This window comes from Cucumis melo, chromosome 7 (assembly GCF_025177605.1).
Source record: "Cucumis melo cultivar AY chromosome 7, USDA_Cmelo_AY_1.0, whole genome shotgun sequence".
In the NCBI taxonomy this organism is placed as follows: domain Eukaryota; kingdom Viridiplantae; phylum Streptophyta; class Magnoliopsida; order Cucurbitales; family Cucurbitaceae; genus Cucumis; species Cucumis melo.
In genome coordinates, this window is record NC_066863.1 from 1,886,702 (window position 1) to 1,994,700 (window position 107,999).

The following is a 107,999-nucleotide window of genomic DNA, read 5'->3' on the forward strand; positions in this document are numbered from 1 at the left end:
ATCTAATCAGGATGGACCCAATGTTGAGACCAAAATTAAAGATTAATCAATAGAAAGAATTAGAGAAGCAATCATATTTTAATTTTTAATTAAGTTGCCATAATAGATACCTCATCTAAAATATATTGTTAAAAGGTATATTTTTTTTTTCTTAAAGATATTTTTTAAAAATGAAGTCAATTACAAATAAATATATATGTACAGGTATAAATAGTTAAAAATTAAAATTGTATTGATTGAAAGTTTAGAAGTTAATTAGATAGTTATTATGATGCCCTAATTCAGTATTATAATTAAAATGTAGAAAAGAAATTAGAAACATCTAATTTACCTTCTCCAGTTCTGAGATAATTCAGTATCACTTTGTAGGCCATTATGAGTGAAATATAAACCCTACCGTTTGGGGTTTTGTATCGCAACTCCAGCCTTTTTCTTTTGAATATACAAAAATTTCTCATCCCAATCGCCAATAAATGCGATGGTAAGCTCCTTCATTTCTTGATTGCAGCTTTCTTGTCGAGAGCAAATCGTGTATACCAATCTACTAGTGCATGCTTGAGGGCCATTCTTTACGGTGAACTCCCAAGCTCTTCGCTTAGTCCTCGTAGGTGGAGAGAATGAAGCTAAACAGATGGACCATTAGGGTTAATGTAATAGGAAGAAAGAAAAAAGGAAAACTCTAATTCATGAAGGTTTAGGAAACTGAACAAAATAATAGATAGCTTGATGTACAAAGTATGTCAAAATATTTGATTTTTGAAAGAAACTTAATTCGTAGAATTGAATTGTATATTGATTTATGCATTGTGTATGCAATCTCTAATGTTTACTCTTATAAAATTCTAGAAGAGTTTGAAAGTTTGATCTTCTTTTAAGTCTTCAATCAAGTTTCAGTTCTTTCAATTCTTTCTCTAATACGAGGATCTAGCAAATGTCTAGAAATTGTATGGGCTTTAGGTGGGTTTGGACTCATTTGCCTACCGACTTTGGCTTGGACCTTTTTACTTTACGTGTTTGGGCCCTTTTGCGTGATGGGCTTGGATTTGGGCTCAGGCTCACTTGTTTGATGAGCTCGAACCCATTATTTCTTTTGACTCAATTTATATTTATGACATAATTGGGTTGGATATAAGAAAAATTAATTACCTAAACCCAATCAAATTATAATTATCTTTTTCGTGATGACGTGTTGGAATTTAATTGGTCGAAATTTTTTGCTTTTATATTTAAATAATAATTAATAATTGGTGTTTTTTTGTTTTCAATCTAGCTATTTCAGTCCAATCAAAATTCAAACTTGATCTTTTGCGTAAATTTCAAGATATTCTTTTTCTAAGAATAAAAGTTCATTTAAATATATATATATATATATATATATATATATATATATATTTGAAGAAGAAAGTATTGTTTTTTCCTTGTTTAAATCAAAATTCTTATTTTAAAAAACATGGAATTACTTGATAAATAACAAATTTTGGAAAATATATAATACTTAAAATTGTAATCTGCATCAATAATAAAAGGGAAGAGTAAATAATAAATAATGGTTAGTTTGACCAACATCGAATCTAAATTAAATCTAACAACTTAGTCGAGAAATAATGGTAAATTTGATTATGTATTAATATCTTAACACTAAGTTACTAGAGATTATATTATTGTATAAGTAGGTTTTAATTCTTTATTAATATACTTTGGTAGGACGTTTTGTTAGTAATTACTCTTAAGATTTGTGGATAGTTCAAGGTTGGTTCGTCTCTTAATAGAGATGTAAACTGTGCATGGCCACGATGGACGTTTTATACCTTTCCTCCACGTTTTATACCTTTCCCCCATTTTACATCATTGATCTCTATTTCACTTTTGGTTCCGGCCGCATTTTCTCTCTCATAGGTCAAAGGGTTAAGAACTCCGCCTTCTCTGTCGTTTTCTCTCTCACCATTTTCGACATATAAACCCATACCCGTTCAGAACTCGCAACTCTTGCGGCCTATCGTTTCGAGCTCGCAACTCCGGCCTATTTTTCTTCTTAATATAGAAAAATTCTCATCTCGTCGCCAATAAATGCCCTAATCCAAGCTCTTTGATTTTGTATTTTTTCAGAGCGGTTTTCTTGTCACAACCAAAAAATCTGAGCAATCTGGACGCAAAAATAGGCATTAGGATAAAGAACATTGTAAGAGACCCTTTTCATGACACCATGAAGAAGGCATCGTCATTGGGGAGCTCTGCCAACGTTGACAGAGCATGCAACTTCCACGACGTCGTGCACGGAAACGTCGAGAAAATGTTTTGTTTAAATAATAATATATATTTTTTGTGATGTCATGCATCTACACGTCGTCGTTGTCCCAACAACTGGTGGCATTGCAAAGCACGACGTCGGGAGAAGTTGAAAATTGAAAATAGTATTAAAATTGATATATAAATCGCGACATCTGCATGCATGGCATCACCAGTTTTTGGGGCAACGACAACGTTGCGTTGACCACGTTAGAAAAGGTTGAACATTTAAAAAATTCTGACAACCTTTTCGTGACGCCAAAATGCATGGCGTTGGGGAGGTCCAACTTTTGCTGATGTAAAGCAGGTAATGTCGCGAGATACGTGACGTTTTGATTGCTTTTGAAAACATTTTCAAGACGTCATAAGTGACGGTGTTGGCAATACATGGAGAAATGACGACGCCTTAAGTGACTGCGCCGCAATTTGAGGGGTTCTCACGACGTTTTCGAGCTGCATTCGGGAGATCCCTCTCATTTTAATTCTGCAAATCACAAAACACAAAACCAAACAAAGAAGAAAAGAGAAAGAAAGATCGTCGTCCGCCGTCGACCGTCGTCCGTCACCATCCGCTCACCATCCTCCTATCGTCATCTACTTTGTTTGTCATCTCTATCAGCAAAAATATTGTATTTGGTTCTTTTCTTCGTTTCTAAAAAAAATATATGTACATTATAATTGTGATTATGATTTGTAGATTGGTTTTTTATATGTATATTATTTATTGTATGTATAATTTGTAGATTGTATATATATTGCATGTGTAGATTGTACGTTATCATTATTATTAAATTTGTTGCATGAATAAGTAAATATTTTTGTAATTTAAATTGTAAATTGAAATTGTTAGAGTTTTTTAGTTAAAATGTATATTGAAATTGTTAGAGTTTTTTAGTTAAAATATATATTTAATTGTTTAAAAACCAAATTATCCGTGAATGAAATTTTGACAATTGTAATAATGTTATGGTTTAAATTATCGAAATTGTGATAATAATTATTGAAATTGTTACTATGATTGTTATAGAATTATTTAACTATATTGAAAATTTTAAATTGATGATTTGTTTTCTATTTCTTTTTTAGTTAACACTTAATTTTTTTTCTATTTGATATTTTTATAGAAAAAGATCAATTAACACAAATTACTATTATACAATAGTTTTAAGTAGATGAACAAAAAATTTAAAAAGAAATTATTCATAATTTTCAAGATTAAAAAATGATTAATTATATATATATATATAAGCTAAATTTATTACGATTCAAATGTATCATTTTTTTTTTCACTAAGTCAAGCATACTTATTATCTCAGTGATTAAACTATATCAAATCATGTTTGGAAGTAATTTTATAATTGACAAAATCATTTTTTAAGCTATTTTTGTTGGAGTGATCACCGACCAATGACCGATCTCAAAAATAGTTTATCTACTTAATTTATTTTTATCAAGATATAGTTGATTATGAATCCATTATTCTTTAATTTTATGTTTTGAACATTTTTTTATATATTTAATGTAACGTTTTTCTTATCCACCATATCAATAGTCCATAAATATAAAAGATAATAAAAGTAGATATTTATCCTCAAATATAATTTGTTTTTTTAATCTTTTCCTTTTGGGTTTCTCTTAGTCATATTATTTTCTCGTCTTTATCTACGACCAAAAAAGTCTTCCAATTTTCATTGTTATTTAAAAAGTGTATACTTTATATTTTCAAATTTACAAAATTTCTTTAAAACTTTCAATTTATTTTTGGGTTTGTTATTTTTAAAATTTTATATAAATATTGTTGTTTTGAAATTTACTGGTGAAATATTATTGTAGTTCCGAAACTATTTAGAGCCTCAGGGTAGATTTGGTCGTCAATGTTTTTTCTTAATAATTTCAATACCCATTGTTTTTCTTTTTCAAATTTTTTAGAAGGTCCCAATTTGTTTTTCTTTTTCTTTTTCCTACCAATTTTCTAATTTGATTTTTTTTCCTTTTAACATTCAGCCTAATACAACAATTTGTTTTTTTTTTCCAATCTTATGTATGTTATGAATCATAGGATGTGTTTGTAAATATAAGTAGATTGTGACCAATGTGTCAATTATGCAATCTTAACAAAAATTGTAATTTATAGAATGCGTTTTCAAATTTGAATTAATATGGATGTTTAAGATTTTAAAAAAAATCAAGTTAAATAACGTTTGACCTAATACCAATTTATTTTCGCTATTCCCAAATCTTTAACAAATTAAAGAAGAATAATAAAAATATTATTGGGTGGTTAATCTTCAAATGATTTATATAATATCTTAGTCAAACAGCAAAATGTGTTGGACTTTATATTATTTACAACAAAGTATTACTAAATATATCGACATTTGTTTCACCAAATTAATTTTCTAATTAAAAGGTTAGAGATTGAATGTTTTTGCGTAGATTACTTCATATTAGGTGTGTTCTCAATTTTCTCTGGTCTGATGAGGGTTGGACAATCATCCTTTTGAACTAATAAGTTTTAAAACTTTAGATCTCTATTAATAAATTTTTGAAAACACAAAATTTTGTTTCAAATTGATTTTTCCATAAATTTCAGGATATTATTTTTTTTCTTTTAAAAATAAAATTCATTTGAAAAAAGTATATTTATATTTTTACCATTAAAACCAAAATAAATAATTCAAAAATTATTTTTAGTTATGTGAAGAATATGAGGAACAAACATATTACATAATAGGATGATATTAATTATAGCTTGTGTTTATTAATCTTGGCCAAAAGTTGAACGCAGTTTCACATCAAATAAGTAATTGCTTTTAATTTCAGTTTCACATCAAATAAGGAAATAAAACATATAATTGTTCGGGTTTTGAGATACTATTTTTCTAAAATGTCAAATGAAAACTAGACCCAAACTTTAAAAAACAAAACTACCGAAACTTAAATTTCAAAGGTAAAATTATAATTAGAATAAAAATGTAATTAGCAAATATAGAACAGGTGGTTGTCATTAATGAATCTGATCAACTGAAATTAGCATAGTGATTAATAGAATTTTGGAAACTGAAGACATAAAATCAGCTAATCCTACTCAAGTCAAGTCCTTAATTATTAAAGCTCATTTAATCTTTTAATTACACGAAGTAATTTTATTCTCTTAACACATCATTGCAAAAATGATAATTATTAAAACTCACGACATGATAAAAGTAAAATATAATTATAATAGCATCATAGTCCAAGGTGAATATACAGCTTCCCAAGCATGCATTTAAAAAAAGCATGGGAAGATCATCTATACAGAGAAAAAGAAACAATATTGAATATCACATTCAACTCCCAAAAAAATCACTAATTAGTTGAATAAAATCTAAAGGCCTCTGAAATTGAGTTCCAATTATCTAAACACACCAAGTATGCTTCAGCTTCTTATTTGCCCACCATTTTTTATGATTTGAGACACTTATCTTCTCTAATAAATCCTTTTGGCACCTCACCGTATGCTGAAATCCCAAGAATGTGTACTTAATGAGCTCTAATCTATCAGAATCTGTCATTTGGGTGAACCCAAATCCTTTTGTCCATGTCTTGAGGGCTTCAGGAACAGCAGGTAATGTCAGCCTCTTCACTCCCATTTCAACAAGCTGATGCTGCAGCTCGTCCATCAATCTACGGCACATCCCATGTCTGCGGTATTTCAAACGTGTAGCAACTAAAGGAATTTCAGCCACTTCATCTCCATATACTCTCACTGTTGCTACTGAGACTACCGTGTTTTTCCTCTCTAAAACCACTGTGTAAAACCCTTCAAAGTTCAAGCGTTTGGATTCTGATCTCTTGCTTAAGAAAACATCTTCAATCAAGTCGTTTTTGGTGATGGGGTCTTTCACAGGACGAAAACTCTTGTGCATTACACCAAGAGCTTCGTTCAGCTTCTTCCTGTTATGTTCACTCACCTTATATGGACAGTATTTCATTAACGTCCATGTGAGGTTTTCTCGAGCATCCCCAACTGGGATTTGTTTCCATAAGAGGTTCTGTAAACCCATGTGGATATCTTCACATCTTCTTGTGCAAAACCAGTTTTCTCTATCGATGGTTATTTGATTTGAACCTTCAAGAACTTGAATGCTTTTTACACAACCAATATGAACGTTTTGCTCACATTGTACACATTTAACAAAAGATGTATCAAAAGAAGAAACCTGATCATCAAAATCATATGAAACTTGACCACAAATTTTACAGCAGCATGAAGGGCAGTACCAATTCCCAGATGGGATGCCTTTAATACCAAGGCAACTTCCATGAAAAGCAGCTGGACAGAGATCGCATAAAATCAATTCACCCCCAAAATGACAAAGGGAACAGATGCAGTCGTTTTTGTCCGGGCAGTGAGTGTCAGAATCGGCATTGTCATTATGGTTTACCTTTTTCTTAGTGGCTTTTGTCTCCTTCTGAGTTTGATCAGTATTTTGAACCAATTGCTTTTGACAGTCAAGTAAGGATCGCCCATCTTCCAAAAAGATATTGGCCGCCGGCCTATGCTTTGTACTGCCTGTATGAGCCTCAAATTTACTGATGGGGAACAGATTAGAGCAACAGTCGCATTTAATAAAGCCTTCATTTGTAATCGATCCTCGCCAAGTCACTAATCGACCGTCCCTCGTCACATTGCAATGCACTCTATCTCCAGGCGAAATTAACTCATGATCCATTAGATATGACAGAGCCGTTCGTTGATTCCGCCGTGAAGTGCCCTTCGCCGCCTTCCGCGGCTGCGGTTTCTTGTTCCTTAGATCTTGCTCAGACTGTAGTACTGGTGATTTAACGAGTTCATATTCGTCTTTAGGGTTTTCAAATGAGGACGTCGGAGTTCCTTTTTCTGGCGGAGTTTGTTTTTCCGGTAGTACTGGTGATTTAAGTTCTTCAAATGAGAACGGCCGAGTTTGTTTTTCCGGCTTCGATGCTACATTGTAATGCACTGACAAATCCGTCGTTGGTGGGTTCCGCGGTGAAGTGCCTTTGGCCGCCTTTCTTGGCTGCGGTTTCTCGTTCCCCAAATCTTGCTCAGACGGAGTTTCTTTTTCTGGTTGTGAATCGTTCATTTGAGTCATCTGATCGGAAACTACAACACCTTGTTCTTCCATATAGGCTTTGCATGCCATTCTTAGTGAAATATAAACCCTACCGTTGGGAGCTTTGTATCTCAACTCCTCCCTGGTTTTCTTCTGAATATAAAAAAATTCCCACCCCATAGCCAATAAATGCCCTAATGCATGCTCTTTGACTTCTGATTTCTTGACTGCAGCTTTCTTGTCAAGAGAAATCATGTACCATTCCACTACAGCCTGAGGCGCATCCTTCACAATGAACTCCCGTGCTTTTCTAGGCTTAGTAATGGTAGGTGGATAATCATCATCGTCTTCATCGCTGATATCCATATTTTGATGATACGAGAACTTCTGCATAGAATGAAGTGAAAGATGGGAAGCCATTAGCGTTAATGTATTAGGACGAAGAAAGAGAACATCCTAAAAGGAAAACCCTAATCCATGGAGGTTTAGGAAATCTGAAAAAAATAATAATAGCTTGATGTATAAGTATCTTCAGATATTTGTTTCAAACAACAAACAGATATTTATGTTTTTCTGTTTAAATTATGAGGAAAATATTAATTAATAATGGGTCCCTTTTTTTCTCTCTTCCTTTCTCACTTCAATTAACTTCAAACCATTTTTTTTTAATTTTAATTTTATTCCATTTTAATGTTATTTTTCTTCATAAAGTCAATGGTAGGTAACATCAAATTCTTATTCTTTTAATTTAATAATAATTTATTTTTTATATATATAACAACAAAAAACTACCATTTTTTAATGGAAAATTTGGTTCAATTTCATTGTTATTTAAAAAATGGGTACCTTGTATTTTCAAATTTATTAAAATTTCTTTCAATTTTTTTTAAAATTTTCCAATTTATTTTTAGATTTTTTATTTTTGAAGATTTATATAAATATTGTTTGTTTTAAGAGTTTCAAAGTTTTACTGTAGATTTGGGTGTGAATTTTTTTTTTTAATAATCTCAATGGGATGGATGAGGGTTGAACACTCACCCGATGTTTTTTTTTTTTTTTTTCCAATTTTTTTCTCCCTGTTTTTAGGTTTCAAATTGTGGTCTAATACAACAATTTGTTTTTTAAGATAGTTGCTAATTGGATATGTTATGGATTGTAGGATGTGTTGGTAAATATAAATAGGTTGTGAGCATGTATCAATTATACAATCTTAACAAAAAATTGTAATTTGTAGAATATGTTTTTAAGTTTGAATTAAAATAGATTCTATGTTTAAGATTTAAAAAAAAATCAATTTATTTTTTAGATGATGAATTGTTAAACATTTGACCTAAACCCATTTATTTTCACTATTATGTTTGGGAACAAACATAATAGGATGATATTTATACAAAAACCAACTATAGCTTGTGTTTATTAATCTTGAATGAAGTTTCCTTGTTAAAAATAAAAACTAATAATTAATTGCTTTTAATGTCAAATAATGAAATAGCGTTTTTTAAAGGTCAATTAAATGATTAAAAGCCTAGAGAAAAAATGGATACATAGCTCTAAGAGGATATATTATTGCATAATATGCCCCTGCTCTTCATTTTTCTTAACCATCTAATGTACAACAACTCAAAAAAAAAAAATTAATATGCTTTAAATCGAAGACTTTACGGAGGGGAAAACTAAAACGAAAACAGGGGATAAAATGGGCTAAGGAATAGTGCAATTAATTTTGCCACACGTGTAGAGTTGTCAGGTTGAAAGCATAAGTTCTTACGGATGACATAAACTTGCTTTTGACACTCCAAATTCTTCAAAATAATTGGATCAAATGCATGACTCAACCAATTACGACCAAGTGGTATCGATGGTAGAAGAAATGAGCCGACCCATGCTCACCATAGGCAAACCAATTGACCTAATCCACAGACCATATATAGGGATCACATCCCAGTTATTACTGAATGACAAAAAACTAGAGCTCCTAATAGATCTGCCAACTAATCAGAGTTTTTTTTTTTTTTTAATCTTTTTGTGAATCAGGTAGCTATTTAAATATGAGGTCATTCTAAAATGCATGTATTGTATCTAGAGGGTTATTCTGAATTTACCTCATGGAATGGTCTCGGAATAGCACATTAGCTGAAAGGAAAGAAGGGTTGTTGAGTTAATAGCCAAGAAGGAAGGTTTAACGTTATCAGGACGAGCGAAATTCAATTTGACATACAGACGAATTTGTGAGAAGATTATATGTTTCTATTCCATCATGACAAACAATCTGTAGTAACAACTACCAAGGATGAATTACATTTGCAATCCAACTATCTTTTTCTCCCCAATTGAATGTGTGGGAAGGGAAATTGTCTCAAAACTCTCAAGAATCCATCTAACTATTGCACAAGCAAAGCAAAATTGCAAAAAAAAAAAAAAAAAAAAAAAAAAGAGAGCAAAAGAATTCTATGACTACTGAAGATGTTTTATATTCTGAAAGACAACACAAACAGATGGTAGCTTACTAATGTTTGAGCTTCAGCCCCGTCTAAATCCTTTTGATATTTCAAGGCTTCAAAAGTAGCGTCAATCCAAACTTGGGATAATTTGTCAAAGCATTGGTGTGAAAGGCACCAGATATAGTTAGGAAAGACTTTTGTGTCAGCTGATGCTGCAAAAGAGCCCCGAGATTGCCATGGTTGTTAAGTTTTGCTTTCACAGCTGTTTGAGAGTTGAGCACATATGAACATCCCACCGTCAATGTATTCTCATTGGTAGAGAACTTTCTGCTGATTTCTCCCACAACAGCTCCCCCATTCAACTGTTCGAAAAGGTGCAAATATGCCACTCTTAGAGAGTCTCCTTTATCAGCCCTGTAATAGCAAGAATTAAACAAACAACCAAGTGCCTTGCCTTAACTCCACTTAATTCGAATGCCAAGTCTTGATAATTCAAAATGATGAACACACCAAGGGGGTTCAAACTTTAGAATATATATACGATATCATCCTATGATATTACTCCTTCGTTTTCTTGTTAGTCGTGTTATAATACAGTAAAATAAAACGTGTGCAGCTACATCAATCAATTGAGGTAAAATATCATTGAACATGCCTCAAAACAAGCACTTACAATATTGCCGATGCATTGGAATCTGCCTTTGTTACGCTCACCCCAGCATTATATTTTGCAAAATAACCAGAATTTGTTACAAAACTAGCTTCCGCTCCAAAAGCAATGTGGGGTGTCCCAATGGTCGCTGAAATATCAACTGAAGGAGACTTGTCCAAAGCAAAGGCTGTAGTAAATGTAGCATGCTCATGGAAATATTGAGCCTCCAACTGTAACAAATAATGAAGATATTAAATGACAAAGACAGCAAAACTTACGATTTGCAGAGAAGATCATAAATAAAGATTCATCTGAAGTCAACTTCAAAAACATTTACCTTGCCAGAGTTGTAATTTGGAAGTCTCAGTGAAGCAATGACATGTGTGGATGGCAGAATATCAGTAACTGTGAGGACTGAGGAGATCTGCATGAATGATACGATGTTAGAAACTTTAAATAATGTGCATAAATCACATCAGAAAATAAAGAGAGATAAACTACATTTGATTCTGTGTCAAATTTTAAATGAAGAACAGCATTCTTTTGCTTGTATTGTGCTGCCACATCCCCTGAGTAAAGACCTCCCCGTTTGGTCACAGTTGAGTTGAGACCCTAAAATGAAAGAGAATTTCTTAACATTTTAAGTCAAAATAAGAACGTATGGAAGATAAGAAAATATAACAAGTAATGTGGTAGGATAAGGATAAGGAGTTAACAGAATTAGCTTAGCTACTAGCTGAGAAAATTTTAAAGATACTTGAACCACGTAGAAGCACTTTACCCTCCCAAGAAACACCAGTTGGATACCACACTTGGCCCCAGATAGGCAGTCTCAACTCCCAACTAAAACTTTCAACCAAGAAAGATACCCAAATGAATAGGCATGTTTTACATAGATTCTCATCAACTTTATAAATATAAAGCCCAGTGGATCAGCATTTGTAATTGAATATAGGATTTCAAGGAAGAGGCAGTTCAAAAAGTAATGAAAGTGCTGGAACAGAAAGGGACCTGTGTTTTCAAGTTATGAGTTATGATCCTAAATGTTTGAAGCATAGACTACGCTCTCAAAACTCAATGTGATTCAAGGAAAACCAGGGCATGATGAGATTTGACAACGTCTGAACTTATATATTCATATTGTAACCAGTTTTACAAAGGTAACCCCTATTCCTAAGGTAATTAATAAACATAAGTTAAAAACATTTAAATTATAACCACACATGCAATTTCGGCCATAGCCCTCCAGAAACGCACCATCTTTTGATCACAGTTATCACTGAACTGAGATAAAGAACTCTAGTCCCCTAATCCCAAGCCAATATAAAATTCCACGAGACAATGCTTGAACAGTTGAACCTGAGTTTTCAAGTCATATTTCAAGATCCTTAACGTTTGAAGCATAAACTTACGCTCTCAAAACTTAATGTGATTCAAGAAAAAAACAGGGCCACGGCCAAGTGAGATTGACCGTGCTTTATATATTGTATCCAGTTTTACAAAGGTAACCCCTATTCCTAAGAAAATAGATAAACATAAATTAAACATTTAAGTTGATAACTACTAAACATTTTTAGCCCTAACTCGCCAGAAATGCACCATCTACCGATCATAGGTACCACTGGATTGAGATAAAGAACTCAGTAATCTTCGAGAAAATGAAACAGAACAGCAATCGCGCCCAAAAAGACTAGAAAAGAACAAGAACGTGTTTATTTACAAAACATCAGTATATAACTACGAAGGCACACTGAATCAAAAGCAATGGAGATCAATAAGAGAAAAGAAAAGAAATGAAGTGAAGGCGTTACATACCACTCCAATGTCGGAAAAGGAAGCGACGGTAAACTTCTGTTCATTGCTATAATCCTTCAAAAGCAAGTCTGCAAATCATTGAAGAGTATCTAATAGGCTTGCACTAAAGATAATTCCGGTAACCAATCAGAAGAAGTTTAAGCAAAGAAGGGGGAATGAAGCGTAAGCCTTTTACCTCTAGCTTTCTTGCCTATGTCGGAGAAGAGTTCGGGACCTTTTCCGGCCATCTTGCAGGTCTTAGGGTTTAAAGATTTGAAGGGAAATTTCCGGGTTGCTTACAAGAAATGAGGGTTTTTACACGATGAGGGGGAATTTCAAAAAACCCTCGCAATGTGATCTCTCTTTCATATCTCGCGGGGTTTTTATTGAGCCACAAAAAGAACAATTAAATGAAAAACAAATTGCTCTCGTTGAGAGTCGAACTCAAGACCTCCCGCTTACTAAACGGGTGCTCTAACCAACTGAGCTACGAGAGCCGCTTTGAAGATTGCTTTTGTATTTTCTATAAAATTTAAAAAATTTCTACGCCTAATATGATCTTACAAAAGATACTTTAATGTTAAGTATATTATATTGTTTGTGTATGGCTCAATTGAGATATCAACAATCAACGCATCGGTAATCAATGGAGTTTGTAGTTCAAATCTCTTCCACCTCTTATTATAATGTCCATATATTTATGATAATTTTAGCATCATTTGACGACCATTTTCATGTTTGGTATTTTAGGTGTTTGAAAATTACGTTTATTGACTAATAATGCAACTCTTCTCCCTAAAATTTATACCAGCCGTGAAAGTAAAATAAAACGAAACCAACTTGATTTAGAGAGAACAAATGAAATCATTAACACATGCAAGTGCAAGCTGGGTTTGCACTTTTTAAAGTTTTTTTTTTCTTTTTCGTGTTTTCTTCCACGTAATTCAATTCATTTGGTACCTTCGTTTTTTAGTTTGATCAATTTTAGTAGTTATATTTTCAATTGTCCAGCTTTTATTTCCTACTAAAATCTAGTCTCCATGATCAGTGATGGTTGTTTTTGTTTTTATTTTTTGTTATCCATGGCATGTGTGCTGTAAATTTTGAAAATATATCAATTTTCATGAAAATCGTTATCATTTTATAATCAATTTTGCTAAAAATTAATTTTGAGAGACTAAGTTTAAAATTTATTATAAGTTTGACTTGTAAATCATGACAATTGAATAAAAATATTAAGTAATGTGGACTAAAATTGAACAAACCGTCGAAGATAAAGACAAAAAGAAATAGTATTTTAAACTAAAAATGAAATAAAAATAAAACTTTAAAATAAAAAGAAGATAGAGACGTTGAATTCAACTTTAGGCAAACACGCTTTGTTTAAAGACGTTATAGGTCAAAAGTAAGTCTTCAAAATTTTTTGAAAGAGTACACTATGATCAATTGGAGTAAAAAGAGGGGAAATATTTATGGATCTGGTACATCCATTGATATACTCAATAAATTGTCCATTCCTCCATAACTTGACATATTAGTATGTTTTAGTAGTAAAAAGTCTAGCACATAACACGACAATGTGATTTGATTTCTCATACCTCTAATTTTTACTGTTTTTTAAGAAACATTTTAAGAGACTATTGATTTATAGTTTATAGATCGAGTTATAGTTGGGAACTCGTATAGGGGAGATGAGAAGCTCACGAGACAAGCTATAGTTAAAGAGTTCAAAGGTTGAGCTATAAAGGAAAATTCAAACGTGACGATTAAGATCCGTACAGGTGGTGCACACATAAGCATCTAGATAAATGGTTTAATTATCTGACGAGTATCAACACAGTTGTTTCAAAAGATGATGCAATTATGAGTCAAAAACAACTTATCTAAACTACCAAGATGATTGGTCAAAGGTATGCTTAAAAGATATCCTACTACTTTCTCTTCTCTAACCACTCACAAACGATAAACCCAATACTAATTTAAGCATCAGAGTGTGTAGCTAAATATTACACGATACTTAATCATAATAAAATTTTACTATTAGTATGGTTTTTGTCATCAATAAATAGCATTTTTTTAGTATAAATGGAGGGTGAGGATTTAAAACACACACCTAGCGCTCTCAACAAATACAAATACCAAATTAGTAAAGCTATTGTTGGTCAAATTACAATCTAGTTTCTTAATTTTGAAGTTCATGTTCATATAGTTCATAAGCTTCCAAAATTACAAACTCAATCCTCGTAGAACTGCCAATTTGTTTGACATGAAGAAGTGAAGATTCCCATCAACAAATAAATAAATATAAAAATCAATGTTGTCTCTTACTTTATCAAGTTGATTCATTTTTTATTTCAAACTTTAATTTCTCATAAATAAATATAAATGTTACAATAACTTTTAATTTGGTTATTGAACGTCAAAGTTAAATTTACTGTCTAAACAAATGGAGAAATTAAGCAGAAACTTAATAATCTTACAAAATAAACCGATCAATCTAACTAACTAAAGTTAAGAGGTTGATTACTACATTAAAACGGAAAAGGAGGAGGAAGAAGATAATTGTAAAAGTTAAAAGATAAAAAAGGAACAAAAGAGGAAAAGCGAAAGAAAGATGGTGGCTTCTTCAAAATTGACAGAAACAGGGCAGGAAGTAAAGAAAGCGAGTGGAAGAAACTTCGTAACACCTTCCAAGTTCCAAACCCAATCACAGTAATCGAGGTCAAAAATGGTGGGTCTGCTTCTACTTCAAACCTACCAATTATAAAACATCAGCCACCAGTCGCCATGGAATTGGAGTCAAAACCAAGCTGCTGAACAATTATATGTTCCTTCTTTTTCTTTCTTCAAGTTACACGAGTTAAACTTTTCTGTTTCTTTATTCCTGCTGATATTTGAACAAGTGAAAACCTAATTAGAGAGGACTTCATCAGATCGACGACTAGGAGGAGACCGATTCTTTCTATATTCTCAACACTCCAGCTGACTGTTTTGTTCTGTTTTCATTTTTTTTTTTTATTTCTTTACGCGGTTCTGTGCGTGCGTTTCTGTGATGTTCCCGTTCTTCTCGCCCTTTGTCGTGGCTTGATTTCTGCGCTGTACTTGAAGTTGAAGCAAGATCTGGAGTTTTTGTTTTTCTTTAATTGCTGTGGATCTTGGATTTGAAGGTCAGAAGGTAGAGTAGAGATGGAAAGTTATTTGAATGAGAATTTTGGTGACGTGAAGCCGAAAAACTCGTCGGAAGAAGCGCTTCAAAGATGGAGGCGGCTTTGCTGGCTGGTGAAGAATCGGAAACGGAGGTTTCGATTTACTGCCAATCTTTCTAAACGATTCGAAGCCAATGCTATTAGACGCTCCAATCAGGTATCTCACTCATTTTAATTCTTGACCCCGTTCTTTTCCTAACATTTACTTGAATCTGTAGTAGTTTATTGACTCACTGAACTCGATGTAGTATGGGGATGTTCTTAAGTTACTAAATTCGAATAATCACTCCGTTTTCTTTGATTCTTCATCGTCAAAAAAGAAGGAAAAAATCCGTGTAGTGTATAATCTGAATAAGAGATTTCACCACAATTATTCTCTTTCCATTTCTTCACAACCCGTGAAAATTGGCTAGTGGGTGCGGAAAGTACGAAAGGTTGATCCATGTGTTCCACTTCCTTATTATTTTTTGAACTGGCTATTTCCACTGAAAGGGACCCATTATATGAACTACGAAACAAGATCAACAACCGTAGATTTCACATGATTTCCTGTAATATACTCTAAACTTCTAACGATTATCTTAGAATATTTTTCAAATTAAGGTCGTATAGGATGACTTTTGCACTTTTCAAAGTGCTCCCTTTAGAAACCACTTTAACAATATAACCCAAAGTTTGAAAATTTTGAAAATTAGATTCAATTAATCATATGTTTCTCATTCTTCAAGAAAAAACCAAGCCAAACCCGCAGGGACAATTGCTTATAAAAAAGTTTTCAGGAGTCAACCAGAAACTTATTCGACCAAATAGTTAAGGCAGAATAAGGGGGAGTATAATAGGCAAAATAAGTATCTCTATTTACAAAATTTATTTTGTGGGTCAGGAGAGTATAATAGGCCCGCCACAATGCTGTGTAATCGAAACTAGTTTATCTAGAAAGGAAGCATTTGGCGAGTATGGCTCCACAATTATTTCGTTTAGCTTTCATACTTGGCAATTCGACATTAATGACCTGGTGTTTCCCTTGGGTTGATATTGTGGGATCTTCTTGTCTGATTGCTGGACTTACAAACGTCTTATGATCAGAATTCGTGATCACACCTAAGAAAAAATTATCATGCATCATAACTTCCGATCTATGGTTTTGCTATTTGTGGGATGGGATATAGGCTTGGTAAATAGTCATTGTTTCCAGGACTGAGAGATTGGAATGAAGTCCGAAGGTTACATTGTTTTCCACAAATTTCTAACGTGCATTGGAGTTCAACCTTGAACAACAACTACTCTAATATCATTTTCTTTTCTATGCTTTTGCTCTTGCTTTTGATGCTCAATTGTTCTTTTCAAACCTGTTGCAGGAGAAGTTCAGAGTTGCAGTTTTGGTTTCACAAGCTGCGCTTCAGTTCATCAATGGTAAGTAAGGTCTTTGATTATGCGATCAACTGAGAACTGAGGTTATTATAGATTAGTAATTCATGTTTCACTGTCTTTGAATGCCTGCAGGGTTGGATTTGTCTCCTGATTATGTTGTGCCTGAAGAGGTCAAACAAGCAGGTTTTGAAATTTGTGCAGATGAAGCAGGCTCCATTGTCGACGGCCGTGACGTGAAGAAGTTGAAGATTCATGGGGGCGCTGAGGGTATTGCAACTAAGCTCGCCACATCGACGGAGACAGGCATTCCTACTACAGACCATTTGATCAAGAAAAGAAGAGACGTTTACGGAATTAACAAATTCACCGAAAGCCCACCTCGAGGATTTTGGCTTTTTGTTTGGGAAGCTCTCCAGGATACGACTCTAATGATACTCGCTTTCTGTGCTGTTGTTTCCCTTCTTGTTGGCATAGTGATGGAAGGGTGGCCGAAAGGTGCTCAAGATGGCCTTGGCATTGTTGCGAGTATCTTGCTTGTTGTATTTGTCACCGCCACCAGTGACTATAGGCAATCACTTCAGTTCAAGGATTTGGACAGGGAAAAGAAGAAGATTGCAATTCAGGTTACCAGACATGGATTGAGACAAAAGATTTCTATATACGAACTTCTTCCTGGTGACATTGTTCATCTTGCCATGGGTGACCAGGTACCAGCAGATGGACTTTTCGTTTCGGGGTACTCTCTTCTAATAAACGAATCCAGTTTAACAGGTGAGAGCGAACCAGTCAACGTAAATTCTCAAAATCCTTTCCTGTTGTCTGGAACAAAGGTTCAGGATGGTTCGTGTAAGATGGTTGTGACTTCTGTTGGCATGAGAACCCAATGGGGAAAACTGATGGCCACTCTTAGTGAAGGAGGTGATGATGAGACTCCTCTGCAGGTAAAGCTCAATGGGGTGGCAACAATTATCGGTAAAATAGGCCTGTTTTTTGCTGTTATAACTTTCGCTGTATTGGTTCAAGGGTTGTTCAGTCGCAAGCTTCAAGAAGGGTCTTACTTCAGCTGGTCGGGAGATGAAGCAAGGGAAGTTCTGGAATTCTTTGCTGTCGCCGTAACTATTGTTGTGGTTGCCGTGCCTGAAGGGCTGCCTTTGGCGGTGACACTAAGTCTTGCATTTGCAATGAAAAAGATGATGAACGATAAGGCACTTGTCAGGCACTTAGCTGCTTGTGAGACGATGGGATCAGCTACTACCATTTGTAGTGACAAAACTGGAACCTTGACAACTAACCACATGACTGTTGTGAAAGCCTGCATCTGCAGCAAGGTCAGGGAAGTTGGCAATTCTAGCAAGTGTTCCGATTATCGTACAGAGCTTCCCGATTCCGCCGTTGGTATTTTGCTGCAATCGATATTTAACAACACTGGTGGAGAAATCGTCAAGAACAAAGATGGTAAGAATGAGACGCTTGGGACACCCACCGAGTCCGCTCTTCTGGAATTCGGCCTTTTGCTTGGTGGGGATTTCCAAGAAGAACGACAAAAGTCCAAAATCACCAGGGTCGAGCCGTTCAATTCTGTGAAGAAGCGAATGGGGGTTGTTTTGGAGCTCCCAGCCGGTGGCTTCCGCGTGCACAGCAAAGGTGCCTCAGAGATTGTTTTAGCTTCATGTGACAAAGTTCTTGACTCCGACGGTGAGGCAGTCCCTCTCAATGAAGAGTCCATCAACTTTTTGAAGGAAACCATCGAAGAATTTGCGGGCGAAGCTCTTCGAACTTTGTGCCTGGCTTACATGGACATTGAAGGCGGGTATAACCCTGAAAGTCCGATTCCCGCTTGTGGCTATACGTGCATAGGAATTGTTGGTATCAAGGATCCCGTTCGTCCAGGAGTCAAGGAGTCCGTTGCAATTTGTAAGGCCGCCGGTATAACTGTACGGATGGTTACGGGAGATAACATCACTACCGCCAAAGCAATTGCTAGGGAATGTGGGATTTTAACTGACGATGGTATAGCAATTGAAGGTCCTGAATTCCGGGAAAAGAAGGAGGAAGAATTGAGTGTAATAGTACCGAAACTTCAGGTACATTTACAATAATTTTGATTTTAGAACTACACTGCTGTCACTCTCACAATTAGCTTAAACCGAAATAATGGACAAAATCGAAGTTTGTGTCGATTTGGGGACTAACAGAAACAAATTAATTATGCCATTATTAAAGTTGTTTGCCGTTTTTTTCTTTAGCTAGTTCTCTGGGGCATCATGTACCCTCTTAGTTGACCTTGTAAGACTTGACGTGCTGAAAGAATTTTTGTATTTCTTGTAGGTTATGGCTCGATCTTCACCAATGGATAAACACACTCTTGTAAAGCACTTACGAACCACTTTTCAAGAGGTTGTTGCAGTTACTGGTGATGGAACGAATGATGCTCCGGCACTTCATGAAGCAGATATTGGATTAGCTATGGGCATTGCTGGGACTGAGGTACTTCGCTTGTCTTAAAGATGCTAGTTCAGACTCAGAAAATCCTTTAATTTCCATGAATAATTTTCCTACCATAAACAACAATATTTTGTGGGAGTGGGAGGTCCTGTATTGTTAGGAGGGTTTGCTGGTCAAATATTTAATCTTTTACCTTACATACTGAGCATGTAGAATACAATCTTGAACTCAATGACATAAAACGTGAATGTAGGTAGCAAAAGAGAGTGCTGATGTAATAATTCTCGACGACAACTTCTCTACAATTGCAACTGTTGCCAAATGGGGGCGTTCAGTCTACATAAATATCCAAAAGTTTGTCCAGTTTCAGCTAACAGTGAATGTGGTTGCACTTCTCGTCAATTTTTCTTCGGCCTGTTTGACAGGTTGGTTGATATTGGTTCTTGAAGTTATAATCTCCTTGCCTTCGTGAAATTTTTGTGAAAATACTTACTTTGCAATTGATGTTTTCTTAGGAAATGCTCCCCTTACTGCTGTGCAACTGCTTTGGGTCAACATGATAATGGACACACTCGGAGCTCTTGCATTGGCAACCGAGCCTCCTACTGATGACTTGATGAAGAGATTACCAGTTGGTCGGAAAGGGAATTTCATTAGCAATGTGATGTGGAGAAATATCTTAGGGCAGTCAGTATATCAGTTTGTAATAGTTTGGTATCTCCAGACAAGAGGACAGGCTCTTTTTCATCTTGATGGCCCGGACTCTGGATTGATACTGAATACACTGATTTTCAATGCATTCGTCTTTTGTCAGGTAGTTTGTTTACCCAAGACCTTTCTACAAATGCTCGAGCAATATTCTCGTCTGTTACTAGCAGATTGACTGACATCCATGTTCCTTCTTACTAAAGTTAACCGTGTGATAAATTGCTGCTCCTTGTAGGTTTTTAATGAGATAAGCTCAAGAGACATGGAAAAGATAAACGTGTTTGAAGGAATATTGAAGAACCACGTCTTTGTCGCCGTGCTTGCTTGCACCGTCCTTTTCCAGATCATAATCATCCAGTTCCTGGGAACATTTGCAAACACATATCCTCTAAACTACCAGCAATGGTTTGTCACTGTGTTATTTGGATTCCTTGGCATGCCAATTGCAGCAGCTTTGAAGATGATTCCGGTTGGATCAGAGTGAAAACAGCATCTTCCTAACTTGGAAAAGTTCGATTAGACAACTCATTCTCTTCCCAATTTTTTGGGGTATTACCTCACAAATTTGAACTTCACTTCAATCAGTTAACCAAAAAGCTTGAGGTAAGCATAACCTTGTGCAACAGAAGTTGAAGACCTTTTCTGTATATTTTTAGTCCCTCTCTAGAGTTGCCTACCAACAATTTCTTTTTTCTTTTTCTTTTTTTCCTTTTCCTTTTCAAAAGGAAGCTTTATAGGACATCAGTTTTTGGATCATCAAAGGTCCTCTTTACTAAATATGCTTGTATTTATAACTCATTTCTTTTGATTTATTACTTGTTATTTTGTTACAACATTGTGGCTCTGATTTCCGATCAACAATTTTTTGTATTTTTTTTTAGTCACATCTATATAGTTTCCTCCCGTGTCCCATTTGTGCTCACAAATAACTAGTGATTAGTAATGCTCCATTTGCTTTCATAGACCTCTTTTATCTTATTTAGCAAATTTCATCTTATAAGTGAAACTAAACGTTTTCTTTACCTTCAAAATTTTAGGATGGAGATATGAATCTTCAACTTTATAAAAGTATAAGTACATAATCATCAAACTACGCTTTAGTTGATATAGAAAGATTACACATTTTGATCTTTGAATTTGAATGAAAGTTGAAACTTGGTGTATGAAAACTGTAAACATCATGGAGTCTGATGAGCAATATAATTAACTTTAAAGGAATTGTCAAACTATGCAAACCACTGCTTGACTTGAAATGATGTGCCAATAACTTACAAGTCTACCGGACTATTTGATCATCCCTCTTTCAGCCTTTTTTGAATGGTAATAAATTAGGCTTCCAAGGGTGAAAAGAGAAGTTTTCACCTATCCTTGAGAGGATACACAGGAGCGTAGGAAAAGGCTGAAAACAAGAATGCTCTTTGGCAGTGGGGACAAATCTCTCTCTCACACACCAAATTTCCAAATGACAGCTCAAGCTTTAGCACCGCTCTAACCTATCAATCATCAAACCACATTGTGTGCAAAAGAAGAAAGCTTAGGAAGATGTCACTTTTTAAATTAAGTTTCATACATTGGAAGTAGAAGCTTCCTTGAAAAATAGAGCCTTTGTCACTTCATTAAGAAATATCACTCTCAAAGACCACTCATCTTTTCCTTTTCTTTTCCCTTGACATATCATATCTAAATTTCTCCATGGTATCAAATCCCCACCGTCCAAAACCCCCTTCTTTGGCATCGCTGTCTTTATTCTACATTCTGAATCACTTGGCCAATGTTGGATAAAATAAAATATGGGAGCAAAAGTTTCCCCTTTGTACCACCTTATGGAAAAAAAAAATTACACTAACTTTTGATGGGGTCTTTTCTCAAAGCCAATAAGAGGAATCCACGTGTCAAGTTGGGTAGGAGAAATAGGCATCCTATGCAAAAGAGAAAGTACCATCATAGTAGTAGAAGTACTTATTTTTGCTATGTGTGTTTTTGACTGCACAAGCTTGGATTTCTGTAGCTCTCATTCAGCAAAAGAACAATTTCTACTTATAACTGCACACAGTGTATCCCTCAAGCAATCTTATGGGACGTCAACCTGAATCCTGACCATATCTCCCATCCATCCCCAAAGGACTTCATTTTGTTTGTTTCCTTTCTCCCCTTGGTGAATGTGAATGAAGAAGACTCTTTAACCTTTGTCTTGGTAAATGGATAAAATCTGTTTTTATTTTCAACTTTCAACTTGACTAGCATTCCCCCTTTGTTGGGATATTAATCTTTTTGTAAATGCCAAACTAATAGTGTTTGGCTTTTAGGTTGATAGCTCCAATCCATCTTTCTTTGGATGGATATGGACTTTTTGGTTTTGTTTAAACATTGAATAGTAGTTATTAACTGTGTGTGTATTGGGAAAAGGCAGAGTCCACAGTGCACAAAAATCAAATATCATTGAAGTTTGATCAAACCATATTACACTGATTAAAAAAAATGGGTTCTGATTCCACAAACAATGTCTTGGAAAACAACCAGGCTGAAGCTGAGCTGAAGGAAGCTCTAAGTTTTTCCTTTTTTTTTTTTTTTTTTCCTTTTTTTTTCTTTTACAGGGAAAAGAGGTTGGCCTTGGCCCCCACCTCAAAAGGTCTTGCCCCAAACATTCAAACATATCCAATCACTTTCACCTTTTACAAAGAAACATTTTTGAAGGCTAAAATGGAGCAAAGATGCATCAAATCACAATAAAACAGAGCTTGTCTATCACTCCTCACCTCTTTTCAACACTTCCCCCACACTCCCCACACCCCCTCTTGTTACTTCTCTTAACTTTCTCTTACAGTCCCTTTTTCAAAGAAACCAAGAAAAGCATTTCCAGCATCCATGAAAAAAAAAAGGCAGGGTTCTGCAGAGACAGCTAAAAAAAAAACACCATAATTTTTAAAGCAGTAACAAAAAAAAAAAAAAAAAAAAAAAAAAAAAAAAAAAAAAAGAGGAAGGGTGAAACCATATAAACAAAGAGAGAGCGAGCATTAAGTGGGAGAATAGCTGTCCTATAAGCACCAGCTTTCTTTCAAGCCTCCTCCTGGTCCTTCCCTATGACTTTGGCCTAATAAAAATCAGAATCAGCTTTTCTTCTTCACCTTTCACTTTTCCTATTTTTACATGCAGGTGCAGCCCAATAAATCTGTCCTTTTCTTTGTAATTTTCTGGTAAAACTTCATCAATTAATCAACAACTCAAGCAATTATTGTGTCATAAACCCCCTTCAAAACCCCCCTTAATTTATCATCAGTAGTCATTTGTGAGAAGGAAAAAAATGGAAACTTTAAAGGAAAAACAAAAACATTCCTTATCATTTTTCACTTCTCTCTACCGGGGCCGTTTTGCTTCAGCCACACCACATTTTTCATCTAAGTTACTAAAGTTTAGCCGTTTTCTTTTCGAGGCAATCGACGATGTTACTGATGAATTTTCTGAACAATCCAAGGGTTTCATTTGGGTTGGTGATAAATCTGGTGATTTCAAACAATCTGCTTCTTCTCTACATTTTTCCAATCTGAGCTCTTGCATCAGATTGTAACAAGAAATCACTTCCTCCTGTGAACAAAGAGATGGATTAAACTAAAGACAGTTTTTGGCTAAAAAGGGAAAAACAGAGCCCCAATTTCATAATGAAACTTACTAATTCAAGATATCTACATTGTGAAATGGACTTCATCTTCAATTCCAAGGCTTTCCTTGTTAATCTGTCATCCATTGTTGCTAAAATGGCTGTGGCTACTGCTACTACAGAAGGCCGATGGTTTTGTGTATTTGTTTCTGCATTAAAGATTTGAATGTAATGTAATGAACAAAAATCCGATTGGTTGAGAAATTGATGGAAATGGGTTATGTGAAGAAACTACCTCTAATCATGACCCAGATGAGTTCGACAATCTGAGAAACTTTATTGCTTGGTGGGGATTCAATGGATAATTTAGATATGAAATAAGGAATGAAGAAGAAAGGAGTTGTTGAACCCATCTTCCATTCCAATGTGTTCAACACCAAAAGCTCCATTCTTTGGATTACCTTGCTTTCAAAGTTGAAATCGTCCACCGGAAATTCTGATAATGCTGGAACCTTCAATTCTTCCATTTTTGCTGCCAAGGAAAGACAAGCCACTGCCAGTAGCCTAATCGCCCACAGCTTCTCATTCTGCAGCCATGGATTTTTGAATAAACAGAGTAAAATTAAGAAGCCATTGACAGAGGATACGGTAAAAGTAAACCTTACAGTAATGGCTCTCCTTGAAAGAAACCGATCGAAGTATATCATTGAAAGATAAGCTGTTTGGCAACCAAAACCAAACACATTTCGTGTCTGTGAAATTACAATCAATTGAATTGAATCAATGCCTAGATGAATCAATCAAACACAACAAAAACCCACCAAAATAATAATAATAAAATAAAATAAAAACTAACTTTGAGAATCCATGCAATTGCATCCAAACGAGCACATTTCATCCAGTTACCAAGCACCAAAGATTTATCTTTTCTAAACCCAAAACTTGTCTCCTTTACAAGTAGTATATCCACATAATCATCTTCCTCTGCTGGGCTTGGATTACCAATGTCAATGAATGTATGTTCATCCACAATCTCCTCATCCAAACAAGCCCCAACTTCATCCATTTTCACAACAATAAAAAAAAAAACCCCTCCTCTTCTATCACATTCAAGAAGAGATCCAATTACAAAGAAACTGCAAAAACGAAAGAGCAAATCCAGAACAAGAACCACGAACCAAAAACAGGGAAAAGTGGAGAGATGAAAGCAGAAATGGTGTTATTCAGCAGTTACAGAAGAAGGAAAGGATTAAAGGGGGAAAAAAACGAATCTGGGTGTTCACAGAACGTGGCGAGATTTTGGAAAGGCTTTTGGTTTGGGGGGAGGGGTTTAGAGAGAGAAGGGTTGTGTATGCGTTTGGGTTTTGAATAGAGAAGACTAGAATTTGACTGAAAACAGAGAGAGAGAGAGAGAGAGAGAGTGAGTTATGTGTTTTGATTTTGGATTGGACTTTCCGTTTGGACTGTTTGAATATACGCGAGTGAGATAGACGCACCAATGATTTTAGAGATCTCTGGCTGTCCACTTTTTTATTAATACCATTGGTTACTTACCGTACCATAAGCAAAGTACTTTCTGTATTCTATAACCGCACCCAATACTTTTCTTCACTTCCTTCACTTCAATCTTCCAATTTATTCCCTCTTCTTTAATTTCTTTTTCTAAAAGTTACATTTCTACAATTTTGCTCTACTTCAAATATGGTCACTACACTTCTCCAACCAATTTTCATGGATAATTATCCAATACCATAATCGTTTTTTTGTACTCACTAATTAGTTACGAACTTACGCTTACTGTTTAGATTCATGTCTTTTTTATTATTACTCATATAAAAACTATTATGTCTCATTGTAATAACTAACTCTTTCTCTCAAACTTTCTCAGTAAGAGAATAAATTTAACATCGTTCGGCGTACGAGTGTTTGTTGTGATGGGTTTTGGAAAGCAAAGCCATTCTTTGAAGAGTTTTGTGTTTTTTGGGTTATCTATTGAATGTTGAAGTGGGTAGTTGTTGTCCTGGTGGGTTTGGACGAGCATAAGCTAATAGTAGTTGATATCATATGTTCAAAATCTACACACCCTATATGTTGTACTAAAAAAGGTAACAAAATAAATGTTTTAACGAATGAGTAAAATAAGTTTAGAGACCATTAAAAGATTGAACTAAATTATAGTAATTATGCCAAATTTGAAATTAGTAGCAAATTACGTAGACTGAATTGAAAAATCGAACCAAATTGGAAGGTTACCAAAACCACAAGGTGTAAAATTGTGAAGCAATTTTTTTTCCTTTTTCTTTGTAATTGTGTTTAACTACACTATGCTCGCAATGGTAGCACCAACTCTGGCTCAATGACCAACCAAACGTAGTCATCTATGTACTAATTTTTGGACTCATAATCAATCATTTTTTCTTATTGGAATAGTGATAAATATAACAATTAGATTTCTAAATATTTAGATATATAACAACATTTTTAATAATTACAAGTATAAAAAAATCTATCATAATAGACCATAAGAATCTATCATTGAATAATAGATTTTTTTTTATATTTACAATTTTTTAAAAACGTTGTTGTACATTTAATTATTATTCATAAAATTGCTACTTATTATTAATTATTTTTTTTAACGTACACTTAAATATTATTCGCAAAATTGCTACCTATTATTAATTATCTCAGTTATTTTCATCTTGTTTAAATAAAAAATATCAATTTGTAGGGTTAAAGCTTTGGGAGATACCATACTAATACCATAGTCATGGACATTATCAATAATAGATTTTATTAATTCACTTCTAAAATATATAGTTTTATACATATCTATTATCTTCTAAATACACAGGTGAAATTCAGAGGTTTGAATAGACAAATTATCATTTAGTTATTTATTTTTATTTTTTTTTTCAGATTGTCACAATTCGTAGAGTTTCATTTTATTTGACGAACAAAATTTGGGGTACAAATTTATTTATTATCTTACACAAAATTTGATTCATTGTTCATTTAATTAACCTATGGAGCTAATATTAGCATAACTAGACTTTGGAAATGCTTGTAACTCTCCAAACAAGAAAAGAGATAAATAATTAATACAATTCCTTACATTAAACATCTATTGTTTTTTTTTAGCTCTATAGATTTGGGGTTAATTTTTACTTCTGTCATATTTCAAAATACAAATTAAGTTCGATATTAACGTAGTTTATAGGTTCCAAAATGTTATAATTTATTATTGAAATTTGGGTTTTATTTCAATTTAGTCATTATATTTCAAGATTTAAATTTATAACCTTAAAAAAAAACTCATTTTTTAGTTTTTAAGGTTGATGTTTATTAATTAATTAAAAAACTATATTTAATTATCTTTTACCATTAAAATCATTTTTAAAAAATTCACTTTCATAATTATATAATACTATTTGGTAGAACATTCGTGCTAAAAACTAAAATAACTTGAAAAAAAAATAATAATAAGTGAAATTAAAACTATAAATATTAAAATTTAAGAAACATATTAAAACAAAACTCAACGAAAAAAATAGTAATATTTTGAAATACAGGGACTAAATAAAAATCAAATTCAAATTTTAATTATAAAAAATATAACATTTGGTTCTGATTTCTTGTTATGTACAATTTTGTTAAGGAGGAATTAGAATTGAAGCTTTTTGGCAGAGGAAAACACTTTTAAGCTCACTTTGGTAACCATAAAGATAATTACTTTACCTTTTTTTTTTTCTTTTTCTCCCTCATATCTCTCCCATTCCAAAAATTGGATGACTTATTTTTTTGAGGCAGAAAGAAGGTTGATGAATATGAGTTGAGTGGTAGCATAATTTTCAACCCTAAAGTTTTTTCTTTTTAATTTATTCTTTTCAAAATTACTCAATAAAAGTGGCCATTTAAACAAACTTAGCTTTTAAACATTTTAGAAAGTGCAAAGACTTCTTTACCCATCATTCTTTCTAATCCAATCCTTCAAAAGAAACCATTACTATAAGATTGACATCAAAAGTATTCATAGTCTCATGTTGTGCGTCAAAGTTAAAATCATCTTTTATTTTTTTGTGTTTAATTTCTTCTGAAACTTGGACAAATTGCAAAAACACCCCTAACGTAAATTACACTATCAAATTTTCAACGATAACAATTAGCCTATTGAATTTATAAAAGTGTTAAAATTAGATATCCAAATTTACAACAACGGTAATATTTGGACTCCACCGATGAAATTTTTTAAACATATATATATATATAATCAATGTAATTTATGTACTTATTTGTAAGTTTGAAGGGTCCAATTTTAAAATTGGATAAATTTTATGATTCAATTTTTTTTATTTAAAAGTTTGGAGTTATAATTGCAACCACGACATAATTTAGTGTTTGTTTTTGGGATTTATCTTTTCAACGATATCAAATGGTCTTTTTTTTAATTACTGGAAATGGGAATGAAAATCCTAATTTTAGTAAAAAAAATTGAGAATATCTTAGGGTCTTTTCAAAGATATAAAAAAGCGTAAAATATTTACACTATATAGAACAATTTCGAAAACAGAAAAAAGTCCACGGGCCTACAATAGAAAATACCAAAAAATGTCACGTCAATAATAGGCATAGTATATTTGGTATCGTTTAGATTTGGTTATTGTTTAATACACGATCGTTTAGATTATGGTACACAATCGTTTATATTTGGATAGTCAAATCTAAACGATTTATTATTTCAATTCTATCATTTAACTTGGTTAGACGATCATTTGGTTACACGATCGATCGTTTAGATTTTGCTATTCCAAATCTAAATGATTCTTTTTTTCAAAATTTGGTACACGATTAGATTTATCTAAACGAATTTTTTCAAGATTCTTTTAGTACACAATCGTTTAGATTTGGTTACTCTAATCTAAACGATTTTTTTCAATATTATTTATACACAATCTTATAGATGGTTATGACATAAAAAAAGAACTGGAAAAAAAGAAAAATGATGAAAAGAAATGGAATCAGAAAAAAAAAAAAAAAAAAAAAAGAGGAATAGAATAAAGATGATAGAAAGAAATTGCAGCAAAAAAAAAAAAAAAAGTAAAGGAAAAAAGATGATGAAAGAAATCAACAAAGATGGAAGGACAAATTTTAAATATTTAAAAAATGACTAACTTCTACTTTGTTACACGCGTATATTCTACTAGTTCGTTATATTTACGAAATTATGAAAGTTAACCAATATCTTATGTTTTATAATTAATCAATGAAAATATCACAATAATATTATGTAAAACATTTTATGTATAATTTTTTAACCTTCAAAGTATCTTCGTTCAGAAAAGCATTGACTCTCGATATTATTCATACCGGTAGCTTTTTATTTGCTATATTGTAGCATGTGTTGCATGAACTATTTTTGCATTGAGTAAAGAAAGAAATTATCCATGATAGATATTGCTTGGTTTATCATGTCAACCACGACTAACATTTTTGGTATACCACATATACCATGAATGAACGTAGTCGTTTATAGAGATATAATATTTGTGGTGATTTTACTTTTATCTCTCATTTTTATTAAAATATAAAACAAGTTTATTTACATAAAAAAAACAATCTATAACGTAAATAAATAATTAGTCAGTGAGAAATTAATGTTCAACATTATTGCATAACGAAAAAGGTGCAAATGTAACAAAACCTATTGGTGACAAACTTTTAAAAATAAGTTTTGACATAACTACACAGCTTTTACGTTGTATTGTAATTTAGATAAAGGCAGATGCAACTATAGAAATCAAACACTAAGTATTTACAAAATGTAATAAAATTTAGATTTGTTTTTCAGAGTTTATTAGTGATTGACTATCTTGCTAATAGAAGTCTATCGATTGCTAAGCATGTTTTTTAGTAGAAGATAATTATCAATTGAGCACACCATTCATCGTAGTTTTTGTTATCCATTCACAATTTTTTAAAAATATTGTCATAAACTTAATTATTACTCGTACCAAAGTATTACCAATTTCGAATTAAAAAAATATGAAACCACATTTCATAAAGATTAAAAAACAAACAATTAATCTAATTTCATCAAATATGTATAGTGTTGGGCAATCTGAAATTAGGTTTTTTATTGGCATAATTCAATTGGTTTTTAATTTGATTAATTTAAATAAAGAGTGGAAGATAAACACGAGATCCAAAAAGCTAAAGTATGGAAACCGACACCTTATGAGATTCTTTTTTCATACCTCCATTTCCCCTCCCCTTTTACTTTTAAACTAATGTTTATAATCTTAACTATGTTTTAATTTGATTATTAGTTTCAAAATTACAACTTTGATTTTTCAATAATACTCATTCAAATATGAAACTCAACACTTGACGAGATGTTTCAACCTAAGTTTGACTCTTGCAATCATCGATTTTTTGTTACCACAGACTAAGTCGTCTGAAAATGTGATTTCATAGGATTACTCGATAACGCATTGAGGTAATCAAATGAAAGTGTAAGATCTGGAAAAGTTATATGATATGGTATTATTTATTATACTTGGAAAGAATGCAAACTTTGTAACAATAAATTACCTTGTATTTATAAGATAATTTGAATTTTTTTCATTTGTTGTTCTAAACGACGCACGACTTAAATATTTGACTAACCTTTTAGATGATAGTATAAACTTTATGTTAGTTGAGTAATGATCTATTTATTTAATATAATTAAATAAGTTGTAGTTTTTTTCCCCAACAACAAAATTAATAATTCATCCATTAAAACGACACAATCGATATATAAACTAATTTTTTTTCTATATACAAGCTTAGTTCATAAATTTTGAATTGTCTATAAAGAAATAATGAAACCTTCAAAACTTTGTGTGTAATAAATAAAATTGGAAAACAATAATTTCATATCATAGAGAATTAAATTAAACCAATTGATTTTGACGAAAACTCTCAAATTTTGAATTGAGTCCCAAACCATAATTTGAATGAAAAGAAAAAAAAAAATGAATAAAGAAGATCCCATACCAAATAGTTCTGACCGAACAACGAACCACATTTGAGAACTCCAAAGTTGGCCCACGAGAGCCTGAATGATACCCATTTGGCATTTGGTACCCACCCATCCTCAATTTTCTTAATCTATTCCTTTGCTTTTTGTCCCTTCTCATCTACTTTTTCATATAATCTATTTCTAACCTTCAAACTACATTAAACTATATTTTATAAACTATTCACCTTCTTTTAATAAATCAAAATAATTTTGCATCAATGGATATGGATAGAAATTTATTTGTTTTCATCTTATGTTCATAGATATTATAGGTATATTTAAAGTTTTTGTTTTTTGATTCATCAAAGTGTTACACATTATTGAGAGGTCGCTTGGCCCAAAGTTTATTACTATTGGATTGGGTTACCATAACCCAACCCTTGTTTGGGAGAATGACTATCATAACCCTTATTTTAGGGTTATCATAACACCTCTTTCCTCTCTTTCCTTATTCTTAAAACCTTTTTCAACTTTCCATAACCCTATCTTTTCAACTCTCCTATAAAACTATATTTTTAAACCCTTCCCCAAACAGATCTTATTATAAAACTATCTTTTTAAATCCTTCCTCCAAATACATGTTACAATAAAACTAAGTTTATCATAACACTGACCTTCCATAACCCAACCCTTCCTCCAAACGGTCCCCGAAGATTTAGAATCCAATTTAATGTATAATAAATTAGTTGGGTTTTTTTTTTTTATTTTTAAAGTAAGGAGCTATGAGATTCAAACCAGAAGAGAACGAAGATATTAAATATAGATATAAATATAGGAACAGTGAATATATATGTATATTTGAGGTGAGGCTTACTTTTGGGCCTTTCCCCTTATGGGAGGCAAAGGCTCTCCATTGCTATTATGATCCCTGTTCCAATCCATGTATACATCATTTAACAAATCTAAAAAGTTGCCTTTCAACTTTCAATATTAATATTTACGCCCATCACTTTTAAAAGTTTCAAAATTGAATCATCAAACTGAAAAAAAAAATGTAATCCTCAAACTTATATAATTTATACAATTATATGTAAGATTGAACGTTCAATTTTAAAATTTGGATAAGTATAAGGATTCAATTTTTAATCTTGAAAGTTTAAAGGTATAATTGTAACCGTCACTTTAATTTTATAATCACAACTATCACCCATTAAATTTTATTAGTATACCAACTTTTAAACTGTTTTCGATAGATCCAACATAAAATTTAATTTTATATTTATTAGATTAGTTAATTTACTAAACAAATACAAATCAACAACTTGGTTGACTAAACTCATTTTTCTTTCTTTAGATCACATTTATGTCTTGGTTTTTCTTAATTAGTGTGTTTTTCACAATCTCTCTATAGTGGATCAATAACACACTAAAATATTTATTTAGTTGCTCCTATATTCAATCTAAATTGAAAAAAAAAGTTTCAATAACTTCTATTAATAATTCGACATTGTATATATGTTACACTTATCAAAATCAACGTAACTCAATTGTTCATGTAACATGTGTTAGTGACCAATAAAAAGATTATTTAAATCCATCATCCTTGTTGTACTAGAAAAATGTTATGACTATGTATTTTACCACATAAATTAATTAATACGAGATAATTGTTTAACAACAAAATATTTGTGGATTTGACACGGCATGGAACACATATTATATAGACAAAAAATGATAAATAAAATGATATATATTATGGTTGGGATGTGTTAAATCAAGTAAATTAAAAGTAGGTGAGTGGACTAATTAAAGAATTGCGTGTAGGAAATGGAAATGTGATAGTGAATGAGAAAGGGGGAGGGTAGGGAAAAGGCGTAGTTGGCGCATACATTGGCATTGAGAATTAGAGAGGCGAAGTACTATAAAAACTGCAACAGCCAACTAATGGGTTGGGGTTCCCTTTCCAAAATGATCACAACCACAAACACACTACTTTGGCTGCCCACTGCTCAACACACACACACACACTCTCTCACTCACTTAAATTATATGCCAATTTCCACATGCTTCTTGTTTCCTCTCACCACTGCATTGAAATGACTCTCTATTCAATTTTTGCTTTCTCCTCTCTCAATCATTTCCTCCTTCCTCCATTTTAGCATCCCATTTATGACGCCTTTCGAACGAATTTAAAATGCATTTAAACTAGTTACAAAACCATCTTTCGCATGTTTGAATGTAATTTTTGAAATTCTTAAAATTACTTTTGTATTATCGTGTTTATAATCATTTTAATCAGACGAACACGTGTTGGTTCATCATTTTGTTCTCCCTTCCCTCCTTACTTATCGCTTTGTTGCCAGCTAACCTATTAAACAAATGCTTGATCCTCCCGCTAGTATTTGGAAGTGAGTCTTATTTAATTAATCATTCAAGATCAATTTTTCTTGCTATGAATGGGTAATTGCTTTCGAAACAATAGATTGATTTTACATGATTAAAGGTAAGTTTAAAGTGATTTGGAACATGAGTCATGCAATAGAAATAAATGTTAATTTTTTGATGTAAAAATTATAAAAACAAAAAAGAATTTTAGAATGTCTTCTATATCAATAAATAAACCTACATTTAGTGTTAATGTTAATGAAATGTCAACATATTGATGATTTTTTTTCCTCGAAACATATAAATAAAAATCAAGGACAATGATCTTAGCTTTAAAAGATAGATAGTATTACCTTTTTAGAAAAAATTATTGAGAAGACAAATTTAATCCATTTAAGAATTTATAATTTTTATTGTTTATTGATTATTTTTCATATATTGTTTAAGAAATTGAAGACCACATATAATTTGATTTGACACTATATAAGTTGTACTAAAGTGAAACCTCAACTATGTTACAAAACCAAGAGACTTTTCCATGGTATAAAGAATAATTTGACTGGTCATGTCTATGAAGAAATAAAGGTAAATAAATCTCTGATCTTATTTTTACTTTTATATAACAAAAACAATAATTTTCAATAAATCTTAAAAAAAAAAAAAAAAAAAAAAACTTGTGGTATTTTAATTTAGTTTTTATACAGATTTATACTAGTTTTTAACAACAAATCAATTTGTCACGCATAAATTTAAAACTTTGATCATAAAAGATTAATTTCATATTTATTACTAATTTTTTTCCCTATACAAACTACAAATTAATGTTATCGAACAATAACATAACATCATAATCAAACAGAATAGGAAAGTGCTGCAACTAAATGATTCCAAACACAGTCATAGATGTGTTCAAGGATTTGATATTAACATTGACTTAAACATAAGAAAATTTCATCTATCTAATCCAATATGAACAAAGCTTCATGTCAAAAAGCCATTTGGAAAAAAAATCTTACTCTTTTTTGCTTTTGCCAAAACATATTTAAATCGAGTAATTGAACTTTTAGATTCTTCTAAAATTAGGTAGAAGTTTTAAATTAATATTTAATTTTTCAAATTTGTAGTTTTGATAGTGTAGATGTGGATATTACATTCGAGGGACAATGTCATTTTCATAAGTAAAAAAGAGAAACAATTTGATTGAAATGATGGGAGTGAAGAGGAAGCAGAAAGACAAGGAATTGCCACACAATAAATCAGCCCTTATACGCTTCTTCCCTCCTCTAAATCCCTAAAACCAAAAAACTCTCCAATTCTGTGTTTATTGGTAATCATAATGCTTATAATTAAGGAAATACGAAAATTCTTCCATATCTTTCACAATCCACCACTTCCTCGTCCTCCATTTCTCTGCCACTTCCCATGTGCTTTCTTTTAGGAAAAAGAAAACGAAAAATTAAGTGGAAGCAAAATCAATGGAATACTGGTGGGGATTAGGTGGATGTCGGCGAGGGTGAAGATTGTAAAAAGAAAATAAAAACGGTTTTGGTTATGGTTCTGACATAGCCCAATGAGTCAAATTCCGAGGGTTTGACCGCACCCTGCCCCCTGCAGATCGGTCGGTCCCTTGTTTCTTCCCGATCCCGAACCATACACTGGGGAACTGTGCTGCACATGGAGGGCCTCTTCATTTTGCAATTCCCCATTTCTAAACCTAACGTTACACCCAATCTGGGCTTCCATGGCCCATTTTTTTTTTTACCAATGCTTCCCTTCTCCTTGGCGCTGGTTGGTTGTTTTTTGATAAATACAACTGCTCCGTGACAACCACATGACACTACCATACATAAATTTGATGTGTATTATTTATTCATACATTGCTTGCCCATTCCTCTCACCATCTTTTAATCCTCAATCATGGATTCATAATTTCAAAATAATAATAATACCTATTTATTCTTTTTTCTTCCTGTGACAGTTTGGATTGTCAGTCTCGAATAAGGGCTGCGTTTTGTGAATTTTTATTATTGTTGTTATTATTTAATCTATTTATTCCTCCGCTCCTTCTCACATTTTTTGTTTGTTTATTGTCAATATTATCAGTAGATTATCGGGAGTTAGTTTAGATTTGGATTTAAAATTTAGACGAGTTGGTAGAATATTTTTGTTATCGTATACTCTTTTTCGCAACTATTATCCCATATTTAGATATGGTTTTAAAACTAACTTTCTATGTTTTCTACCGGTGATGACTAATAACATAAGTTGTGACTTCAATTCGGACTAATTTAGAGTATAAAGTATGAAAAAGAGAAAGCCATCAAACCATAGTGAAGGCATTTATTAAAGTTAAGAAATCATGGTTAACGAATCTTTGAGTTATTATTAAATGTTTGATAACCATTTAAAGCATGATTTTTTTTTAAAAAAAATTCTTTACAGTGGTTTACTCATTTTTTGGAGTAAAATAATTGAATTATTAACTAAAAAATAGAAACTAACTAGCTTCTAAGGTTAAAAACAAAAATTTAGAGATAGAAGTTGAGGCTCAAATTTCAAAACTAACAAATGAAACAAAAAGAAAAGGTTATTAAACAAGGTTTAAATTATATACTTTTGACAAGAACACACAAATGATTGAACTAGGTTATATATCGTCACTTGAACTTTCGTAAAAGTAAACTTAAGTAAAACTTTGATATGCAACTATTAGTCCCTGTACTTTCAAATATAATTTTAACACTAAACTTTAACTCATTACAGTTTAATCATCTCTTGAAAGAACTTAAAAAGTGAATTTTCACCAATATTCCTACGGCATAACTTGTGTTAAGTTGCCTAACAAAACCAAGACTCAATTAGAAGTCATCTGGGCCCAAACTGGAAATAAACATTCCAATATAGCCCGAAATACTAAAACTGGGCCTGTGACTGAGATGATTGAGGCCCAAAACCATTTTGTAGAGCGATTGAAGCCGATTTTCTTGGGCTTTGAAGTTATGGGTTCAAACCCAGTTCCTACAATATAGCGGTACGCAGCCACTCCACGGCACGTGATTGTCACTGTCAACAACAGCGTATCCCTCACGCGTCCAATACCAAAAGCACGTGTTGTAATAACTCTAAAACCATATGCCACGTTGTCCATCCCCACGCGGCGCCAACCTTCATCCAACGGTGACACTCCAATCCACGTCATCATCTACACGCAACCACAGCTTCGCGGAATATTCTTTACCACACGAATTGAATAATTCCTATATTCGTTATTAGCAGGGCAGGAAGGAGACCCCTTTCGGCTTTTGGCACCGTTGAGCGTTTTAAAGGTCGTGAACCTAATAGGTTATATCTTTTTATATTTTCTATTTCTATAAAATCCCTAATTTGTTCTTCTTTCGAACTTTCCTTTCCTTCATTCTTCCCCTATATTCCAGAATTTTGATGGCGATATTTTCCTTCAATTCATCCAAGTCTTGCTCGATTCTCGTTTCAATTCCTTTAGATTTCGTTCATCTTTTTTCTACGAAGCTTTTTCGTTCTCAGATTTTTACGAACCCTTGTAGTTCTAATTGACGTCTATTCGAGGGAGGAGCCACCGTGATCTCTTCTAATGGGAAGACGTGAGTTTTTCTTTATTTTCTACTTTTTGTAGTTTGATGGATAATCGATGGTGTTATTTTCTTTTTTCTTTTTTTCTTTTCTATGAGCTGAATTTTTACGGTGCTTCTATGGTTTGTTCCTTTTCATCATCTATATATGGTTTGACTTTTCGTCCTGGAGTGTTTCTGTTTGTTTGGCGGTGTTGATTGTTATTCTGGAATATTGTGTATCATCGGATTTTTATGTGATTAGCCCGACGAAGTTTTGATGTTTCATTTTGGAGAAATTTGATTGCAAGGGTTTGGGATTGATGTTGTCCCGTCTTGACAGGTAAAACTCAGCGAAAAAATTCTCCAACGGTGGATAGTGATGATGATAGTAGTGTGAGTTCTTCATCGACTATGCGGTCCGATCGAATGTCTGTTGTAGGGATTGAAGATTTTCATTTTGACAAAGATACTTTACTTGACCAAGCTCTTGATGCTTTATACGAGAAGAGGTATTCTTGCAGTTCCTTATCGATTTTTCATACTAATTGTTTTTAACTTCGGGAATGAAAATTAATGCAACTTGTCTTGTCGTTAGTAGCCACAGCTGTTGTTGTTGTCCCATTGTAGTTTATAACTTTCTTATGCAGTTCATAAATTTGGAATAAAGTGTGTTCGACTTCTGCAATGTAGGGGTTCCACGAGAGAGAAAGCGCTTGCATCGATTATTGAAAATCTTGGCAACAATTTGCAACATCAGTTCGTGGAAAAGAAGTATGGGCTCCAGCTCTTTCAATCTGTTTTTCTTGTTTATTGCTTGGCATGGTCTCCTAAGAGTTGAATGATCGCAGTGTTGCTTTCATTCACTTTCTTGGTTCAAAGTAATTAGTTTTGCCAATTGAGTATAACGTAGTCTTGCTGCTAAAATAAAAGAACTGCTCAAAGTGGGGGAAGGATAAAAATGAGAGATTTGAGAGATTTTGTATTGAGAAGAAACCGTTTTCACCTTTGTACTCAAATTAGAATACTTTTCAGGGAAACCAACTAATAAAATTACCGCGTGTTCACCTATTTCATTGCCACAAACATTATAGTATAGACAATTGCATTGTGATTGTGATATTGAATTTTGACAGTCTTCAAATTAAATTTCTCGTGTACCTATAATTTAGACACTAATTTATCATTTTACCATTTCATTCTTTTGTTAAGTTTGATTAAATTAAATATTTAGCTAAATGTAAGAAAATGAAACTAAATTCCCCTCTTTTTTTGTTAAGCATTTTTTCATGCAATCATCCGGCTAATAGGGATGTATGTTAGGTCCTATTGAGGAAAATGAAAAGGAATAAAGCATATGCATGTTGATTGATTGCATTTCTTCTTCCTTTGGCCAGATTTGCTACTCTGCTTCATCAGTGTCTGAATTGTATCAAAAAGGGTTCCAGCAAGGAAATATCCTTGGCTTGTCATGCTATTGGTAGGTATTTGATAACATTAGCTTTACCAACTACTGTGTATCCATATGCAAATTAATTATATGATCATCTATGCTTCGTAGGATTATTGGCTTTAACTGTGGGCGAGGGAGACAATGCACGGGAAATATTGTCAGAATCAATTCCCTCAATTTCTCAAGCTCTCAAATCTGGCTCGGAGTCCTCAAAGATATCGGTATTTGTCTATTTGATATTTAAATTCAAAACAACTTGACGTTATTCATTTGGCTGATTTGCATGGGATGATTAATTTTCTACAGCTGCTCGAATGCTTGGCAATTATCACTTTTGTTGGTGGAAATGACGTGGAAGAAATTGAACGGTCATTACAGCTCATGTGGCAAGTAGTCATTCCCAAGCTAGGACAAAATGTATTCCCTTATGTCTTTTCTTTGGTATCATTTTGTCTTCCCCCCTTTTGAAATCAATATGTGGATGTCTATTTTTACTGTTGTTGGTTTGTTGTCTGCTCTTCAAATTTTATAGGTAGTTGCGGTCAGGCAATCAGCAGCTATGATAACAGCTATGGTTTCTGCATGGTCCTTTGTCCTTACAACTATGGACCGGTTGAAACTTAATTCCAAAGATTGGCAAGAGTTAGTAAATTTTGTTGTGCACCTTCCTCTTTTCTGTTAGTTACTATTTAGTTCTTTTTATATCCATTATTTTTGGTAAGAAACCTTATCTTCTGCTATTGATTTGAATGTGATTGTTAATGGGTCGATGTCATAATTTGCATGTCTAGGCTTGATCTATGAAGTAACACCATCACTTGGTAGATTGTGTTAATATGGTAGTAAAGAAATGTTCACAGTTTTATGAAAATTTGGTAAATAAATATGTAAAGAAATGTTTACCTTGTATGACAATGTACTATGTTTTTGTTTTTCTATCTCATAATATTATGTGATCAAGGATTAAAAATAGGGAAATTGCATCAGATGACAAACATTTAGAAAAAAAAAATATACTTCATACTTCTGTATGTTAATATATCCCTTGATCTATCCATGAATTGAATGGTTTGACATTGATATTGAGGATAATCAATATTGTAGTTATTTTTTACAAGTACATGTAAATCATAAAAAGGAAAATCATGTATTAGTCTCAATTTGAATATATAATATATCTGATATGATCAATTTGAAGATATGTAGTATAACTTAATTGGGAAGTAAAAACAACACAACTGTTAATTAAATGATTTTAGGATCTTTTCTAATTATAAATATATTTGTTGATACCGATATGTCCTTGTAATTGAAATGTATTTGAGATTGACATCAATATTTTAGTCCTTGAATATGATTTTGGAGAATCCGTACCCGCATAGTATAGTTTTGAATTTTCCTTCTGTGAAGAAGCAGAGACATTAATTTTGACAATATATGAATGTAAAATTGTTGATTAAAGGAATTATTATACTGCTATACAGATCAATATCATTTTTATCAAGTCTCTTGGACAAGGACGACCGTGCTGTACGTATTGCTGCTGGTGAAGCACTGGCATTGATTTTTGAGATAGGCGTTTTGGAGAAGCTTTCTGCTGAAACTAAAGGATCAACTGATGGCTCCACCCTAGAGGGAAGTAAACCGCGGGAATGGTTTATACATATACAGGGACTGAAGGGAAAAATCATAAATCAAGTAAAAAACCTCTCAATGGAAGCTGGTGGTAAGGGTTCTGCTAAGAAAGATCTCAACTCCCAGCGGAATACATTTCGCGATATTTTGGAGTTTTTTGAGGTACACAAAGATCATATATTTATTTCTTTTTTAAATTTGTGATTTGCATGTCCTTTTCTTTTTAGTCTCATTTGATTATCTGTTGTGTAATGTTAGGATGGTTATTGTCCTGAAACTTCAATGAAGATTGGAGGTGATCTGTTGCAGACTTCGACATGGACTCAATTGATTCAGGTTCCCTCATTTTTCCGTTGTCTGAGAATATAGTATAAACTCTTCTTTTCATTTTGTTTCACTAAAATTCTAAATTTTTACAGTTGAACTTCGTAAAGCATTTTCTTGGGGGTGGATTTGTCAAGCACATGCAGGTTAGTTTCTTTGCCTTCTAAACACACGTTTTACTTTTACAAGGTCAATTTATTCTTAATCTGCGGGTAAAATTCCTGTGACTAATAGCTTTCTAATATTCTCATCTTTTTTTTCCTTTTCTTTTTGTTAGGAGAACGAATTCCTTCATGATGTCTTTGGATTCACTCCGAAGAAAAAGTTTCCCTTGGACAGCGAACATCGGATATCAACCGCGGAAAAAGTTAGTGGAGCATTAATTATTAATTTTTTTTTTCCTTGAACGTGTTCTTTTGAATATGTAATTTCTATTCCTTGCGCATGGCAGTCTTGTTTCTTCCAATAAGCTTTTTTTTTTTTTTTTAAAATAAATTACAGAGGATGTTCAAGTCACCAAATTCAATCGTCAATAAGGCAAGGACTCAGCATTTGAACAAGCAGCGAATGTTAGTTGAGGTAATTTCTGCACATTACTAGAATAGAAAGCCAGTTTTCTTCCTTCTTATTTAACTAGAAGTTACTACTACTACTATCTCATGTAATGGCTGTCCTCTTGTGCCACACAATCTATGCCTTAAACTAGCGTTAACTCTCATTTTCTTCTATAGAACTATATATTTTCTGTTTGGATAATCCTTTTGCGCGTTTATGTTTGCAGGGAAGAAATATTGGACACTATGCTGTAAACGTGGGAGAGTGAGATGTAGGATTTTTATTTAATTGTCGAATTGAATTAGATATTGAGGAGAGGAGAGGAGAGGTGTTGTGTTGTTAAAGGGAGGCTGGTTCGATCCTTCACTTCTTTCTCTTGGTCTATTATCATCATCATATTTCAAAGATTGTAAAATAGTAGGAATTATAATTACTCGCAGTTCAATATTCTCATGCTTTACTTCATAAGTGCTGACAATTCACACTTAATTTCGATTTAGCATGTAATTCTCCGTTATTAGACTTGTTATTTTGTGAACTTTGGGCTTGAGGTCATTCTCATGTGCCATGTTAAAGATGAGCCCTTTAATAATAACTAATCATCTACATGCTTCAATACAAGCATTGTTCAAGTTTCGTATTAAATCCGTTTCTTTGGTATTAGTCGTGTTAATCAATCTCTGTTGAAATTTCGTATTTAACTGGGAGTCGTTTTATCAATTTCTTTATGAATTTAATTTTATTCAATTCAAAATTAATTTCCACAATGGTATTCAAATGTTGCCTAGAAAAGCAACCGACTACACAGCTTAAATAGTTCGGAGCTACAAAATTAAGATTCTAACACGGCTTAGAGAGTGGTCCTATATATTTTGTACATGGGATCGTCAGCTTTCTGTAGAGGCTATAATGTCCTCAATCTCTTAATCTTCAACTTCACTTACCATGTTTACCTCCAAACCAATGCCAGAACAAAGTCTCCTTTTCAAACCTGAGATGAATATAAATTACAAAGTAACTATAAAGTTTGTGTCGGCTAACTTAGAAACCAGACAATCCAGCAAAATGCTTTCTAATGGCTCTATCCTTCCGGTGATGGTCGCCGCCTCCTCTCCTTCCGCGGCCTCTGTTGCCACCTCTTCCCCCCCTGTCTGAAGCCTCAGCCACATTTGGTTGTTTACCTTCTCCTTCAGGCATGCCTGGAGCTGCTCCACTTTCCCTTTCCCTTTCCCTCCTTCCTCGTCCCCAAGTCTTGCGTACATTATCTCGTGGATCTACTGCAGAAGCAGGTTGGCTATCCTGCTGAGACTCTGTCAGTTTTTTTACTGCACCGAGGGGTAGGTTGCCTCCGCGTCCAAGTCCATATATGAGTTCTTTCTGAGCTTGAGTTACCAAAGATGCCTCATCGGAATTGGCAACTGCAACTGACCCTGCAACTTTATAACTATAATTCTTACCATCCTTGACGTAGTATTGTGGTGTTCTTCTAGATCCCCACTTTGAATTGGGAGCATTTTGGGCTGAGCTTCCATTTGTTGAGTTCGATGAGCTACCTAAATGGGAACTTGGCTTTTGACCTACCAAGTCTTCATTATCTTCTGTAGCTGTTTCTGCTATGCTAATACCAAGATCATCAAAAGAGTCATCATACTCATCTTCATACTCATATTGAGAAATTAAAGCTGCAGTTCTCACTGAATCTGCTTCATTTCTATTGTCAAGGGTCTCTGAGTATGGCACGTCATCTTTAGACTTGCGTACAAATCTGCCAACAGAAGTTGATGAAACTGAAGGGCCTTCAGATGGTAAATCTTTACCACGAGAGACTTGGTCGGTGTAGGGAACTGTTGAAGGCTCAAACAGTTTTCCTTTTCCTTTATCTTTCCTGTTAATAGCAGTTGCACTAGAATTGGGCACTGGCATTGTTTCTAAGGAAGTGTCCAAGGACTGAAGATCAGGATGAAGAGTTCCCTCAAGGATTCGTTGAATCACTTCTTCGGGATTCTGATTATAAGCTACCAGACATGCAGCTAGAAACCCACTGCCATACTCAGGGAAAAGATCCTTTATTTGACAGATTTTCGACTCCAACATTGCAGCATCCTCATCTACTTCTGATACGTGGCTTACCATAGGGGCCTTGGAAAGAGATGGATCCTTAGTATCAGACGTGGGGGTATACATAACCATTGTTGATAGATAATTAAATTGTTCATCATCGACAAATATCCATCCTGTAGGAATAGAAATCGGCAATGCAACTTATGTTATAATGTTATTTCTAGCTAGAAAAGAAAATAGAAGATTAGCCAATACTAAAATCCTATTCAGAAATATGTCTATGAACATAATTTTACGTTTTATGGCCCATTCCTTTTGCAGGCGTGGAGCAGAAAATTGAAAATTATTTCCAAAATGCATTGAGATTGTGAAATCGGCGTGATGGAAAGCTCTAAGCTTTCTTGTCTCACAAGCTAGTGGAAGTAAATCCAACACATACCATGCATAAGATTTTCTATGGTCTGATGATCGACTATTCCAAGCATGAATAGTTACTAGTCAGTAAAATAAATTGCCAATAATGTTACACTTTATTTACTTGTATATTGTAGCACTAATAAATGTTTGATCAACTTAATTTTCCAATATGTAGTAAAAATACAGCGTCAATCCAGAAAACTTACCATTGTTTCGTAAACTGTTGATTCTGTTCATTATGGAGTGGTTCTTTTCCATACGCTGGAGAAATGTTTGACCAAGTTGTTTACCTGAAGCCTGTTGCGAGATTCCATTGATTTCTCTCAAAGTTTGAATCAAAATATCTGCTCTTATGACAGGATCTTCTACATTCGCAGGGAACATCTTCATAGAGACTGGAACAGGGAGGTCATTTCCAAACACTTCGTCACCTAGATAGCAGATTTCCAGCAGGTTCCAACCAAAACTCACAATTCTTAATGCTAGCATTTTCAAACTTGTTGCAACATTAGAGATCATTTCATCTCCTTGGGGCACGAGGACAATTTGAAATCCCTGCTGTAAAGATGGAAGTAGTAAATCATGCAACCTTGCAAGCATTCCAAGCAAATCCTCATTCCCGCAGCTGCATTAACATTGATTTGGGGGAGAGAGAAACTACATATTCAAATTCAATTACAAACTTCACCAAAGGAAATCCAGAACCAGAACCTTGTATCAAATGAATAGTACCTTATTTCAACAGCAGAGGAGAAGAAAATAGCTGCCAGTCTGTATGCGGCGACGAAAGAGTCCAGATTGACAATTGCATCATTGATAAAATCAATCACCTATCCAGAAAATCAAGTTAGTGATTGCTACAATAAATAGTAACATAGATGAAATGATTTCTGCTCTTGCGCAAAGAATGATGGAAAGGAAACAAATAAAGGTTCAGCTTCTTGATCAATGTAATATACAACAAATTCCCCTCGGTTCAAGTTCACATACCTCCAAGAAGTCAGCTTGAAGCTTACCGTACCCACTTCCTCCATGGCTACTCGAGGAGAAGAGAGTCTGCATAAAAGAAATGGCGAGATTTCCTCAACTAATAAAGTTCAAATCTAGGTCTGTACATCACAATATGCACATGGAACTCCATAAGATGATACTCTGACACTGCCAGGGAAAGAGACAAGAAACTTACCTATAGCAATTGAATTCCATAATCTAGTGGGTGAGACTTTATTTTTTAACCCAAAAAACAGCACCGTTCTCTGGCATAGACATGCACACTGATGTATATACCATTCAGAATGGTGGAGCAAGAGACTAAAAAGTGAAACATGTGCTTTCTTGGGCAATATTTTGGCAGCATCAGCCATATAATACCAAAGGTCCCTCACAAATTAAAAATAGCAGATTCACTCACGAGCAATCTAACCTCAAGTGTGTGCTTGTTTGTGTAATGTTGTGTCTCTACTATTATGTATTCCTCGAGGCAAGAATTATTAACCTAAGGTTGGGAAGTCAAACTTCTGGTTTCTCGTGTTCAAATAACTCGGTTTTGCAGACCAATGGTCCCAGAAGATAGTTTTGGTATGTGAAGAATTAATTATCCCCTTTCACGTTTCTTTGCTTTGCCCTTGTTTCATATTTGTCAAAGCTACATGCTCTTTTAAAGGTTGGATTTAATCTTCTCAAGGGCTTCAAACCCCCTTGGGATCCTTCCAATTTAACCACCTTTCACTTTTCATTCACACTTTTAAGTCACTTAAAGATCCACCTTTTCAGAAGCATCAATGCCTGATTCTCCCGAAATCTCCCTTCTCTGGTATTATATAGACAATGCTTCCCAACGAAGGTGGATCCCAGCTTGTGAGGACATACCCCGTCCCCTCATCCGAATCTTGTGCCTTTCTATCATCAAAGAAATCTTTTATTTCTCGTCTTAAAAAAAAGACCAAATAACTTTTAGCTCTAACAGGGTATCCTATCACAGAGGATTTCCTGGAATATTCACTATCAACACGACATATTAATTAAAAGAAATACCTCAAGAGATGAGCTGCACCTTTCATGCATCATAGAGACAATGCTGAGGAAATGAGATATAACTGATGGTAAAGTTTCATGAATACTAGGCTGGGATTTTATAGCATTGTCAACCTGGAAAATGTTAAATGGCAATTTCAAATATCAAATCAAAATAGAAGAGTAGCATGCAACATTTCATTAAAAATAGCTAAAAATTTCCAGTCTCCTTTTTTCTTTTAACGTCTGAGAATATTTTGCTGAGATTTTAAAACATTGTCAACCTGAAAAATCCCAAGTTTCTACATGCATAGAAGCATAGCATATTGCATTCCATTAAAATGAGCTAAAAAAAATTCTATTCTCTTTCTTACCTCTTATTTCCTTTTTTTTTTAAAAAAAAAGGAAAATTATTCCCTTACCTATCTGCAGCTAAAGCATCCGTAAAGTAAATAATAATTTAAAATACAAATTTTTACAATCAAACAATCAGCAGACAGAATTTTGTATGCAGGGCAGCCTGTTCTCAATTTCCAGTGTTGGTTTGGTTTCGTAAACAATTACTCATCTGTTTTCTTGTTGGAATTATCTCTTTCCTGAAGAGATAATTGCTATAAATTATAACAATCTAATAAACTTCCAAAATCATTATTACATCTGCTAAAGACAAACGATCCACTATAACATCTAAAAATTCCACACTTGAAGTTGCAACCATATAAATGTGAATTACTTTGAGAACTAGTTTGACCTTTAATCATCGAATAGTCCAAACATCCAAATCAGCAGAATACAAAACTTTGGAGACATCACATGATCATTACAGGAAGAGAACCAATACGAGCTACTAAGAAAGATGATTACCAGTATTCTAGTTAGATCTTCATTTTCGTGACTATAAATAGCACATATATCAAGTAACTTAGGAAGATCAAGCAACTTCTTTTCCTGCAGAAGGACTATACAAAAAATTAGTGAACAACAGGGCACCACTATCACAAAATTGGTAGAAACTCAGTTTCACTGGCCAGATGATGATTCTAGGACGCATTTGAAGTTCTTCAGAATAATATATCCTCTTGATCAGACTAAAATTATTTTCAAGAAGGTCCACGTGACTCTTCCAGTAAATTGTTAGTATTTGTATAAACATGCATAAACAGTCAGCTGGCTACCATAAGAGTGTAACTAAGTCCATAACAGCTGCATCATATTTCATCTAACCAACTAAAATTTTGAGCTGCTGATCATAGCCAAAAAGTATCAGCAGTTTCAAAGTCCATAACGGGACACAGAATTTTCCTCAAGACCCAAAGAGTCTTTGAGCCTGGAGGCCAGGTGACATCGCATGTCAAATAAGGTGAGACGCACAATAATAAAAAAAATAAAATAAACAATAATAATAACGAAGTATTAGAGTGACCAAAAAAGAAAACCATACACCACACTGAAAGAAAGATCTTAGAGAAGAACATTGATGTAAAGAAATCTCAGAAGATAATATAGGGTTTCAATGAAGGAGCCTACTTCATCATTAACCATTAACCACTCTGACAGAAAGATCTTAGAGAAAACCGTTGATGCAAGCAAATCTTAGAAGATAATATAGGATTTAAATGAAGGAACCTACTTCGTCATTAACTATTGACCACACTGACAGAAAGATCTTAGAAAAACATTGATGTAAACCAATCTCAGAAGATAATATAGGGTTTAAATAAAGGAACCTCCTTCATCATTCAAGTGGATTCACGAGTACACGATTACCAGATGCAAGCCTAATTCCGAAAGCGAGAATGACTTACTTGACACTGAGCAATACAACTAAGATGCACCTAGTGGCTATCCATGTTTTTAAAGACATGTCAGATATTTCGTAGAATGTTAAAGACATGATATTCATGGTTTATTGGTAAAACCGATGGGAAAAAGATGTCATATCACCCACATCCCTATATGTATACTAATATCACAAAGAAGATTGAAATAAGTGACAACAGATCTGCTCCCGAGCACTAAATTTCAAAATACTTCTCATGAAACCCTGCGTTCCTTTCATTTATTTTTTTACTTCTTCAATGGCTTATGTTATATTTCATATGTAGCTGAATCTTCCAGCTTTCATCAGATTGGATTTTTTGTTGAAACAAATACTAAGGCTGGGTTTACAATAGTCCCAATAACTGAATAACATGATGATGTGATAAAAAGTTATAGATAGTGTTTACAGTCACGCTAAACAGTAAAGTGAGAACCATATAGCTGTACAAGGCCATGTTAAAGTAGACATAAAGAGTGAAATTACCTCCATGATCTTTCAGACTGAGGCTATCAGCAGCTCGTGCACCAGGATCCCTATTGGAAGACCTGTAGGGAGAAGGTTTTAGAGGGGAAAAAATCTGCTGTTAGCCATTCGGCTGTCCAATAATGCTCAATGTGAATAGGACTTGGTACTTTGGAGTGGAACTTACATGCGGTATAATGCCATGAAAACACGGCGGCTTAATTCATATTCTCCGACGATGACACCTGCAACTGTTCCAGTTGCTCCACGATGTGGAAAATCATACCACCTAGTCCTGAATTTTAGGAAGCTATCGAGGAATTCATGCAAGGAAGTATCCGTAGCCACTGTAAGGAATACGAGAAAAGAATCAGAACAATCAATCGGCTGGCGGACGATTACACTGTATTGCTACCTTTATCAATACATCGTAATTATATAACAAGAGTTAATGCATCCTACAAGAAACAAGCACCACCTAGGGAGCACTTTTAAGGAAGAACACAAGGAGATAATCCTTCAACACTGTTTCGATAATACCATCAAAGTATACTCAATATAAACACATGACACCAATCAATAGCAGAATCATAAAACACATGCCCACAAGTTAATGTGAAAAGCACGTGCTCAGAAATGCATTAACAAATACCTTCTCTCCAAAACTCTTTAGCACTCAACTTGAGCAGCCGAGACAACTCTCTGTTCAAAAGGTCTACGACTCTTTGAGATTCAACCGGATCCAATGCTCCTTCTTCGGCACGAAGACCAGTGGCAACAGCCTCGTCCTGTGGCAAGTAATTCACGAAACTGCCACCACTAGCTCTGCTAGATACCCAATCTCCGTTAGCACCCATTTGAATCCTACTCACTGATGGCGCGGCAGTAGAATCGGATGGGTTAGGCAGGGATTGTCTGAGAGAAGTCGAAAGGGTAGGTTTAGGGTTGGGGAGCTCATGTGTGGATTGAATTTGATTCTTTGGGATGTACTTCTTTTGGTCTTTCCTTAAACCCTTGTTTCCATCGTGGTTATAACGATTAGACATTCTGAATTCAGGTGGCTGCGTTGCGTTGGTGATCGGATTGGAAGAAGAGAGAGCGGAGTGGAGAGGAGGAAGAGGAAGAGGAATCGATTGGCTTCCTAATTTATACCTTTCTTCGGTTTTGTAATTGGTGGCTGGCGACTGCCAAACCGGACTTGGGTTCGGGATTCCAAACGACGAGCGGAATCTGGGTCTTTGGGAGCTTTTCAGAATTGAAACCACTTTCAAGTTTACTAATCAAGGTTTTCTTGAGATTTTTGTTGCAATGATTCAATGATCTTTTTGCAAATACCTTTTATGATTAAAGAACACGCTACTACATTTTATAACATATCGTGTTAAGTATGATCACGTAGTATTGACTGTGTTATGCAATCTTGCATGACTCTTTTGCAAGTAAAATGATAAATTTCGTAAAGAAAAACTCTATTTTATATGAAAAAATCTCAATTTTCCAAAATTTGAACATTTTTCACCTGGACTGATATCAAAACTATATCTTAAAATAGATGTTCTCAAAATACAACAATGAAAATTTGTTTTCAATTGTGTAATTATTGAATTCAAGCAAAGAAAAAGATTGAACTTTTTTTAATGGCAAACATGCACAAATATTACACTGTTGGGGTGAATTGCGAGAGCATATAAAATTGATGTTTGGATAACTCACAATGTAATAATAAAGTATAAAATTGATGTTTGGATAGCTCACAATGTAATAATAAAGTATAAAATTGATGTTTGGATAGCTCACTGCTTCACATGTGCATGGTATAAATAAAACTGCATGAACATTCTTGAACAGCAAACGACCCTCAAGTTGATCCCGCTACTCCTTGATAACCAAGTTGGCTTCACACAATCATTACTTCTTTGTAGGTGTAATTGTTGACTCAGGTTGTATTCTCCTCCTGAAAATTGGTTGTTTCACCTGAACAACGAATGCGTTTTCATTTCATGTTTTTTAAGGAAAAATAAATCATTTCTGAATTCATTCAAGCACTCTTAGAAGACCTTAGTTTCAAGAAAAGTGAGCACACAGAATACACAGGAAGCGACAATCCTAGCAATAACAGTCAAAATTTGTATGTTCCTTACAAAATTTACACTCTCGTCTAGCTTACAAAGATGATTACATCAACGAGAGTTGTCTAATAGTCTACATTGTCCCATTTGGCACAAGATCGCGTGCAACCTTAATCAAACCCATTCGAAGTTTGTTTCTTTGGGAAGAACCAAGGCAATCAGGCTATCTGGTGGACCTGGAGGAATTGAGAGCAGAGAACATGAGTCCTGTGAATATGGAAGTATAAAGAGAAGCCTTGTCCATAGTGATTTAGTGGCCGGTATCTTTATTACTCCAGCACAATCCCTCTGCTTCAAATACGATACAAAATCTTGAAACTGCCAAAAGATTACATGGTATGTTTGTTAAAATATACTGCATATCGCAATGAATAAACAGCCACGCTTGTATCTCTAAAACAATCAAATGACAAAGATCACAAGTCACTAGGAAAACGATTTGGAATCAAATGAGAGAAATTTGAAACAAAAAGATGCTTACTCCTTTATGGTCTCCAACAGAAGATGGGATCAGCTGACATATCTCCCTCTATAGAAAAAAATTAAAAGAGGGAAATCGTTAAAAGGGGAGATAAAAACGGTTTGCATCTACTAGATCTAAACCTAGTTTACCCCTATTCAGTAGCAATAATATTACAGGCTCCAGTGAGTTTCTTTCATCTTCTATTTTCTTTTTTTTTTATTTATTTAATCCTAATCTTTAAAAAAATTTCATTCGGAAGGATCTTCATGCACTTACTTTACTTGGTGATGTGCTGGTGAAAGTCGACTTCACATGCTTAAAATCTGTGCGTTTGGTCATATCTAATTTTGCAGGCCACCTGCACCAAGAATTAAGTAAAATTCCAGCCAAACAGATGATTAAATCAAGCAGAAAACGTAGGACCAGAGGTGTTACTCGATAGGTTCTGGACCAGCATTTAAGTATTTGCAAGCTTGGGAATCCACTCTTTGTGCATAAATTGAACAATATTGAACCCCGCTTTTACAAAGTGCTCCTTTCCATTGATACTGAACATGCTGGCTACAACTTTCTACTTCACTGGCTCCTGTGGCAGCTAGGGGTGGAGGTGGAGGGGGAGGAGAACTGGGTGGAGGGGGAATATTAGGTGGTTGTGAGTGAGGCAAAGGTGGTGGGGATGGAGGTATAGGAGGAGGCATCTCTGGCTGGGAAGGTGGTAGAGAGGATATTGAAGGTGGAGCAACAGAATGGGGGAAAACATGGTCTAGATGCTGCATCGGAGTTCCTTGTATCTGAGAAAGAGGTGTCACGGAAGCAGGTAAAAAGGGAGGGCATGGAACAGAATTACTTGGATAAGTATTAGGTATGACATTTGGTGATATTGGATTTAAAGGCAAAGGATGGTTTAAACCCCTTGGATCCCAAGAACTGTTTGGAGGAGGGTATGGGGATCGAACAAATGGAGGTGGCTGAATCTGAGGTGGAGGTGGTGGAGCAGGAGGTCCCATTGTTGATATGGGCAAGCATGGAATGGTTCCAGACACTATGTGACCACCTAAATAGAATATCAAACCATTAACTGAATAAAGTTGCAAGAATTAAACAATTTTCAACAGTTCCTTCTAATGTGTGTGTGTGTCTGGGTAGTGGTGGTGGATTTCACCTTGCGGATGATCTATCAGCACGTTTTTTTCACAAGCATCAGTTTTTCCAACCCCTATGTCAAGCATCTCCGTTTGACCAGAAGGAGCCCAGTTTGACTGATAGGAATATCCACCTTGCTGAGGTATTGCATGATTCTCGTGTAATATTCTGGGAGATGGAAGCTCCATAGCACAACTTTCATGGTTCCTCAGAAAAGGTGCTGCATGGAACCTTCCTGGTGAACTGTTCAAACAAACAAGAATATTTCATTGCAGGCAATCCAACCTCAACAACATAATGTAGTAGCAAGAAAGAAGCAAAATAAACATGATAAAAAAAATCCCAAATGCTTTAACAAAATAATCAAAGGTGAAAAACAGTCAAACTCCTAGTTCTTCTAGAGGAGGAGGGGCCTGAATTCCATGCAAAGGAAAATTCTAGGGCAACCACTAAGAATAAATAAAATGAAAAAGCTCCTGAAACATAATGGAAGTATCTTCTACCAAAACAAAACAAGAGAGAGTTTATGAGGGACAAACCTGAATTCTATTCGAAGGAAAATTCCAGGACAACTACGGAGATTCTTCAAGATGGTGATAGCAGCATCTACGCTACTGCACTCAACAAACCAACCACAGCCCACCTGTACACTTGCTCGAGTCATCCTCACAACAGACCCAGTATTGCTGATGGCAAGATTACATATCTTCATCAATTCTTCATCAGTGACAAAAGGAGAATTACAATTTGGAAAAGAAACCCAGAGAGTGCTAGTAGGAGTTCTGTCTTCTTCCCTCATTGATGTATTGCAACTTCCAGAAATGTAGTTTTCAAAATAACTTGAATTTTGATTGATGCTGTATTTTGCACGCAGTGTATAGAGCAAGGAAGATAATTCTGACATTCTTGACCTGAAGTTAGGACTCTCTGGTACCATTGGTGCATGAGGCGACCCAATCATACTACTGGGCATGTTCCCAGGATTGTTGCTTCTCATGTTACCACCACCAGGGGCACAAGCAGATCTTCCTCCATCTAAATAAGGAGGCGCAATATTCATTTGTCCTGCATTTGGTGGTGTCCAGTGAATATTCTTTTCCCTTCGATGTTGTCTGAGATGTGCCATTACAACTGCAGCTTCTTCCGGAGTCTCAAATTCCATCAGCAATGCTCCCTCGTTGCCAAGATCAGAGACCATGTATGGACCCTTGTTAAGTGCTTTCCTTGTCTCATGCAGAATCTCGTCCTTCATCCAGTAGCTCAAAACATTTCCGACATAAACATGCAAACTGGAACCAATTGCAACCCCGTGGGTGGAACCCCTAGTTCCTAAACCAATATCCATGAATTTTACACACCATTGAAATTGTCCGCGCATATATTCACGTGCCCTTATGGCATCAATGATGTGACCATACTCCACCACTGCAAACCTTTTTAATGGAAAGAAGAAGAAATGTCCAATGTAACCAAACCTCTCAAATTGATACCTTATGTGACCTTCAGAAACCTCAGGGCCAATAAGGCCCACCCATAGCTGTTTGGAAGCAGAAAAGATATCCATGGCTGATGAATCTCCATCAGAAAACCACAAATTCTGACAAGTTGTAGAACTACATGGCACCGATTGTTGATGCCTAGGAGGCACGAGATCATTATTGATATCTCCAGCAGACAATCTCTGAGCAGGAAAGTTGCGGTCAACACCTGAAACTTGATTCCCATCAATTGAATGCTTTGTACATTCAAAAGAATTGTGCTGCAGGTCTAATGATGTTTTTGCATAAGACAAATGATCGTGCTTGCTCAAAGGATCCTGCGACGGGGGCAAACTCCCATGTAGCAAACCTCCAGGCTCCTGAACATCAAAGGCCATGGATCTCAAGCTGCCAGCATCAAAATCAGAACACGAGGTGTGCTTGCAATCAAGAGGAATTGACGAAAAATGCTGACCACTAACTTTATTGTTGAAACCATCTTCAAGGGAGTCACAATGTCTCAATTTTCTCCTTTTATCAGATAGTTCCATGGAAATTTCACCTCTATTACGAGTAGAATGCTTCAAGGAATCAGACATTTCCTCGTCTATATTTATTTGAGTATCTTCATTGTTCATTAACTCAGAAAATGATTCAAAAATTCCCTCCAGAGCAGATGCTACATCTGCTAAAGCTCTAAAGGACGGCAGGTCACGGAGCCTCTTATACTGTGTAAACATCCAGTTTCGAAATGATTGATCTTTCCCCATAACCTGCATTCAAGAATCCCTAGTACAATGATACGTGAATGAGAGGGAAAAAAGGACAAAGAAGTCTTGCATTATTAACCATATGTGAGAGTATATTCCTTCAGGTAATGGACAGAGAAAGAAGAGGACAAGTAGTTAATCTACCAATAGGCGATAGCTAATGGTTACTTAGAATTCCAGTCTTCACCAGTGATCATTAAAGCAAACCAGGGTGCTAGTGAGCAGTAGTGTGTAAAAGCAATCAATCAATCAAAACCCTAAAAAGAAATACCCATAGTAGACTGATTTTTGTCTGCAAATATGGTTGTTAAATGTGATCGTGCTTCTTTAGAGCCAACATTTCTTCTAGCATAGCCTTATAACATTGTGCTAACTCTCTTCTAAATATTTGATACATGGTTAAACCATAATTTTCGTTCATCTCTTACACTCAATGGTATAAACCTGTCAACCACACTGTTCCAGCCTCAGATAATTTCTCCAACTATAACATCTTTTAAGAGACCAAACTTGATAAATAAAAAACTTTCAGTGAAGGCAAAAATACACAGCCATGACAGTGGAGCCTAGAAGATGATTGTCTGAATGTACAAGGATGCAGAAAATAATAATAATTTAACATAAAGAAAAGATCATTGTAGGCATTACCAAGCTCAACATGCAGTTTCTTGAAACAGATGATGCATCAACGGATAAGTGGCTACTGACTGAAACTTGTTCCTTGACATCATCTTTGCAGTCTTTCGGGCTTGTCTGGTTCTCACTTCTTTTATCCAAATGATGGGTGATGTCAACATCCAGCCCAAGCACAATCTGATTTAAGAAATACTGCCCGTCCTTGTGAATTCCCTCGGCGGCCATGTTGAAAAGCTCAAAGCAAGCTGCAGCTAAGTTTTTAGGGTAATGAAAAAATATCCAGAGGAGACTGATAGCACGTAACTTGGATAGTTTAATCACAGGCAAAATATTTTCATCAGTATACTTCTGCTTTAACTCCGTGAAAACATCTGCAGAATCTTGAATTCTAAGAGCTTCTTTATCTACAATCTGAAATATATCTTTTCCCTCAAAAGATGACACAAAAAAGGTGAAAGCATTCTGAAAGACTTCAAAGCAAATGCCTCTGATGACAGATGACGTAGATGCCTTAGACATGACAGCAGCACAAATATCAACTAAACCAATAATACAAGCCCTTGCTGTCTCAAACGCAACATTATCAACATCCTCCCCATTATTTATTATTTCCAAGCTCTGATTGTGCATATTGATGATAACTCTTGTCGCAGCTTCAAGAGCAGTCGGGCAATGAGGAGCGTATCGAGGAATAAAGTCAGCCACAATACGCTTTACACTGGTGCACCCTGCAAATTAACAGGCACATAGAAACTCAGATGAGATAAAGGCCCAAGGGCAACAAATATGACCAAGTACATTCTTGGGCTATTAGTTAAGATTTGAGCTAAATGTCTTACATTTTCATAAAACAAATTTCTAGTCCGTTCATTTCCTAACCTGATTCAAATTCAACACTAAAAATGCTGTCAGTTGCTTGATGGATCGCACTCTCGTAGGACACTTATAGCAGTATGGGGCAAAGTAACACCTAGTTTGGGATAGTGGTGGCTGTGTAGATAATTGTATCAACAAAAGCATAGAGGTTAAAATGAGAAATTCTTCTTCTTTTCAAAGAACAGAGAGTTGGGCGATGGTAGAAGTTAGAGAACTGGGTAGTGAGAGGTCCAAAGGCAAAAAAGAAAGAAGTGTTAAAAGCATTGACATGTGGTTGGGCAAGATGGAGAAGGAAGGGTTTCTTTATTATAAAACTTTTATCCGAAAAAAGAAATGAAATAATAAATAGGCATACAAAAACCAAACCTACAACAAGGGAGCCAAACTAAAGAAAAAAGGGCTTCAGCTATACAAAACAATGTCTAATAGAGTAATCGAAAGATCTTCATAACTGAAACCCACAAGAGAGAAATATGAAATCCAAAAGTTTGTTATTCCGCTCACCCCAAAGATCCCACAATAAAGTACACCTTGAGAAACTAAAAAAAAACAACCTTTCTCATGAAAGGGCAGATGGAGGAGAAACTCCTTGCTCATAAAAGTAAAAGATCTGGGACTGGCCAAAGCTGTGATTTGCAGGAGCATTGAGAGTTTGTTGTATTATCAATCTAGGAAACTCTGTGGAGAATACGATGAAGTAGTGAAAGGATTAAATGGAAATTTTTGAAAGATATTTAGAAGAGACTCCGGATATTTAGGGAATCCACTCTCAAATGTTACTGTTAATTAGATTCTACAAATCAAAGAATTAAAAAAAGCGATCTGTGATTTTTTGTGGATTAATGTATGATCAGTTTTAACAGAAACAAAAAAAAAAAGGTTCAAAATTGTCCCAAAATCACATAGATGGTCTTCAAAATCAGTCTAAAACGGTGCTTAAACGGCCTCCACTATGCTTATTACTCCTGTTTTAATTCATTGTCGAACAGACTTCATATATGGAAATTGACGGAAAAAATAATTTTAAATACTAAAGCAGCATCAGAAAGTACTCCGCTGCATGCATATAGACACAAACCCGTCTTATGCCGTTGCTATTTGTTAAGCATTTTCTTGATAAACAAAATGCGAGCGTTAAATCGAATCAGCACCTAAAGTTTGGAGGTGTCATTGGTTTCTAGCCTAATTTCAAAGTCTACAAGCAAGAAATGTGAACTCTCCAACATTATTCAAATGCTTCAAATATATAAATTGCTATAAGGAAAAAAAATACCATGTCCTAGCACACACAAGAGGCGTTTAAATTAAAAAAAAAAAAAAAAAAAAAAAAAAAAAAAAAAAAAAACGTTCTCTTGTCTCTGTGTGCGGTTGGAACCGTAACAATATCGTTCTCCAGTTCTGAAGTGTTGGGAACCCTAATTCGATACTTTAGATATTGAAATTCAATCCTATGATACTGGAAATGATATAAAATGGAAAGAGGGAGGAAGAGAATCGAACTCTAACCTCTCGAAGCAGTGATGAGAGAAAGATAAGCCTGCTCAATATCAGGTGTGGGAGCGCCCTTCTCTTTCTGAGAAAGGAAAAACCTAATTCGCTTAAAACATTCATAGACGCTTCTAATTTCATCTCTGTTCCTTCTCCTGAGGAGAATTTCGGCTTGGGAGAGCTGAGGTGGAGTGGAAGGCGATGGAGCGATGGAAGTCTGGTCCGTCGCTGGGATTTGCGGTGGCGGTGGCTGAGGCAACTGGGGAAGTGGGGGCGGTGGTTCTGGAGCGGCTGGTCCGTAGTTTCGCCGCTTCTTGAGAGGCTGCTCCGCCGAGGCCATTACCCACTGCGAGAGAGGAAAGAGGCGCGCGCGGTCTTAAGATAAATTTGATGACAGTTAGGGTAGGAATTCGAAGTGCCTTCTGGGCCCACTTTGCCTTTCACTCACTTCTCCATTTCAATATGATTTCAATTAATGGTGTTTTTAGAAAGAAGTCTAATGAATTAAATTAAATACATTAACTTAGTATAATTAAGTTAAGCATGAAGAAAACGACGGTACACGTAACAAAACATCAAACTATTTAACGACGGTACATGTAACAAAACATCAAACTATTTACGGTTCGGGTAACAAAATCCATAAAATTTTCATTTTTAAATATTTCAGGTTTATCTTTCCTATTTATTTCTTTCGCAATTAGTCTTTTTCTTCTATTTCTTCTCTTTGTTATTCATAGTTATTTCGTTTTTCTTTTTTCTCTTTTTCTTTTCTACGATTTCTTTTCATCATTATCCGTGTACAGAAAAAATAGCAAAATATAAACGATCATGTAAAAAGTAAACAATTTTGTAAAAAGAATAAAAGATTATGTATAAAGAATCTTGAAAAAAAAATCATAGATTGGAGTAGTAAATATAAACGATCGTTTAAAAAAACTAAATGATCGAAAAAATAAACTAAGTAAATGATCGTGTAAAGAAATCTATCTGGTAACAAAATAATTAAAAAAATCGTCTATCAAATTTAATAAAAATCATTTAGATTTTGGTCTCCAAATCTAAACGATCGTCTAACAAAATTAAATGATATAATTGAAAACCTCATATTTACACGTATAAATTGTAGTCATATCTAAACGATCAATAACCAAACCTAAACGATTGCAAATATAGGCGCACGTTGTTTACAGTGTGGTTGATGGGTCATTTTTTATATTTTACACGGTGCCTCTGTGCTTTTTCCATTTTCGACATTATTCTATAGTGTAAATATTTTGCGGCTTTTTTATATTTTTGAGAAGAATGTATTGACTAAAATATTAAGGTTTGATTTGGTAATTATGTCTTAAATTTGTAACTAATGTCTGATACATTGTTCACTTAATTTTTTTAATGATTTACGTAAATCATTTGTTAATAATGGGATGATGCCAATTTCAATCACTTTGAGATATTTCATGTATCCTATTGAGGTCACTCGTAGGTTCTGCAAGGCCTTCCACAAGATTACTAAGTCTTCTATTAGTCTTGCAGAGGTTTTTCATTGTCTTCCATGTGACTCTCGATCGAAATCTTTCGTGAGTAGGTTTTCAATAGTTCTTTAGTTCCTCACTATCTTTCTTGTGCCTTTTGAGACGATCCTTCGTGAGTACTACCGATTTTCCTTATAGATACTTTAAGCCTCCACACCAAGCTCTTCATAAAAAATTTTAGCAATGTCTAAGCTTTCTCGTGTGTTCTCAAATTTCCATTTAACCTCCCTTGTATCTGGGTTCTTCCATGTAGTCGCAACTCACGTTTGCCTCTCTCACGAATCCATTAATGAAGAATTCAACCCTTGTTGACTCATCTTCACATCTTCAAAGAAAGAAAAGAGAAAATTGAAGTGCCCCTCCCAGCTTTCTTTCAAAGGAAAATAACGAACGCTCCTATTTATTTATCCTTATCCATAACCATAAGGGTTGGAGCGCCATTCATAAACAGTGTAAGTTACGACTTACGTTTTCGAAAAGAGAGATTTGACTTTGACTTACTGGCATCTACTACAAAAAGTAATCTCTTTACTTCTCGCCACTCTGTCTTTCTACTTAAGCTTAAGGCATCTGCGACCTTGTTGGTCTAAAGTGGCAGACTGACACACCATATCAATTTTTAGACCTAAGCCTCATATCATTCCAAATTATTCATCTCTGCCCTTCTCAAATGGTTGATTGAAATTTAATTTCAAGCTATGTTGTACAATATATAAGATGATCAAAGCAAAGGGCATTACACTTTAAATTATTTTGTCTGAGTAAACTATCAATTTCATGCATGTTTTCTGTATAATATAATATATATATAAAAGTCAATGGATCATTCAACCAACTTTTAGTTCTTTAATTACAACAAAATTTCCACTCGTCTAGGAAAGAGATTCATTGAAGATATCGATCAAGGTATCATCATCAATGGTTTGTTATACAAGAGACATTTCTTTAGTATAGCCAATGTGAACTTCACTTCGAAAAAGGAAATATACAGAATGTTAAATAATAACTATGGGGTAGTATTTATCATATTTATAAAATGAACAAAGGAAAATTGGGAGGATTTTTTTTTTAATCTCATTCCATTTTTAGTATGCGGATTTTTGCATTTACTAAAATGTGGGAATTAATTGAAGCCGGATATGAAAAATTACAAAGGGGTGATTTTGGTTTTGGTCATAAAATTGAAGAAAGCTTCTGCTGCAGACCAATATCCATCCCATTGTAAGCAATTGGTGCATACATCCACAACTCATCAGAGCTCAAAAGCTGCATATAAACAAAATAAAAACCCAACAAATAATCATTTGTCAATTCATTTAAAGAGATAATAGTGAATTACGCAAGTGAAATTTAATGAACAAATTAGTACTCCATAAATACCTTTATCTGAAGCTGCAGAAATTTAACATAATGAACTGCTTCCTCAAGCATTGTGCTAATATCAACCTGAAAGTTCACCACCCCATTATTAATCAACCTGATCATTTGAAAATAATATAATACATGTAATTATATATATTTGGTTTATTTACCTTTGTTCCATTAGGGACAAGTTTCTGCAGAATTCTAAGGCGTTCATTGATTCTCTCTCTTCTCTTCTGCATTATTTAAGTTTAATATTAATCATTACGTCTTTATAAATAGATATAAAGCAAATTTTCTTATAATATATATATATATATATATAGGGATTTAATAGTAAAATTGAAAATATGTACCCTTGCGTAAAGGCTTTGTGGATCAGTTGCTGAGCCTCTAGTGGCTCTAGTTTTGGGTTTTGGTGAAGCATTATTATTATTGTCATCCTCCGATGAGTTATCGCTGCTGCAACTGTTCATATCACACGACGACCTTCCATTTTCTTGTTCTTCTTCACATTTCCGCCGCCGTGTGCTGCTCACTTTTTTTGATTCTGTGCCTTTCTTACTTTTGATCTGCACCTGTTAATTATTATTTTAAAAAAATGAAAAACTATTAAAAGTTACATTTGATTTAATTTTTTTCAACTATAGATCAACTTCCAAAATCATTAATGAACACAAAAGTTGATTACATGTCATTAATCAATTCAAGTTTAGAAAGAGAAAAAAAAGTTAAGATTTACTTACATTATTTGAAGTGCGAATTTTCTTATTGGGTTTGATGAGCTGGTTCTGATCATGATCGTGATCGTGATCGTGATCATCAGCAGCAACAATGGATGATTTCCTTTTGTGGTGGAATAAGGGATTATCATCATCTTCATCTCCTACTCCTAGGTGGGTTTGAACAATATCCATGTTAAGAAATTTATGATCTTCACTAGAAAAGCCAGTACCACTGATTCCTTGCAGCAAAATGTCAGCACTAGAAGCTGAGAAAATGGACTCCAAATTCTTATTATCTTCATCAATAATTGACATGGACATATGATTATGACCATAATAATCATCATAGGCAGCAACAGCAGCAGCAGCAATACAAGGAAATTGATAATGATCAACAGTACCATTAGAATAATCCAAATTAGAACAGAACCAAGCTGCATGATCAGCCATCAAACCTGGCGAAGTAGTAGGTTGAGGATCAATATTAATATGCATAAAATCAGGATCTTCTAATGATAAAATTGAACTGCATAAATCCCATTCTCCAGCTTGATCTCCACTCATACCTCCAAAACAATCCATCCAAAATTTAATCTGTACGAGGATTATTACTTATTTGTTTTGTGTTGTGTTTTGTGATGTGTGATACCAAAAGAACTGGAAGGGTGTGGGTTTTTATATGCTATTGTGCAACGGGACGACACAATAATAATTGACTTGGATTTTTTTTTTTTTTTAATATTATTGGGTTTTAGGGTTTGTAAATTAACTAATACTTAAATCAATCATTGTAAATTAAATGGATATAGTCTGAATTCTAAATATGACTGATTAATCGTACGATCAATTGGCCAAGTTCATGCAATCATAAGCTTAATATAATAAAATCGACGGGAATGAAGTATTAATATTCAAATACACCTTAATTAATCACATTTTTAGAACAACATTACTACAAAATCAGCTTAAGAGAAGGAATAAGAAATCCCCGACACAATGAGGCATTGTTTTGTTCGGCCACCGTATGTTAATGATCCCATCATACATTGAAATAAATAACAAAAAAATTAGAATTTCGTGATCTTTATAACTTATTTTTTCTATCATCAATTCTCACATTTGTTTAATATACAGTGTCATCCCGATTTAATAATAGTGAATCCAAAAAATACTACTGCGAATAGCTATTTGGAGGACTATAATGTTGGTGAGAGACACCGCAATCTCTAAATTGTAAAAGTATATCGTGACTAACTATTATTGTAATCTATAGGATATTTTTAATTGGGCTTATTTCTAGTCGACTTTTTTGTACTCCTATGCGTTCAATCAATATCATTTTGGAAGATAATGAGGGTGTTAAGAAAATGTTTATCTAGTTGAGATATTCAGATATCTAAACCTTACGTATTGTTTTCTATTAAAAAAAACTAGTTTATTGAGATAGTCATATATGATATCTTGAGTATACGTTGAAATTTGTTAGAAACATACAACTTTTTTCAAAGATTTTTTTTTAATCAATATCGGTTAACCAAATTCATGGTGACCATATATATCTATGATTTAATATCTTACAGATTTCCTTGAGATTCAAATATTGTAGGATCATACAACTTATTCCGTAAAATTATTCGAAATGCGGGTAAGCTTCCTCATACACTCACGGGTGTGTATATATATAAAAGAAAGATGATTTTCATGCAATAAAAATACATATTTATAGAGAAAAGGCTCGTAAATAATATGACATTCTAGAAAAGATTAAAGAATGGCTTGGAAATGAAAACCAAAAGAGTATATTTTAAATTTAAGATTTATTATAAGTATTGATTAATAAGTATACTAAAAAAAGTAGTGTTGTGGGTGAGAGAAAACAGATTAAGAAGTGATTAAGAGAAATAAGCATGGATATGGGGTTTGTATTAATGATTAAAGAGTTGAAAATTGTAAGAACGTGGAAGTTTTTTCTTTAATAAATATTTATTGGGAATATATGGAATGAAAAAAGACATAAAAATAAGTTGATAATGAATAAAAGAATACAGCTTAGATGTCGGTTACGTCGTGGGGATGAGTCTGAAGTGTTCATTTGAAAAGTAGCGATCAATGATCATAAAGCCCAGACAACATCACCTTCAACATCGTTCTCTGTCTCCTAATTTCTCATTTGATTAATCAAAACCACAGCTTTGGTGTTCTTCATTATATTAATTAATGCATGGTGAGATGTAAACATCATCCAATTCTAACCCTCAAACACACACAATTAAAAAAAGAAAAGAAAAGAAAAAGTATAAATCATACATACATTTTGAAAGAGTTGGTTTCCACTCTAATAGACCTAGAGTATGTTTGGATTGACGTAGTTTCAAGTGTTTAAATTAAATACTTATAAGTTGAGATGTCTTTGTATTTTTATTATGATTAATGCATCTTTTGGTTATGGAGTGAGTGTTGGAAATTAAAAGTGTCAACCTAAATGAGATGTCTTGGTATTACTCATCATCAACCTCTTTTGTCTCGTGAATATTATTAAAAAAAAAGCAAATGGTTATAAGTGAACATTATTATTCCATTTGATTAGTTTATAACTTGTTATTTCATTGTAACCTACCGTTTTTATTTCTATTATATTGTTTGATAGTATGAGGTTTCATCTCAAAATTAATTGACAATGAGAAAAGTAGTTCATCTATCTTATAAAAAGTGTCAGTCTCCTTAATTTTTTCAACGTAAGACTCTCAACATTTCAACAAATATGATCCTTGTTCAAATTCCTTCGCATTATATTTCTCTTTTCTTATAAACTTTTAGTGAAAAACAATATTTATGAACACTTTTAAATTAATCATGAAAATGGACAAAGTCTCCATGCTTTTTAATTCATGATTAGTTTAATCTTTAGTCTTTCAATTTTCAAGAATATGGAAAAGGTTTATTGAACTTTATAAATTGTTTAGCTTCCTTTGATATTTTCAATTTAAAAGTTGTCCTACAATTTTTTTATAGACCCTACTTCTTTAATTATTATATATATCAATTCAAAACTTGACTTATTTTATTTTTTAAATTGTAAGTGTGTATTTTATCGAATATATTCTAAATATTTACGATTGAAGAAGCACATGATATAAATATACAAAAAAAAAGTAATAATTGTAATTAAACAATAATACGACTAAATTGGTCTAAAATCTTAATAATTTCCAATTTACATAATACATATGGTAACAATAACATATATAGATAGATAGCAAAAAAAAAAAAAAGTAAAGATGTTTAGAGGTGAAAGTAATTTCTATAAACTTGATTTCAAAAAATATAAAAAAATACGTAAAAAAGTATATTATTATAAAAAGCTCCCTACACCTCCATCTTCCTCATATCCAACTACATATTTAATTGATATGATATTAGTTTACAGACTAACATAAAAATATAAATATGTGAACTACGATGAAACTTCTAACACTATTTCTTACTTATGTTTAAAATTTCATCAAGACTTAACAAATGATAGAATAATATCAAAGAAAAATATCATATTAAATTATTGATTTACTCGAAAATTCAAGCTACTAATAAGTGAAGATTTATTTTATTTTATTTAATATTACAACACTTTCAACATCCTAATGATACTTAAATACATTTAAATCAAATTAATGTGACCATGGTTGACACTCAGAACAAAAACTAATTTTTCAATTATTGTTACAAACAATTAGTTTTTAATAAAACGACTTAAACTTTATTTTTTTTCTTCTAAAATATACGAGTGCTCGTCCTTTTAAAATTAGTTATAAAATCATAACTTTCAAATAAACAAATACCATTAGGTGCATTAAGTTTATATTTATGGAAATATAATTAATAAAAAGTACAAATACATTTTTGTGAGAACAAAATAATTATTTTATATTATAGAAGACCTTGTATCATTTTTCAACGAATTATGATCTTTCGCTATCATCCTCATTTGATCATTCTACGATAATATATAAAATTATTATTTAATAATTACGAAATAATTAAAGAGAGAATTAGAATAATAATAATAATAATATACATAAAAAAGACACCTTGGTTTGGCATAAAAAATATAAATATTGAATTTTGGGACCATATCAAACTCATAGCCCGTAAACTTAAGTACAACTCAATTTTAATTTTTAATTAATCCTTCTTTCTTTCTTTGATATACTTTACAACTCAACCCAAATGAGTTTAGAGATAATCCTAATTACTAAGACCTAAGTAGTAGTTAAGTCGGCAATATAATTTATTATTCCCCTCCAATTTTAATTCCCATTTTTCAACTATAAATTCGAGTATAATAATATTCCTTATTTGAAGCACGACTTTTTGGTGGTTTAAAATCGAACACGTGTCCAGGAACCAACCCTAACACCCGACAAATATTAACATAATTTCATTATTTATATATCTAAGAATTTTACCTTCATCCAATAATAACTTATAGTAATTATTTAACACGTGGCCTTTCTCTGCATTGATTATTAATGTGATTAGCAACTAAAAAGTTTGGGATATTTATCATTCACTGACCTTGTATTATTGTGCTAATTATTTGTAGTTATTAACCAAAGTCTAAACGAATTAGAATGAAATATTCCTTTATAATTGCATTGATTGTTACCCCATGCAATATTCTTCACTAATAAGTTCAAACATATTTCGTCAAAACATAATTGATCAATAATATTTCACAAATTGGGACGAGGGCCAAAAATAATGTTTACCCATGAAATGCTCAACTATCCATCGAGTTTAACTTTTTACCCCGTTTACTTTATTGAAAAGAAAACACAATATCTCGTGTGTATAAATGTATAATTTAATTCGATGATCTCTTAACTGTTCACGAGTGTATGATTGAGTATATCCTTCTCTTTTGAATTTGTTTTTAAAAATGGTAAAGAAGATTTAAGACAAAATTATTATGTGTATTTGATTTGGGAAAAAAAATAAAGAGAATGTCAAAGAGAGAGAGAGAGGAAGAATCCAGCTGTAAGATTTTGAAGATTTATTACAGAACATGAGATTACCTGAACAAAGCCATAAAACTGAAATGGGTATGTTTAGTTTAGGGTTTCCATTCTCCCCCCTAAGATTCCGGCGGTTAAATCTCACGCGTTCGATAGAGACAATTTTCCACCATTTTTTTTTTTATAAATAATTAATCAAACACCATAAACACCACCCAACAGGAACAAAACAAGTAATTAAGTCAATTTTTTTTTTTAATTTTAATTTGTTAGGCAATAATTAGAACATTAATAAATCCTTATTTCTGTTCTTTAGTTTTGTCGCCTGAAAAATTGCACCGCCCATAGCACGACCCGACCCTCATCCGCCATTGTTATAACATCATCACACATTATAACCCACAGAATAAAATCTCCAAAAACTAAAAAAAAAAAAGGATTGCCATATCGGAATAATAATGCCAGAACGGAGACTGGGATTTTATTCCGGCAAACGTGTGATGCCCTCCTCGTGTCATGTCATCCTTGCAGTTAAAACTCGTACGTGCGACGATGCGATGACGTGTCTATGTGTGGGGGAAGTAGAGTAGGAGTAGCGTTTTCTTTTTCTTTTTTTTTTTTAAGGTTTGTTTGGACACGTGTCCTGTTTAGTGGAGGGTAATGTTGGGGAAATTTGGATTGAGTAAGGATTGGCATGGCTTTTGCCGTGTTTCAAAAGCTGTGAGAATTACGTTTACAATTGTTGTGTGTTCAAATTATTGGCAGTTAAATTTCCCACTTTGCCCTTTTGTTTATACCCTAAATATTAAATTATTATTTGGATATATGATTAATATTAATTCTAAACTCCAGCGAGATGTATGCTTTCGCTTTCATAAACACTTCATTTCCAACTTTATATTATTGATTTTAACTTATCATACATACATATATATATATATATATATATATATATATATATATGTATGTATGTAGTAGAGAGGGTGTGCAACAACAACTTTCACTCATTGGTTGTATCTTTTAAGATAATCATTCAGCTGTATTTATCTCTTACAAAAGAGAGAGAGAGAGAGAGAGAGAGAGACATTATTTGAGCAGTGCTCCACTTACACATCAATTTGTAGAGTTTCTTATTGACTCACTACTCACTAGTTTCTTGCTTTACTCTTGTTGCATTTGTTCGGTTTTTTTTTTTATCACTATGTAAAGATAGTCCAAATGAAAAAGTTAGTAAAACTGATTCATTGATATATATAGATAGATGTATAAAAATAGGGCAATTTGAGACAGTATTTAAGTTTTTTTTTTTTAAGTTATTGGTATGGTTTAGAAGTTGAACTTGAGAAGTATAGTAATGTGATGACTCAAAGCGACTTAGTAAGAAATAGTAGTGGTAGAAATAGTGTTTATTGATTTTATTTTTAAAAATTAAAAATAAAATTGTTACGAAATAAAATCTTAATTTTATTATTATTATTTATTTATTTACTTTGATTAATATTTAATTATTTAATTATATAAAAAACAGATAGATAAATTGTGAAATAGAAAAAAAAAAACGAATAGAGGGAGCTTTTAAGTTTTAACATTTCAAAACCTAAATTAAATACAAATACAAATAAACATAAGAAGGATTGGTAACTTATGATTTAAATTGGCAGATTGGAAGGTTAAATCATTAAACAAATTTGAGTATGACAAAGTAGACGCCTAGATACAAAAAGGTGCACATATCTAAGGCATCTACATTACGTAGTTATTTCCGTCCTATACTAATTAATTAATTGTTTTATGAAACATTTCAATCTCCCAACTTTCATAAAGCAACAATCTAATTTATGAATTTTAGTCGGTAACAATTTGATCTTTATACTTTCAAAATCATAACAATTTGGTATCTTAAATTCGAATTAGTTTTCATACTTTACAATTTGTAACAATTTAATTTCTATCCTAAAAAATTTCATCAAAATTTAGTGTTAATTTTTATCACATATAACTTGGTCTCTATAGTTTAGAATTAATTTTGATTCACAATGTATATTGAATCATACTAATATTTGTTTATAATTAAAAATCGAATTATTAAAAATTAAGAATATTTATTTAGTCATCAAAGTACAAAAATAGTTGTTTCAAATTGAAGGTAGAAGATTGAAACTACAAATCTGATATTTACTGGTACGCTCAAGTGTGAATTCAACTAAGTTTTTATGTTGGAGAGTATGAATAAGAACCCATTAAAATTGATTGGTTTTGTAGCCGTAGTTATACAAAGCCCAAAGGGTGGGGCCAAGACGTTAAATCAAATGACCATCCAAAGTGTGGCCCAATCCAAAAAGCCTAAGAATCACACACCAACCTGGTTTTGTCTTTTATATATACATATATATTTTTTATACTTTGATTTCTTTCCAATTTTAAAATCAATGGTATCAGTATATGCCCTTTTTCGCCTTTGTACTTCCAACCCTATCCTATCAACTTCCAAACTTTTGACGAAATACTTCTCTTACACACACACCCTTTACCAAATCACTTTGAAATTGTCCGTCATTGTGTGTTATTATATTTTCTTGGGAGTTTCATGCTAGTTTTGATCAGTTACGTGTGTAGGCTGTAGAGAAAGCTTAAAACCAATTGCGTGTAAAATTCTCCGTTTATGGAAAGTTGTTTAAGAATATCTGATTGTGTTTAAAATTACAAATAAATAAACAAATAAAAACCACGTGTTTTTCTTTAGGGGCAAAGATAATTGATGAGGCAATTCAACATGTAACTATAAGCTAGAGAAATTACATGTATAAATTAAACGTATGTGGCTGCGGCGGCCGCATTGATTTGTGACACGATTTAACTTTGCCTCTAAATTACTAATTTTGTTTAACAGACACTTTTGTTTTTGATTACTATCAATGAAGCAAAAGAAAACAAGCCCGCTGGATTGGATTATTCGTTTTGTGTGTGTGTGTGTGTGGGGGGGGGGGGGGGGGGAAGAAAAAAGAAAAATAAAGAAACTAGTGATGTTTATTATTTATGTTAAGGATAAGAATGGAGTGATGAGTAGGCAGTGACAGCAGCGGAAGCACTTATAGAACACGTGTACATCTTTATTCAGATTCACCAATATGGGTCCCAGCAGGCTACGTCATCAAAACTTCATCCTACTTGGAATTTTTATTTTTAATTTTTAATTTTTGTTGATTCCACGGAGGCTGCTGTTTTAAAGAGAAAAATATAAAAACAAAAATAGTGGACTGTTACGACACGACGTTTTAGCTTCACGTACTTCTCCCTGCCCAACTTTCCACCTCCTATACCTTTCGATAACGACACTCCAAAATCCACCTTACTCAAATTGGTGTGAGCTGAGCTCTCCTAGTTGAAATTACACAAACACCCATAACCGAGAGAAATTGGGAGAAGGGTGAAATGGGTAATATGCTCGAAAGTATTTGATAACGAGTCGTCTTTCGAGCGTTGGGATTTCGACATTTAAATTTTAAGCACAAAAAAAAAAAAAAAACAAAAAAAAAAAAAGATGAGAATTTTCTGAGAACGTGATAGTGGCGTTGTGGGTGAGTGTTTTACCAAATGGCAGTGTTTTAAGGGAAGAAGTGGAGGGAATTCAAAAGGGGGGTTTGGAGTTGTAGAAGTCAATTTGTAGACCTTTTAAAAGTGTAAGTGAACTCCTTCTCCTCACCCACAAATTATTCCAATGTGCACAGAGCATATAGTCTTTGGTCAATTACGGCATAAACCCAGTGGAGGAATTTTATTTTTAAATTAATGAGTGTGACGACGGAAATATCAAAATAACTACTCTGTTCATTAATTTAAAAAGCAAAAAAAAAAAAAAAAAAAAAAAAAAAAAAAAAAAAGAGAAAGAGAGAGAAAAAAAGAAAAAAACCCTTAATATAATCCACTTGGGTTACGAATAGACCAAATCCTCAAACAAATACAGCTCTAGAGAAAAGGCCACATAGCCCCCGCAGACCTTTGGCTGCCTTCCACTCGTTTTGACATTCGTATTTTACACTTTATGAACACCAAACGCTAACCCACCGTCTCACTCTCACTTTGCCTCCTCATTAATTATTTACAAAAAAATAAAAATAAAAATAAATTTATGTATTTTTCTTAAATAACATATGGCGGTTTGTTAATTAGATAGATTCATTGAATTATGAGATAGGGGTTAGCTTGTGTGAGAAGTAATTTGTGTGTAGACAGGAAGTTTGGTTGTAGACGGAAATCAAATAGGAAAGGCCAAAGGGTCGGTCTTTCTAGATAAAATTGAACATTAGTTATTAGAGTAGTATATATTGAAAGAGTAAACTATTTTAATCTGAGAAATAAATAGTAAATGTGAAAAAAAAAAAAGTTTACTACAATATAAAATCTAGTACTCTTTTTTATTTGAGAGTTTTGAAATGAAGGTTTTAAAATAAGGTTGGGGTATGTCAAAGATAGTTAGTTTGTGTTAGGAAAAGTAAGAAAGACCGCCGGCTGCTGCAATGCTATTAACCGCGTTTGGGGTATTGACTTGGAACGTTGAATAGTATTTTATTGATATTTATGAAGGGCGTTTTGGTATTGTAAAACTCACTCAGTCACTTACTTACAACTTTCCACTCTTCTAATTTTGTGTTGTTGACCCAACTGGGTCCTCCTTGGCTACCAAGAAATACCCTCTAACCAAACGTGATGTCTTCAAATTTATATTCTTCCTTTTTTTATTTTTATTTATATATTTTTGTAATAACTTGAGCATCTCTCTTACTTTCTCACCACTTGTCACGCAACTTCCTTACTCTTCCATCTGTTTTTCCCTTCCTTATAAACCCATCCCATCCCTTCTTTCACTCTTTATCACTCCAAAACACACACTTTCAACTTTCAACTTTCAACTTTCGCCCAATTCTTGATCTCGTTTGTTCCATCAGCTTTACATCTTTCCTCTCTAATGGCTCTTGAAGCTCTGAATTCTCCTACAACTCCATCACCAGCTCTTCACTACGACGAACCAAGCCTCAATTCATTCGAGTCTTGGTCTAAGCGGAAGAGAACTAAGCGTCCACGTGGATTTGATAACCCTCCTACTGAGGAAGAGTATTTAGCCTTATGTCTCATCATGCTTGCTCGTGGTGGCGCAACCGCTACTTCTGATTCTGATCACCCACTTGATTATGAAGTTCCAATTCCTGCTCAACCCATATCTGTTGTTAAACTTAGTTACAAGTGCTCTGTTTGTGACAAAGCTTTTTCGTCTTATCAAGCTTTGGGTGGACATAAAGCTAGCCACAGAAAATCAGCTACAGGGGAAGATCAATCCACTTCCTCCACCACAACTACTTCTGCCACCGCTACTGCCACCGCCTCCGTCGCTGGAGCTAAATCCCACCAGTGCTCTATTTGTCACAAGTCTTTTCCCACCGGTCAAGCCTTAGGCGGTCACAAACGTTGCCACTACGACGGCGGACTCAGTAACAACAACAATCACCCACATAGTCATCATAACAACAACAACAACAACGCCACTGCGGCCGTGACATCGTCCGAAGGAGTTGGGTCTACTCACACACAGAGTCACAGCCACCGTGACTTTGACCTTAACCTCCCAGCCTTGCCGGAGTTATCACCAGGATTCTTTATCTCTGCCGGGGACGACGAGGTTCAAAGTCCATTACCTCTGAAGAAGCCTCGTATATTAACAATTCCTAAAATTGAAGTTTCTCAAAATTAATCAACTGGGAATCATTTAGTTCCAGAAATCTTAGAGAAAAGAAACAGAATTTGTTTGAATTTGTTTGTTTAGTAGGTGATTTGTTTGTGTGTAAATAGAAGGGAAGTAGAGATTAGATTATAACCCCCCACCCACCATTTACACCCTTTGTTTGTTCTACTCGTATACCCACTATTGTTCTTTGTAAGTTCATCCACATGATAAATTCAATTGATTATTCTTTTTATCATTCATATTTCTCGAATTAAACAAGAAATTAATCACATTTACAAAATAAATAAATGAAATATATTTCATAAAAAAAGAAAGGGATCCAAATTCAAAGCACGCAAGGAATCGGCATAATGAATGTATGAAGAGATATGGAGAGTTGGCGTGGGGCGACGTGCAGGGCATGCGTGGGCGATGGATGATGCCACGGTTTGTTGCGTTCGTCTTATCACTGTGGTGAAAAGTTCTCATTTTCCTTTTACTTTTTACCTTCCTTTTTACTCTTTTGTTTCCTTTTCTATATGGCGGCGATCTGTCTCGAGAGTATACAAATTAAAATGTTTCAATAGTTCTTATACTTTTTAATTTAGGACGCGTGTTTTTATTGTTGGTTTCTTTTCTCATTTTTTGTAAGGCTAGCGCCGTTGAAATGTGAAAAATAGAACATCTATGGGAAAGATTTTAGGACTAGTCATTCTTCCACCTGCAATTCTATTGGGGGTGGCAAAGTATGATTTTGCCACGTACCCAAGTAAAGGAAAACCAAAAAGGATGGAACTTTAAAATCCCCATCTGGTATTTATTTATTTTTAAATAAAAAAAAGATACGACTTTTGTGTGGACTCTTTCTGCAAGGAAGGAACGATCTGGATTTGGTGCGAAGCAATTAGAAGCAAAGTCACCGCGTCCGGAATATTCTCAAAAGAGGAATAAACTTCCCATGTGTTGCGCCATAAAGCAAGAGGAAAAGGAGAACAGCAAGATCAATTGTGGTGTACGCGTAAATTAAAAAAAAAAAAAGGGTATGTAATGGAAAGGAAGCTACATAAGAACAACACAAAGCAATGACTTATTCAGAAGGGGTGTGTGTGTGTGTGTGAGAAAGTTGAAAGTTGAAAAGTAGGGATTGCGTGTGGGGAGTTGAGTTTGAATGTTTAAAGAGATGATGATGAGGACAACCCGATATTAGTGTTTACATTAAAAAGAGAGAAAAAGTCAACCAAGAGGGGTTAAGGAGTGAGTTTTTAGTGTCCAAAAACAGAGAGCCATTTTTTATGTGGTTTGTTGAGAGAAAAGGAAGGGCCCAGATAATTAAGACATACGTAGGGTTTGGTTTGAGGGACGGTGTGTTATGTGTTTATACGTTTATGTGTTAAAATTGTGTGTTGGTGGGGGCATGGGAAAGGGAAAGGGAAAGGGAAAGAGGCAATAGAAATGGATAATTAAAAAGGAAAACAAGGGGGGGTCGGCCGACCAAGTGGAGAAAGAGGACACACAAGTGGGATTGGTCTGTAAGTTAGATGGAATTGGAATTTTCAATATTTGGAGAACTTAGGAATTGGATTGATGGCATATAATGGAAATTGGAAAGTGGAAATGATGAGAACCACACCACCATTGCCGCCGCATCCGCACCCGCCGCCCTTCACAATTTGAGAGACCCCTAAAAGTGGAGCTTAGGATCTTTGTGGATTTCATACCATTTATCACTTATTATTTCTCTCCACTTTTTTATTTTATTTTAAGAAAAGTTATTTTTGTTACTTATTTATTTATTTTTTGTTTGTAATTAGTGAGTAATATTAATTTTTTTTTATTTTTTTTAAAATAAGCTATTTATAAATTATAGATATAACATAAAATTTATAAATTAGACTTTTTGTAGAAATATGTGAATAAGGAAAAATTAAAAAAAAATAATAATAATAATTAAAGTGCAATAAACATTGTTTTTCTTTTTCTCGTGGATGTTAATCCTGAAATTCAATGGGCTTTTTTAAGAAAGAGATTTGATTACAAAGTGAAATGAGAAGATTTGTAAGCTAATTGCATTGTGTAAGATAAGATAATATAGGTAGAAAAAAAGTCCATAAAAGGGAAAAGCATACAGTTCTTCTTTTTCATTGTTTAATATTAAAGAAATAGAAAGAGGAAAAACAGGAACTGTGAAAGTTACTGTTTAAAATTGGACTTAGAATTAGGACTAAGGACATAGAATTATGAGTACTGATAAGTTGAAGAATTCCCCAAAAAAGAAAAAAATAAAATCTAATACCACTTTATTCTATTTTGATTCTCATATCTTTTACCTTCAATTCTTTTTTAAAAAAATAACAAATCGTGAAAGCTTTCGAAAAAGAAAAAAAATTCACAAATTTATAATGTGAAATAACAAAAATACTCCAACAAATAATGGGTCAAACATACCCAGTTTAAATGATGTTGTACTCTTGTATCAAATCTAAACGATTTTTACTTTTGTACCTAGTTTAAATGATCTTGTATTAGTCTAAACAAGTTTGTACTAAATCTAAACAATCTTGTACTAAATCCAAACGTATATCCAATATGAACGATCTTCCAACCTAAATGATCTCTTGTCTTTGTATTTAGTCTAAACGATCTTATATCCATCTAAATAATTTTGTATCCAATCTTAACAATCTTGTATCAAAGCTAAATGATTTATTAGTGATAGTGGTTTATCTCTTTAAAAAAAGTGGAAGAATAAATATTTGAAAATAATAATAAATTCAAGATGAAAAATATTTTAAAAAGGGAATATTTTTCCATATTCATGAAATTGAAAGCTAAGTCTCATATTTGTTATATACTATTATAAAAAATTACCCACTACAATTTTTCTTGGAAAAATATAAAGATGAAGATGAAGAAAAATGATCAAATCACACAACTTAAAAAACTCGTACTTTGAGCCTTTTATAATTCTAAATTGTTTGGGAATTTTTGGTAGATGCTTAATCAACTCTGCTTAACGATAAGCTTAATTAGTTTTCTCTTTTAAAAAATAATTAATTTTATTAATAATATTCTTAAATTTGCACTCTTGATCCCACATTCACTCGGTTGCAATATCAAACCATTAACCTATTTTGGTTACTGAATTCTAAAACTGTGTTTTGGTCTTTGAACTTTTTTTTCTTTTAATTTTACTTTGATCCCTGTCTATTTATTAGTAGATTCTAGATTCATCATATTAATTAAATCGATAAATAATAAGGTATCTTACTAATTTATTGTACAAATATTTCATGTAACAATACGTGAATCAAATAAAATCCAAATTAAAAATTAATTTTGTTGTTTTTTTTTTAAATTTAAATCTCTCACAACCCCTTTTCTGTTTCCACTCTTTTTTTTTTCAAATTAAAATCTTGAAACAAATCGGAAGGATAGACATTGAATAGAATAAAAATAGAACTAATATGTTGACATCGTAAAATAAACTATTATATTGATGTTAATATCGAGGATAAGGTAAAATAAACTAAAAAAGTAAAATGTATATAATACTCGTATAAAATACTCTACGAAATTGGAGACAAATATTTTCACAATGAGGAAGAGAAAAAAAAACACCCAAATGAATCACAAAATATATCAAAATTGAGATATTAAAAAGGTTGTATGTAGATAAGTTGAATCTAGCATATATGTTTGATAGAATGACGATGCCTCAAAATAGTGACGATCAAAATCTCAAGGAAAAAATGAATTTTATTGTCTTATGATAAAATGTCAATTTACCGTCTAGTCTTCAACTAAAAATTAAAACCCTAGATTATTAGGAGTGGTTATCTTATTTGGTAGTATAGTCATCTAAATATGGAAGTCATCGAAATCTTAACGACAAGAACCAAAATACGCACTTTCTAAAAGTTCAGAAACTAAATTCAATAACGAAAATAGAATAAGACATAAAATTTAGAAACTAAAATAGAATTTTAACCGATTTTTTTAATATATTTTAGTGGTAAAAAAAAGAACAGACCTAAAACAATCTTTTTCACTTCTCGACTTGTACCCAAGTACATTCCATAACCCTCCAATACAACTCATAATAGTTGTCACCACTCACTTTCCACATGGCTAACATGTCCAAACATCTACTTTATATTTGTTGATACCATTGTTCACTGTATACCCAATAATATGCACATTACAAGCTGCCAACACAACTATATTTGCACATATATATAGTTCTTCCTTACGACATCTCCTCATTTTCTTCAACATCTACTAAAAGAAAGAAACAATATTAAGTGTATCACAAGCCATATTCAATAATAATAATAATAAAAAAAACTCAATATACAAACTTCCTTCCCATTAACAAATATATTTATCTTATTCCCTTCGCTCCTAAACCCATAATCATTAATCATTTAATAATAAGATGAACAAAAAGTGAAAGAGGATGAGTAAAATCAGATTAAATATTATATCATCCAATGCTATGTTGATAATTTTAGAATTAATTTTCTTCCCATTTCCCATTAACATGCTTCAAGACTGAGTTGGAAGATAAAACGTTGATTAATTGCCTAGAAAAATGGGTTGGAAGATAACTTACAATTCTTTATTATAGGCTAAAAGAATCATGATGTTACGTAATATAAATAGCAAACAATATGTCTATATGTTGCTATAGACTTGCTTTCCTGTAGTGAGATGCACGAAAATCTCATTTTGGTTTCAAGCCTTGGGCCCAAACGATCAATTCATTTGAGTGGACACCATGAGCCCAAATAATTAGTTAGAGTAGTGGACTATTGGGCCCAATTGATCAATTGGGCTTTTTGGGAGGCCCAAAGTGGTTGGAAGATGTGATAGCAGTATCTTTGATGGGTTGACAGCAAAGTGTTTCCAAGAAAAGCTAATAATATGCAGCGTTACCTTTACGCCCAAAATTAACGATTCACCCAAGAATCAATCTTTTGTCTTATGCTTCTTCTTTCCATATTCTTTTGGACAAATATGTTGGTTCGAATGTCCATAATTTTATCTTACAACTCCTCTCTTTTTATCTTTAAAAAGTCTTATAAATAATCATTCATCTCCAAAATTACATCAAACATTTTTACCTTCACATAAGATGAAATCATTACTATAGTAGAATTACGCTAACATAAAAGTGGCCTAGGACTTAAAGCTGAAGTCAAATATTTGAATTTCTACTTCTCTCATTCGAGTTAGATTAATATTCTTATCTTAACGTTGTATTAATTTATTATAGTTTTTAGCTTATCAACTCACTACATTTTTTTTTTGCTTCATTCTTTTTTTTTTTTTTTAAAGTAAACTTCACATACCACCACATTATGATTATTACTTCAATTAATTGATTGTTACGTCAATAACAATTAATCATTATATTGGATAAAAAAAATGATATAAAGTAACTTTTTATGAAAAAGAAAAATCATAGGATGATTGTGAACATGGTATATGAAAGTATTTGAATTTTTTTTTAATGACATAGGTTGCATCGTTTCCTTGATAAGGTAGTAAAAAATAATACTAAATCAACTTATCTTTTTTCTTAAAAAAAGTCACATACAAAATTTTCATGGGCTGCATTATGCATATCCTAGATAGGTGTAACCCACCTAGTTTGAATGTTGTCAATATTGAGCCATTTGATTTTGTACTGTACATTGATTATGCAATAATAATGAGAAAAGACAAAAGAAATGTGAGAAGGAAATATAGGTCAATTGTAATAAGCTATTGGCCTTTTTAGGGCTCCAATAATAGTAATAAGCTATTGGGCTTTCATTAAATATTTCACTAATAATCTCTTTAATATTCTCTCTCTTGGTTTAATGATTTTTGTTGTGTGCATGTAATAATGAGTACAAATTCAATCGTTTATGCTTTTTTTCTTTCTTAGGTTTTGTCAAATGATCAAATCCAACCACTTTGATTTTGCTTTGCAATTTTATTAGAATCTAAACAAAAAGCCTTCTCTACCGGAATCCCCACTTTTCTTCACATTTCATCAAATGTATATTCATTCCCATATCCCATGATTTGTCAATTCTTTCTTTATTTTTCAATTTCAAAACCAACGGTGGAGAAAAAGTAATGGGTGCTGTCAACTCCAATCACTAAACCTTATATACCTAAAGCCTTCGTTTTAGGCACGCTCCACAGGACCCTATTGATCTTAAACCTATTACGATTTATTTCTCACATATTTATTTATCTTAATTCCAATCAAAACGAAAAATCTTTTCATCAAATAGAGAAAATAAAAAGAATAAACTACCCGAGATATAAACATAATTTTATATTCATATATGAGTTTAAATCTAAAATAGTTAATGAATAATCTCATATATCATTGGATGAAGAAATGAGAAGATATTTCTAAGAAATAATTAGATATTGACATATATGTAAATCCCATGTGTATTCTGTCATTTTTACATTGGCCTATGACACATAAAAAGTTTGATATTATTATTAAAGATATGTAGTCTACTTTATTTTATTTATTTTTTTTCTAAATTATAAAAGAAATTAAAAGTGCAATCTTTGACATTTGTGGGGTAGACACAATATGGTTGGGTATATTTGTTGAAGTAGCCTTTAATGAACTTTGAAATAGTGATATGAATTGTAAAGCATCCAAGCTTTGAGTAAGATTGTTATTAGAGTCATTTGATTGGTTGTAAAGATATATTGCTCTCTTTCTTTTCATTTTTGAGCAATTTTTTCATTGGATATTTGGTTTGGTTTGTCTAGTTGTTTAAGGCAAAGGCCCTACTTTAGCACCATTTTTATACATCATTTTATTCAATATTCCAACCCCAACCCATCCTATTCTATGGTTCTCTTCTTAGAAATATATATCGGATAATTTTTTTGACTTTTTGTAGAAAAATATATATGAATGTTAACCATTTTCATGGGTCAAATGCTACTAAGTCAATCTTGATATCTCTAACCATAACGTAAATGATTTGATTCTAAGTATATCGTGTTAAAAATGGATAGTTAATAATATCTACGTTTCAAGTTGTTTATGTTTGGATACGTAAGATAACTAAATATTTAAAAATTAAATAGTTATTCAATTAAATAAAAGATAAGGTATATATAAGTAAATTAATATGATTGTTACATTAATTCATTGTTTAATTGCTTAAAATAAAAATAAACGAACACTTGTATATTATTTAAATACTTTTATTTTTTTAAAAAAAAGATACGATGCTCAAAATTTATCGAAAGTTTTCAATGGTGGAAATTAAAATAGAATGTCAAAAAAGTTTTAAAGAGAATAAAACATATTTTAAATAATAAAGGCGAAATAGAATAAATGAAAAAGTTTTAAGAAGGCAAGCGAAGATTATTTATATTTTGTAGATTATTAATTTGAAGATGACCTAATACATTGAGAGGTATGTCTTAGCTACTTGATTTACGTCAATGTTTATATATAAACAATCAAATGAATTATGATTAGATTAAAATTATGTTGTTGTACTAAAATAAATAAATAGGTAAATATTTGTGTTTAATATTTTAATAAAAATAATAGTTGAAGATTGGAAATATTTAAGGGATGGTTTGGGTTATAGTGTATGAGATTTGACCAATTGATTTATAAAGTGAGACGTAAGGTTTGAGTCACAACCCAATAAAATAATTGTAAAGGAAAGAAAGAAAGAAAGAAAGAGAGAAGGTATATAAAAACAATAAGCAAAGAAGTGGAATTAATTAAAAAAGGGGAGTTTGAGTTTTATTAATTAATTTACAATTGAGATGGGAAGTAGAAACTCGTAAAGCTAAGACACGTGAGTAACATGTGCACATACCACGGCGGCGAAACCAATCCTCACTGCTACCGACTCCTTCGGTTCCCTATTCCCCCACCCCACTACACCACTTGCTCTTCTTTACTTCCTCTTCAAAACTCCCTTTTTTTTATATATATATATATATATATAAAGGTTTTTGTGATCTTTTACACCTTTAATTCCAACACCTTCCAATAAAAACAAACGAGTACATCTACACAAAAATACCGAAGATCTTAGTGAAATTGGGGAGATCCCGATATGAAATTTTTATTGCTTATAGAAGAACTTAGTGAAGCTTGGAGAGAATCCGACTCAATTCTGAACCTCCGATGCTTTGACTCTTTAGTAAGTTAAGCAAGTTGTATCCCGAGGCTCAATCCCCGGTCAATCTTGGCATACCAGGTGCTTTGTTTTCGGTCCAGTAGAATGAGCGATTACTTCCCAAGACAACTCAGCACCCTTAAATGCAGATTCTAAGCTTTTGTGGTCCTTCTAAAATCAAACAGAAAAAACTAATTAGTTAGTTAGAGATTGTTATATTTTCACCGTTATTAAATAACTCTGTAATGTAATAATAAACCATTGAATTTAGTATGGAAGATTACAGTGAGAGAAAAGAGTTGGAGAGAGGAAAAAAACTCATCTTCAAACTTCTCTATAGTTGTTTGATTCGTGAAGAAGTTGAATAAAGCTCCATGGCAGCTTCAAAGTGGACGTAGCCGAACCACTATAAATTTGTTGTGTTCTTATGCTATTCCTTGTAATCTCCATAAATATTTCCTTAAGAAACCCTAGAAATCTACTCATCAAGAGGTTAGTATCATTTCTACCTTTTATATTTTCTTTCAATTTCATATCTCGAGCAAATTAAGGCTGAAAAGTTACTATTGTTGAAACCGAGATTAGTACATTTAACTATTTGAGATTGAAATGAATAAACGACAACAAAGTACGGTTCACAAATACATAACAGTTTCTAATTACGATTTTAACAACAAAAACGTTCAAGTATTATTTTGAATGGAGAAATATTAAAACATATATAAAAGTTGAATCAATTTAAAATTTTAATAAATATGTATTTTTTGAAGAATATATTTTAAATTAATGGAAACAAATTATAAAGAAGAAGAAGAAGAAGAAGAAGAAAGAAATTAAAACATTTGAAATGAAAGAAAAAAAAGAAAAGAAAAGGTATTTAATTAATGAAAGAATCTTAAAAGAAGAAGAATATGGGAAAAGCAGAAAAGAAATGAGAAAGAGTTTTTTATAAAGAAAGGTAGAAAGGAAGAAAAGAGTTCGCGGAAACACGGAGCCGCTCTTGCCCAGAGTTTGGAACCAACATATTCTCTCCCACTCTCCCTCCCTTCCTTCCTTCCTTACTAAACGCTACAACATTTGGGCCCCACTCCCCCGCGCATATCTGACATATGGTCCCCACACAAAAAGTCTACCGTCAACACTCTGACATCAAACTTAACCACAGTTACTTTCTTAACCCTAACCCCCCCCCTCCCCCCAAACACTCCTTTTTCTCTCTTCTTTTTAACCCACTCTTCTCCCATTTCCAACACTCCCTCCTCTCCTCTCTTCCCTTCTTCACTCTTCTTCTCCAAACGCCCCCCCCCCCCCCCCCCCCCCCCCCCAAAAACATATTCTCCTTTTTTATCCTTATTTATTATTATCATTACCCCATTAAAATTCCTCTCCTCCTCATTGCTTCTATCTTAAGAAACCCTTTTATTCTTCATTCCTCGTAAACTCACCCCAACTCCAAATTATTACCAATTTCTTCAACGATGAGTTGCAACGGTTGCAGAGTGCTTCGAAAGGGATGCAGCGAAGCTTGTGTTTTAAGGTCAAGTCTTCATTGGATTGATTCCCCGGAAGCTCAAGGCAACGCTACTCTGTTTCTCGCTAAATTTTTCGGCCGTAGTGATCTTTTGTCCTTTATCTCCGCCGTTCCTTATCATCAAAGACCTGGTATTTAAGTTTTATATAACTACCTTTTTTTCTTTAATTCCCCTATCAATCGATTCTGAGATTTCCTCTCTTTCTTTTTCTTTTCCTTTTTTTTGTTTTCAAGCTTTGTTTCAGTCTCTGTTATTCGAAGCTTGTGGTCGCACAGTTAACCCAGTTAGCGGCGCCGTTGGTCTCTTGTCTAGTGGGAACTGGCACGTCTGTCAGGCGGCGGCGGATACCATTCTCAACGGCGGTGTTCTCAGACCAATACCCGGAATCGAAATTTCTGGGAATCCTACGCCTAACCTTGATGATTCATCGTTTACTTTTAATAACGATGTCTGGACAACCACCACACACAATCTTCAATTTTACCCATCTACTCCGTCTGATTTCCGGTGCCTTCCTGATCTCGGTCTCAACAGAACGAAGAAGCATCCGTTGGAGAATCGGCGGTCTCTTGATTCCGAAGAGTCGGTCATGACTAGCTTCGGAAGCGGCGATCTTGGCGACCAACGGAAAGAAACGAAGCTCTTGAACTTATTCGTGTGAAAGAAGAAAGATAGAAAGAGAGAAGGAAGGAATTTTTTTTCTCTTTTTTTTTTTTTGAGTTTAGAGGCGATGTTGTAGAAGTAAGAACAGTGAATAATCCAATGAGATTTTAATAATCAGTTGGTCGGAAACGAAGCGTCGCAATGAAATTTCTTCCACCGGCGACGATGATTTATCCCTCAGTTTTAAAATTAACATTGAAACAGAAAAGAAAAAAAAAAACGTAAAGTTTGGGGGAAAGGAGTATAGGGTAAATTTTAATAATAATGTAAGGATGACATGTAATGTTATTGTGGAGAGGGAGAGGGAGAGATGGTTGGTTGCATGGAATGGATAATCGAAATTCAACATTGTCCTCGCCGTACCGTACAACCTCATCTCAAAGACTCTTCTCTGACCTTTCTCTTTCTTTATTATTATTTCTTTCACACACACACACACACATTACACATATATACATTTATTTAAAACAATAACTAAGGCTAAATAAATAAACAACACCACCGCCCTTGTTTCCTTTTCATTAGGAACCAGACTCGTGGTTTGAACCTCGATTCTCTTTTTTATCTTCGATTGACCGTCTTTGATATTTTCGATCTGACTTTCTTAAACTCCATACAGAAAAGAATAGGAACTGTTCTATAAATATTTCAAATATAATAATTTGGGGAATTTGAGGTTGTTGGGAAATATGAAATATGAGGCATTATTAGGAGTAATTTTGATGATAAAGGGAAAAAAGAAAACTGTTTCCTTACGAAATGTATTTGGAAAATTTATTCATTTTGTTAAGATAATATTCCGAATGGAGAATGCATTGGGACTATAAATACAAAATGAATAAAAACAAATAGATTCAAAGTCGGTTTATATTCATTACATTAAGATTGTTCAATTTTAATTTTCAGATATTTAATTTCAGTATTTGTACTATTCAAGAATCTTTAAATTTATTTGAGAATACTAATAATTTTGGAATGTTCAAGATGTCTATTGAATTACCCAAACTTAAATGTTAAAGCAAGTTGGAGTTTTAATTTTTCGAATCGAGTTAGATTCGAGTTGAATAATCATTTCTTGAATTGAACTCAACTAGTAACTACGGTTATATGTATCTTTTATTAATGTTTTTTTTAACGACGTTTCCTTCTTTTTCTTTAAATTTGTAACATACATATTGTGTATTTGATGTTTAGTATTTTGAGATTCTATTCGTGTTTTTCACGTAGCCAACCTGAGCAACCCAAAATTTCAAATTGGTATAAAGAAATCATTCAAAACAAACTTAATTCATATACACCAAAAGGGAAAAAAAAAACCTGAAATTGATATTTCAATATATACGAGATACTTCAACCTTAATTGTTATAATAATGTGACAAATAACGTAATTATCTATTCAAACATATTTCTACAACGAGTTCATGAATTTCATATTCATGTAGATCACTCATAACATAAATACCACTTCGATCTGAATAGTGGTTAAAACAAAGAAAGGAATGTGATTGTTTTGTTCAAACATATCTCTACCATTAAATTGCGGCATGTCGTATTTATGGTCTGAATCATACACGAGTACTAAAAAATACGTCATTTCAAGTATAATCACCTCAATTAAAATAGTTGCAATGAATGACAAAATAGAAATGATGTATAGCAATTTTATACATAGATGATACACACACATCGATCTTGTTAAAAAGTGAAAACAACCTAAATTAGGGTTTCTTTAAGAATAGTTAAAAACACAATCTAATTGTATTTCATGACAAAAAATCACTAAATGACAAAAGTTTACTATACTTAATTTTAATACGAAAGTGTCATTTTTTACGACTCTCTCCTATTCTTTATCCGTAAAAAGATCAAATAATTAAAAATTGGTTTAAAATTGCATGTCTATTTTCAATTCAAAGGTACTAAAGCCAAATTCTTAATGACTTACCGTATGATACTCAAATCTAAATTGTCTATTGACTAAATGTTTTTAATTAGTTAGTTATTTGTGATTTTAACTGAACAAAAAAACCTCAATATTTTTTTTATGATCATTGAAACCATCTATGAATGGACAATTTAAGAATACGTAATGTTTTGTTTATGATTCCAATATTACTCATAAAATAATCACTCCTACAAACTAATTAAGAAGAAAAAACTAACAACACATTCACATAAAACAACAAATCAAATATGTGTATGGTTGAGGTTAACCAAATATATTGGGTTTACCTTTTTCTTTTGATTGGATTGACACCTTAAAAGAAACGACTAAATTTAAATAAGATTAACGTAAGATTAATAAAATAAAAAATCAATTTCACGACGTACCAAATATTCCAATACACAAATAAAGAAAAAAATAAGTTTCATAAAATAGTAATAGTATAGTATGTTGTTGGGTTAAACTTGTGTTGTGATTTGACAAAGTCTATGAAATACACATCAATAATGCCAAGTGGAGAATCATGTGTCTCATATTACAAGTGGATCATAATTACATGATTAAATAAATCTCCTAATGGAAGTTAGATAAATTTCCAAGATATCTCTAAATGCTAAGTATTTATTCTGATTGGAGCAATTTCTTCTAACAAAAAAAAAAAAAAAAAAAACTTCAATTTTAAATAATTTTCATGATCTACGTCACACTTCTACCATACAATGCTCTTTAAAAAAATATGACAATTATTTCTTTAATTGACATTCTATATATTAATAATTTGACTACATTTTAAAAAATAAGATAATTAAACAAATGATACATCATATCAAATAAAATTATGCAACTAGGACCCTAATTATAGAGGTGGAGAGGAATCTACATCCATTGAACGTAACCAAATGAATATTCTAATGTCAAACTATAGATTAAAAATTAATTTTTTGAAGGCCGCGACGGGACGAAGAAGGGCAAAGTTAGATTATTAAAAAGACAAAATAATAATAATAATAATAATAATAATTAAAGAGTGAGGTTAGAACTCAACTTAGAATAAGTAAAGTTATAGTAAACGTAAAGGAGTTAAAAAGGTTGAGTATATGTTGCATGAAGACTCTTAACTCCAAATTTGAAAGCACTCTTTTCTTTTATGGTGCTTACATATTCTTCTTCATATAAGAAATCCTTTTAAGAATTGATTAGGTGCATTCTAAGAAGTGGGTAAAAGGAAGAACCCAATTTTTTTCTTCTTGGAAGTGAGAGTTAGAGAATCTTAAGATGTGATGGGTCCCATTGTTTCTATATTATGTTTATGTGTGTGTGTGTGTATCCAAAATTAACAATGGGATTATTTATTAATGAAGAATTGGATTAGAAAAAAGGGGGGAGGGGGGGGGGGGGGGGGGGGGGGGAATGGTGCGGTGCACGTCAGCATGGCCCAGGAGACACCAGAAGTGGGTTCCACGCCATAATCAGAAGCAGCACCTATTCGGCGATACCGATTATTTTTGTTGTTCCCTTTTTAACAAAGCCAAAGGCCAACAAAGAAGATGATGACACCAATTACAAAACAATTAATATATAATATATAAATACACACTTTGTATTGTATTAAAATATTTTTAAAATTAAAGCAAAATTGAAGCATCCATTTTCATCCATTCGCTTCGCCGCGTCTTTACCAAAATACCCAAAGAAATGCTTACGTGGATCCCACAATAACAGATACTAATTACACACTCACCATTATTTCTCTTTTCTTCTTTAATCTTCTACTTTTATATTACATATCTACGCACTTTAACATTATTGTTTATTCAATTCTTTTTATGCAAATAATAAAGATTTTTTTTTTTTTAAAAAAAAAATCTTATCATATAATTAATTTTGGTATTTAATAACACACTGTACATTATTATTTAACTTAATATTAAATCAATTTTTCAATTTTAGAATAATTAAGTAAAAGAACAATCATTTATCAAAGGAGAAACAAATTTATTACCCCTCAAGTGGGGAGAGAAGTTCTCTATCCATTGCCATCTAAACAAAATTAAGATTGATATATTCGAAATGATTTTTAAAGTTTGAATATAATCTGATTTAACTGAAATTTTCTGAATTTAAAGAGATTTTGCAAGCTTCAAATCTTTTATAATAACAAAGATTAAAATCAATTTCAACCAAGACACATATAGTACATAAATTTAAAATTTGAACAACTTATTAAATACAAAATTTTAGAGTCATAGCAAGCAATCAATTATACACTTTTAAATCGTAGGGCGTTGTCAACCCAAAGTAAAAAGAGGTTCAAAAACTAAATCTATAATTTTAACTCTTATTTTCCTCTCTTCAATTAACTCTTTGGGAGTGGGCGAATTGACTTTTTCTTCCTCTATTAAACATGCAAATTGATAGTTTGTGTTTGAATGCAATTTGTTTTTCATCTTTCATTTTTTCCTTTCTTTGAATACTATTAAAAATAGAGTAACTCAAATCATTGACCTTATTGTTATTAAGATATTTATATGTAAGTTCAGCCATGCTCGAATTGAGTCTATGATAAGGAGAGAGGGAAACATGGTGTATTTTGTAAGAGACAAATTCATGAAAGCACCCGTCCTATTGGGAAATAGACCCCATGGGGGTTTTCAATTAGCATGGAAAGCATGGAGAAGAGGGAAAAGGAAAGTGTACCTGACTCATCAATGTACTTGAATCAATAGAATCTCCTTCAGATGGGGCCTCCTCGTCTCAAACAAGCCCATCTCCTTGACTTACTCATCAGCCCAAAGCCATACGCCACGCACCACAAGATCTTTGTTCAGATCTTCCTTTTCTTCTTTCCTGTAAAACAATTCCATATGCATTAAAAACGTATATAAAAACAGCGGATATATGTGAGTGAAATGTTTCCATCATAAAAGGAACCTGCTGTGTCGTCTTCTGTAACCAAAGGGGAAATGAAAGCCGTCTAAGTCCAGTCCCAATCTTAAGATTCCATTCTAATCAGAATTAAAGAATCATAATGCTGTCTCCTCTCAGATTATGAGAATTTCCACTCCGTGAAGTATCTAAATCCTTCTTAATACAGTAGTAAATGTGATGTCGTTTTCCTTGATGGATTCTGAAAAGTTTTGAGGTTATGTACTACAACCCCAAACACTTCTCACCCTCTACTCATATCATTGCACGAGGATGGATCTCTTTTTTTTTTTTCTTTTTTTCTTTTTTTCTTTTACCAACTTTGCGAATCTTATCATCATTAAAATTCGATTCTTGACTCTCACTCAATCACATTTTTACGATGGGGTGAGAGCTAGAGAGAGAGAGAGAGGGAATCCAGGCAAAGTAAAAGGTGGCCATTTCGTTTTGTAGGAATTTCACTAAAAAGTCGATTTGCAAGGCTACAAAGTGAGCAGAACAGACAACCATATGAAGAAACCAGACTAGACATTACTTTTAAAAGAACACACCAATTCATATTTTATAAATGAAAACCTCTGGTCTGTAATGAATGGACTGTACACAAATTAATTTGACGTCAAGGACAATCTCTGCTACCTATACACGCACATGCACAATACTTACAATTTTCCTCTAAACAAACAAAACCCAAAACAAATATGTGGACACTCATCTGCTTCAGAAAACCACAAGCATCCAGATGCCCTTATTGCTTCCAAAAAAAAGGAAAGAGTTTGATCTTCCGCTATAATGTTAGCTTTGTGAAAGTCAACGGCTTTTACATGTAAGTTGTCAGGTTGAAGGTACGTATCTCCGCTGTAAAATTTGCGTACGCAGACTACACTCTTTCACCTGATTCCCAAAAAAATTAAATACATAACTACAGACATACATGAACAAATATATACAAGAAAAGTAACTTGTCCGCGTTACAGGAGGATGGGAAGTGAATGTTGAAATGTTTTTTGAGAGGAATTAAGGAGGAATAGGAAAGTAGCAAACCAGAAGCATTTACCTGTAGTACGGCAATTGCAGACAACAGACATTTTACCCGCTCAAGCAACTCACATTCCTTTGCACTCACATTCGCAAGCTCAGAGACAAGAGAGTTTACTTTTCCAACCTATCAAATGATACTGTGAACATAATTAACTTTCACGTGGACAGTCTGAAATTGACCAAAGTAATTAATCATTCTCAATATGTACATTCATGTTTCCTCATGTCAAACGTTAGAAATATATTTGTTGCACATTCAACAGCGCAATCATGATGGGGCTTTAGTTCATGCAATGCAAAGCAACTGATGAGAAAGGGAAATTACAAAGATGCATTAGAAATACTCAACATGGGAGAGGTCTGAGCTGGTAGATAACGTTAATTAGTCTTCAATATTAGCTACAAAATTTTAGCAGTTCTTCACCTTTTTAAGGAACAGCGACACGATCTAAATGATTTGAGATGAATTTGAAGTCTTGAAGATTGAAACGTTTATGGATGATGATAAACACCTCCATCAAAACGAAAAGATAAAATAAATATACAACTAAAGTATGGTTGATCTACTCAATAGATGAAAACTGAGTTTGAAGAGCTGTGCTTTGATGGTCCTTATTGGCAAATGGTTCCCAATTCTAACATTGCGAATATTATTAAGGCTGGTTTGGGTTATGACTTGAGGCATTGGGTCGAGACCACGATTTTCCTTATCTTTGGTATGTGATCAACGGTTCTATATCTGACTAATACGACCCTTCTTTTTCAGTTAGTTAGTCCTCTGGGAATACAATTCATAAAACTAAACACCAGATAGAGCCAAAAAAGTAAAGGTCTAAGATTACAGATGAACTTGGTTTCCAGTCAGCAATCAGACCTAGTCACTTCATGTACTTTTGAAGCACATTTTTCTCTTGAGAATTGGGAAGGAAAGAATGCTTGGATGGTTAAAATTGTAGTCACGCCAACTACTGATATAAATTTTCTCAAGTGAGACAATTCTGAAAAGGTACACGTGTATACCTCGAGAAAACATGACCTTGTATAACTGAAACACCACAAACAAGCAAACAAATTTGGTCCTATAAACCCATTTTGTTAATGAGATTTCTAGGACGACCATACAATACAGCCAAAAGTATATATCTAGATATAATGTATATTTTAAGCTTTCAGCACATTTCCATGGGTTCAGTTACACAATATCCTAAGGTTTCTAGGACACAAATATTTTTGTGCTTTTATTAATTCTCATCACTTGGTCATTCGGAAATTATATAAATACCAAATATATCCACTCTCTTGTTTCAATTTTTCAAACCCATTTTCCTTCTCGTGTAATGAGTTTGGTTTCTCAGGATGTCAATGTTCAGGTACCCATACTCAGACACAGTAAATTAGGCACAAACACTGTACACTTTTTTCTTTTTAAGTTTCACTTTCAGTGCTAATGGAGTTGTGGGATACTTTTGACAGGGAGCAGTTATGGGGGTCCGGGTGGTGCATCCTGGTAGGTTAGCATCAAAAGGGCAATTCATATCAGATGCAAGTTGAAGACCACTAGATTTATATTCATAAGATTATGGTGTGAAACTTATATATAACCCTTGTACAATGTCAACAACACAAGAATTATTAACTAAGAAGTTCTTGTTATGTAAAACTTTCCTGCGACCTATGTCTTGCAATCAGCTTATCGAGAGTGCAAGCTAGGAGTCAAATTTAGGAAGAACTTAGGTTAGCAAAGAAGAAGAACCACACCCCAAAAGCCAACTACTGTGGAGAGCCAAGCTACTTAAATACCACATTGGCCATCCAATTCTAACCCAATGTGGAATAAATGCACCGCATACTACCTTGATTCCCAACAAATTTCAGGATAAAAATCTCAACAAGCAAAAGCTCTTTCAAAAACCTCTCCTCACTCAACTTAATCCCAATCATGAAATCCTTTCTGAAAGGTTTGCCACCTTCATCCAATAGAAGCGAAATGTTCTAAAATGCTCTAATTTTTTGTGGAGTTCAGGAAGGAGAATACTGGTGGAAATGCAAGTATCCCCGTTTGTTTAACGCTGTTAAATCTATTGCTACGAACTAACACGTTTTGAGACATAAAGATATGCCAAGGAAAATTTGGAATTGGCTTGTTTTTAGCTTCTTATTGCAGTTCATTGGCAATTACTTCTTATTTATACACTTCTGGAGAATCTTCTTTCGTCTACTTTGAGCAAACATTTAGATAGCTTCTCATCTTCCTCTTTGCTTCTAGTTTAACCTTTTCTTGTTTAATTCATATCCATTCATATGGATAAACTATCAAATATCCAAGCATCATAATCTTGCGAGCATTCTAGAATACCTCGAACCAAAATTGCAAAATGGACCATTGGAATAAATTTAACAAACGCCTAGGAAAATTTTACAACTTCAAAATCTATTGAGAATGGAAACAATAAAGGAAATGATGATCATCACCTTTGATAACAGAAAGCAAATGGATGATGCCATTGTCTGCAGCACATCAACGGCAGAGGAAATGGCGTCCTTAATACCTTGGACATCCGCCTGTAGCAGAAAGGAAAGAGAATGTCAAGTAATACAGCTTATTAAACAATCAAATCAATGAAACAGCGACCCACATAGTCAATTATTTCTTGCTCTCAAAGACAGCAGCAGGCAGAATCATGTACTTTACCTTTGCTGACCCAACAACTGGCAGGCGAAGGGTGCTAGCCCTCAAAGCTTCGGTAACACCTGATAAACTGTTAGAAAAGTCTTGATCCAGTTCATCCCATTCTTCCAAATGCGACATCTATTGCCACCAAACAGTGGCAAATCAGAAGAGAGCAAGACAAGAAGTAGAAAAAACAATTAACATTAACTCATAATCCTAAGAATATTAGCTGCTAGTGATGGAAATTGAAGCTAGCGAAGAACCAGTAAAATAAGGCTCTAGTCTAGAAAATGAAATAATAAAAACAACACTGCAGCATAATAATATCTCCAAAACCATTTCCTAACAACCAAGTTCAACTAGAAATAGGTGGGGAAGCTTCCCCTTGCACCAGTATTGGCAAAAACAGTTGTAAAATCGCTAAAATGGCATAAAATGAACTTCAAGAATCAACTTTCATTTTAAAGAAGAAAGAATACTGCTAGAAACAAGAGAGCTAAAAGAACATTTAAAAATTACAAAATACAGCATATGATAGCTAACTGAAATCAAGAAGGGAAACACAGAGTATTAGTCTTACTTGCCAGCTGAGGATGGAGGTTAACGTTAGTTTTTGCTTGAGTAGCTGTAACTCCGATCTTTTTGTTCTAACAGATTCACGCAGCTTTGAAGTACTCAGCCAAGCGTTATAAAGGCTTCTCTGATGCAATTAAAACTATGTAAGTACCATCCCTTGAATTTCAACCATGGGTTTAAGAAAAGAAAATTTTAAAAACAATAAAACCCAACAATTCTTGAACGGTCAACCCACCACAACAGGAGGTAAATAAAATTGTGTATCTTTAAAAAGAATACATCAAAAAACAAAAGGAAAGTGAAAAAGAAGTTAATGGGTGGGGAGGTTAGAACAAAATAGAAACTTATGGCATGATTGAGACAGAGAGAGAATAGTCGAAGCCTACCTCTGCATTCAAACTGAGGCCGGATTGTGCAGCATCTGCTCGGGCATTGACAAAACGCCATTGCAATAGCCGATTATGTAAGAGCCTCAATGAGTGTGCATCTACAATCCGGTTCTCCGCAATCTTCCCCCTTCGGGCATCAGCAACAAAACTTGTCATAGATAATGGAATGCTGTTCAAACTATTAAGAGGTGTACTCCCCACAGCATTCCTCAACCGAGGTCCTGTGGACGATGCTAACAGCCTACTTGGTGACATAGGCTTAGGTGAACCGCGAATGGGAGACAATTGACCTCTATTGTTGGCAACTTCCCGTGGAGTTGATGTAGGACTATCCATTGCAAACTTCTTTGGCACGGTAAGCTTTGAAGGAGCTAAACTTCTTGCCCCAACATTTTTTGACAATGGGGAGCCGTTTTCTGGCTGGCGCCGCAACCGGTTGTTTGTCTCCTGCCAAAATCTTGCTGGCACTACAATTCCTCGAGGTCCACGCTGCCCCTGTTCTTCGTTAGGACTGTATTCTTGAGTTCCGTAATTGCTACCTGAAGAGACGCTATCCGAATCAGACGAAAGTACATTAGAATGATCAGATGCATTTTCTGAATTTGCGTCCACAACAAGTTCATCCGCTTTCTCCATTCCCGCATTTACAGAATCCGAGCTCAAAACCCCATCAAAAGAAGCCCTCCCCTGAGCCTTTGAATCCTGCGACAGCCTAATGATATTCACAGATCCACCACCAACCCTCTTCCTCTCGGCCATGTCCTCACAATCCAAACTCCTGCTCATCAAATTTGCTTGCCGCAACCTCGCTGGCCATCTATGCTGATCTACAATAAGCTTTGAGTTCTCTGCTTTGTCCGCAACACCGCCTCCTCTCGCTGGCGTCGTCGACTTCCTGCGTTCAGGCGTGCCCTTCCTCGCACCTGGTGAAGGAACTGGTTTCGCCTTACTAACTTGGAAAGAGAAAGACTCACCCTGAAATGAAACAGATAAGCTTCTCGTAGAAGTAAGCAATAACTTCTGAGAGGCAGGCATCTCCCCCACTCCACCATTATCATACCCAGTCCTGAAATCAAGAGAGTAAGGCCTAGGAGTCCCAACTCTCCTTCGGTCCACCGATATTGAACGCTTATTGACAGACGAACCAGCCTGCGTCGGCGTAGCAGCTAAACTGGAAGTTCTAGAGACTGAAGGAGAAGAAGAGCGTCTCGTAAGCAAGGGTGAGGAAGATGAGTTGGATGGAGGCATAAATCGAGAAGTGACCTCCCGCGATTTGGGCTTGCGGGGATCGATTGCATTGTCGGACTCAGATGGAAATAAAGGAAGCCTGTTCGAATTGTGTCGCGTAGGATGAAGATGAGGCCCTTTCTGAGGGGCAGTAGTCTTGGGATTTAGCGTCGTTGATACAGCAGCTACCATTGCTGAAATTCAGAAATGAATTCACTTCCCATTCCAAAAACCCTAACAATAATATTTCAAAGATTCCGCCATAAACAAGAGCGATGATGTTCCAACGGGAGAAAGTAAAAAGAAAGTGCAACAACAACAACAACAACAATAATAATAAGTGGAAAAAGAGAGAGAAAGATGGTGAGTGAGAGGTGGGTTTGGGAGAATTAATGGCGGTAATTAGGAGAGAATTATAAGCAATGGAGTCAGTGACCGTAACAGTAACCGTCCGCCGGCGACGGAGAATAGGGAGTTGGTGTAGGCGAGATTTAGGACCATAACCGTTTCTTTTAGCTGGAGCTTCAAAACTAAAAAAAAAAAAATATATATATATATATTTAGTTTGTGTCAATTCGTTAAGAGAGGAATCCTCTACTCGCGGCGTTCGTTCGGAATAAGTCTACTCGCGTTAAAAAACAGCAACGTATTGGGGATAGGAATTTTAAAAATAGTTTAATTGGGAGGTGAAGTGCACGGGAGACGCGTATTCAGTGGATGCACGGAAGTGATGTGTGAGGTCATTGAAGCTTAAAAGAGACGTTACATTTATACAAATATTCTGACAAAATAATGTTGAATAAAATACAATCAATCCTATGCACGAATATCCCGTGTTTGTGCCTCAAGTAACTTCCTCTATTGCTCCATTCTAATTCACATACCATATGTTTGTCAACAAACAAAATCAAAAAATAAGATCATTATAAAAATATTTTGATTCATTTTCTTATATCCATCATTTTTATACAACTATCTTACTATTCTAATTAACTCTATTATTTAGGATCAAATGCTCAATTAGACCCGATTGTGGACATGTGTACCAAAACTATGATTAAAATAAGCCCATCTTTCTTCTTTCATGCTCATGAAAAAATGCAACCAACTACATTTGTAAGTTTATTTATAATGAATTATAATGATGAGTTATGGAATTAGAAGGAAAGTGAAAATCAATTTGACAAAATTGATAGGTTATAGTTTATATAAATAAATAAAAAGAAGTATAGGTTAATTTGATGTGTGTATGGAAGAGTGAGTGGAAAAGTGTTGGACATTTTCACAACATCATTGTCTGGTTGGTCATATGCTATAATTAGGTTTGGGTTTTGTTGAGATGTTCCTAAATGTAACGCTATATAATACCCTTCATTTAACTACCCTTTTTTTTCCTTTTCTTTCTTTCTTTTTCTTTTTTCTTGTGGTGTGTGGTCAAATCATCAAATTTGATTTCAATCTTTGAAATGAATACCCAATATTATAATCAAATTTTTTTATTCCATTTTGTTGCTATATATATATATATATATATATATATATATAATTGAATAAAGAAGATAATAAAAGAGAAAATTTGGAATAAGTGTGGTTGCTTTGAAAGGAATAAAATCAAAATTAATTTAGTATTTAGCTATAAATGTTTAAGAAATTATAATTAAAATGAAAAGAAAAAGAAAAGTTATTTTAACTATTTTATATCATTTTCAAATATAGCAAAATATCCAACATATTTATAAAATACAACAAAATTTTGAATATATTATTGACATTATACTAACAGACTTATGTCAATTAGTATCCATCATTAATGAAATTTGAAATTTTTCTATATTTCGTAAATATTTTTTACATTCATTTGTAATAATTTTCCTTAAAAATCATTTACCATTTGCTTAATTACGATGAAATTTTTATCAACCATGAGCTAAGTTAAGATATATGATCTTATGATTTGCCATGAAATTATAATTACATATAAAAGTCTAAAGTTGTCTTGAGTGAGGGTCGAGACTTCAATTTCTATCGAATAATTAAAACCAACCTTGAATTTAATTCAAAGTTTAATTGAATACATATAAGACCTTCGATAAAACAGAGTAAATACCAAAAACGTTTCTACTTTTTCATAAATACTATTCCAAAAGTTCAAACAATTCTAAAACTTATTATCCATAGATAAGTACGATGCTTTTATTTTATTCTCTTAAAATAAAACAAAAAATATATAGTAAGATTTTAGATCTCTATAATCGGTAGAAACTTATTAGTTTATCGTTAACGAAATGTAAAATCATAATATAATATTAAAAAAAAAAAGATTTGAAAATATTTAGATATTACGTTATGTACATATAATATCTTAGGATTCTTCAAGTTTAAGCAAATTAAATACAAAAGAAATGAATGAATTAATTTCTTTTTTTTTTTTTTTGCAAACAAAGGAAAAAAAAAAGTTAATTATTTATTATTAGTATTATTATTATTGTGAAAATAATGATTGATGAATAATAATCATGATCGAGAGAAAGCATTATTAAAATTAAAAAGCACTTATTTTTATAAAAATAATAAAAAAAAGCATAAAATCTTGGAAAGGCCTTTCGTGAATTATAATGATAAGAATAATAAGAAAATATGGTATTAAGTGTAAGATTGAGTTTGCTTGAGAAGTGAGACTTTTTATTTATTGAATTTTTCCCTTTTACTTTTACTCAAATATTACTTTTACAAATGATTAAGGCACACGATTGGGGAAAAGCAAAAGGAATGCCCCATTCAAGGAATCAAGGTTAATTAATTAATAATCAATACAAAATTAGTCATATTGTTTATTTAGCATTATATTAAAACATTCCATCTTTTTCATAAAAGCAAATCAACCTTATTTATTCCATATTAATTAAACCGAAATTGGAGTAATTAAATGATCATTGGTTGCAACATGTGATAAAAATTGATGAGGGTATACCTTATTACCTTCCCTTTGGGAATGGCTTGTTCTTGCAACAACTTAGCTTCCATAGTATAATCATGATCAAGGTTTTGCTTAATTGAGAAAGAACTGTGTGTTTGGTGGTTAATGTGATTATTAGTGAGAAAATCCATTACTAACTAACTTATATTCAAAATTAAAGAAATGGAAGGGGGGAAGAAGGGAGAGTGTTTCAATAAATATATATCATGAAAGCTAAAGGTGTGTGAATGCTTAAAGCTATGGGAAACTTATAATTTACAATTACTAAAGATTTGTGAATCTCAATGATTTTCTATCTAAAACTATCATAAATGAAATGAGGGCACAATGGGAAATCACAAACACCGAAATTATCGATATTAAAGAGGGAAAAATATATATATATATAACATGGAATTATAACGAGGAGCTAGTCTCTATCGAAATTGTGACTTATAAAAAAATAATAACAATATTTATGTGGAATAATCGAGACATTGGAAAAAAAAAGGTTCACGTTATTGGTATATGAAGTAGTTATCAATTTTTTTTTAGTTTTTTTAAACCAAATTTTCATATGCTAGGATACCTGATGAGATATGAACTTTGGTTTATTCGTGTGTCATTCTTCCTGGAGAGATCAATTGTGTTAAAAAATAATTTGTGTTTTCTAAAATTTCAAAGAAAATTATTTGAAATGACAAAACTGTTGAAAATATTTATAAATATAGCAAAATTTTAGAATCTATCAAACAATGAATATCAATAAACTTCTATTTATAAATAATACTCATATTTGACTCAAGAAGTTTTAAGGGAAGAATTTAGGGATAGTTGCAAATGTAGCAATTATATTCAAAATAATTAAGTATATAGCAAAATATAGCAAAATCTGTCAAAATCTATCAATGATAATGATAAGAGTCTATCACCGATAGACTTCGCTATATTTACAGTTTTTTAAAAATATACATACTTAATAATTATTCTAAAAATTATTACCCATTATAATTACCCAAGAATTTATGTATTCTGATCCATCACTAAAAATTTCACTTTTATATTATCAACTCTTTACTTCATGGCCCTCAAGGTTCATAACTCATTAGATTTCATAACTTTTACCATTCAAATTCTTATTTCAAACTTCTTTAATGTCTATCAGTACCTATCATTAATAAATTTTATGGTTTATTTTGCTATATTTAAAAATAACTCAAATAAATTTGAAAATGTCCGATAAAATAACGAGAAATTATCATAAAAAAAAATCGAAACTATTTACAAAATATAACAAAATAATAAAAAAGTTCAAGTCTTTCGTCTCACCAGACCCGTGGCCAATCGTAAGGCCAGTAAGGACCACTTTCAAAAAAGGTATGAGCTTTCCTTCTTGGACACTCAATTTCTAAAGCCGAGAAAAGGAAAGTTTCTTCCTTTTCTTTTTCTTTGTAAATTTATGCATCCAGAGTATAAATTCCTTTTCCCACATGTTCTTAGTCAATCTTAGGTTTTATAAGATTTATAATAAGTTTACAATTATCTTGATGACCAAATGTTTATGACAGTTTAAATACCCTAATAAAGTACATTGTCACAAAGACTATACTATGGTCCAAATTTGACCGATGCAACAATGGTTTGAGTTGGGTCTCTTACTTTACTTTATTTATTTTCCATTTATTTCACAATCATAATTTCTGACAAGACTATATAATATATATACTAAAATTTTAAAAATGACCAAGAAAAAGAAAAAAAAAAAAAAAGGAAATTATGACATTAGATTTTCATTAAAATCACCATCCAACTTTAGTACACTGATTTTTCAACAGTATTACCAGCGAAGAATAAAGGGCATTCAAAACATAAGTATGATTCATTTAATATGCAAAAAAGGGTTCATCTTTTCTACATATGGTACTATGAACAGAATTAAGTACCCAAACTCAGTTAATAATGATGTGTTTAATATAAAGGAGAAAGTTGGTTACTTTCTTGATTACTTGATTAAATTATATAAATCTCTAAAAAGTATCTAAAAATTATATTAAAGTACAGAAGCGGATTCTTACTGTTTAGTTGTAATTGTGGTTTAAATAGAAGAATAAAAGTGGAGGGCCAAAAACAGCTCAGTTTGGCAATGGTGTTTTAGACCAAAGTAGGAAAAGGCATCTCTTTTTGTGATGCTTTGTCCCAAATTGCCTGCCTCTTCCTCCCCTCTGCTTTCTTTTCCTTGCTTTCTTCTTTAGGCTTCTCTTTTAGGGTATGGGTTCTATTTCTTTCGATAACTACCCCAACTCAACTTGAGAGCATGATTTGATGTTTGATTTATCCGAGACTAAAAAATTTAAGGCTTAGCAGTTGGTTGTTAATTAATTGGTCATACGTTCAAGTTTGAGAATCATTGTGCAGTTTCACAATTTGAATCTATTTACAACTTGCCAATTAAAAATTTTCAAATGTTAGCACAATTTGATGTTACATGGTAATGATGAGGAACACATTTTTGCTATTCTACTGACAAGTGCATCTTGTGAGCTTGAATTTTGTAGAAGACTAGACAAGTGGAAATCAATATTAGTTAGGGAAGAAATGACACCGTAAGGGTTTGAAGACATGACCTATTATTATGATATCAAGTTAAACCATCAATTGATCCAAACACATAGGTAAATTTAATATATCAGTATTTTAACCTACTTTAGAAAAATGTGTCTTCACAATGTGCAACAACCAAACAAGAGACATACACCAAACATCCATAGGAACAGAACGTCAATGAATTGATTTACAGCAGAGGGGTCTCGTTACCATAATTAACATGTTTCATTAGTTAAAACTTCAAATATTAATTTTACTTAATAAATGAAACCACCTAGGAGTTTGAAGACTACTTCTCATCCTAATCATTAACCGCAAAATTTTATTTAGAAAGCGTTTTCTGAACCTGCAAAAAGAAGGGAAAAAAAAAAAAAGAAGCAGCAGAAATGACACTCCAGCCTTGGGATAAAAAATGACTGATTGTGTTTTGGTTTTAGAGGTCCCCATGCTTTATTGGCAATGGATATGATATCCCCTTCCCACTAAGAAAAAGTAGAAAGAGCAAAATAATTAAAAAGCTATAATTGGGCTTTCCTCATTTCTGAGCTTAGCCTTCATAATGTTTTATTGAAGGATGCAGGAAAAAGACTGAAGTGGAAGGAAAGCACACTGGTTTAGATGTTGATTGATGGGATTTTAATCCCCCAAAGTTGGTGGTTACAATTTTTAGCTTAAGGAAGAAGAAAATATTCCCCTTTGATCTTCTATCTATTTCAATGGAGTTGGTGCTCTTGGTTGATTACCACACCCCTTCATCCCTTTTGCTTCCTATAGATATTTCAACAGAAGGGATTGAGACAAACACACATAGTATAGAATAATGACTGTTTTGTTTCTGTAAATAACAGAAGATAAATCATTTAAAGGATACTTAATGGGAATGACAACACACAAGACAACTAAATACACGAAATAAAAGAGACAGGATAACGTAGTTGGTTTGGTTTCCATGAAAAAACAAACTTGAATTATTTAAGACAACTAGTAGAGAAGGTAAACGTTTGTGCTATCTAAGCGTAACCGCCTGGCTGATTGGGAGGTGGAGGATTTGGCATATGAGGGAGGAGAGGAGCGCTGTGCTCTATCGGCCCGGGTTTGACTGATGTTTTTGAACTTGGAACTGGATCAATGGGATGGTAGTCATCAAGATTTAGATCACCTGGGTGAACCTTCTTTCTCCCGAGGTTACTATGTTCATCAGTCTGGAACTGAGAACCAAAAAAGGGAATTCAATTCCATTCATCATAGACAGTTGTCATCAATCTCATTAATCAAGAAACAATTAATTTGGAAGGAACTATACTCTATTCTCTCGAAATGTATTATGACACAAGTGAAAATGACTTGTTGGATTTAAAAGCCTTTGAAAAGCAAGTACCTTCAGTTTCCTGTTTAATGGTATGTCAGACAAACATTTCTTTGCATTAACATGGTGTTGGTTCAAAGCTATATCTGCGAATGCAGTCAAGAAAAACACAGCAAAATCAACATGCAAAGTCACAGTAGAATAACATACAAATTCACAACTCAGATATGCAAAACAACTCGGTCTCTGCCTATATACTTGATGCTGTAACTTCGAATTTCAATACGCAAGGATGAAATTATTCAACGTGGACTCGAACATGGCTGAGACAGGGGTGCTTAAATATGTGATCTAACCTGCAGACATTCTTTAGTATGAACATACCAAAATTGTTAAAGACATGAAAAAAAGCAACAGAACAGAAGCACTAGAAGGACAACAGAATTGTTCTGGATTAGCTTCAGTAATCCTAATTTAACATAAAAAACCGAAGAAACAAAGGAACTCTAGTATGGGGCAAAAAGAAAAAACCCATTACAGTAATAAGTATTGAAATGCGACAAACAAGAAGACATTTACATAAATGCAGTAAGATTGAAGTGAAAGCGACAAGCAAATAAAGAAGTGAAAAATGTGTTAAAAACAAACATTAACTTCCAAATTACCAGAGCTGGAGGAGGCATTTATATAGCCGGGAAAGAAAAGCAGCAATAAAGTTGTTTGGAGGACGAAAAACAAAACCCAAAACCCAGAAAGCTTCATAATGAAATAATGAGAAAAATGCAGATCAAACCCAGAAAAAAAAAATAATCCAACAACTCCAAAATGTGAATGTACCCAGAAAAAGAAACGAAAAGCACAGACCCTCTTCTTCCACTTCCAAGGTGTGTTAGCTTCAAAAATGGTCGTCCATGGGGGGTTTAAAACAACAGTGGAAATATGGAATAGCATTAAATTGGATCAGAAGAAGAACAATAAAAGAAATCAGGGGATCGTCAATGCTTGTTTATCATATCATCTGCATTGGGTACAGGCTGTGGAGGAGTAAATGTTTGCTTTGAGTTTGCAGAAACTTGTGTCCATTTTACAAATTTAAAATGGCAGAGAATTGGAATGCGAGCCGTCAGGAAAAAACAAACGAACTCGGACTTTAAATAACGGATCTTTATAAAAGAAATTGAAGAACACGAAGGGGGTGTAGCTCATATGGTAGAGCGCTCGCTTCGCATGCGAGAGGCACGGGGTTCGATTCCCCGCATCTCCACCTTTTTCCATATCGTTTTCCTCTTTATATTTTCTTCTCAATTTACTCTGAGGATTATGTTATCAAATTACTGTGTTCTTTTATTACTATTTGCATAAATTGGGTATTCCTTTTTTCCAATTCCAAAATCCTTGGGGTAAACGTGAGCTTGCTTGCAACTATGACATGTTCTCGAGTTCTCCTTTTAAGTGATTTTTTTTAGTTGTTATCCCTTATTCTTGGGAGGGATCAATGAGATTGATGTTTTAGTATTTGGTCGATGGTTTCTTTTAAAATATTAGAAGAAAGGTTTCTTCCAACAAAAATAGTTCACCCATATATAAGATTTATGAAACAACTATTGAATACATAGAGCAAATCACCTGTGGACTCTTCAACCAAGCTCTAAGGCTAAGTAGATAAGATCTACAAACATAATCATTTCCTAAGAACATCGTTCCATTACTTCTTTTTTAGTACAATAGATAATACGAGGTTGCGATCAGAATTAACGTAGCTGGTTTGATAATAAACAAATTCAGTTTATTTATAACAAGTAGGAGAGAGGAAAGTATCTGCTCTCTACACAAAACCACCAGGCTGTGGTTGATCAGGAGGGGACGGATTTGGCATATGAGGTATAAGAGGAGAGCCATGCTCTATTGGTCCATGTTTGATGGATCTCTTTGAGCTTGGAACTGGATCGATGGGGTGGTAGTCGTAAAGATTCACGTCACCCACACGAACATTCTTCCTCGTCTTCCTTTGTTCGCTATCCTGCAGCTGAGAATCAAAAACAGAATTCAGTCCCATAAGCAATGAAGCTGCGATTTAGGAAAAGAAGCAATGTTCATCTCTAAATAATATATAGATTGCGAGTACATACTTTCATCTTCCTGTTTGATGGTGTGGCAAACAAATACTCATTTGATTCTACATGGAGGTTGTTTGGAGCCATTTCTACAATTGCAGACGAAGGCATATCAGTGAAACATATTGTGAAAATGTATGCAACCTGCGCTCACTAATTAAACCGATAATTCAAACATTGTTAATCGATCGGACTTTTAGTTATATACTTTATCCCATGATTTTAAAAGTTCAATACCTGAGGAAGAAAAAGCAAAAAAAGTTCTGAACTGTTGAGAAAAACTTAGAAATGTTAGTGGTCAGTGGTGAACCAAATGGAAGACAAGGCTAATTCTGCTTAAATATATAATTGAAGCTGCTGAATATTCCTAGTTCTAGCATAACAAGATGATTATTGAAACATGGCTTGCACAGGCTAGTGAAATGGCTACAAGAATATTTACTGTTTCAGATCAAAAACATGAAAAAGAAAAAAGTAGTAAAAGCAGAAGGTTGCATCGTTAATTCTCTTTGTAACCAACACAAGTATCATATCAAAGGAAAAGTCAAAGAGAAGAGGATGAACACCAAAAGATAAATAGATTCATCTCATGAAGGTGATACAAACAGAAGAAGGCCATCGAGAGGATCTATCTTCATGTGTCATGACAGTGAATTAATTGGAAGAGCACATTGAAACAAATTGTGCTGCATAGTCCACAACAAAAGTAGAGTCCATGGCAGCAATGGAGGTAGTCAAAGCAACTCTTTTAACCGATAGAACTGAACAGGGAGTGAGGCCTCAAGCGAGGTAAAGTAGAAAACTTCGTCAGTTATATGAAAGAACCAAGCATAAAAACCTCAAATTCAAACATAGATGAGTTCAATTACTGCTTGGACCTCCCCCGAGTAAAAAGATCGCGAAGATGAGGATTGAACCTCTAATACGAAAGAGATCACATTAAGTACTGATGGGGTTTGAACCTCTGATCTCGAGAGAGATTACGCTGAAACTCACTACCCAATTTCTGCTTTGACCAAATTAAAGTAACCTCAACATTTTCCCTTAAATATGATCAATATGCTCAAAGAAGCAATTATCTGCATAATTTAAGCTGAACAAATTGGATATCACAAAATTCAGATTCATAGTGGATGTAGAGTAGCTAATCACATGGCTTAAACACTTCAAGTCTCTTCTGCCTCTTCGCAATCTACTTAAATATTCTGCTAGGTGTTTGTAGATTTGTCCCATCTGTTTATTAGATCATTTCAATTTTTTTACCAATACAGGATTTTTTTTTAGTTTTTTCCGAAATACAAAGATGGACGAAAAAGAACAATAATGAAAAATCCATGAAGATGAAAAAAAAAAAAAATACTACTTTTCCCCTCAGTAGCCTTCTAGTGTCTACGTCAATCAGTGAGATCCTCATCCATTATGAACCAACGTCTTAGACAGATTGAAGTAAACATGACAACATCATGAGAAAAAAACAGAGCAGAGGACAGGGGATTGTAGTAAAAGACAAGGCCAACAAATAAGGAAGGGGACGAGATTAAAAATGAAACAGAATAGAAAGAACCAATATTACCGGAAGTTGAAGAGGCATTGTTAATGCTGAAAAAGAAAAGTAGCAATAAAGATGTGTGAAGCAGAAAAGGTGACTTCATAACGTTCCAAGTGCCTACAAATATAGTGCTAAGAAGATCACTCCAAATGAGAATAATACCCAAAAATGAAACCCTTTTCTTCCAAACCAAACAATATTTTTGGGAGGAAGTTCTTCAAAACGGCTTGTCGATGAGGATGTCGGAACAACAATGGAGATTGTTTTGACATTTAATTTCTGTCGGGAAATGAAAATAAATTAAGGAGGAGAATTAATTGCTTTTGTAATAAATAATGATGTTTATGTGTGGCATGGACGGTCGGTTTGATACAGAATGTAGAGTTAAATGTCATTGCGGTGTGGAACAAACAAATCTAAATGAACGGCAAGATGTTGGAATGCGAGCTGTCGCCACGTTTTGTTGTTAGTGATTAAACATTTGGAATCTTACTTATAAATGTTGTTATCAAAAGTTGGGGGTGTAGCTCATATGGTAGAGCGCTCGCTTCGCATGCGAGAGGCACGGGGTTCGATTCCCCGCACCTCCAAAGGGTTTCAATGTTATCATTTGTTATAATAGTATTATAAAATTTGGAATTAAACTTTTATTTTTAAGTTAAAATAATTAACTTAGTCTCTATACTTTTAATATCTATTCTTTCAACCTTCAATAATTCCTACTTTTAATATCTATTCTTTCAACGTTCAATGATTCCTAGAACTTTCATAAGTTTTAATCGTTGTTATAAGTTTTTTTCGTTATTTTCTATATTTTTTTACATAAAAATTATTGCTAACTAAGTGAATTTCGATGAAAATTAATTTAAAACCAAACATAAAATTTAGTAGAAGTCATTTAAAAATATGAAAATTAAAATTAAATAAATTTCAAACTAGAAAGTCAAAATAATATTTAGATGTTTATTTTTATTGTTAGCTTATTTCGAAAATATAGATCCAATTATTTGTCATCAAAGAAAGGCAAATTATCTACATATCTATGCGACTCTTCGTTTTTGCGAATTTCTTGTTTCTAATTTCGTTTCTCATTAATTATTTCTGCATTTTGGATCACAACCATTCCCTTTCTCTCTCTCTTTCCAATTAAAAACCATTTTTAATTTGCAATTCATTTGTAAATTTGGTCTCTTTTATTCTTATCGAGTTATTATTATTCAGGGCCCACTTTTAGTGATGTTCTATTTCAAAAAGGAAGAAGTTAAACCACAATTTATTTATGTGAATACAAATATTACAAGTCAAATCTTTTCCAGAATATTGCTGAATCAAAAATGCGTTTCAACAACTTAATTACAATACTTTACCCCTCAAATTTTATTTACATCTTCATATATTTATTATTAGGCCTACAAATGAACGCATGTTTGTGAGTCTATGCAAGGTTGGATGTTTTTGTCGCATGAAAGACAAATGGTGATTGTTAGCTCTCTTATCGGACTGTAGACTTTTACGTCATAAATACATGGTCATTTGGGATCACTACCCATGAAAGCATAACCTTGGGTTACCAAAACATGTTAATTACGGCTATAAATTAGGCAGTCATCATTCATATAGAATTCTAGAAACTATTATTCAAAGACAAAACTCCAAACTTACACAACAAACTAAAACTTAGACTCAACTGGCCCGACTTACTAACATATTTCAAGGACACTACTACATTCATAGCTAAGCTTGAAAACTTTTTGGGGAAAGGCTGTTGCCCGTCAATTTTTAATTGGGGCATGCCCTACCTCCATTTCCTTGGACAATACCAAATTAACCAGGATAAAAATTCATAACCAAATTTAGATAATCCAAATAATTGAGTTGAAATAACTTAAATATGGGTGTTTAGAATTCTCCTAAACTCTTTCAACCACTCAGAACCAAGTAATTCCCAAGCTTGGTTGGTTATAAAGTGCAACTGATAATTCTTTTTATCCTAATTGATCGGAAATCATTTAAATGTCAATAGACTAAGCGAAGAAGAAGTAAGTGACCAACATCCTCATATCTGCAACCTTTGAAGATCATAGCTCCATTTTCAGCGGTACTGCAAGACAGAATATAATGCATAATCATAAATCATTTAAACAGGCAATCGATTGAAATTCATATACGATTTCCTAATTGCAGTAATTGTCGAAGGGTATATGCAATCTACTTTTGTATCAAAATTATTCATAGAAAACTGTAAACCAGCACCAGAAAAATTGTAACCAATAGGTTACAGTAAGGGCAAATGAAATTGTGGTAAGTGGGTGGGGAAGAAGAAGTTTAATTTACCTTAATGAAGCCAATTTCTTTGGCATTACTACGAAAGCACTGCCTGCAGCACATCAGGCCATACTTGCGGATCAATCCATGGGGGTTTCCACAGACACGGCTGCCAAAGAACAATCGCTCAGATTTTAGGATGAAGATAAATGTTTTGTGCAAAACAGCGTTGTAGTCAACTTCAAAACAGCGTTCTCTTTGACCATGCAATCTAAATGGTCAAAGAGAATCATAATCGAATGCCAGGTTCCAACAAATAAAAGAATCGCCATGAAATCAGAGGCAATAAGTTATAAATTATATGAACAGAGCAGCGTTGAACATGGTTTGTAATCAAAAACTAATGTCAATAAGAGAACATAGTTGGGTGAAAAATTGAAGACGGAGGAGGTATACCAAGTGCGAGAACCAGGTCCATAGTTCTTTGGATGTGAATTCCACACGTTTGAATGTCCCATCGTCTTCTTCGTCGGCCGATCACCTTAGAAACCGTTTTCAATCGCTAATTTGCAGAATTTCAAAGCCCTAGACAGCTCCACTGTTTATATACAGTAGCTACCAACCAACCGCCTCATGAAACGCACCGTTTAAGCCCTTAAAAAAAGATACAGACATCTTCGCAAATTAAAGTTGTAAAAAACTAAACTTTTATATCCAAATTAAAAGTAATATTTTATATAAAAAAAAATGTTTATGTTGTGGAAATCACATAAAATATCACGAAAATATGAAATTTTTCATGTAAATTCAGGTATATATTGATTCCTAGCCGTTTGAATTTTAGGGTCAATTGTTTCATAAATTCGAAAGTAGAATTTAACCATTAATTGGTATAAAAATAATGTTCACTTCAAATATTATGGAAATTTAGCTTCCTAAACTATACTGGTATTTGTATTAGTACAATAAACGGAAGTAGGGATTAGAACCCCATAGAATTAGAACCACATGTGATCAAGGTATGACCAATAAGTCATAACATATTATATAAAGTTCAAAATAATTAATAAGATACCAAATAAGGAGAGATGTATTAAAAGAATGGATCTGATCACGCATCTTCCAAAAATGCTAAACCTAAATCGATGTAATATATAGAGTAATATAAGTGTATACGAACTCTTTCTCTTCATTTAGTAAAATGTTATATTTATTAAAATATAATATAAGTTTTCCAACTTAGTAATTGTAGTATTTTTGTTAGACAAATATCAAAAGGGCAAAATCTCGTACCTTTACAGTAGAATACTATTACAGGACAAAAGCATAGTAAACCTTGAAACGAAGGATAGTCTACCAAACTTAACATTGTGTCGACAACATCATCCACCAAATTGATTGCATAATTGGTGTATTATTCATTTATTTATGTTAAGGTTTTTTAATTTTAGTTTCTAAATTGTTTACTCAACTCTTTACTAAAAAGATATAAAATTTATAATGAAAATAGAGAGAAAATATATTTAATTTGAAGAAAAATAGAGTTAAAAATTGTTAACTAAAAGGGAACATTTGGACCGAAGCGGCAGTTCTAGTGGAAATCATATTGGGAATTGAATTCATTTTGATGTGGATGTCAAAGGTATTCATTTTGATGATGTATAAGTTAACCATTTCAAAAATACAATGATTTTAACGTTTTATCACTCACTCTAAATAATCATACATAAATTCACGGCCGGAATAGAGGATGTTTTCCCACCCAAAAAAGTGGCATTTTTATCCTTTGTTTTCTATTGAAAAGGACCAAAAGATGTAAGTGGGTAACACGATATGCAATAATTGGGAATATTCTTCAAGAAATAGAGGCATTTGGCAATTTTCTCGTTCACAGGAGAAAAAGATTGATTGAAAAATATGGGTCCAATAATTTTGTTTTCTCGGTACAATTGAATTCAAGAATTGCTTGTTGAATTCCCCGCCAAGCCAACCATGTGTGACAAATATTGCAAACGTGTGATCCGAATTCTTTCTTTCAATAAAGCAGAAAGAAAAAACAATAAAAAATCAGACGTAAAATTGCATAATAATTAATAATTGCAGATCAAACAATTGCATATCAAGAAATAGAGAAGAAGAAATGGAAGGCAAAACTAAATAAGAACAGATCTAGTTTTTATTATTTTGATAGATATATAGATAAGAAAAAGCAAGGAGAGAAGAGAGGGGCCATGATCAAGATTGGATCAAAACTGATCATTTTTGTTATCTATTATGTGGTAGTAGTGGTGGACTATTTTTCTAACAAAAGTGATATTATTTTGATAGATGCTTCTTTTCTTCTTTTCTTGATTTCGTTACCATGTAACCCAAAATCATGGTCTGTTGGGATCGTTCAGATTCTGCCGATGCATGGGGCTGATCGAGCCCACCAAAATATATTCCATAGCGATCTCCTTTTCCGGCGCCTTTCGGACGATCCAATTAGTTGATCCGTTTCGTTTCTCTTCAGCATCTCCCACATCACGTGCACGTCCTCATATTCACATGCCTTCACATCTTGGCCCAATTTCAGTAGCCCTAACTCATTTCATAAAATCCCCAATTCAACCAAAAACGAACAAATCCCTTCTGGATTTGAGATTGAGAATCGGAATTGTTTTATTTTCTCAAATTTATATATATGTAAAGAAATCTCATACCGCGTTTGCGAAATCCGAGACGAGAGGCGACTCTGAAGGTAAAACTTCTCAACGGAGTACTTATCTTGATCCACCATTCCATTTTGGGATTCTCCTCTTCTTCTACCCCAGTGAGAGAAGAGATTCAAGAGAGAAAAGGACGCTAAGATCTAAAATCTGAACAAACAGAAAATTCACCTGAAACACCAACAAACACGAAACAAAATTAGATCAAAATGGAAAACAAAATCAAGAGAAATAGATAATTAACAAAAATTTAAAACAAATAATCATGAAGGAGGAAAGGAGAAGGCAACTTGGCGAAACTCGCTCTCTCGTCTCCCTTCTCTAAAGAGTATTGTTAGCAAACAGTGGAACCTAATTCGAAAATATTAACCGCTTTCCGCCCAATCTCACAGTAACAGTTCCTCCTTGCACCGATTCCAATGCGACCGTTGCGTTGATAACGATCATGACGGCCCCTTTCATTCAGATTTTGCTCTTTTTCTCGCCACGTGTGACTTTCTCATTGGGATATCGAATTTTGTTTGAAAATGCCATTTCCGTTTTATCGATTTGTGGACCACACGTACTCCCCGTTCCGTTACAAAACTTCGTTAAAGTTTGAGGCGCGTGTAATCACGGTCCCTCTAAACGTTCGCGTGAAGCTCACTTTCATTGTTGTACACTGTGGGCCCCGACCATCCTCGTGTACTCAGGAGAGTGCTACTACGTGGCACTCACTCGGCAGCTTAGT

At 33.4% G+C, this 107,999-nt stretch overlaps 14 protein-coding genes and 3 non-coding genes across 26 annotated transcripts; 6 read left to right on the top strand and 11 right to left on the bottom strand.

Annotated features, from left to right (window-relative positions):
- Window positions 1-5,531: 5,531 nt before the first annotated feature.
- Window positions 5,532-9,565, bottom strand: LOC103493894 (increased DNA methylation 1-like). Its single transcript, XM_008454848.3, has 2 exons — window positions 9,464-9,565; window positions 5,532-7,748 (listed from the first exon to the last, which is right to left on the bottom strand). Exon 2 carries the CDS (start codon window positions 7,725-7,727, stop codon window positions 5,685-5,687), a length of 2,043 nt encoding a protein of 680 aa, XP_008453070.2. The 5' UTR covers window positions 7,728-7,748; window positions 9,464-9,565; the 3' UTR covers window positions 5,532-5,684.
- Window positions 9,566-9,586: 21 nt separating this feature from the next.
- On the bottom strand, window positions 9,587-12,606 carry LOC103493604 (mitochondrial outer membrane protein porin 2-like). The gene is made up of 6 exons (XM_008454423.3): window positions 12,445-12,606; window positions 12,270-12,337; window positions 10,956-11,066; window positions 10,792-10,878; window positions 10,476-10,684; window positions 9,587-10,216 (listed from the first exon to the last, which is right to left on the bottom strand). Exons 1-6 carry the CDS (start codon window positions 12,494-12,496, stop codon window positions 9,910-9,912), a joined length of 834 nt encoding a protein of 277 aa, XP_008452645.2. The 5' UTR covers window positions 12,497-12,606; the 3' UTR covers window positions 9,587-9,909.
- A 65-nt stretch (window positions 12,607-12,671) lies between these two features.
- On the bottom strand, window positions 12,672-12,745 carry TRNAT-AGU (transfer RNA threonine (anticodon AGU)). Its single transcript has one exon. It is a non-coding gene; the product is annotated as a tRNA-Thr (tRNA).
- Window positions 12,746-14,875: 2,130 nt separating this feature from the next.
- Window positions 14,876-20,811, top strand: LOC103493603 (calcium-transporting ATPase 1). The gene is made up of 7 exons (XM_008454421.3): window positions 14,876-15,611; window positions 16,813-16,867; window positions 16,958-18,909; window positions 19,154-19,312; window positions 19,524-19,695; window positions 19,786-20,084; window positions 20,214-20,811. The coding sequence occupies exons 1-7, from the start codon at window positions 15,435-15,437 to the stop codon at window positions 20,460-20,462; spliced, it is 3,063 nt and encodes a 1,020-aa protein (XP_008452643.1). The 5' UTR covers window positions 14,876-15,434; the 3' UTR covers window positions 20,463-20,811.
- Window positions 20,812-22,397: 1,586 nt separating this feature from the next.
- LOC103493602 (cyclin-D5-2-like) lies at window positions 22,398-24,992 on the bottom strand. Of its 2 annotated transcripts, none has more exons than XM_008454420.3 (5): window positions 24,430-24,992; window positions 24,239-24,325; window positions 23,869-24,160; window positions 23,646-23,782; window positions 22,398-23,560 (listed from the first exon to the last, which is right to left on the bottom strand). In XM_008454420.3, exons 1-5 carry the CDS (start codon window positions 24,637-24,639, stop codon window positions 23,333-23,335), a joined length of 954 nt encoding a protein of 317 aa, XP_008452642.2. In that variant the 5' UTR covers window positions 24,640-24,992; the 3' UTR covers window positions 22,398-23,332. The 2 variants fall into 2 exon arrangements, with proteins under 2 accessions (XP_008452642.2, XP_050943826.1); XM_051087869.1 differs by having other exon boundaries at window positions 22,448-23,560; window positions 24,234-24,325; window positions 24,430-24,474.
- An 11,266-nt stretch (window positions 24,993-36,258) lies between these two features.
- On the top strand, window positions 36,259-41,160 carry LOC103493601 (uncharacterized). Of its 3 annotated transcripts, XM_008454419.3 has the most exons (13): window positions 36,259-36,581; window positions 36,892-37,060; window positions 37,242-37,322; window positions 37,946-38,028; window positions 38,110-38,222; window positions 38,308-38,418; window positions 38,534-38,643; window positions 39,486-39,798; window positions 39,895-39,972; window positions 40,056-40,106; window positions 40,238-40,327; window positions 40,462-40,539; window positions 40,742-41,160. In XM_008454419.3, exons 1-13 carry the CDS (start codon window positions 36,572-36,574, stop codon window positions 40,781-40,783), a joined length of 1,329 nt encoding a protein of 442 aa, XP_008452641.2. In that variant the 5' UTR covers window positions 36,259-36,571; the 3' UTR covers window positions 40,784-41,160. The 3 variants fall into 3 exon arrangements, with proteins under 3 accessions (XP_008452641.2, XP_050943829.1, XP_050943830.1); XM_051087872.1 differs by lacking the exon at window positions 40,742-41,160 and having other exon boundaries at window positions 36,265-36,581; window positions 40,238-40,331; XM_051087873.1 differs by lacking the exon at window positions 36,259-36,581 and having other exon boundaries at window positions 36,901-37,060; window positions 37,199-37,322.
- Window positions 41,161-41,235: 75 nt separating this feature from the next.
- LOC103493893 (uncharacterized) lies at window positions 41,236-48,722 on the bottom strand. Of its 2 annotated transcripts, XM_017045802.2 has the most exons (9): window positions 47,943-48,722; window positions 47,478-47,637; window positions 47,312-47,373; window positions 45,871-45,965; window positions 45,028-45,141; window positions 43,984-44,049; window positions 43,726-43,823; window positions 43,200-43,618; window positions 41,236-42,749 (listed from the first exon to the last, which is right to left on the bottom strand). In XM_017045802.2, the coding sequence occupies exons 1-9, from the start codon at window positions 48,334-48,336 to the stop codon at window positions 41,557-41,559; spliced, it is 2,601 nt and encodes an 866-aa protein (XP_016901291.2). In that variant the 5' UTR covers window positions 48,337-48,722; the 3' UTR covers window positions 41,236-41,556. The 2 variants fall into 2 exon arrangements, with proteins under 2 accessions (XP_016901291.2, XP_050943828.1); XM_051087871.1 differs by lacking the exons at window positions 47,478-47,637; window positions 47,943-48,722 and having other exon boundaries at window positions 45,871-45,954; window positions 47,312-47,361.
- Window positions 48,723-49,315: 593 nt separating this feature from the next.
- LOC127150329 (uncharacterized) lies at window positions 49,316-56,658 on the bottom strand. The gene is made up of 8 exons (XM_051087870.1): window positions 56,292-56,658; window positions 53,922-54,637; window positions 51,565-53,276; window positions 51,045-51,268; window positions 50,318-50,936; window positions 50,159-50,240; window positions 49,901-49,948; window positions 49,316-49,737 (listed from the first exon to the last, which is right to left on the bottom strand). Exons 1-8 carry the CDS (start codon window positions 56,611-56,613, stop codon window positions 49,534-49,536), a joined length of 3,927 nt encoding a protein of 1,308 aa, XP_050943827.1. The 5' UTR covers window positions 56,614-56,658; the 3' UTR covers window positions 49,316-49,533.
- Window positions 56,659-58,615: 1,957 nt separating this feature from the next.
- Window positions 58,616-60,459, bottom strand: LOC103493599 (transcription factor RSL2). The gene is made up of 5 exons (XM_008454418.2): window positions 59,917-60,459; window positions 59,527-59,748; window positions 59,341-59,406; window positions 59,189-59,254; window positions 58,616-59,074 (listed from the first exon to the last, which is right to left on the bottom strand). The coding sequence occupies exons 1-5, from the start codon at window positions 60,457-60,459 to the stop codon at window positions 58,982-58,984; spliced, it is 990 nt and encodes a 329-aa protein (XP_008452640.2). The 3' UTR covers window positions 58,616-58,981.
- Window positions 60,460-69,656: 9,197 nt separating this feature from the next.
- Window positions 69,657-70,882, top strand: LOC103493598 (zinc finger protein ZAT10-like). Its single transcript, XM_008454417.3, has one exon. It carries the CDS (start codon window positions 69,874-69,876, stop codon window positions 70,651-70,653), a length of 780 nt encoding a protein of 259 aa, XP_008452639.2. The 5' UTR covers window positions 69,657-69,873; the 3' UTR covers window positions 70,654-70,882.
- A 9,170-nt stretch (window positions 70,883-80,052) lies between these two features.
- Window positions 80,053-81,121, top strand: LOC103493596 (LOB domain-containing protein 39-like). Its single transcript, XM_008454415.3, has 2 exons — window positions 80,053-80,459; window positions 80,563-81,121. Exons 1-2 carry the CDS (start codon window positions 80,276-80,278, stop codon window positions 80,988-80,990), a joined length of 612 nt encoding a protein of 203 aa, XP_008452637.2. The 5' UTR covers window positions 80,053-80,275; the 3' UTR covers window positions 80,991-81,121.
- Window positions 81,122-86,398: 5,277 nt separating this feature from the next.
- On the bottom strand, window positions 86,399-92,298 carry LOC103493597 (QWRF motif-containing protein 2-like). The gene is made up of 6 exons (XM_008454416.3): window positions 90,538-92,298; window positions 90,156-90,275; window positions 89,597-89,713; window positions 89,377-89,466; window positions 86,921-87,028; window positions 86,399-86,757 (listed from the first exon to the last, which is right to left on the bottom strand). Exons 1-6 carry the CDS (start codon window positions 91,957-91,959, stop codon window positions 86,698-86,700), a joined length of 1,917 nt encoding a protein of 638 aa, XP_008452638.2. The 5' UTR covers window positions 91,960-92,298; the 3' UTR covers window positions 86,399-86,697.
- Window positions 92,299-97,921: 5,623 nt separating this feature from the next.
- Window positions 97,922-99,741, bottom strand: LOC103493595 (uncharacterized). 3 transcript variants are annotated; one of them, XM_051087874.1, is made up of 3 exons: window positions 99,299-99,741; window positions 98,706-98,779; window positions 97,922-98,095 (listed from the first exon to the last, which is right to left on the bottom strand). In XM_051087874.1, the coding sequence occupies exons 1-3, from the start codon at window positions 99,582-99,584 to the stop codon at window positions 98,036-98,038; spliced, it is 420 nt and encodes a 139-aa protein (XP_050943831.1). In that variant the 5' UTR covers window positions 99,585-99,741; the 3' UTR covers window positions 97,922-98,035. The 3 variants fall into 3 exon arrangements, with proteins under 3 accessions (XP_050943831.1, XP_008452636.2, XP_050943832.1); XM_008454414.3 differs by having other exon boundaries at window positions 97,922-98,535; XM_051087875.1 differs by lacking the exon at window positions 99,299-99,741 and adding an exon at window positions 98,990-99,283 and having other exon boundaries at window positions 97,922-98,535.
- An 83-nt stretch (window positions 99,742-99,824) lies between these two features.
- On the top strand, window positions 99,825-99,897 carry TRNAA-CGC (transfer RNA alanine (anticodon CGC)). Its single transcript has one exon. It is a non-coding gene; the product is annotated as a tRNA-Ala (tRNA).
- A 325-nt stretch (window positions 99,898-100,222) lies between these two features.
- Window positions 100,223-102,670, bottom strand: LOC103493594 (uncharacterized). 4 transcript variants are annotated; one of them, XM_051087878.1, is made up of 5 exons: window positions 102,459-102,621; window positions 102,321-102,346; window positions 100,985-101,015; window positions 100,763-100,836; window positions 100,223-100,659 (listed from the first exon to the last, which is right to left on the bottom strand). In XM_051087878.1, the coding sequence occupies exons 2-5, from the start codon at window positions 102,336-102,338 to the stop codon at window positions 100,459-100,461; spliced, it is 324 nt and encodes a 107-aa protein (XP_050943835.1). In that variant the 5' UTR covers window positions 102,339-102,346; window positions 102,459-102,621; the 3' UTR covers window positions 100,223-100,458. The 4 variants fall into 4 exon arrangements, with proteins under 4 accessions (XP_050943835.1, XP_050943833.1, XP_050943834.1 ...); XM_051087876.1 differs by lacking the exon at window positions 100,985-101,015 and having other exon boundaries at window positions 102,459-102,631; XM_051087877.1 differs by having other exon boundaries at window positions 102,321-102,621.
- A 143-nt stretch (window positions 102,671-102,813) lies between these two features.
- TRNAA-CGC (transfer RNA alanine (anticodon CGC)) lies at window positions 102,814-102,886 on the top strand. Its single transcript has one exon. It is a non-coding gene; the product is annotated as a tRNA-Ala (tRNA).
- A 1,021-nt stretch (window positions 102,887-103,907) lies between these two features.
- Window positions 103,908-105,235, bottom strand: LOC103493593 (40S ribosomal protein S29). Its single transcript, XM_008454411.3, has 3 exons — window positions 105,018-105,235; window positions 104,631-104,730; window positions 103,908-104,397 (listed from the first exon to the last, which is right to left on the bottom strand). The coding sequence occupies exons 1-3, from the start codon at window positions 105,077-105,079 to the stop codon at window positions 104,389-104,391; spliced, it is 171 nt and encodes a 56-aa protein (XP_008452633.1). The 5' UTR covers window positions 105,080-105,235; the 3' UTR covers window positions 103,908-104,388.
- Window positions 105,236-107,999: the final 2,764 nt, after the last annotated feature.

What these genes read in the sequence shown, in the direction of transcription:
- LOC103493894 (XM_008454848.3), bottom strand. Translation starts at nt 7,727, where the DNA reads ATGGATATCAGCGATGAAGACGATGATGATTATCCACCTACCATTACT.
- LOC103493604 (XM_008454423.3), bottom strand. Translation starts at nt 12,496, where the DNA reads ATGGCCGGAAAAGGTCCCGAACTCTTCTCCGACATAGGCAAGAAAGCT. An exon ending in CATAGGCAAGAAAGCTAGAG is followed by an intron (nt 12,338 to 12,444) that starts GTAAAAGGCTTA and finishes AATGATTTGCAG; the next exon opens with ACTTGCTTTTGAAGGATTAT. An exon ending in AATTTGACACAGAATCAAAT is followed by an intron (nt 10,879 to 10,955) that starts GTAGTTTATCTC and finishes TCATTCATGCAG; the next exon opens with ATCTCCTCAGTCCTCACAGT.
- LOC103493603 (XM_008454421.3), top strand. Translation starts at nt 15,435, where the DNA reads ATGGAAAGTTATTTGAATGAGAATTTTGGTGACGTGAAGCCGAAAAAC. An exon ending in TAATAGTACCGAAACTTCAG is followed by an intron (nt 18,910 to 19,153) that starts GTACATTTACAA and finishes TATTTCTTGTAG; the next exon opens with GTTATGGCTCGATCTTCACC. An exon ending in ATGCATTCGTCTTTTGTCAG is followed by an intron (nt 20,085 to 20,213) that starts GTAGTTTGTTTA and finishes TGCTCCTTGTAG; the next exon opens with GTTTTTAATGAGATAAGCTC.
- LOC103493602 (XM_008454420.3), bottom strand. Translation starts at nt 24,639, where the DNA reads ATGGATGAAGTTGGGGCTTGTTTGGATGAGGAGATTGTGGATGAACAT. An exon ending in CAATTGCATGGATTCTCAAA is followed by an intron (nt 24,326 to 24,429) that starts GTTAGTTTTTAT and finishes GTAATTTCACAG; the next exon opens with ACACGAAATGTGTTTGGTTT. An exon ending in TTTCAAGGAGAGCCATTACT is followed by an intron (nt 24,161 to 24,238) that starts GTAAGGTTTACT and finishes CCATGGCTGCAG; the next exon opens with AATGAGAAGCTGTGGGCGAT.
- LOC103493601 (XM_008454419.3), top strand. An exon ending in AATTCCAAAGATTGGCAAGA is followed by an intron (nt 38,644 to 39,485) that starts GTTAGTAAATTT and finishes ACTGCTATACAG; the next exon opens with ATCAATATCATTTTTATCAA. An exon ending in CATGGACTCAATTGATTCAG is followed by an intron (nt 39,973 to 40,055) that starts GTTCCCTCATTT and finishes AAATTTTTACAG; the next exon opens with TTGAACTTCGTAAAGCATTT.
- LOC103493893 (XM_017045802.2), bottom strand. Translation starts at nt 48,336, where the DNA reads ATGTCTAATCGTTATAACCACGATGGAAACAAGGGTTTAAGGAAAGAC. An exon ending in CAGTCTGAAAGATCATGGAG is followed by an intron (nt 45,966 to 47,311) that starts GTAATTTCACTC and finishes TTTTTTGTATAG; the next exon opens with TCCTTCTGCAGGAAAAGAAG. An exon ending in CAACAGTTTACGAAACAATG is followed by an intron (nt 42,750 to 43,199) that starts GTAAGTTTTCTG and finishes CTATTCCTACAG; the next exon opens with GATGGATATTTGTCGATGAT.
- LOC127150329 (XM_051087870.1), bottom strand. Translation starts at nt 56,613, where the DNA reads ATGGCCTCGGCGGAGCAGCCTCTCAAGAAGCGGCGAAACTACGGACCA. An exon ending in CCAGCACATCACCAAGTAAA is followed by an intron (nt 49,949 to 50,158) that starts GTAAGTGCATGA and finishes TTTTTTCTATAG; the next exon opens with AGGGAGATATGTCAGCTGAT. An exon ending in CTGTTGGAGACCATAAAGGA is followed by an intron (nt 49,738 to 49,900) that starts GTAAGCATCTTT and finishes ATCTTTTGGCAG; the next exon opens with TTTCAAGATTTTGTATCGTA.
- LOC103493599 (XM_008454418.2), bottom strand. Translation starts at nt 60,459, where the DNA reads ATGAGTGGAGATCAAGCTGGAGAATGGGATTTATGCAGTTCAATTTTA. An exon ending in AAATTCGCACTTCAAATAAT is followed by an intron (nt 59,749 to 59,916) that starts GTAAGTAAATCT and finishes AATAATTAACAG; the next exon opens with GTGCAGATCAAAAGTAAGAA. An exon ending in CACAAAGCCTTTACGCAAGG is followed by an intron (nt 59,407 to 59,526) that starts GTACATATTTTC and finishes TAAATAATGCAG; the next exon opens with AAGAGAAGAGAGAGAATCAA.
- LOC103493598 (XM_008454417.3), top strand. Translation starts at nt 69,874, where the DNA reads ATGGCTCTTGAAGCTCTGAATTCTCCTACAACTCCATCACCAGCTCTT.
- LOC103493596 (XM_008454415.3), top strand. Translation starts at nt 80,276, where the DNA reads ATGAGTTGCAACGGTTGCAGAGTGCTTCGAAAGGGATGCAGCGAAGCT. An exon ending in TCCTTATCATCAAAGACCTG is followed by an intron (nt 80,460 to 80,562) that starts GTATTTAAGTTT and finishes TTTGTTTTCAAG; the next exon opens with CTTTGTTTCAGTCTCTGTTA.
- LOC103493597 (XM_008454416.3), bottom strand. Translation starts at nt 91,959, where the DNA reads ATGGTAGCTGCTGTATCAACGACGCTAAATCCCAAGACTACTGCCCCT. An exon ending in CAGTTGTTGGGTCAGCAAAG is followed by an intron (nt 89,467 to 89,596) that starts GTAAAGTACATG and finishes TTTCTGCTACAG; the next exon opens with GCGGATGTCCAAGGTATTAA. An exon ending in TTTGCTTTCTGTTATCAAAG is followed by an intron (nt 87,029 to 89,376) that starts GTGATGATCATC and finishes ATCATTTGATAG; the next exon opens with GTTGGAAAAGTAAACTCTCT.
- LOC103493595 (XM_008454414.3), bottom strand. Translation starts at nt 99,584, where the DNA reads ATGCTATTCCATATTTCCACTGTTGTTTTAAACCCCCCATGGACGACC. An exon ending in AAATGCCTCCTCCAGCTCTG is followed by an intron (nt 98,780 to 99,298) that starts GTAATTTGGAAG and finishes CTGCATTCGCAG; the next exon opens with ATATAGCTTTGAACCAACAC. An exon ending in CATTAAACAGGAAACTGAAG is followed by an intron (nt 98,536 to 98,705) that starts GTACTTGCTTTT and finishes TTTGGTTCTCAG; the next exon opens with TTCCAGACTGATGAACATAG.
- LOC103493594 (XM_051087876.1), bottom strand. Translation starts at nt 102,568, where the DNA reads ATGTCAAAACAATCTCCATTGTTGTTCCGACATCCTCATCGACAAGCC. An exon ending in CAATGCCTCTTCAACTTCCG is followed by an intron (nt 100,837 to 102,320) that starts GTAATATTGGTT and finishes CTGCAATTGTAG; the next exon opens with AAATGGCTCCAAACAACCTC. An exon ending in CATCAAACAGGAAGATGAAA is followed by an intron (nt 100,660 to 100,762) that starts GTATGTACTCGC and finishes TTTGATTCTCAG; the next exon opens with CTGCAGGATAGCGAACAAAG.
- LOC103493593 (XM_008454411.3), bottom strand. Translation starts at nt 105,079, where the DNA reads ATGGGACATTCAAACGTGTGGAATTCACATCCAAAGAACTATGGACCT. An exon ending in GGACCTGGTTCTCGCACTTG is followed by an intron (nt 104,731 to 105,017) that starts GTATACCTCCTC and finishes GTTCTTTGGCAG; the next exon opens with CCGTGTCTGTGGAAACCCCC.